General features: G+C 43.1%; 8 protein-coding genes across 15 annotated transcripts in view; 5 read left to right on the forward strand and 3 right to left on the reverse strand.

Moving 5' to 3' along the window:
- Positions 1-11,584: 11,584 nt before the first annotated feature.
- Positions 11,585-15,035, reverse strand: fam221a (family with sequence similarity 221 member A). The gene is made up of 9 exons (XM_030062968.1): positions 14,930-15,035; positions 14,580-14,753; positions 14,313-14,503; positions 14,039-14,112; positions 13,799-13,931; positions 13,527-13,628; positions 11,850-11,903; positions 11,758-11,768; positions 11,585-11,599 (listed from the first exon to the last, which is right to left on the reverse strand). The coding sequence occupies exons 1-9, from the start codon at positions 14,992-14,994 to the stop codon at positions 11,585-11,587; spliced, it is 819 nt and encodes a 272-aa protein (XP_029918828.1). The 5' UTR covers positions 14,995-15,035.
- Positions 15,036-15,671: 636 nt separating this feature from the next.
- ccdc126 (coiled-coil domain containing 126) lies at positions 15,672-22,987 on the forward strand. Of its 2 annotated transcripts, XM_030064223.1 has the most exons (4): positions 15,672-16,010; positions 18,090-18,134; positions 19,212-20,032; positions 21,119-22,987. In XM_030064223.1, the coding sequence occupies exons 3-4, from the start codon at positions 19,795-19,797 to the stop codon at positions 21,367-21,369; spliced, it is 489 nt and encodes a 162-aa protein (XP_029920083.1). In that variant the 5' UTR covers positions 15,672-16,010; positions 18,090-18,134; positions 19,212-19,794; the 3' UTR covers positions 21,370-22,987. The 2 variants fall into 2 exon arrangements, with proteins under 2 accessions (XP_029920083.1, XP_029920082.1); XM_030064222.1 differs by lacking the exon at positions 18,090-18,134.
- Positions 22,988-23,530: 543 nt separating this feature from the next.
- tra2a (transformer 2 alpha homolog) lies at positions 23,531-31,357 on the forward strand. 2 transcript variants are annotated; one of them, XM_030063452.1, is made up of 9 exons: positions 23,531-23,673; positions 25,191-25,324; positions 25,472-25,637; positions 26,335-26,388; positions 27,475-27,663; positions 29,653-29,768; positions 30,074-30,178; positions 30,294-30,364; positions 30,585-31,357. In XM_030063452.1, the coding sequence occupies exons 1-9, from the start codon at positions 23,638-23,640 to the stop codon at positions 30,593-30,595; spliced, it is 882 nt and encodes a 293-aa protein (XP_029919312.1). In that variant the 5' UTR covers positions 23,531-23,637; the 3' UTR covers positions 30,596-31,357. The 2 variants fall into 2 exon arrangements, with proteins under 2 accessions (XP_029919312.1, XP_029919314.1); XM_030063454.1 differs by lacking the exon at positions 26,335-26,388.
- A 7,218-nt stretch (positions 31,358-38,575) lies between these two features.
- igf2bp3 (insulin-like growth factor 2 mRNA binding protein 3) lies at positions 38,576-63,247 on the forward strand. 2 transcript variants are annotated; one of them, XM_030064187.1, is made up of 15 exons: positions 38,576-39,193; positions 40,220-40,280; positions 46,458-46,506; positions 50,333-50,384; positions 50,743-50,806; positions 51,635-51,913; positions 52,048-52,182; positions 54,501-54,623; positions 54,834-54,969; positions 55,710-55,841; positions 57,461-57,580; positions 58,724-58,798; positions 59,175-59,306; positions 59,462-59,575; positions 60,044-63,247. In XM_030064187.1, the coding sequence occupies exons 1-15, from the start codon at positions 39,019-39,021 to the stop codon at positions 60,146-60,148; spliced, it is 1,752 nt and encodes a 583-aa protein (XP_029920047.1). In that variant the 5' UTR covers positions 38,576-39,018; the 3' UTR covers positions 60,149-63,247. The 2 variants fall into 2 exon arrangements, with proteins under 2 accessions (XP_029920047.1, XP_029920046.1); XM_030064186.1 differs by having other exon boundaries at positions 38,578-39,193; positions 57,458-57,580.
- A 1,067-nt stretch (positions 63,248-64,314) lies between these two features.
- Positions 64,315-73,978, reverse strand: gpnmb (glycoprotein (transmembrane) nmb). The gene is made up of 12 exons (XM_030063871.1): positions 73,850-73,978; positions 72,575-72,736; positions 72,324-72,488; positions 71,672-71,845; positions 71,379-71,540; positions 70,740-71,063; positions 69,691-69,750; positions 69,337-69,555; positions 67,344-67,449; positions 66,440-66,660; positions 65,140-65,230; positions 64,315-65,034 (listed from the first exon to the last, which is right to left on the reverse strand). Exons 1-12 carry the CDS (start codon positions 73,917-73,919, stop codon positions 64,881-64,883), a joined length of 1,908 nt encoding a protein of 635 aa, XP_029919731.1. The 5' UTR covers positions 73,920-73,978; the 3' UTR covers positions 64,315-64,880.
- A 4,915-nt stretch (positions 73,979-78,893) lies between these two features.
- On the forward strand, positions 78,894-85,018 carry LOC115368066 (polypeptide N-acetylgalactosaminyltransferase 15-like). The gene is made up of 10 exons (XM_030064036.1): positions 78,894-79,590; positions 79,779-79,945; positions 80,052-80,256; positions 81,400-81,567; positions 81,990-82,107; positions 83,071-83,265; positions 83,455-83,586; positions 83,692-83,793; positions 83,897-84,040; positions 84,627-85,018. The coding sequence occupies exons 1-10, from the start codon at positions 79,064-79,066 to the stop codon at positions 84,825-84,827; spliced, it is 1,959 nt and encodes a 652-aa protein (XP_029919896.1). The 5' UTR covers positions 78,894-79,063; the 3' UTR covers positions 84,828-85,018.
- Positions 85,019-85,264: 246 nt separating this feature from the next.
- On the forward strand, positions 85,265-96,769 carry oxnad1 (oxidoreductase NAD-binding domain containing 1). Of its 2 annotated transcripts, none has more exons than XM_030064125.1 (8): positions 85,265-85,401; positions 86,266-86,407; positions 87,672-87,738; positions 87,881-87,984; positions 89,702-89,843; positions 92,216-92,461; positions 94,329-94,437; positions 94,667-96,769. In XM_030064125.1, the coding sequence occupies exons 2-8, from the start codon at positions 86,301-86,303 to the stop codon at positions 94,822-94,824; spliced, it is 933 nt and encodes a 310-aa protein (XP_029919985.1). In that variant the 5' UTR covers positions 85,265-85,401; positions 86,266-86,300; the 3' UTR covers positions 94,825-96,769. The 2 variants fall into 2 exon arrangements, with proteins under 2 accessions (XP_029919985.1, XP_029919984.1); XM_030064124.1 differs by lacking the exon at positions 85,265-85,401 and adding an exon at positions 85,497-85,799.
- A 185-nt stretch (positions 96,770-96,954) lies between these two features.
- The window catches only part of rftn1a (raftlin, lipid raft linker 1a), a 23,701-nt gene continuing 9,636 nt past the window's right edge, over positions 96,955-111,019 (reverse strand). For all 4 annotated transcript variants that reach the window (XM_030064123.1, XM_030064122.1, XM_030064121.1 and 1 more), the window contains exons 3-10: positions 105,477-105,660; positions 103,308-103,416; positions 100,298-101,087; positions 99,970-100,173; positions 99,138-99,247; positions 98,744-98,847; positions 98,205-98,280; positions 96,955-97,892 (exon numbers count right to left, since the gene is read on the reverse strand). In XM_030064123.1, coding sequence (XP_029919983.1) covers positions 97,446-97,892; positions 98,205-98,280; positions 98,744-98,847; positions 99,138-99,247; positions 99,970-100,173; positions 100,298-101,087; positions 103,308-103,416; positions 105,477-105,660 — 2,024 coding nt within the window. In that variant the 3' untranslated portion in view covers positions 96,955-97,445. The remainder of the gene's footprint in view (positions 97,893-98,204; positions 98,281-98,743; positions 98,848-99,137; positions 99,248-99,969; positions 100,174-100,297; positions 101,088-103,307; positions 103,417-105,476; positions 105,661-111,019) is intronic.

Below are 111,019 nucleotides of genomic sequence, written 5' to 3' on the forward strand. Positions count from 1 at the left end.
GGACTTACATACGGTATTATTGGTTTGATGTAGTGCAGAACCAACCGTGTTATCAATAATGTAACGGCACACACACACACACACACACACACACACACATACACACATTTGTCTGTGCAACTCTCAAAAACACACACTCTTTATTCACAGATACAGACGCAAAAAAGCACACAGATGCACCAACACACAGGTCAGACAAACAGACTGACACAGACAAACATGTATGCAAACACACACACACACACACACACACACACACACACACACATACACACATTTGTGATGTTTCTGGTCTTTCTGAGTCGTGTGTGTGAGGAAGGGGGTAAGAAAATAACTCACAATTAAGTAGTGATTCTTCTTTGTATGCATGCATGTGACATTAATAATCCCGTCTAAAATGATAAAAGAATAACCTGCAATAGGAAGCAGAAATGTAACGCAGTTAACCAACTTCAAATGAGGCTCCTGCAGGCGTTCTTGTTATTCAGATGAAGCTCATATGACGTCACCTTGAGCGAGCTGCAATAAAAGGAGTTCAAACAGACTCATATGTTCATGAACAGTTTTTCTCTTTTTTTTTTTTTTTTTTTTTTTTTTTTTGCAGCAGGGTTTGATTCAATCAGTCCACTAATTTTGCTTCAGTTCATTCCATCAGATGGCAAAGGGAGACTGGGACACTCAACATGAACAAAACACCCTAAATCTGAATATGTCATTAAGACAAGTCAGCCAAACATCAGCCCAGAAGAGCCCCATCTCTCAGAAACCCTCTTAATAAGAACACCTCAAATAGCGCTTCAATTGAAGTTTATCTGTATCACCAAGTGCTTCATTTAACTCCCATTCAGAATCCTTTTGTATATCAGCCTCTCCGTTCACAGGCATATAATCTATCAAAATCAGAATTCTTCACTGGTGCTGTGTTTTTTTCTTCACGTTATGCAGAGGATGTGCTAAGGGCTTTTTGTATAACAGGATGCCATGGAGGAGATGAGGAATGAGGCACAAGTGAGAGAAAGTAGAGGAAAGAGTCATGACCGAATCATGATGATCACAGAATTATAACCTCTCTTCCTCTTCATGGGATACATTCACACCCAGAGGCTTGGTTCAAAAGGTACCCCACTTCTTGTGAAGCAAAAAAAAAAAAAAAAAAAAAAAAAAGCTCACTACTCTGCAGAATGAGTCACATACAAACACAGCAGATGTATAAAGCGTGCCGGCGGAGTTGAGAGGTCACTTGCTGTCCAAATGTTCAAATGGGAAACGTGGCTTTGAGCGTTGCATGATGGTTGGAGCCAAATACAACGGCTCAAGCATCTTACACACAGGTGACCTCCTGGGGTTCTGCAGAACTTTACATTTTACCAAGAATAAAGAGATAAACACAAAGCATCCATTCTGTGGTGAGGAGGGTGAGGAGTCAGATGTTGGCGAGGTTAATTCAAGCTAACGGGTTTGACGAGTCTGCTGCATAGCTCACTTTTCAAGTCATCAAAATCTCACAGCAGGTGAGCAGAGGCTGATGCTTTTGTCAGCTAAAAGCAAGAAGATGAAGATACAGGGGGGGTGTGATCACCAAGACTGGACAAAATCAGAGAGGAGAAACATCACCGCATCACCTGATCTGACAAATCCTGGTTTCTGCTGCACTGTGATAATGTCAGGGTCGGAATTTGGCAAAAGCAGCATGAATCCACAGATCCATCCTGCCTGGTGTCAACAGCACAGGCTGCATATGGTGTCATGATGTGGGAAAGTTTGCTAAGTACACATTAGAGCCCTTTATGACCAAATGAGCAATGTTTCAATACCACACCAGGAGCAGGACTGTGCACACATCTAGCAGGATAATGCATCGTTCCCTCAAAACAGCTCCAAGACGACATGACAGTGACTTTGGCTTTGGCTTTAACGGCGTGTGGAAGTCTCTAGATACAAAGCTAACAGAGCTCTCCTGGGATGAGGTGGCACAGGATGTTTGCAGCATTAATGTGCCTTTGGAAAATCTACAGGAACCAACATGGACTAAGATTTCCTCATGTTTCCAGCACATTGGTGAATGCAGAGCTTTGGAAAATAAAGGCTGCTCTGGAGGTAAAAGGGACTCCTACCCAGTATTTTTACCTAATAAAGTGGCCATTGAGCATATACATATACATACAAGACATTATCCTCTCTGGCTAATGCTGTAGATTAGTGATAAAAATAAATAAATAAATAAAATAAATTTAAAAAATTGTTCCCACATAGCAAGAAGGTCCTTGTTTTTAACATTGGCCCTTGTCCTTGGTGTGGAGTTTGAATATTCTCCCTCCAAAAGACATACCTGTCAGGCGAACAGGACACTCTAAACTGCCCATAGGTATGAATGTGAGTGTGTTTCTCGACATGCTGCACTTAGCTATGATTTCCAACTATATAAACAGCATGTATCTGATCCTGGTTAGTGAGGCAGTCAATTGTTTACAGTGATTATATTCCATCTGATAATGATATTGTTGTTCAAAAATGCTACAGGCAGTGTCCTTAGGTGAATGTAATACAAAAACAAACACACAGAGAAACAAACAAACAAAAAATATGTTTGTGTGCCATTTCATTTTATGCAGAATGACCTCTGTACTAAATGCTGTAATTGTCCTCCCGATGATTGGAGTATCAGTGTTTCACAGAACAAGCTGTTTAAATATAACTATGTCCCTTTTCCCTCTCCCTCATCTGCCTCCTGGTTAGGACAATAACTTCCCTCTCAAGGTTTGCGCAAATGAAAAAACCTGTAATTTGCCTGTGCCTGCCTGTGTTTAGAGCGTGCAAAAGTGTAAAAGAAAATCCTGACAAGCCGGGTGTCCAAATCCCCTCTCACAGGGCAGATGCATGCAGACGGATTGAGAGGAGAAGTGACAAAGGCTAAATCTGTTCCTGCTTTGGAGCTTTCGTGGCTATTATACATCTTTTTACACACAACTCTGACAGTAAAATTGCTGCTTTTGATTGTGCTGTTGTCCTGCGGTGACAGAGTGTTGGCTCTGGTGAGCAAACACTGCTATTACTTGGATAGGGCACAGGCAGCCCCCTGACTTCGGCTGCTGGTTGTGAGTGAAGGTGATCTGAACCAAATGCTCTCGATTTCAGGCCGATACTGTCACGTTTAATCTGCATTGCAACATTACTGGGAAATACTTTGCAGGCAGCAAGCTGATAAAAAGTTACATTAACCGAAATGATGACTAAATTGTCATTGAGCAAAAAAAAAAAAAAAAGGATCGATTTCAAAGCACAGTACATGCTCTTATATTGATGCCTGTTCTTGGTGGATTCAGTGTCAGTTTGTTTGTTTTTTTGGGGGGGTGGTTTTGTTGTTTACAAAGAAATTATGCACTATATCATTAAAAAAAAAACTAATTTGGTTACTGTCTTTCAGTCTGAGCTGTTATCAACTCAATACTTTCCTAATTGACAGCCTTTGCGAGCAATTATTGAACCAAAATAACATCAGAGAGCGCAAGATTCTCTCCATTCTTATTTCATTCAGAATAAGTACAACACTAACAGTTCATCGACTAGGAAACTGCAAGACATTAATGTCCTTAGTTACTCCCTCATGCATACAATTTCTGTCACACTAATTAAGTCCCCATGCTGGAAACGGCCACTCTTTTAAGTCTCTGTCTGTTAATTTACCTGAGTCTATCTCTCCTCCTCAGTGCTCCTCTCTGTCTCTCTGGGTGTATGTGCAAGTGACTGTGAGTGTGTGTGTGTGTGTGTGTGTCCATGTGTAGGCGGATGTGCGGCTGTGGTTGTGGCACATCTGTCCCTGGTTTAAAAGCACCTCACACATCACATGTCATGCGAAAGTTCGTAGAAGGTGTTTTGATTGACAGATGGGGAATTGCACAGAGGGTCAGGGCCGAGCCGAGACGCGGTGCCTCGGCTCAGGTGTGACCTGGAGGTCAGGGAGCGCGAGCCACCAGGGACTGCGATATTACGGAACCCGCTCAAAGTTGTCGACCCATCAGGCTGCACCGCACTTGCTTTTAATAAATGTTGTTACAGGTTAGATGTGAGGCCACGGTAGTTTCTCTGAGGCAGGGAGCGTGTTTGTCACATTTAATGATGAGTTTGTGAGAATGGTAGGTGTGTTTCAATCCATATTTAAATACATAAATTAAAGCAATATTGTATTTTTTTTTTTTTTCATTTCAAGTGCAATTCATCATCCAAAGTTTTATGTATTGATTTGGAGAAAAGTATCTGCACAATATAAAGGTGTCTATAGGTGTCTCGGTATCTCCACAATATTAAGGTGTCTATGTGCGAAAGTTATCCAAGGACTTACTGCTGTAAAAATTCCTGTTTTAATTTTGTACTCACCTCTCACACATGTAAATGTTAATCCCTGCATGTTTTCAGAAACCATAATGTTCATTGAGGAATAAGTGTATTTGAACACAGCAATAACAGCAACAGTAATCAAGGAAAAAGAATATTAAGATGTCGTAATCAGCTGCTCAGGTTCAATGTTTAAAATTTAACCTGTTGCCATTCCTGCTCTTTCGTCAGACCCTTTCAGGAGGAAATACATTTTTAATAGTAGATGCCAAATAGATCATACATCATCTGAAAGAAGAGAAGCTGAAGATTGATTTGAGATGCAGCTCAGCACTCTATTATGGTCATAAATTTATACTAAGCTTTGTGTTTTGGTTAGGTGCCCATTCTTTTTTTTTTTTTTTTTTTTTTTTTTTTTTAGAGTATATGATAAACATACAAGTTGCTGCAGCCATTTGGGGTTGATATCATTTGTTACACAGATTTGGTGCAAACGTTAACCATATTTGACCATTTGAGAATTGATTAAAAAAAAAAAAAGTCTAAAATCCCTCAAAAATATTGTATAAGGACACCAAAATCTTGAGGACCACAAGAGAAAAATTCATGTTGTGATTTGAAAACATTTGACATTTGGAGATTACTATAAGACTTGCATATTTTGGCAATTGGATGTTAAATATTCTGTTCTGCAAGTTGCCCAGTTTATGCAAGTCCAAGACTGTTTAGGCCCCACTCTGCACAAACACACCATTTTACAACAGGCCAAAAGAACATGTGCACTGCAGGCAGAAATCTCCATTGGATTGGCATAATGTGGGTATGTCTGCAAAGGGGAGACCGGTGGGTACTCAGACAGCCTGTTTGTCATTCACATATCTAGAGGTCAGAGGTCAAGGGATCTCTTTGAAAATGGCCATGCCAGTTTCTCCTCTCTAAAGTTCAGCCAAACTTTGGAGTGATATTTTGTCCCCCTGGCTTACAACCTAGCCTAACATGCTTAGTAGCAATAGATTCGTCAGATCTTTTCATGCAGTATAATGGTATTGTCACTCCAGCTCTAACTCACTACAGCCTCCATGACGTTAAGGGCGTGTTGCTTCTGAAGAGTACATGTGGCAGGGACTGGGTTCAACATTTTACCACCACACTAGACACATGCATGACTGAACTGGAGCCTGATAAAATGGAAAGGTGATGCAAGATTTCACAGGGTCCGTTAATTGCATTAAAAGGCATTTAAATGCATCCGTTCCCAAGAGTGTGCTGAATTCATGAAGGATACATTTTTCCCCACATGGCTGTCAATCTGCCATGGAGTGTGTTCAAACATTTATTCTACAAATGAAAGGCATTGTCTCCTTATCCCTTTTTCTTATCTTGGCCAAGTGTTTTTGGTGGTCCTGCAGTGAGATAGGAGGCTTACTGGATGACAGCGAGGGATGGGCACACAGGCCAAATGACAGGCTGCCAATCCACAAGCTCAGTTCACTGATGCCAGCCGATGCCACCGGCCTCCGTAAACCCTTATCGCTTTGTTTTGACAGAACTCTGCTGGTTCTCATTTTAATTCCCTGGCCGCTCCACTTTGCCTCTCCAGCTGTTTTCGTTTTTTCCCCTGCACACCTCTCTTGGTCGATCCCGTGCCTTTGATTCTGGGCCTCTCTACTGGTTCTATGTTTTCCCTCCTTTATTTCACTCATGTCCTCAGGCATCCCATATAATGCTCTCATTTATGATTTGAAGTGCCCTTATTCAATCAGTGTTTGTGCAGCAAGGAGAGTTCATCACCAAGGAGACGGGATCAAAAATATGCAGATGTTTCCAGCATCTTTTTCTTTTTTGGGGGGCCTTTTATGGCTTGTGATTTATTTATTTATTTATTTATTTATTTTATAAGCGTGTGAATGTTTTGTTCAAACACAACACACATTTTTGTTGGCAGTTATTGATTGAACACAGTTATACAACATTGCTCTCCCAAAGTTATGCCGGGGCTTTGTGTAAAAGCCAAATCCATTTCTCATGATTCCCTCTCCATTCTGACCCCCTTCAAACATTCATCAGACATAGGAGGGGATCGAAGAACACGCAGCCTCTGAAATTTCAGCATCATCGGTTTCCTGGTGTTTCCATCACAAAAGCAAAAGCAAACACAACATGTCCAAAGCATCAAAGTTATAGGATTGTGCTGAAGTTTTAGGGGTTGTGAGGACTTTCATGTGTTTGTAAAAAAGACTGCATATTTTGTTTGCGCAAGCTCTGCCTCAAACTGAGAAAATGAGCAAACTCTCCACCTGGCAACCAGAAGAGGACATGTGTGCTAAAGTGGAAGACAGAAACCATAAAAATCAGATCTGAGGACTTTTGTAAATATCTCAAAAAGGCAAAAAGGCAAAATATGGGACTGAAGACATTCTCAAGTCAATCAAATAAGCTCTTAATGTGAAGACACCATGACAAGTTGAAAATGAGCTTAATTTTCTAGACATATATGAACCAGAAATGTGCTTATTACCACATAAAACCACCCTGGTTACTGACACCATGTCCTCAATCTCTCACACATAGTCAGTGGAGAGGTTAAGTTTTCAACCTCTGGCAAAGATTTGTTCACATGCGCTCTATCCTAAGAATAGCATAAAAAATATGTTTTGAGGAGGATTAGAGTTAGCTGTGTAATATCTCACTCATGCTATTTTTTTCAAATGCATTCATTTCTTTTTGTTTGTTCTTTTTTTTTTCGTTTTCCAAGTTCAAGTGAGCTGTCACTTTCATGTCTCCCTGCACCTCTCCATCTTTACAACCTCCCTCAATGCCACCTCTCTCTTTATCTTTGGGGAAATTAGGAAGCTGTGTGTTCCTCACCAGTTAAGTCTGTGTGTGTGTGTGTGTGTGTGTGTGTGTGTGTGTGTGTGTGTGTGTGTGTGTGTGTGTGTGTGTGTGCTTACCGTACCTGCCACTGGGGTAATTAAGTGTTTCCTGGCGCAATAATTGCCAATCTAATCTTCTGTGTTTGCGTCCTGATTTGTGGTGATGGGTCTGTCAGTCAAGTTGGGTGTAGTTCCCTTGGCAATAAGGGAACTGAAATAGTATTTTCCTTCAACCAATGACCAAAGTAAATTACCTCCTAAATTGTGTTGCTATGGTGAGGCAATTACCCTAAACACAGCATGTGCCACACTAATGTGTCAGGCTGTTACCACTCAAATTAGTTGGGTTTTCTCTCTCTTTCTTTCTTTGTTTACCCCCTGTTACAAAAATTCTCAAGGGGAAAGTGGTGAGTACAGGTCAAGTGTTGTTTAAGGATGTTTGACTTTACAAATGGGCACAACGCTTGTGTCTCTGTAAACACAGCACTAGAGAGACACAATTGGGTTCATGCATGTTTAGTGCGTAAGTGTGACTCCAAAGGTGCACATGCACACGTCTACCTGTGCTGTATGTATGTTGTGGTCGACATGACGCCACCATCACCGTGCACACACACTCAATCTGAAGTGTCAGCTTTCAAATAGCATCCTTTCCACTGGCTTCCTCTTCGGTACGTGGCAGCAGAGACCCAGGTGCAGCCACGCCATCCCTCAGGCGTTCTCTCCTTTCCCTCCAGAACACCTGTTCAGCACACACAAACACAAGCACACACACATACACACACACACCTCCTCCATTATGACACAGGCGACATGAGACGCACTGGCCGGTGCATTTAGCAATGTGGATGGTGATCCAGTGCGACTCGGCCCCAAGGTGGGGGGAACATTTGAGTGGGAGTGAATCCCCATTTATATCCCTTTTAATTGTATTTCTCAGTTAAAGATGTTTGAAAGTGGGCCGCCTGTGGAGAAAACATGACCTGTTTCATTCTCCATTCTGTGTGCGGATTAAATCAGTTCTCATCACCGCTGATCTGCCATGAGGAATGGGATTAATCAATCGGAAACAATGCATCTTTCTGCAAATTAAAACCTGCTCTCATCACTGAACACGTAGCTCCATGGTTCTGCTCTCATTTTGGTATCATGCTGAGTGGGTGGCATTCTCTCCACAACAGTACAACATACAAACCTCAGAGTTGCAAACTGACCATTTAATGAGACAAGCATCAAGATGGAAATATGAGGCAGTCATAAAAATGAAGCAGTAGTGAGTATGCACTGGAAGCTGTTTGTTGACAGATGGAATACAAATCTGATTCCATAAGGCACGGCACAATATATATGACTACATGGTTTATGTTATGAGTAAGGTTTGACCTAGTGCTTCAAAATAACCCAGATTTTGCATTTTGTATATATGTCTGGATGCATATGTGGTTTTATTTTAGCACACAGCATTGACCTACAATGTAGAACACAACCGAGACGTCTCTTGACCTATATGTCCTTATATAGCTTCTCATTGATACACTCAATCCAATTATTATTTCCCTTTGAGTGAGTTTGAAATTAAGGGCGAGCTCTATGGTTTGTTCTGGTTATGTACTGTAGAGGAGGGAAAAACAGCATTAAAGCTCAAATTGAAATCTCTGACTGAATCAATATATTGTCAGGTTTTTATCACTGTTTACTTGTTGGTGACCACTGCTGATAGGACTGAGTTGCTACTTTGCTGGCAAGCTCAACAGGGAGCGATTACGGGAGATTTCACCTGAAGAAAAAAGAGGCATTTGTGGCTGAGCAATAATCAGAACAGCTGTCCAAACGTGAGACAGGTTTATAGTATTACAGAACAAAAGCATATTATGATTGTTGCGAATTCCTTGAAATGGCAAATCTCATCCGTCCATAAATTTGACGAATGTTGGTTGGATGTGATAAGTTTGCTGGATGATCCGTAGGCACTTTGGTGGAAGATGCACTTCAGTGTTTGTGGGACGTCTTACTCAGGACAGAGCTGGATGCTTTAGCGGAGCTTCGGCTGACCCTTGATGCTGAGCCTTCCGGCCTAGCAGCCATTTTCCGAGCCTGAAAAAGCTGAAAAAGACGGAGCAGAGACTGTTCTTATTTCCCTCTCTGTGTTTTAATGCTACAGAACAGTTAGGGAATATGCCATAACTCCTTAAAAAGGAGGGTAGGAAACAGGCATTGAACTTTTATAAAAAATACAACTGTGTATGTGTGGTGGACCACTCACTGCACCAGGAACTGTAGCTGTAGCTGGTGTCATAAAAACTAATGGATACTCTACAGCATGTGTTCATGAGTGGTCACTGCTGAATTTGAAACCCATTCATCATAAATGAATTCAGAGCTTCCCCTTGCCCACTGATAAATCAAACCATACATGGTCTGACAAACTTCTAATAGAAAGAATAATGCCCATCTACAGTAGGAACAGGATGTATTCATGTGCTATGAAGCGATTCCTTAGATCTGATCTAATCTTCTGGAAACTATTCAAGAGAGCCTACTATTCAGGATACTTGTACCACAGCAACAGCTACATTTAGAGGAGATCAGTGGGAAGTACTTCAAATCATACATAATTAATTAGATTTAAATGTTGGAAAATGTTCCACAATGATGCAAGTATTGCTAAGACCTCTCTTAAAGTTGAGTAAATGATTTGTGACTTGATATACTTTCTCAGTTTAGCATTTTACAAACATTTTTTAAATTAGATAAATGTGTTCCATACCATACTGCTGGGACTCTCAGCCCACCCATAATGCAATGCGTAAGCTACGCATTGTCTACTGATCACTCATTTCATGCCGGCTTATACCTGCACAATATAGACACTGTACCTGTGTATCCTGCCTCTGGTGACGACCTAACCTGAGTCTGAGCGGGTGGGGGCGGGGCTACGAGGGCGTGATGTCACGCGGCACATGGCGTCACGGGTCAGAACGTTATCATGGGTCAGAATGGTATGAAATGCCCCTTTGTACATCGCAACGACCCCTAACCCTAACTATAAAAATGACTTCCAGAAACAATACCTGCTCTCAAAACATGGAGGCACTGGAAAAGCAACTCCATGAGTTGACCTTAAAATACAAGGCCGCTGAGCAGGAGAAGGAGGCTCATGAGGCACAGATCCCCTGGCCCAGCAAAACCTGGAGGTGCTGCAAAACCTCCAAAGAGAGCTCACCTTGAGAAACCAGGAACTTGACAGCAAACTCAAGCCAGAGATGGAGGAGAAAAATACCCTGGAAAAACAGAGGCAAGAGCTTCACCAAGAAATGGACAAGCTGTACAAGGGCAACAAGGAGCTCCGTGTCAAACTCAAAGCAGTGACAGACAAGAATAAGGCCCTCCAGTGGAGAATCTTTGTGCTGAAAGAGAAGGTAACAGGCCTGAAAGAGAAGGCGCAGAAAGAAGAAAGTCACAATGAAGAACAGAAAGAGGCTGAGGAGTCCACTGATATGCCCCCAAAAAAGAGTGAGGAGGCGGATAAGCTCCAGGAACTTGAAAACAAGCTCAAGGCACAGGTGGAGGAGAATCAAGCGCTCCACCAAGACCTGGAGGAGGTAAAAAAGATTCTGGCAGGGACAACCCAGAGCAACAAGAAGCTCAGTGTCAACCTCGGATTGGAGAAGGAAGAAAAAGCAGCCCTGCAGGTAGAGGTGAAAGAGCTCAATGACAATCTCCAAAGAGAAAGGGACATGACCAAGAAAGACCAGACTGCGATGCACGTGGTATTTGAGAAGGTGGTGGTATATCGTAAAGAGATAGAGGACCAGAAAAAACTCCTCAAAGAAAAGGATTTGAGAATTGAGGAGCTGAAAGCAAAACTCAGTGGGCCGACAGATGAGAAGGAGGAGATAAATCAGGCTCTAACAGAGACAACTGGATGCATCAAAGACGTTTGTAACAAGGAGCTCAGCGACACACCCAAATTAGCGAGAGAAGAGACGGCAGCACTGCAGAGAGAGATGAACAACCCTACTAAGGTGCTCCAAAAACAGATGCCCATGAACAAGAAGGAGCCGGCTGTGATGTGCATAGCATTGGAGATTGAGGTGTTACCTGATCCAGCCAACAGTCTGAAGACCCGTGAAACTGAGGAACAACAGCTCCAGAAAAAGTCAAAGAAACCCTCCTTCTCCAAAAGATGCATCAAGGCCTTGACTCCACGATGGAAGAAAAAATCAGGAGAAAGGCAGGACGCTGTTTAATCAGCTCAAACGTATGAACAGCGAGGCAGAGGTGGCAAGCTTTGAAGAAGAGGATGACAAAGATGGAGAAAAAACAGATCACAAACAGATACCGAAAAAGGCAAAGAGACCCTCAGTTTTCATATCTTGCTACAAGGCCTGACTCTACAAATGAAGAAAAAGAAATGTTTCATGTCCATCGGAGACACACTGACGCCTTCATGCTCCCTCCCTCCCCCAGTTACCCCAATCAATAACACTATTTCTCTCTCTGTGAGGTCCAGGTAATTAATTACATTTACATTCAAGAAATAAAAACTCACCAAAAGCCCCGCTTTAAGAGGGAAAAAATGGGAGCGGTCTGGAAGATGACACAGAGAGGCTATACTAAACAAGATAACTCTTGATTCGTCACCTCGCCACCTCGCCACCTCAGCTTGCTGGTGTTCCACCATGTTTTTTTCCCCACCTAAGCCAGAAAGAAAGCAAGCAAGAAAGAAATACTAAGAGAGGAAGTTTTGAACCAGATTATGTGCACCGTTTTGTCACTTCATACACTGCTGTTAGATTGCAGCTTGGAGCAGCAAAGTGTAAAAAAAAAAAAAAAAAAAAAAAAAAACAATGCACACGGTGCAGGGTGAGCAGATCTGCCTCACCACATCTAGAGGTAGTCTGGCTCACAATGACTGACTGACTCACACTCAGCCAGGTGTGTATGAATTTTGAACAGCTAGCTCATATTTGTAAAAGTTATCTTCCTAAAGGTTGGAAAATGTCGGTAGATCACCAGTCACTTTTGACATCTGGTGTCATTGGTCCTACTTAGACAAGATCTGATCACAATGCAGACACACTGCAGATCAAACAAATGAACAGATGTAAATGCAAAGGACATGATCGATGTCAGTATAAGGATAATGCTACTACACAGAGATCACATTTCTACAAACCCCCTGATGAACTCTTTCTGGACTATATCTGTCCAGGATATATTAAAAACACTATGCAACTGCATATTGTTGTTCAATTTCACTTTCGCCTTTTATACCTGTTTTTATTCTATATAGCTTGTAAGTTGTTGAGTGTACGGCTGTAAATTGATGGCATATCACAGTGAAAGATAATGCTAACAAAGCGATAAATACCAAACAGCTAACCTGACAGTGAAGAACAGCTACTTCTGCTCTACACAATTTTTTCACAAGTGTGTGATGACATCTACACTCTACACTAAATTTAGTGCATGTTCAGATATATTTACTTGAGTCCACTCTAGCCTCAGAATAACATTTCACTTTAAACATGGAAAATTATACTTTTATAGACTTATGGTCAGTGATTTCTGTAAAATGTGCTGTACAAAAAAAAAAAAAAAAAAAAAAAAACGATTGTGCTCGGTGTCATTTCTTCCACAGGAAATGTAATTTTCCCTTCTCATCTCCAGCTGCAGGAACTTCTTTGCACATACATGCAGCCATGCTTCAAAACCAAGAAAGTCCTGCAAAATCTAAAGAATGACATGACATATAGGAGTAGTGCTAGATATGGTATGATTAGTGACACATCTTAAGTTTGTGTCTAAAAGTAAGATAATCACTACAGACTGTATGTGCAAACTCACTGTCACTCAGAAATATCACTGTCACTGTCAAATCCTGGCAGTGTTTAAGCAGCTAATATGTGTCTCTGTTGACTCCAGATGCTGAGGATGCAGGGAACATTACAAAAGACAAAAAGGTAGCCTACTTAAGTGAAAAATGTTTGGATACCTTTAAAACTATCGAACAGATATGGAAGCTGCCAGTTCATGGGCTTTCGGCTATCTGTTACAGTTGTACTGCCTTTGATCTGAACACAACTCTCTGCTCTTCACACTAGTTTGTTCAACACTGATGCTTTCTTGCTCTCTGCTGCCCTCAAGTGCTCCTTCAGGGCATTTTCTTCTCCTGGCAGCACCACTTAAAATACTCCCCATCAACTTCCTCTCTCATCCTACTGCCTGACAAAGGCTGGATCAGCAGAAACATTGACTCTCTGAATCAGAGAATATTTGAGATGAAAATCAGCATGACTGTTTCGTCAGTCGGCAGACCTGTCTGGCAAGGAGGGGAGGTTCGTCCATGTGGCTTCTCAACCACATGTGGCTGAAATGATGCAGACTGCCCAGGACACAGGGAGGAGAACGGAGGAGCCCCTACATGCCACACATACACACACACAAACACATACACACACACACACAAATAAGTACACGGTGTGAGAAACACACATTTTGCTCTCTGAAGTGTCTAATTTCCAGCTATATACTGCTGCGATTCACTGCAGATGCAATCATCATGTTTATGGCAAATGGTTTCGTGTCACCTGCATCACTGTACTCCAATGCGACATAACCATCAATCAGAGAGCTGAACCCCGTCAGGCCCCCCATGGCCACATAGGGCACATCCCTGCCAACCGGCCGACCCCGCGCCTCCCGCTCTTGTTTCGTCTCAATCTGCAGGGAAAAGAAGAGTCATTCAGTGTTAGGTTTTGTGAAGTGTTCTACTTTATATCTAAGTATTCATGGTGGCAAAGCTGATGCTTGGTTTATGTGGTACTCACCAGTGTCTGGTGGGCAGAGCTGGGCTGGCCACAGCCACAGGTGTGAGGGCTATGAAACCCAGAACAAGAAGAGCCTGACAAACAGAAAATGAGCAGTGTGAAATTCATCTAGAATGGCTATGCTACAGTAAGGTACAAAAGCTGATGCAAAGTTTTACTAAAATAAGCAGTTTTCTTCCAATTTGTTACTCCATGCCAGGCTCGTGGAGGCTGTAACATGCATTTTGGGTATATTATATTTACTGCAACTGTCTTGTGGGAATGTTAGACTCACACTTGTTGCACAAGTGCCCAGCAGCCTCACTGTGATCTTGAGCCAGATGTTTGCACCTGCAGCGGACAGGCGTTGACCCGCTGCGGGGAACATACTCGTAGGCAGGACAATGACAACCCCTGACCTGGCATGGCAGGGCCAGAGGTCGCTCAGTGGGAATAACATCAAATTCTGTCCTGTGTTGCTTGTACCTGGAAGAGATGTATGTGTATCTGTACTGGAGGTAAAAGGAAGGGGTTGATTTCATGTTTTGTTGTCGTGTCTCACCTGTGTGTGCAGAAGCACGGTGTCTCAGGGCCAACAGGTTTGCAGTCAATACCTCCTGGCACCCCAAAACTCACATACAGTCTGTTCTTCATTCTCTGAGGGAGCACCTTCCTTTTGTACTCCTCATATTGCTCTGGACTGAATAGTTTCCCCCCATCAGCATCGCCCACAATCCTAGAAGAGAAACACACTACCAGGGCGTAGCCTAATATGCAAACTGAACGAGCAACAGCACGTTTTTAACGTTGTTTGCTTGCCCCAAGGTGTCTGAAAACCCCTCAGAGTCACTATCAGGTCAGAGGGCTGAGTTTAATCCCAGCAGTGAGGAAAGTGTAAAGGTTAAGACAAACCTTCTGTACTCCACATAGTCATCCACCGCCTTTAGAGCTGATTTATCAAGACACACCCTTTCCATTGTCTAATATCTAAAGCCGATATATATAGCGGCTAGCAAATGTAGAAAATCCATCGACGAGAAAACCCAGTTATCTAGTTTAGCATTGCGTTGCCATAGAGATGGATGGAGACCTCCACCTACTGGACGACAGGCGAATTGCATGTAAATAGCCTACCTCTCATCTGGCAATCTAATAAAAAATAAAATAAAATAATTTGTAGGTTCCCCTTAAGAAAAAAAAAAAAAAACATGTGTTCATGATTGTAATGTTATGTGAATGTACTCATTTTTTGTTTTCTTGTCCTAATTTCCTTTTTGTTATGTGCTGTTACAATTGGAGCTGCTGCTGATGCGCGAATTTTTAACCCCCGGCTGAAAATAAAATATAAATCAATCAAACAAACCATCAATCATGTTCTGCACTGAGTTTATACAATTTACTTTGGTTTTAAATAATACCCGAAATATATCAGACTAAAAACTTTGGTATACTCTATTACGCATTAAAAAACTGGAAACATACGCAGGCTAAATTAGTGAACCGGAGAAAGAAAGAAAGAAAGAAAGAAAGAAAGAAAGAAAGAAAGAAAGAAAGAAAGAAAGAAAGAAAGAAAGAAAGAAAGAAAGAACTACAATACCCATAATGTCGCAGCATTGACGCACGCAGCGCACGTTCAAGGGAACCATGACAGTTACGCACAGTTGCATGCGCGGAGTCCTGGCTGCTACTTGTGACTGCGGGGACCTCATCATTTCCTCGAGTGTTGTCGGAGCCAAAGTGAAAGTCAGCGGTGCTAGCCAGCGGACGTACATGACAGCATGTAGCCGAGCAGCGACGCTGTCGGCGGACACGGCGGACACTTCGGACCCATTTCCCCGGCGACCGTTACAACAACCCGGGGCTGCCAAACAACAAGCACCATTCAGTGTCAGCCAGAGGCAGCAGCTGGAGCTCCCCGCTGCCCCGCTCCTGCTCTCTCTGGAGCCCGTTTATCCCAGCCACACCTGGATAGCCTTTCAACCAACACACCCAGGTAACTATTTTCATTTAGTTTGGGCTTTAACTCCATTTGCAGATGATGAGTTCGCCTTTTCCTGTTGTGGGGCGGCTCACAAGTTTGCGTGTTGCCGAGCTAACATGTCGAGCTAACGTCAAATGTGACTGGAGTTAGAAGAAGCTCCAGCTTTAGCTTTATTGACCTTTGTGTGTGGAGTTTGCCCCGTTTGTCTACTCAATGTCAAATGATTTTCTTAGTTTTGGAACTTAAAAGTGACGATAATAAGGTTAATGGTACATTGCATTCATGAAGTTAGTGGATGCGTTTTTTTTTGTCGCTTGTGTTCGTCTGTCACCATTTTCACGTTTAGCAGAACATTTTGTAACCTACTTGCAGTGCAAGTTTAACAAGTCACTGTCAGCTAAGCCTACACACGCTCTTGTCTGTCTCTCTCTCTCTCTCTCTGTGTGTGTGTGTGTGTGTGTGTGTGTGTGTGTGTGTGTGTGGCCAGAACTGTGAACACGGCACATGCATATGATAATAAAAAGTACACAACCCTCAACTCACAGAGGAGCCAGGTGACCGGCTCATTTAGGCTTTTACTATTCACATGTCTTAGCCTAACAGTCTGTCTTCTGTGTGGACTTTTGTAGATTCGGATCCACAATGAAATCCTGCTTCCAAGCCCTCCAGCTGTTGTTTATGGGCAGTAACATCATAGGTGGAAGTCAATGTTTAACCTGTGGATTAGGCTCTGTCTCTGATAACGGGTGAAAGCTGCACTGCTTGTCTTATCGACAGCCAATCATTCCACTGGATACGCTATTTTTGGTTGAGTAGCCTCCCAAACAAGTGGAACATTTGATTGTCTGAGCCTGTGGCCTAATTGGTGTGCCTTTCCCAAGCACAATAATGGCCTAGGCCTACTGAACAGCCTGGAAGATTAGTAGATGTTCGTACAGATACAAGGACTGTCAACAAGTGTCAACGTTATGACTATTAAAAATGTATATGATCTGTAGTCTGACACACAGAAGGTACAGGAAATTATCCTATCATCATACTGCCATATAAAACACACACACAGTTGAACTATGGTAGAACAGGTTTGGTGCTTTCCATGTTAAGCTGGTGAAACCTTTTTACAGCTAGTCAAATCAAAGGTTGTTGCAGTCACAATAGGGCTAGGTGATAAATCAATTAATTTGAATTTATATTTGAAATTGCAAAAAAAAAAAAAAAAAAAAAAAAAAAAAACAGTCTATCAAACAAGCCCCAATTCCTCATCTGCACAGAACCTGCATGCCGGGAAACACATGCACGATTCACCTGTCACATGATCATGCCCACAGATCTCCATCACTTAGTGCAGTAAGTGAAAATCTCACTTAAAATTGTAACTCGTGAAAAGTTTGAAAAAAAAAAAAAATGAGATTTTGTTTTTTGGTCAGATCACCCAGCCATAATGCAGAACGGTTAGTAACACTGTTGCTACTGTATATCTGGCAGATGTTATGTGTTTCTCAGTAAGAAGACACTGTGACTTCCTGAGTGCTGTCAACGGTTACTTTAGGTTGTTTCATTTTATGTTCCCTTTTTCTGCCAACCACGGCCCATATATACCACACACAGGTCACAGGAAGGGCGTGTATGCCGGTGTATGTGTCAGTGTGTGTATGGATAGGGACCAAGAGACATTGCTGAACGGATTCTGTTACTTTTCTTTTCATAATTAATTCCCCTCAGTCAATGTCCCTCATCTGACCTCAATGGGATGTGGCACTCCCACGCCCAAGAGAGAGCACAGAGAATGAACCCAGTGACAGAGTTGTGAAAACTGAGATATGATCATCTAATTTCCGCCATGGGTGCACTGTGCATTCATAGGCTATTTGTCTGGCCAAAGACCATTATGAAGGTGGGATTACGGAGTGAATACGCTCTATACCTCGGCTTGTTCGTGTGTCAGCTGCCACCTATCTGGAGCTGCAAAGTGGGTCCTCTGAAATCTAAACTGGTAATCAGGTTTCTGGGCTAAGGAGGCAGAAAAAAGATTTCTTGATGAGCAGGCCTTTTTGCACCCTGACCTGAAGCAGATTCTTTCCTTCATAATAGGTAAAGAGTCTGGGAAGCCTCTTTGATGCAACCTGTAATGAGGAGGTGGGTGTTGTGCTCATTACACCCAGCATATGCTGTGTGTGTGTGTGTGTGTGTGTGTGTGTGTGTGTGTGTGTGTGTGTGTGTGTGTGTGTGTGTGTGTGTGTGTTGGAAATTTTTTTATGCATTCCTCCACAGAGAAATTCTCACAGTCACTCAAGACATTCCTGTGTGATTTGAGGTTTTGCGATTTCCATTTTATCTTATTTTATTATATTTGCATGTTCCATCCCTTAAATGTTAATTATGACAGTTTTAGATGTGTGTGCCACAGCATGGTTAAAGATATTGCTAGATCAATTTTGACTTATCTTGGGCTTGGGCTCTTTTGCTCCCATTCATTTTCAAACTGCATTGAAACCAACTCTGCAGACTCCTAATTTGGTCATTAAAGGTCATTCATCAATGATCTAGAGGCCACCAGTTTTGCTTTGAAAAGTTGCACAACACACAGTCATCAAGCCATAAATGTCTGCATTTTGAAAGAGGTCTGGTCACCATTTTATATCAATGCACTCATTATAGAATCTGCTTTGGCTTGTAAAGGAAAACAGAGACAGACACAGAGAGAGAGAGAGAGAGAGAGACGAAATACCATTCCCATGTTCCCATGTCACTATTTGTCCAATTTATGTGTCTTCTTGGCCAAAAAAATGTTTCGACCAAGAACTGAACTGTGTAGTCGTGTCGCCTGCCTATAATCCCAGGGCATTCAAGACAACAGGAAAAGAGGTGCATGCAAGGTGTCACAGTGCTCTGACTGCCTTGTTGTGGTTTCTCTGAAAACTTTGAGCAGCACTGTTTCAGTTTGCTCATGACATTTCCCTGGAGAGCCGGCACCAACCGCTTCTGGTTGTATCTTCCATCAACCCATCACTTTACAGCTCAGCATACTGCTCAGACTTTGACCACAATGTAAATGCTGTTATGAGATCAAAATCCTCCTTGTTAAACTGACGAGAGGAAATGCCTAGATTGTGCATTTCTAACAGTTGTATGCGTTTCTCTCTTTCCTGCTTTCTTTCTTGTGTTGTTTCTAAGTTTCATTTCTTATTTGCCTTTTTTCCTTCCTCATACTAGGTCTGAGTTACACAACAATGTCAGCAGACTCCCAGGTTGAGCACCCACTTTGCTTCAGTGGCTTAGTGCCAGATGCCTTGCAACTGAGTGATCTGTTCAGAAACCCCTGACTGCCAGTTCCAGTGCACCTCAGCTACTGTCTCGTTCCACTTCCTGGCCTCTGCCGTAGCTCTGCGTCATCTTGCTGCTTCTACAGGGCGACAGGATGGCCTAGTGGTTACAGAAACTATCCTTCAGCTGGATGAACACCTGTGTTGGCAAGCACTTCTGAAGCATCCTTGAGCAAGACACTCAGTCCCCACTTAGGACTTCTGTTATGTAGCTGACCCTGAGTTATGGCCTCCTTGTGGAGAGGGACAACTGACAAGAGAATTTTCCTTCAGGGATCAATAAAGTATCATACAAATTATTGTTCATCTTCAACTTCTAGAGCAAGAGTTTCAACCACAGATCCCAACTAACATTTCAAACCTCCTATTCACAATTTGCACTAGTTTTCACCTATTGCAGTCCTAAGTCCAGCTGTCAGCTATATCAGTCCCTCTCCAGCTCCCCTCCCCTCCCGATCTGCAGCCCCAGTACCATGCTGGGTGCGCTCCTGCGGAGGAACATGTCCCAAAAGCTAAGCGTGCTGCTGCTGGTGTTTGGCCTGGTCTGGGGACTCATGCTGCTGCGCTACACTGTGCAGCAGCCTCGCCACCAGAGCAGCGCCGAGCTACGCCAGCAGATCCTAGAGCTCAGTCGGCGCTACGTCAAGGTCCTGACTGAGGAGAACCAGAATGCACCAGGCGGGCCGCAGGGAACCTCCATGGCTGGTTATGGTGAGCCTTGTAGAGGAAAGCAGGAATGCTTTACAACACATATGGACACTTTACTCTCTCTCACTTGCTTACCAACTTAGTAATGGCCCTCGATTATCAGTAATTTTATAAATATGTGTAAGTTTCCTTTTATACAACATACTGTTGTATTAATGAAGTCTTCATGAATCTATCATGAATTAACATAAGGAAACTACCTCAGAAATGTCAAAAGGTAAAGGAAAACACACAGTCATAATTTTGATTTTTTTTATTAATTGAGATATAATTTTGTTGTGTTGAGAGAAAAAAGGAGTAGTGGGAGCTTTACTCCACTACATATAGAAGGAGATGACAGAGCAGGTGTAACACAGTTTATCCTCTCAGAGAACCATGCAAGAAATTAAAGTGGTTTGATTTTAAAACTGTTCACTACAAAGTGCATTGCTGTCAACCAAAGGGAGGCCTTGGGAGAAGGCCAGGGAGCAACTGCTGGTGCGTTCTCTCCCAAACAGATGAGTGAATCGGTGCCATCGTTTGGGATGTGTTGTTCTCTGGATTTGTTCCAGATGGGAACAGTGACATCATGCCCAGGGCTCAGTCACCAGCCTACAGGCTTAAGGGAACAAATCTCATTGGACTGTGGGTTAGCATGTAGCAGAATATCTCCCCCTGCTTCTCACTTCCCTCTGAGTGCAAATTATTTGGAACCTTGCAGGATTAAATAGTCTCTAATTACAAAATAGATGAACCTCGATCAGTCATCAAGTCATATACAACAAATTGACCTTTCTTTTCACCATTGCTGTCTTTATGCCTATATACTATCATACACAGTAATTTGTGAAAACAAGTAATACGCATATTTGCAGAGTTTAGTTTTGTTACCTGAGGTATTTTTTTTTTTTAGATGTACAAACAGTTCAGACTTTGGCAAATTGGGACTTTTCAGTCAGAGTCATGGATATGAAGAATTTATGAACAAATCCATTTCAAATTCACTAGATAAACAAGGTCCATTGTGTGCCAAAAAGATTAGCACAAAACTATCTGTTGTGATAAAATCTGGTCAGTCATTGTTTTCTTTTCTTTCTCTGTTGCACACAGCTGATCTGAAGAGGACCATAGCCGTGTTGCTGGATGACATTCTGACACGGCTGGTGAAACTAGAGGGGAAAATTGACCTGGTAGTCAACGCCTCCTCCACAAACACCTCCCATGCTGCAGGGGGCGTTGTTGCCTCTGTTCCTGCTGCCTTACCAAAAGCCTCAAAACAGGAGACACCAGGCAGCCACCCAGGGACGCCACGGCCCAACCCACACACACCTAACAGGCCTGGACAACATCAAGGACCATAGTGTTAATATATGTTTTAGCGTGTTGTTTTATGCATCACACTTTCCAGAAGTTAATCACTGATTGCTGATATCAGTTAAAGAAAAATGAAAAGCAATAGGGAGAGGCGTGGACATCCACTAACTTAAAACATGGGATGAATGTCAGAGATGCTCAGACAAACTCAGAGGAAAGGAGGACTGCTTGATGCTCTTTACTTTTCATATGCTGATATTTATTTTTTTACCAGGACTACTCCACACCTTTTTTTGATATTTACATCAGTGAATTCTTTGGTTCAAATTTTTGCCTCTCGTTATGATGGAAGTTCTGACTGTTACAGCAGAGGCAGAGGTAAACACTCTCGGATTTGAAACTCCACCTTATTTGGTTGGCCGCAGAAATGACTGAGAACGCTTTGGTGTGTGCAGCGCTTATGAATTTGCAATATTGCTTCAACATATCAAAATGCTGAAATAGATAGTGCACTCATGGTAGTTAGGAATAGATGCATTTCGACTTGCAACTGGCCAAGTTGGATATTATGTAGAAGGTTCCTCTCTCAGCTAATGTGTACAATAATTCCATGGATAATAAAACTAATAGACGTGAAGGAGATAATCCAAAGAATGTTATTTGCACTCCCATTGACAGCCCTATAAATGTGTATTTAAATTTTTCTGTTTGACAGTCTGACCTTTATGTAGTATATGAGAGGACAATGTTTATTTGCCATATTGTACCTGGAGAAGTGTGTGTGTGTGTGTGTGTGTGTGTGTGTGTGTGTGTGTGTGTGTGTGTGTGTGTGTGTGTGTGTGTGTACTGTGTCTCAATTGCAGTCCAATATTTGGCTCTTATGCCTAGTGTCTGGAGCTCTTTTATTTTAGATGTGGAATGGATTGAATGTACTGTATGGTCAATATTTAGCCCTGTAGTGCTGTTAAGATGACTGACTCACTGCTTACACGTGTTCAGGGTTCATGTTGCACTGTGACTCTATAGGAATTCCCTAAAAATAGTGGACTTGTCCAACTTTGACATTAGAGATATTTTAGGGGGTGGACATTAAGCTGTGGCATAACCATTCTTCTAGCCTCGCTGCAGGTCCTGAACCTGTATTTTTTTTTTTCGTCTTTAAATTATAATGCCAAGAGACCTGTGCAAAATGTGTCACATTGTCCCAGCCCAGACACATAGGAGAGACTTTATTCCTGATGCTCATAAAATGTATCATGATGATACATGAGCACCTTTGTGAGGCAAAGAAGCTGGACAATATTGCCATCGATATAACAAACAAAACTTGATTAAAACATATTGTCAGTCATAATTTCCTTTTACTGCGTTTCAGAATGTGGCCCAGATGTCAAGCCAGCAACAGTGAATTACTGAACTGTGGTGGAACTATGTCTGTACTAAGGGCTGATGCCATAAATGTACTTTGCTTCACAGAGATAGCAGTAGAAAACATAAGGAAGCCTGTGAGCTATTCTTTAACATCCAGAGGTGTCATATTAACCTGCAAAAATACTGTGGATTCAAGTGAGACAAAGCTTTATTGACACACAGAATTTTACCTCATGTAAAAATAATTTGTTCCCCATTCACATGATTTTTTTTTTTTTTTTTAAATCATATTCTGAGGTGAATACCTGTGAATTAAATCAGATGAGTAAAAAACAAAGTGTAAAAACTGTTTTTGTGTTCCAAGCAACAGGATGTGAGTCACCAGACAAGGAATAAAACTGTGTTTAGTTCTTCCAAGTATTAGGCCTGGACCCTGGTGGTTCCCAAAGTGGGGACCAGGGACCTCCAAGGGTCATTGAGAGTGCTCTTGGAGGCCCCCAAACGAGGAATGAGCCAGTTTATACTATTTAAGTCACCAGAGATTCTGCATAATGAAACAGTGTCTAAATGTGACTGTTTTGACTGCAGGTTGTACTTACAGCCACGCTGCACCCTCCCACCGCTGCACAGTACAAACAGTTACGGATTTCTGCATGAAGGTGCAGGTTTACCAAAGTCCTTTCAGGTGATATTCCCCACTCGGATACAGTTTTGTTGGATGGGGTGTCTTGATGGTGGAGAAGGAGGCAATCCACACTTCCCAGCTCGCTCAAGTTTGGCACCCAGGCCGCGTGGGAGGGCAGAGCCAGCAGGTGACGTCACACTGCAGCAACTAAACAACACCCCCCCCCCCCAATCGCCATCTTCTAGCTAGCAGGTCTGAGTGTTAAGCACCGTAGCACGGATCATTTCTGTCATATTTGTTGCTTGTACTATATTATACAATGAGTGACATTGAGGATGGAAACTATGAGGGACGGGTAAGTATTTCCATTGAAAGATATCATATCTTCTTTCCCTCTTTCCTCCTTCTCCTGCGTGGCTGCCGATAAGAAACACAGCCGAGGAATGCCATTAATCGTGGGCTAAATACATAGCCGCTAGCTAATTATTTCAATACCCACTGTGTTACAGAGGCGGACAGTTTGAGTTAGTGTTTTTTTTTTTTTTTTTTACGACCAATTTTTTTTTTTTTTTTTCATTGACTATTATCGTGAAAACCCAACCAATTTGCGCTAATGTCACCTAGCTTACCTGACAGGCTTGCAAAAGAGCTGGAGAATTTGCACACGGAAGGCAAATGCACATGTCTGTCTTCATAATTTGGTTTGAATTGGATTTTCCCCCCCAAATTCACTGCACCTAGGTAATTTGACCCGTGTCGCTAATGGACGTTGATATCAGTTCGTGTGTACAACGTCGCTGCTTGTGCTGCATCCAAATATGCACATGAGCAACCAGAGTTTTGTTTTTGTTGCAGACTGTTTTATATTAGCTAGGGATTCAAGGTGAAAGTTTCTTCAAGCCACTCTTCCTTCCCTGCTTTCACACTGTGATTTAGCCATTTAACTCTGATATTAAACATCTAAACTATGTAAATAGCTCGCTTGCACTTATTAAATTAGGCTCACCATTCAGCTACACTGTTGTACTCACTTTTCTATTCTGAAATTTTTTATCTCATGTAGCCACAATGTAACTGTACTGCATTCAGTGTTTTTATAAGTAATTATTGCCTAAAGATATTTTCCTTTTTATAAACCCATGACCTTAATTTTATTGAATGTTCTTTTTTCATTAAGGTTATTGATCGTGAAGGATTTGAAGAGTTTTATCCAAGAATGTGGAAGAAAATATTCAAGATAAAAGAAGGCTAATGAAAACATTTACAGAGCAGAACATAGAAGTGGAAAGGGAGGAAATGTGACGGAAGAATGGTTTGAGATGTAGAAGCACTTGCAATGTAATGGCTAATATGAATTCAGTTTGGGTGAAGAGATGAAAAACAGACCTGGAATCAGAAAATGAGAAAACTGAAAAAAGAAGAATGAAGAAGGATAGAATTCCTGAGAGAAGGCAGTAGCGTATAAAGAATCTGGAAGAATGAATGTGTCCCTAGGTTAAGTAAATGGATCATTTGTGTTACAACTATTTTTTTGTTTTCTTTTGTTTTTCTGTAATACTTGTCTGTAAAATGAAAATGCATGTTAACTTAGTTTTTCCCCTGATGGCCCAGGTGGACTCGGAAATAGATGTATGTGGTATTTTGTTACATAGGATTAATAATGTCACTTTGTAAACCACATAATTGTTAAATGAAATTATAAGAGAACTAACCCCTTCCTCCACAGTACATAAGCTGTACATTTTATAAAGATTGATGTGAGTGTGCAACATACTCTTCTACATATCACTGCTCTGTGTGAGATAGTATGTACCTGTGTGAGGCAGTGTAATTGTCCATTAGAGTGCTGTTAACACACTCCTGTGGCAATAGGAGTCTCGCTCCCCATCTAAATCGGACCATGGAAGTCCAGCTCGGGTCAAGTCGGAGAGCAGGTCCGGCTCCCCGAGTCCTTCCCGGGCCTCCAAACGCTCTGAGTCCAGATCCCGTTCTCGTTCAGAATCTAGGTATGCTTTGCCATTTTAGTGACCTTTGTGACATTAAAGTCTTTGCGAATGGATTAATGCTGATTCTTTGATCATTAATTCGCTGAAATTGTAACATCCTGGGTGTCTGATTGCTCACCGTTTCTTCTTTTTTTTCCTCATTGTTAGGTCTCACTCTCGGCGGCACTCAAACCGCCGCTACAGCCGTTCACGCTCTCGTTCCCATTCCCACCGGAAGAGGTCCCGTTCCCGTTCCTACAGCCCTGAATATCGCCGCAGGAGGAGCCAGAGCACCTCTCCCATGTCCAACCGGCGCCGCCACACTGGCAGCAGGGTGAGTGTGAGGAGGACAGGGTGAAGTTAGCCAGAGATTGTGAACCAAAGGACAGCTTGCATATTGTCATACTAAGGAAGTGTTAGTACTGACAGTTCATTATGAAATACACCTAGTTTTGGAGGGATTAGCCCTTGGGTCGTGGTGCCTGTTAAAGTAATGAGATCATTAGCTTTGGCGCTCCATGTGACCACTTGAAGCACACTCCATGTTGAGTGATAGTAGGCGCCTGACATTATCTCACATAACAAGGTGAGTACATGTAGCAGCTCAAGAGTCACATTATATGCAGACATCTATATGTTAAGTGATCATATGATCCTACTTCACAAATGGGCTAATCTCCCAAAAACCTGGTATATTTCTTAAAATACTCCGCTGTTTTAGCACATTTCCTTATAATGAAAGAGAGATGCATCACATTAGTTACAGCAAATAAAGAGCAATTGAACAGCACTGCGGTATGTGTGTGTGTATATATATATATATATACTGCAGTATGTGTAGGACATAAATTCACACACATGTACTACTTACAAATGTTGAATTCAAAACGGCAGGTTATTTTCCACACTGATTAATTTGTAAGATGTTTGAGATCATGGGAGAACAGTTTGACATGACATTTAATAACCCCTTAATAACCCCTTTAATAAACCCTTTGATTAACTTTCCCCTCCTTTCATTATATCAACAGAGCCATGACTTCACAAAAGAAACATACAGTCATGGCGGTGATGCCGATGCCAGGGTATGTGGACCTTCTGACACGCTTGGGACAAGTGTAATGTAATGTAATTGATGTGGGCCAAAGGTTTTAGTCCCAATGTAGTCCTGAATCAGAGGGAGAAGAGGTCCATGTGATAAAGCGAGACGGGAATTATGTGAGAATGAAAAGCGAGCAGAGGGCAAATGGAAAGGTCTTGTTTTGTCTCTGATTTCTTCCAGTGGCATGTTTTCAAAAGCTGTTTCAGAAGGGGTTATTAAAACTGTCATATAGTTTTTACCCACTGAGCATTTAAGTGATGATGACCCCCTCATTCACACATACATAAATACTTGACTTAAATAATAACCAATATTGGTAACCCTGATGAAGACTTATGCTAAAATACATGGGTTTTATTTAGACTAATAAATATACTTTCTTATTTTGAAGCCAAGTGTGCAAGAAGTTCTCCCCCTTTTGCTCTTTGAATATCTTTTTAACACCTTGGTGTTTATAGTGAAGCAGCAGGGGAGTTACCTCACTACCTCACTTAAAGGCTAAAAGTCATTATGTAGGAATAGGTTTGTTTGTTTGTTTTTTTTCTCTCCATACAGTCCATATCTGATTTTTGAATTGAAACCCTATCACTAATAAATCCACTGTGTTTATTATACATATTAGATCATGTTCAAAAGAACGTCACTCGCATTTCCACCATCCCATGTTAACAGTTTGAACAAATCCTCCCAGACATGGTTGTGGATAATTAATGGGTTTTTCTTGTTGATTGAAATTCTTTTCCTGCTTTGTCACTCGCCTGTTTATCCAAACTGTATGGAGCTAAGCAAGGCACTGAAATATTAGTGGGACCAAACAACATGCATTTCTGAAATACTAAGACTAATTTGCAGTCATCAATGTATCAGGAAAGGTGTTCCCACAGTTACATATAAAGTAATAGAAGAGATTTGGAGAGACATGTTTCTACTGTCTTTATGCCCCATGTTTTAAGCATGTGTAACGCTGCTCTGTGCATGGTTCAATTAGCATGTGATATCTCGTGTGCTAAATCTGGTGGTGTGAGCGAAGTAAGCCACACCACCAACTCTGACTGTTGACCCTTTCCAGGCGAACCCTGACCCCAACACATGTTTGGGAGTGTTTGGCTTGAGCCTGTACACCACAGAGCGTGACCTGAGGGAGGTTTTCTCCCGCTACGGTCCTCTAGCCGGGGTGAACGTGGTCTACGACCAGCGCACCGGTCGCTCCCGTGGCTTTGCCTTTGTTTACTTCGAAAGAATTGAGGACTCCAAAGAGGTATGGGAAATGGCTGTGTGTTGTCCAATGTTTGTTCATTGGTTGGATCTTAAAGGCCAATGGTTTTCAAACCTGGTCCTCTGTTTATGTGTAAAGTCCATGTTAACCTCTTGGTAACAACTAGTTAGTTTTAAACTAACTGAAAATTCACTTGTGTTGCACCACTCAGACTTAAGGAATGTCTTAATTGGCAAAGCCTTAATGATGTGTAAATCCTTTACTGAGTGACATCTGTGCCTGCATCCAGGAGAAAAGCATAAAAACCACAAACACGGAAGATACTGCAGCATCACAGACTTGAAAACAAGTCAATCAAGAATAACAGCTGGTGGCAGATTACAGGCTAATATTACAGTATATTCAGCTACAATTACCTGCTTCTTTTTGGTCAAAGGTTAATGTTATGTATTATTAATTTGTGTTTCAGGTTAATGATGTTCATGTAACATAAAGTTAGTCTAATAAAATGTGATAATCAGTCCTGAGGAAATCAAAACAAAACAACTGTTAAATATGTAAATATTTAGGAACTATTAAGTTCAGTGTCATGACTTGTTTGTGTGGTACAACCTGTTTTGATTTACTAGTGTGTAAACTTTGATTTTGTAAACACTTGGTAAACAGCTAGATTATCTCAGTACTTGTGTATAGCTGACGCAACCGCTCACTGGACCCATATTCCCTAATGGTTTTCTATTGTACCAGGTAATTAATTGCATTCACCCGTCGTCCCAGCGGAGCTAAAATAGTCCCAGATCCGATGGCCAGAATAGCCGCATTGCCACTATCACACCATTGCAAGCTAGGGCTATCTTTGAGCTGGATGGTGTTAATGGCCCATGGCCTCAAAGACCATTTGTGTTTCTACTATCGTGTCAGTGGCCCCGCAGAATTACCCTAAAACCCGCCCGTAACATGCTGCCTCAGTGTAAACATCATCCAAGCACGTTAGATGCACTGTTGAGTAATAACAATGCACGGCAGATAATGTAACCGGACTTGTCACACTCCGGTAACTTAAAATAGCCATACTGGTATTACAGTTCACACAATTGAACAATCATAACACAAGTATGCTAAGATGTGTTCAGTTGAATCACTTTGGCTGTTTAGTTAGAAAAATGAATTAATGCCAAAGAACTCACCGACTGAATCTGCCACTGGCTACACTACCATGGTGTCCCGGGTGCCTCAGCTGACACCGTCCATTTGTTGTTTGGAAATTATCCTCTACCCAGATAGAGAGCAGAGTCCTAATGTCCTTGTTTGACCAGTACTGTCTACTGTTGTCCACTTTTTGTTTATCGGTTATTCTTCTGACATGTCTGCTTATAAGCTGCACCCTTGTCCCTGCCCAAAGCCAGGTAAGCCCTGCCTATGACCCTTGGCTCTGCCTCAAGCTGCTTGTAGCTCTTTCTGGCCCATGAGTATGCAGTGGGCCATTAGCACCTGGAAAATGGCTCCAATAGCCCAACCAAGGCATGATCAAAGACTGGAAGTGACAATGGAAACGCAACTGGCTTTGGCATACACAAGCTCGCTCACGTTTGGCGCGATAGTGGAAAGGCGGCTATCGAAAACCAGCAGGACTCTGACTCTTGAGGACCAGAATTGCAGAATTGAAGCTCATCTGTAAACGCTTTTCAGGTCCAGCCCTGCCACTGATAATCGTTGTTTGACACCTTTTGTTTTAGTTCACTGAATAATAGCTTTTTAACTGTTAATATTTTGCTCCACCAGCATTTCTTAAAATGTCATAAATTTAAGTTGCCCAAAACTGCAGATACCGTTTGGTGAAGTGCGACTACCAGAGCACACCACTAGGTGTCAGCATTGTCACACATAATTCTTGCCCTCACACCCCATACATCCCTCGCAAGAGGCTGCTGCTTGTAATGTAGGTCGGCCTTTGTGAATTAAATCACTTAACCAAAGTGCATAAGAGATTTTGATAGTGGCTTTGTCTTTCCCCCCTCCTGTGTTCCCCAGGCAATGGAGCGAGCCAACGGCATGGAGCTGGATGGGAGGCGCATCAGAGTGGATTATTCCATTACCAAGCGTCCCCACACCCCCACGCCAGGAATCTACATGGGCCGACCAACACAGTAAGAACAGCAGATGGTCAAGTTCCTACATCTTGGTTTCTTGACCCTATAGTGTTGAATCAACCATTGATCACATGTTAATAGTCCATGAAAAGTACAAGAGTGCAGTTCAGAGGTTAGGGCGGGGTATTCCAATGTAGGGTGTGTTATTCATAGGTTGGGGCTTGTTCCTGCCACTTTTGTAAAACTATTACAAAATATTTTAGTGAAACACATTTGTGAAATTACACATTTGATACAGTGTTGTTTCTCCATAAACAAGACACCCTGAAGTCATGACTTGCTGATTTGTCTTCTATCACCAGTAATGGTGGCGGCAGCAGCAGTGGGGGCAGAAGGGGGAGAGACTCTTACTATGATCGTGGCTATGACCGCTATGACAGATACGACGAGTATGACTACAGGTATAGGTGAGTAATTACCCTGAGACGTTAGTGCTGTGCGTATGTGATGAACGCGAGTACAAAATGGATATTATGCTGTTAAGCTGGAGGAAAAGTGTAATTTTTCTTTGCTTCTCTGCAGTCGCAGGCGCTCTCCGTCACCCTACTACAGTCGATACAGGTCTCGCTCACGGTCTCGCTCATACAGCCCACGTAAGTGTGTAAAGAGAAACACGCACAGTGCACAAACCTTGCTTGATTGCATCCATGTCACTGTCTTAAAACACTGAATTAGGCAGCCTGTAAGTATGCATGTCCAAACAAGTTGAGGTAGTTGGCTCACTGCTGAAAGCATATTTCTTAATTGATTAACACTGTACTGACATAATCTGTACTAATGTGAATCCTATGTTTTGGTTTTTGTTCTCCTCAGGACGATACTGAGCTGCTTCCTCCAACATTCAGATTCTCTTCCTTCATTACTGGTGTCGGATTCATCAAGCTGTTTCAGAGGGGAACATTTTGAGATAGCGAGTCTTTATCAACAGCGAGAACTCTTAAGTTTGTGATAAGAAGTGTTGTTTACATGCAGTAGATGTCTTAATTTTTAGACTTTTTAATGCATCTATGTTGAGTGTGAGCAAGTGACCGGTCAACTGATGGTTAACTTGTTGCTTGGTTGCTAGACTTGCATCCTTCCTTCCCTCTCCATTTTCTTACGCAGTGATTTTGTAGTGATGGTTAATGAACAGTGTTCTCTTAATCTATTCCCTTGGCCTGTAATATAGCCTTTGTCATTACCGGGAAGGAAAGATGCAGGACAACCAGGCTTAGGGATGCAGTAGCTTACACTATTAATGTAAATAATGGTGACACTTCATTTTACAACCTGCATTAGGCAGGTGTAACAAAGAAAATATGAAAACTCTGTGTGTGAATTGTATGATTATAATCAGGTTAAATTGTGTTTCCTAGTGCCTAGTGTAACTCAGTTTCCTGGTAAGTACTAAGTAAAAATTGGGCTGTAAATTGAAGTGTCACCAAAAATCAGTTGTCGGGTCTCTGCTCACCTGAGTCACTTTTTTGGTGGAGGAAGTCAACATTTGAGTACCTCTACACAAGAGTTTTATTTTCATGTGTTATGTTTCGTATTGTTATTTCTTTGTATGGAAATATATAAAAAAAAAAAAAAAAATGAAAACTCCACAGTGTGCAAGGTGGTGTCTGACTTAATGTGCATGAAATTGAGGTATGGCTTAGTTGTATAGGCAGGAGTTGTGAAATTAAGTGGGTGAGGTGAGAAAACAAGCTACAGACAGTTGAACAGAATAAGACCTGTGCCAAGGCTTTGTGTAGGATAAGTTCATGTTCATGAATGTGTACAAATGGCTGATACAGAGCCACACATTGAAAATACAGTAAACCTTCCATAAGTCGGGTTTCCTCTCATTCAAGCCATATTTATCAGTCAAGATGCAGATAGACTTATCCATGAGACCAGTCTTTTATTTTAAGCTTAATTACACAAGGTGCATTGTTCACGAAATACAAAACAGGCAGTATTTGAGGCAGATCCCAGCAAACAATAAAACACTGAAGCTACAACACAGGGGCTTGTGCTTCCATTTAAAAACATTACAATGACATACAGTAAAATACATGTCTCAATAGAATGCAACGGTATGATGTCCTTAAATTTAACCATGACAATACTGGCCTAATCCTCCTTTCAAAGTTCCTTAATCTGTGTTTTACATTAGGAAAAGTGCTGACAGAGCTATTTTGGTTTGCACAAGACCGTGTGAGCAGTATCACATTTTCCTGCATTGATCAAAGCCTGGCAGATTGCATCAGACAACAGGTTCAGATATTGGATTGGATAATCTGCGAGAGCAAACAAGCTCTTGAAACCGAGTGGCTAATCAAAGGCGCAAACCTGAAGAAATGGAAAGCTCTTTATCTATAGACTTTAGCCGTAATAGTAAGGTACTTGATTCAAATGGGGTTAATCATCAGTGCTGACCTGTCATGGGGCCCCTCAGAGCTATGCATTCATCCACACTGACTCAAAGATAATTCCACACGTCCCAAGGTAACCAGTAGTCGGCAGGATTCAAGGGTCAAAGTTTGAGTTCATTCTCAGTAAAGATTCAGCAGTCACATGGCAAAACGTCGAGCCATACATGCGTACACCGTGTACACCCATTTGCCCCTTTGGTTACATTTAATGAACCTAAACCACTGACCCTCTTTCATGTTATTTTCCTACAGAACACTGGGTCACATCATGAGGAAAAATTATGTTATCTGACTTCCTTCCCTGTGATCCATCATCTACTGCTGTTACTTTTCAGTGGTGTCTTACAGTTTTTCTGTGGAAAACAGGTGCATAGATTGGTGAGAAATACACACAACTCAGAGATTAGTACACCTAGATATGAGCTGGTGCTGTGACATGTAGATTTATTTCACTTTGGAGCAGCTGGGTGAGCACAATGACTGAAAAGCCTCTGAAGTAAGTGTCATGGCAGATAGGACGGCCAGTAGCAGCCATAATGGGTGGATGGTTTCTCATTGTTGGGGATGCATGAGCAGACAGATCACCTACACAATTTGGACTCAAATGTCTATAAAGCAGAAAGACACATGACTTTCTTGGAAACAAAAAGAAAGAGACCACACCTTCCTCCTAACACAAACACACACACACAAATAAATAAAAAAAATGATGAGCTGACTCATTGTTTAACTGGTATATATATATATATATATATATATATATATATATATATATATATATATATATATATATATATATACACGCTTTCTCTGAATTTTACTGTGAAATTCTCCATACTTTTTAACTTTTTTCCTTTTTTACTACAGAGGTCAAAGTTACATGGAGCAGAATAGTTTTACACAAGTCAAACACGCCCATGCTGGGCTCCACCAGGTCCAGCTGCAACCTGTGGCTCCCACATCATCTATCTGCAGTCCCCAAAACACAGGCTGCACTGCTACACCAGAGGACAACTGCTGCAGGTTAACAAGCCACCACATGCTCACAGACACATCCTCTTATATACACTTTGTAGATCCCAAGGAGTGGAAGAATCAAAGAGTGAGAGAATGATTTGACTGGTTTGTTTGTGTGTGAGAAGTAAATGTGAGGTTGACCAGAATAACAAATGTTAACGGAATCGTTTCCTTTTCAGTCAGCTCAAGTTAATTATCTTGCTTATTTGTTAGGTTTGATGATATTAGTATAAATACATACGTATTTGTGCAATTGAAATCAGACGTAACCTCCTCATCAAATCCCCTCATGTAAAGTTGTAGATCTTATTTAGCATAAGTTATTTTGTGAAAAAAGACATTTGAATATTATGATTATTTGTATCTATTTGTACCTGAAAGAAAACTGAGTGTTTTATCCAAATTCAACAGCAATATATATTTAATTTTTTGTTCTAAAACAGAAATGTGTTGTTACTGATTATGTTGAATTGTTGTTTTTTTATGAACTAGCATTTGTTTTGATATAGGAAATTGTTTCCTTATCAATATACAAGCTTTTAAAACTACAATATGTGCATATACGTTACATCTCAGATCTTCTTGCAACGGGCAAAAAAACAACAAAGAGGAGGAAGTTATTTGCCACGTCAGTGTTGTTGATTCAAGAAACCTGTTGAATCATATCAAATATAAAAAGGTACAAATTTGAATAATTTTGATAAAACTGATCACCAAAATAATTTAGCTGTGCTGATGATTTACTCCAAGACTATTATTTCAGTCAGTCTTAACAAAATACCACAAAAGGAAAATAGCAATATTTTCAACAGGAGTTTGCTGAAACTTTCCACCTGTGATAGGAGACATTCCAGATTCAGTAAATCATGCACTTTTTTTTTTTTTTTAAATAAGCATAATGTAATGTGAAATTACAAGTATTAAAACCTGAAGCACAGCAAATCAGCCTCTCTTTTTGTAGAAAACAATGTCCCTGACAAAGACACTGGGGGGAAATGCAGTGCCTGTGAGCTGTGGATTTCTGCAGCACATGTCACAGTGTAACCAATCAATCAAGGTGTTGCAACAAGCAAACAACAGCAAGCCTGCAGGAGAGCACAGATGCTGGCCAGTGACTACAGGAGAGGCTAAGCTACATGCTCCAAGATGGCCAATCCAGACCACAACTGCAATGTGTGACAAAGTCAGCAAATATTCATGTGACTCCACTGTGAAATACCCACTTTCATCAGGCCTCTGGACTCAAATCTCCACTTTGTTAATCTCACCCAACTGCTCAGAAAAATACAAAAATGCTCATCTTAATCTAATAAAAATAACAAGCAGCAAATAAATTAATTAATCCTTAAACTACTGTAATACTTGAGGGGGAAAATACACTTTAATTTCAGGTGTTTTAATTTGAAAAACTAGGTCAAAAGCAAAATCTACAGAGCCAAATAGAGAATTCAACAAGTCATATCATCAGATGTGATGGTTGCTGCCACTTGTGACACAAAACGTTGTATGGCGGTACAGTCAAGCATGAGAACAACTGCCTAACTTTTATTAGGCCTAACACAAGGAGGGACAATTTCTGCCCTCAAAAATACCCTGAAATTTAAACAATCTATACTGCTGCCTGTTGGCTTGATTAAATAAACTTTTTCTTACTAATCACAGTATTTGAGTTTGGGCTTGAAAAGCGGTGTGAGCGACGAGAAACCTAGAAAAAAAAAAAAAACAAGTCTAATTTCTTTATTCCTTTTTAGGAGAAATTTAAAAGGCAGCAGCTGCAATATTCTTGTTATCGTTTTAGTAATTTGCCTGGGAGAAGTGTGTGATATTTACCACTAAAAAGATTCCTTGGCATGTGTTTTGAGCAGGCATAAAACCGCCATTTTCTAATGACATGAGGGGTGCCATCCCATAGGGGAATGTGAAGAGGCAAAAAAAGACATCCAGTTGTTTCTTCTTCTTTCTCTTCACTTTTCTTCTTTCACTTTTTTGGAAGACTTGTATGGGAGGCTGTCTCAAACCGCTTGATGTAAATAGAAACATATGTGTGGATAGAAGTTGTTATTACATCGACAAGGACATTGTTTCCATCAAAGTTTTTTTTTTTTTTTTTTATGTTGCAGCAAGGCTCAACATTCCCCCTCAACATGGCGTTCACAACGATGTTACATACATTCTGTCCGAAGCGGTCACCCAAAGTGGATTTAATGGTTAAAACTCAAGTGGAAAAAACAAAAGAGATCGGCTATATTCGCCTAGTAAGAAATAAATAAATTAGGAAATCTCACCGGAGCACAGAATCCCTTCATTCAGTGTAGCCTAAGGGGGGGAAAGACTCTTGCATTTGGCGACGTAGACTAGGCTGTATATATCTTGGAGTGGAGCCAATAGCACAAAGTTGGGCTATATAGGCAGCGTTTTACTTAAACACTGTTTTCTCGCTCTCTCTCCCTCTCTCTCTCTAGAAATATCCTCTCCCAGACTATGCAAAGCCAAGTCGATTTGCCAGGTTTTTCCCTTTTCATATAAACCGCAGAAATCATCCCACATAGGATGCAGCCCAGTCTGAAACTTTATGTCAGTTTGCCCCTATGGAATTTGTCCATAGTGAGGAGAGCTGAGGCTGGGGGCGGGGAGACTTTCTGTACATTCCTCAGCGATACATTCACTCCTCCTGCAGAGCCTGCAGCCACACACACAAGGCTGCACCCAAGCACTAGTTCATTCGCTGCCAGCCAAACACTCTTACGACTTGTCTGTCTATACATCCAGTGCAGAAAACTATCACAGGGAGGGGGCACGGTCACAGAGTTGTTATGTTTGCATTTCGTTATTTCCCTCGCAGTGGAGATCATTCGGGTCAACTAAACTGCGTTCAAAAAAATTGTAAGCGCCTAACTAGGCCAATGGAAAATGCTAAGTTTGAATAAATTCCTCGTTGTAGTGGTGCATTAAAAAAGAAAAAGAAAACTATGCATCTGCCACTGAGCAAAATCGACTCAAGAGACTCAAGAGTTAAAACTTAAAACGAATTATAAGACGCCTAAGATGTGGGCCGTGTGTTGAATCTCTGTTTTAAACACTCTCTTTTATTCTAATTTCTTTTTTTTCCATCTTAGTTTGCAGACTGCTAACAAAAGCTAAACTTCCTGTATTGATGGTGTGAGCGGTTATGTAAAGTATCGCAGATGTAGTCACCGGCTCAGATTTCGTTTCATTCTTATGGTTTGTGATAAAGCCTAGCAGAGGAAACATGAAGAAAAATGCATAATTGGCGCGCTGATTCATATAGAATAGCAGAGCCGGGGAGCCAATGAATGGGCGCGCTGAGGCCGAGCCAGCAGCGGTAGTACGGAGCGGGTCTGGAGCGCTCTGATTGGACGGCTTTCCCGACCAATCAGACAGCTCGGTGTGTTTGTTCAGCAGCAGCGGAGTAAACCTACTGAGACAGCCATGGCCCCAGACTGAGCCACTGGCTAAAGGACCCACAAAACCAACGCTCCTTTTGTAGCCTGCTTTACATGAGCATGCACACCTAGGCTTATTCATGAGGAAACACAGCTCTGACACAGTAGCCTACAATTTTTGCCTCAAGCATATCTCCATGCACTTACAAATTGCAGGGGTGTAGTGGAGGCTACACCCACCTAAACTCACTTTGTGACCTCTTTTCTTTGTGAAATTCAAACTTACACCCGTGCTCATAGTCTAAATTCACAGCATATTACATAACAATGGTATCAGACACACATGCACACACTTACTTGAAAATATATCTTTTCAACAAAATAAAATTAAAATATTGTGAAATAGCCTATGTCTTTAATTGATCACGTTAAATTATGCCTTATATGTGCCCACCCATGCTGCAGAAGTCACTGACTAAAATACAGATTTCACATTTTAAATTATGCCAATGAACTTAATAGGTTACTGTATTCTGTGTCTGTCTGTGCATGTCGGTGTTGTGCACTAAACACACCCTACAGCCTAGATTTTCAATCTTGGGGGTCTGGGAGCTGAATTTGGGCTGAACGTCAATAGTTCATGTGACCCAACGTCTACATGAAATATCCAAAGCAATAGATTGACATGGTGGTCCTAAATTAAGCTCTGGGGCCGCCATAGGGGCCTGTGAGGAGGGGCTCGGCTATAATAAAAAAAATACTTTAATCCCACCATAAGGCCTGTTTAATTTACCAGAAGTCAGCAGTGTAAGAAAATGTATAACAAAGGCTATTAAAATCAAAGGTTTCATTCTTTTCGTCTATGAAGTCGCTCTCAGATTGGATCCATCGGTCAGCGTGACCCCATATGTCATTTATTCATTGAGTGTAAAAAAATAAAATAAATAAAAAAAACTTTAATAAGTCCTGCATGACAATGCATCTGCCACCATCCCGTCAACAGGTATGGATTTGATTATCCGTGATGATAAGCCCTTTTTATGCGGAGTGACCTACGAGTAACCTATCGGCCTTTGACTGTGATTTACGAATTATCTTATTGACAGTTGTGTAATATTCTAGACATGTATTCCACATGTGACTCAATTGGGCTATGCGTTGCACATGACGCTAGGGGCACTTTTCTGTAGGAGACCCCTCCCTCTTTCAGTGCATGCACAGACCCATGCCGGAGGTATAGGAGAAAAGATTCGCCATATGCATTCGGCACGGCCAAGGCTTTTTCAGATTTCCACACGGCCTGAAAGTTAGCGGGGGGATATGTGGCGTGGCAGCAGCCATCTCGGCCCAAGACGCCCACTCAATGTCATTTAGTGTGACCACGGGCAAGTCGGGCGTGCTGTTGGACTTTGAATTGTGGATCATAGGCAGGGAATGGCTCCAATCCTGTTGGAGAAGATGGATGCCGTCATTTGGATAGTAGTACGTGTCATTCCCATATTGACCGAGGGCCCATGAAGCGACGCAGGGCCCTCCCTTTTCTAGATTCTTCAGATTGAATGTGTCCATGTATGCAATTTAACAATATAGTGCAATATCATTTATGAATGGCCCCACCCCCTTTCCTCCTACTGTGTCATCCGTACAGCGCACTTAGCACCACAGCCTTGCGCACAAGCCCCCGCAATATCAGCGTCCTCCTGCTATGGGCGTGCGTGAGCGCACTGCCGTTTTACTATTTCTCAGCCGACCAATGAGAATCGAGGCTTTGAGAGAAAGGCACACGAATGTGATTCTAGTAAAAGATACTGGGTTCTCACGGAATCCCTTTACGCACAGTGCTCGCCAGGTTTTTTCCCAACACCAATCCACTCTTCCCCTCCTTTTTTCTCCACTCCCCTCTGCTGTCCCCACCCCAGATTCCCGTGCAATTTTCCCCAATCCCAAAAACACTTAATTGAGCAATTGGGATCCCTCACGTGTGGGGTTGATTTGTAGTTTGAACACGTGGCTCATTCAAAAAAGCCGGAATAGCCGAGGATTTTTTTCTCCCCCGTCTTCTTCTAGGCTCTACTCAGAGGCGGGCGCCAGCCTTACCGTGTGTGACATTCTCTGTCTCTTTGCCAAGGGGTTTGGAGGAAGACACAAAGTAGTTTCTCCTCCTTTTCGCCCAGCCCGCCATCGTTTGGAGACACGAGATTAATAATTGAGAATTTATTTTTTGCGCGATAGAGATAGAGGGTCAAGGGAGCGCAAACGCACTGTGAGGTTGCCAGTTAAATCTATCTGTGGCTTGAACGACCGGGAAGCACGCCACGGCCACTCCGTAGTAGTAAAGGCGATTTAGGCTACTCCAAACACTGCACATCCGACAGAGCGAATAACTATCTCTCCCCAGCGTAAAGATTGTCCTTTTCGGCGCAGAACATGAATAAGCTATACATTGGCAACGTGAGCGAAGAGGCGAGCGCGGAGGACTTGGAAACTATCTTTGAGCAGTGGAAGATTCCGCACAGTGGTCCATTTCTTGTCAAAACTGGCTATGCGTTCGTGGATTGCCCGGACGAGAAGGTTGCAATGAAGGCCATCGATGTTCTTTCAGGTGAGAAATATTGGGGGGTGGAAAAACAAGTGCTATTTCTTTTTTTTTTTTAAACACCGCACGAACTGCTTCAATTGTGGTGGTGACTGCTTTACTTCAGGGCCCCTACGAGAAATGCATGTAGTCTTGTAGGGTGTGGGGGGTGTACCCAAGCGTTTCTTTCTCTCCCACAACCTTTACTTGGCCTTTTGACACTGTGGACGCAGATAAATGGCAGCCCGGGTTTTGAGTGAAATTCCAGGCTCGTAATTTCAGTGAGCATAGCTTGATAAAACGCTCGGATAAACATAACCATGGGGATGGGAACACCAAGGCTTCCTATTGTAGGTTACGCCGTTCAGACTGAGCAGCGGGGCGCATAGGCTGCGGGCTGTGGACGCCGTGAAGTGAACCTCATTGTGGACTCTATCACACAGTCCACTTTGACACGATTAGCGATGGAGCCTGTAGTGTGTTGCTGCTTTCATCAGTTTCCCTCTGAACTTGCACTCTCGCCCAGGTTTCTGAGTGTAGGCCCTCTCCAAGCAGCCCTAACTTGTTACATTGGAGTGCACAGTGGAGCCAGTCAGTCCATGCTGACACACCAGGTGGTTTAATTGTCTTGGTCAAATGTAGGCCAACAAAATCAACCACAACACCGTTTGCCTTTTTGTATATTATTTATTTTGTGCCACGGCTTGTAAATAAGCGAAAGTTCCGCCTGCTAATGTAGGCCACGTTAACAATTAGGTTAAACTCGAATAAATTTACGAATGGAGCCCGTGTCTAGCCCATTTGCTGTGTCCTTGTGCTACTCTACTACCCTCGCTTATTTTCAGTAATTTTCCCTGATAATATCATATTAACCTGAAAATATCCCAGGACTCTACCATCCCCACGTATGCCTGTGTTTTAGGTTTTACTGCACCCCATATAAACAAAGATAAACATTAAACACTATGGGCTTATTCTCCAAAGCAAGAAAACGAGGCCTGCTGGGAGGCTAAACTACTAGTGAAATTAAAATTGTTGTATTTGCTTTTCTAGGTAAAGTTGAACTTCATGGAAAAGTTCTCGAAGTGGAGCACTCGGTTCCTAAACGTCAAAGGTAGGTTCACTTTTATTTTAATAGTGCTTGGATCAACTCGTGGGGGCTCCAGTCTTTTTTTTCCCTTCCTCCTCCAGCCATTTTCTTTAAGTGTCGTTTTCTGTGTTTTTTTTTTCAAGTCACATTTGCTTTACCTGTGTTTTATGTCGTGGCTGAACGCTGTGAAATTAATGGGTTGAAGTAGTCTATTTTTGATTTTCGTCAAATGAGGTGCCTTTTTTTTTTTTTTTTTTTATGGTGAAAGCTTTGGGGTCAAATGAAAGGGGCGTATGGTGGCGCGCTCCCTCCCCTCGCCATGATTGTGTGGTGCTCCTAAAACCATTGTGCATTTGTTTTTAATCAGTATAGACCTCTATTTCTTAACTGGCCCATCCACTGGGATATATTTTTTTTTTGTTCAAGCCCATTGCGTGATATGCGATTTCAGCTCCAACCTTAGGGCGATTTCTGAAAGCTCAGATCTGCTGAATGAAATGTGTGTATAGTGAGTGCTAGCTGGATTTGAGGCGTACAGGCCTTGTGGAGTCGTCCATTTGAGAAGGATCTGCCCGTCATTCTCCCTGCCTGCCCTCCGCTTCCGCCCTCCTCTCCACATATTGTGCTGTTGCATGAGATGGACTCCCAAACGCGACTGGAATGGGAGGTTTGGGGCCCTAGTCACGGAAAACCTCAGTTTTCAGCCTAGACCCCTGTAGCCACTGGGCTGACGTGTTTCAGTGATGAATGATTTCCATGAGACTAGCACGATTATAATATTTTGTAAGGCTCATCAAGCCTGTGCTGAAGATGTGTAAGAGTGGGGGTTATTTGCATTGTGTGCGTAAAAATTTGGTAGTGGCGCATTTCGGGCACAATTAACACTTTGTTGGGTTGAATAAAAATGGCTCTTCCTTGGTAATTGCTCTGGTGATTTTTCTGAGAGATACTACTCGTAATAGGCATCGTTGTCTCTTAGTGTGAATTTTAATTGAGTGATCTGGTGTGTCACGCAAAGGAATAGGCCACGTTTGAAATCAGGAAAAAATGACGTGGACGCAGGCTGTGACACTCTACCATGAAATGCACAATTTTGTGGGTTAAATGATTTTCGAATGTGTTAAAAGACGATAATTGGCGAATTGGAGAATTTATTTTATTGGCCAGCCTCATGGTGAAATATATTTTTCAGCTCTGAGCACTATACAGGCTTTCCTGGCAACTGGTAGGCAGATGGGCTATAGCGTGGCAGTTGTAGTGACGAGGTTTTGCTTGGATAAATACTAGGTAAGCTAAATGTGAATTTTTTTGGATCAAGTTTTCTGACCTTTCTCCAAAATTGACCATGAAAATGGATGACGTTACTCTTTGTCTTTATGTAGTCCGTTTTGCTGGCCATGGTAGCTTTGGAGTCAAGTTTCAGTCATAGTTTTAAAAAAAAAAAAAAAAAAAAAAACAGCATAAAATGTGCCTTCCCTTTACTACAGGAAATATATCTGTAGTCAATGGGGCCAGTATTCTGAGTATAGGCTACATGCATACACACACACACACACACACCCAGGCAGGCGGTTGTACACTGGGGCCCCTTTTTGCATTCCAGCCTGCTGAGTATCAGCTGGGGGCTTGGCCAATCACCATGGCTTAACCTTTGAACCCATCAGGAAGGGGAAGTGCTATAGCAGGCAGGCAGAACCTCCCAGAGCCATTTATAGGGACCAGGGTGGGATGGCCGCAGCTTGGGGTACATGCAAAGACAAGGGTGCACAGGGTCGTTTTCTGAAGAGCGTGCTGTTTGATGTCGAAGGGAGGGAAAAAAAATGCATATATAATCAACGCTTTTTGATGTTTGTACATTTCTCTGAACTTAGTCATGGCTGTGGCCAAAAGCCCCCACTGTCTTCTGATTAGCTCCACTGCGTTGCTAACTCCTCTGCAGCGCTGACTGGTGACTCTGGAAAATGTATGCAGAAACATTTGAAAACTAAGCTTATATCAAAACATCTAGTCTGCATCTATTTTACTTATTTATTTTTTTAATTCCTTCATGGCTGTTAAACTTTCGAGCTAGCTATTAAATCATGGCCATTTCATTGTATTGGACTCCCAAAGAAGTGTTTTAAAAATATAATGAAAATAAATATATTTTAGCATAGCATTTAAAGATGGTGTCCGCTCTTTCCTTCACAGTGCTGTGTGCCTCTAAAGTTTTTTTTCCTGAAGAAATGTGACAATTGTACAATTGGAGCTTCTAATATAGAATCTCATGAGTGTATTTATTTCCTTGAAAAGGGCCAGTGTGTTTCCACTATTGACCTACATTTTTTTTTTAAGTGTAATTGATTGCATCTCAGCCTGTGATCACAGATGCCTCACAGAAAAGTAGCTATAGGTGTATTTTGGCCAGCAATTATCATTTCACTAAAATTGCTTGTTCATTTTCTCAGCTATTTAATTTTCACCTTAATTATTTGCCAAATCCAGTAGCAGTGTTGTCCTTTTTAATTGTACACACTCTTTGACCTGCTTCCTCAGGTCAAATTGTGTGTTTTTCTTGCCATTGGATTTTTCTAAAAATCTAAAACTAGCTAGCCCATTTCTGAAAAGTGCACACCCTCTTAGTTAGAAGCACAGGAAGAAAGAAAATGTTTTTTTTTTTTTTTTTTTGAAGCGTTGTCTGTGTGTGTGTGTGTGTGTGTGTGTGTGTGTGTGTGTGTGTGAGAGAGAGAGAATGAGACGGACATAACGCATGGGACATGCTCATAAGTGTGCATTTGATAAAGAATTTTTTTTCCTTATTTCAAAAATAACGCTCAAGCAGTGAGCTCTCTAAGTGGTGTAAAGTTTCAGCCCCTTTGCTAACATACTGCTACCTCCCACCCCCCCTCAACCCTTGCACGGCTTTTATTTATTTATTTTAAACCAAGCAGTAAAACCAAGATCTATAAATTGCGAGACAATAGTGTAGATCGCACCAGGGCCATTGTGCTTGGAAAAATAGCTCCTGGCTTTTATTAGAAGAATTCTGGGTCAGGGGGTCACCGTGGGGCCCCACCTGCAAAACGAGGATTTGTGACTGAGACTTGGGGTGCCAGAGAATTGTGAATGTGGCCCCTTGTTTGAGCCTGTGTGCAGGCAAGGTTCCCCAGCTCTCCCTCTTCCTAAGCTCATATCAGAGTGCCCCCCAAAAAATAATTATTTAAGAGACAAGGCAAGGCTACAGTGTCAAAACCACAAAAGTAATGATCTTTGCCAGGGTTGAGCCATTTCTAACTGTTGATACTTAATTATATATGGTGAGTGACAATTTATCAGCTTTCCACAATCACTTCAGATAAATAAGTATTGAATGTAGCTTATTGGGTGCAGACTACGCATTTAAGGCCTGTGAGAGGGCAGCGGAAACCAGGCGGTGTGGAGGTCAGTCATTCAGAACCTCTGCATACTGAACAGTCAGTGGCTTGGGATAGACATAGAACACAGATTTCTGTATTGCACACCATGCCAGTATTGATGTATAGTACTACAGTATGGCTGAATGGCATTGAAATGGAGATGAATACAGGTGTGGTGCAGTCTTCAATGTGCTGGAGATGGGATCCCTCTTGTGATTTTTATTTTTGTTTTATTTTATTTTCAATAGATGCATGGGCATGCTTGCATACGTAGGCTACATGTGGCTAGGTGAAGACGTTTGTGTGCACAAACTCCCCGGTGCTGGCCCATAGATCTCAGCTGGGCCACGGGGAAGGGGGGATGAGGAGGGGGGGTGAATGTGTAGAATGTTGGTTGAATTCAAAAGTAAATAAGGAGCCCGGCCTCCTCCTGGCCATCACATGACGAACCAACCCCAGTCACTCCTGGCCCTCCCCTCCTTCCCTCCCTCCCACTTTTAACCCCGCTCTACATGTTCCTGTCAGTGGACTTGTTCGTGTCCATAGCAACGGGGCCCCACCCCCACAGGGCAGAGAGGGCCCTTGTTACCCTTGCCTGAAACAGGGCTAGTCCCCCCCCCCCCCCAACCCCACCCACCCCCAAATCAAAGGGCTGGGACTAGGGAATGTACACCCCCCATACCCTGGCTGACTTCCTCCGTGTGTGGAGCTATAGGTTAATCCAACTGGAAGTGGTTGGTGCATTTGCACATTTCGCATGGCGTTCCCACCGCAATGCAGAGCATACAGAATGGTTGTGTGTTGGGGGTGGGGGGGGTGGAGGGGGCCAGATCAGCCAGGAATGGCACAGTGGGGCCGGAAAGGACTGGAATTCCTCTTGGAAGCTATTTGGGAATTTTCTTTACGATTTGCCCATTTTAGAATGAAGTAGTTTCCCACTATCTCAAATTGAAAATGTTGTATACTCTTGAAGCTACAGCTAGCTGGATTATGGTGGTGGTGGCTGTGCTGAGGAGCCTCCACTGCGGACTGTCTTGTACACGTGTACTCAATTCTGCTGTGTGGATGTGCTTGCATGTGTGGTGGGTGTGTGTTGAATTGGCCCTTTTTTAACCTGTGCTACATACACTACTCTGTCTTGCATAAACTATGTTGGCTAAATGTGAGCTTACGAGTGGATGGACTCAGCATGTTGTAAAGCATTATCCTCCAGAACACAGATTACAAAACAACCATTAGCTATGGAACAGTTTGTAGAATTAGATGAGCTGCATTTCGATGTCACATTTAACAGCTCAGTGAAGCTTGAGAAAAGAATACCAAATTAATGAGTAAAACGGCTCCTTACCATATAAAGTGTCCACACACTTTACATGGTAACCACATAACTAGCACTGGTGGAGTGGTGTGTGTGCAGGTTATGTACCAGGTGTGTGGGGTGTGGGTGTTTACAAGGCCACTGTGGAAATGGGTGAGGGTCAGAGTTTGTGCGTCCACATTTTGTGTGTTCTTGTCTCACCATTCATGCTTCAGCTCCCAGCTGTATGTACATTGTGTTCCTTTAGGTTTGTGTGTGTCAACAGGCAGTGGACTTTGGAGTGGCCTTCACTTTTCTCGCATTTTTACATAACATGCACGTCCAAGCGAACACTTGTGAAACTGTTCCATTGTCTACATGACCTCCAAACATACCCAGTACATTCATACTCTTGTACACTTTTTGTCTTCAGTTCCAGTACCACACAAACCTATCTAAATTGGGGATCTCTATGCCAAAAGGAATTAGATGAATTGGGATTTTTGTCGTGCCGGACTCAGCCCGGTTGTTTCTAGTGACAGAGCGCAGCAGCACCATTGTAATTGGTAGTCTCTGCTTGCCTCTGCTGTATGTGCACACTCCTGGGACTGATGTGAATGAGCACTCCACTCTGAAATCTTCCCATCATCTAGTGTGACGCGGCTAGCGGAGATTCCCTTAGGTTTCCATCTGACACCCCCCACACACACTGTACTTTTCTTTCCTGGTGCTGCCCCTTCCCAAAATTGTGCTCCTGTGTCTGTGCTGGTTGGAAAGACTGAGAAAAATGTGGGGGTTGATGCTTGCCATGGTGTTGAACCCTCTTGGTGCAATACTGCAAGCACATGCTTGACTAAAGGTGAATGGACAGGACATTCAGGGTGTTTATCTTCCCCTTCTCTGTCCTTTTGATTTTTCCCTCTGTTCTCTCCTTGAAGCCTCCGATGCTCCTCGCCTCCCTTCCTTCAGTGTCCCACTCTTCCTCCTCATCTTGCTCTATGACACAATAGGTGATAGTGGGTGGCTACATTTTGGCTTGATTTTAATTTTGAACCCCCCTCCAGACCCGCCAAGCTCAATTTAGGCCACCAAGCAGTGACTCCAAGCACCTAAATTGCCCCTTCACCCGCTCCGCCTCAATCCCTTCCTGCCATGTCTTACCCAGGTTTCACGCTGCACCTGCTGGGTCGGGCAGGCTTTAAAGCACAAGTCATATCCACAGCTTCTCCACCTCGGCCTGTGTCTCCCTAGTTGGAGGAAAGAACAGAGACCTGCTGAGGTTTTGATAGAATGCCTGTCTGTCATTTATCTCATTGTACCCCCGGTGCTGCTGACTACCCTATGACTAACTGCTCTTTTTTTTTTCTTTCTTCCCTCCTTCCTTCTCTCCCTCTGTCATTCTCCCCCATCTCTTGTCTCTTCCCATCCACCTTGCTCTCAAAATCTTCCCTTCTTTCACTTCCTCCCCTGTCCATCCCCCACCCTTTTCCTCCCTTGTTTTCTCTCCAGGAGCTGTAAGCTGCAGATCAGGAACATCCCGCCTCACATGCAGTGGGAGGTGAGTGCTAACAGGCTGCTAACTGCTTCCAGGGCGGGGCAGCCCAACTGGGCTCTCATTTAGCTGCCTCCTGGAGCCACCGGGCCTCCCTTTGGGCTGGGATTGAGCACCTCTCTATACGTTAGAACTGGGTTGCGGCTTAGGCCAGTGCAACTCCCTGACCACTGGGTTAGATCTGTAGAGCAGAAATGACTGCAGAGCCAATGGAAATCCTTAGCGTTGATGTATCATTTTTAGAGGTTGAGCAGAATCTTCCCTTTTTGGTTTTGTGCATTTTTATCTACACAGCGACTAGGGAGGGACAGGATAGGCGGGACAAGCGGCCAGACTGAGTTGGACAAAGGCACTGATTGGAAGCATTCAAAAAGATTCCTTCATGTGAGGAATATCTGCACATGCGTTGGCTGTTGAACGTGCACCTTGTAGGTTTTAACTAATTACACGATCCTCGTAGCTCATTCCCAGCCTTGTTGGCTACCTACCCACCAAGCATGTTTCTAATGCATTTCAAAAATGCTCCACATTTTTGTGTCTGCATGTGTCCTCTGGTTATAGGATATCTGATGCGCTCAAATGAGAAATGTAATGACTGTTGAATTGTTCTGTCATGGCTTGTTTCAATAGTGATCACATGGGTTTGTTTGTGAGGAAAGGCTTTGCACCATGTCTGTTCTTGCAAAAAAAAAAAAAAAAAGTCAAAATGGAAATGAAATTAAAACTAACCGGGCAGAATTGTCCGAGTGGTTGTGAAACATGCAAGCGGTGGGGGTGGGGGTTTGATTTGGCCCGCCACAACTTTGAGCAAAAGTCCACAAGTTTGAATGGTGCTGGATGGGACACGTTTTGATTGTCTCAGTCAAACTTTCAACCTTTGATTTTTATTTTCCTTTTTTTTTTTTTTTTAACCCCACCCCTGGATATTTCAGTGTGTGCTACACTGATTTAGCTGTTGTCCCCCCCCCAACCAAATACACACACACACACACACACACACACACACACACACACAGAAAATGGGAAGCTTGTACCCAGAGTTAAAAAAAAAAAAAAAAAAAAGTAAAATGAAAATCTATCTGGCTTGTTAAGACTACAACAAAACTGCCGCATACAATTGCAAATACAGCACAATTATGTATGATTAGCTATCTAAACAAGTTGATCTTAAACTACAGCACTTAAACTGATCTGGGAATAAGCCTTGCAGTGAAGTTGGGTATCAAGTCAAAATTTCCCCCATCCCCCACAAATCATTTTGACAGTGCTACAGGAAACACTGTCTGAATTTAGATCCTTAGAACTGTTAAGATGTTTAAAACTATTTTGCAAATGGAATTCCGATGAGTTAATCATTAGATCCCAGAAATAACAGGTGACTACAGCAAATTATTCAAAATTGAGATAGAAGCACTAAAACTGAGATTCAAGGTCAGTGTTCCTCGTCAACGTCTTTGCATTCCATAAAGGATTAACCGACCCACAGCTATCAGTCTCATCGTGTAAAAATCAATTACAATGGTATCGATAGTAATGGTGAAGTATAATGTGGTCAGATTGCCAAAATTGAAGGCTGCTGCCCTATTAGTTGAACCACTGGTGTTTTTTTTTTTTCTTTCAGATGAGTATTGAGCAACAGTCAAGTGAGCATGTGTGTGTTCATGCATCATATGTCCTGTTTCTTCCCTGCGTATGACGAGCATTTTTTTTTAAGGCAGGCTCTTTCCTACCTAATATCTTTTACACTTTTTACTTTTATTGCATATTCCATGCATTATACTATTGTGCTGGCCACACTTGAATTTTATGTGAAATTTATCAGAAAGCTATATAAATGTTTAGGCAGTTTGCTTTTGACCTTTTTTTTTTTCCAGGAAGCATAAGTATTTCATTTTTTAAAGTCAAAATTCTCCTGTTCTTAATTTCTATTTTCAGTCTTGTCTGCCAGTAGCACAACTATACATGCCTTTTTTTCCCCTTTCTCTCAGTTCAAAGGTCCTTTAGAGGTTTTACTGTGGTGGCACGTGCTTTGTGTGTTTTGTGATTCTATTAAATTTTCTGCTCCACTAAAAGATCTTGAGCATAATAAGAATTTCACATTGATTTGCAAAAAATAGCACAATAGTGCTCTTTTCAAATATAAGGCTGTAAGATATTGGACGTATACATGGCTTTAGATTTCAGCCTCATGCACTCCCCTTGATCAAATGGCTACGGACAGGCTCAGTGTTTTGTAATGGTGGGCTCGCTTTGCCTACGCATGTCCCTCAACTACAGCTCCAGATCCACCCATGTTCCTAGTATGTAGCGAGCGAGCTGCTCGCTTTCTCAAAAGGTGACATGGAGGGTTTTTTTCCCTCTGAGAGGGGGAGGGGTTGGAAGAATGGAGAAACAGAAAAGAATGGGATCTTTTGATGTAAAGGCCTTGTATGTATCTTATCAGGTAGATAAGACAATGTGTCATGGTGTGTATAGCCAGAGAATGGTGGTGGTGAGAGTAGTGGCGTGTTCGCAAGCTGTAGTGGGTGGGTGGGCCTGGACCTTTTTTTTTTTTTTTTTTTTTTTTTTTCTCCCCTTCCCCTCCATGTGCCGCCGACTCACAGAATGTGTAGCATGAACTCGCACCCCTCCCCCAGCAACTGCTTCCTGCTGGAATGTACCCCACCCTTTCCTGAATGGCCTGGATTCCCATTGGCCAGGCCTTGCAGATGGACAGGCAGCACAGCCAGCCAGCAGCTTGCAGCTCCTGGCTTCAGGGAACTCGCATATCAGTGCTGAAGCAGCCAATGATGGGGATTAGAGATGGCAGAGAGGCGGGAGGTAGCATGGTTGGTGGGTAGGTGGAGTGGGGGGGCAGGGATGCAGTCTGGTTGGCTAGAAAAGGGGGTTGAGCTGTTGGGGGTGTGGCCTTTGGGTTTGACTGAGCATGGTTGGAGGTCTTGGGTATGTAGGCTTAGCTTAGAACCCTCGCTCCCCCTCTCGCCCACATTTGATCACATCTATGAATTCAAATCCCGTGGTTGCCACATTTGGGCTGGTGGCCAGGTTGGTTTGGATTTGTTTTCTAATAAAAGGCAAATTTCTCCCCTCGCTGCTTTCATATGTGTGAGCCATGCAGGCGAGGGATTGAGCAGCGTAGTGACTTTAATTCTTATGTAACGAGCATACTTGACAATCCTTATGATCAGTCATTTAAAAACGTACAGCAAAATGCCATGTGCCTTAATGGTTTTGTCAGATGCTATGTAGGCTGACCAACCGAAACTAAGGTCTACAGAAAAAAAAGGTTATTTCCAGTTAACACCTGTGCACTTTTGGAACAAACGTATTTGGTGATAGGTTTCATAAGGGAGCTCAGCTACTGCATGAGCAACATGTAGAGCAGGGAGAAGCAACCATGTGCCATGGAGAACCGAGAGTCTGCAGGTTTTCATCCCAGCCAAAAACTACACCAGGTCATTTCACTGATTACCTTATTTTCAACTAGAGTGGAGGAACAAATCGGTGAAATCACCTGGTGGAGTTTTTGGTTGGAATGAAAATCTGCAGACGCTCCCGCTTTCCATGGCACATGGTTACCTACCCCTGATGCAGATTGAGAGGGGGAAAAAGGAGGGTGGGGGTATTCCAAAATTTTAGGCACATCAATTTCACAAGACTGAAGCAAATTTATCCAGATACTTAACATTGAACTCTGGGGTTCAGACTTAATGGGCTGTGTCCTTGCACTGAGCTGGGCTGGTTCTCCTGTAGATGAGCCCCTGTTCACTGACTGGTTCTGGGCAAGACCTGCTGGGCTCTGAGTAATCTGGCTTTTGCTCTCCCCTCGCAGGTTCTGGACGGTATGCTCGCTCAGTACGGTGCAGTGGAAAACTGTGAACAAGGTAAACAATGATGGCTGCTTTTTTTTGCTTTGTTTAATTAGTTTTGGTTTTGATGTAACCCACCCACAACCCCAAACACACAAATGCACGCATTACAGTGCACATCAAATTGGATTTTGGAATTTATGTGTCAGTTTGTTCATCATGGGATTCTGTGGTTTTTATTTTATTTTTTATTTTTTTTATAAGACTTCTTATTTGTAACACACAAGAACTTCATTGCAGAACCTTGAGAATAGCTGTTATCTCCTGATCGTCATCGTCACACTGTATAAAACTTGCCCAGTGAGGTAAATTGGTCTGTCACTGTCATTGCATGCACATGTATATTGACTTGACTCCCTGTTTTCTCACACAGTGAACACCGACACAGAGACTGCAGTAGTCAATGTTCGATACGCAGCCAAGGACCAGGCCAGGCTGTGAGTCCACACACACACTGCACAGTAATTAACATCCGACTTATCTGTCTTGATGCGTTTGACATGAATCTGCTGATTTTTTTTTTTTTTCCTCCACTTTTGCCATCATTCTGTAGTGTAAATTACATCCACTTCCTCTGTGTAGTTCCCCTTGTAGTGCACCTGATTTCCTCCTAACAACCAGTCTTGTTTAATTTGAAATACAATGATGGGTGGGGGAAAAAATTAACCATCTGGTGCCCCCTGGTGTACAGGAAACACACTGCAATATTACCATCTGCACGAGTGGGTGTGGGAGGCTTGAGGCGTAATTAGTTGCTTCAATTGCAACTTTTATCCTGAAGAGGCAGAGGACAGGCTTGTATGAAGTGGTAGTGCCATCTTGAGATTAAGGTTTCCGTTCCCTCTAACTCATGAGGAGTCAAGTTTGGCCACTGCCCCTCAGTTAGCTGGGCTTTTAGTTGGGGAGTCTTGCCCCATCGCGGTCTCTTGTGGCCATCACTTGAGGCGAGGAAATTATATAATTCAGGCCTAAAATCTGTTCATTTGTTTTCCTTCATCTCCCCTCTCTTTGGATTCTCCTGTTGACTAGAGACAAGGAGATGGGAGGTAAGTAATCAAACTTTATTGTTGATAGCCTGAATTGAATTTTGCTCTCTGGGCATTCCCTGATGGCCTTGATTGCACTGTATTTACAAAAGTGAAGGCAGTAACATTTTTTCATTCCTCCACAACTCATGGCTAAAAGCCTTCCAATATTGTTAAATCAAACCCGCCCAGTAGTGACTGAAGCATTTTTTCTGTCTGATGTATCTTGATGCTCCCCAGGGCGATGGAAAAGCTGAATGGATTTATGATGGAGAACTATGCCCTGAAGGTGTCCTACATCCCAGATGAGACGGCTGCAGCAGATGCCCCTGCAGGGGGGGGCAGGAGAGGCTTCTCTCCTCGTGGCCCCCCTCGTTCCGGCTCTCCAAGTCTTGGTGCCCGACCCAAACTGCAGTCCGACGTCCCGCTGCGCATGCTGGTCCCCACACAGTTTGTAGGGGCGATTATCGGCAAGGAGGGTGCCACTATCCGCAACATCACCAAACAGACGCACTCAAAGTATGTATATTCAGAGATGTCAGAAGCGATATTAAATTTGGTCACCGGAACCCTTTTAGAAATGTTAATCTTGAACGTCTTTTGCTTTTTGTGCTGCTAGTGTTTTACTACTCTATGCTTTGTTCTTCCCCCAGGATTGACATCCATAGAAAAGAGAATGCAGGTGCAGCAGAGAAACCCATTACAGTCCACTCCACTCCCGAAGGCTGTTCCAGCGCTTGCAGAACCATCATGGAGATCATGCAGAAAGAGGCCCTCGACACAAAGTTGTGAGTTTACATGCAAGCAATCACATCAACTACTTCAAGACCCAGTTTTGTTCTGAGGATCATAATTATGGCAAGGATGGTCAATCACCCCTTGTCCTAAGCATGTTAAAGATTGCGTCCACTAAAGCAATTGTCATAGTAAAATTTCTAATCTTTTCTGAAAACACTCCATCTAAGCATGATCTGTCTCCATCAGTTTTAATCCCATCAAGTTGAGTTTGACGTATGCAGGTTGTGGGTGCACAGCTGTGTCTGTCATAACTGCTCCAGCCTGGGAGGGTTATCTAGGTCATGGTATATCTATGCATAGGAAGTCAAATGCACATGGATTTTCTATGTAACCTTGAATATGTTTCACTACTCATCTGAGAGGCCTCCGCAGTTCTAATGTAGCAGGGAGTTCCCACTGTGAAACTCGCATGATGTCAAGGTGTGAACTCCCTATGGAGGTTTAAATGCCAGCAAATTTTCCTAAGAACTGGGGAAGCTTCTCAAGATGAGTAGCGAAACATCTTCAAGATTACAAAGCCCAATTGCTTTTGATTTGCTACATGTAGTTAGGGGTGGTGGAAAAAAATCGATGATCGATTAATCACGATTATGTTGTGGATGATTATGAATCGATTATTAAATTTTTAAGAATCGATTATTTGGTGACACTGTTCTTCGCGCTTCACCAAGCCGATCAGTGATTCGCGCTCAATCCCCTCGCGAGAGGTTAGACAAACACCGCGAGACAGCAGAGGAAAGACACAGACGAGAAGGAGCGCGGTAATCGAGAATCGCTAATAATCGAAAATCGGTTGTTAATCGAATCGGGACCTCAATAATCGTAATCGAATCGTGAAATCACACAGATTAACCACCCCTACATGTAGTACATGTAGACCAGAAATCAGTTGTTGGAGATGAATATCTAGAATTTGTTGGCCATGGCTTTATCAATGGACATATAACTTGTTGTCCAAGAGGATTGTGTTCTTACTGCCTGTAATAAAAAAGTCAAATACAGAATCCATATGTCAGCTATTGACAGTCCATAGCACATAGCTACCATCCGTATGCGACTAATTAATGTAAAAACCTGAATAAATGAGTGTTGAAATGTATCCAGTGCAGATGCTTCCATACAGGTGTACTGCATGATACAATTAAGCAATTAACATCCTATCATGCTCTGTGGCATGTCTAAAAATGCTGAGTAGGCCCAGTTGACCTCAAGTTTGGATTAAGAAGAAAAGATCCTAGTTGACCTTGAGAGGATTCATAATTGGGGCATGGGTGGCAGGTGCTTCAGTCACAGACTGAGATGACTCAAACTGGCAAATGTTTCAGGGAAGAGTGACTTAAATGACATCTAACAACTGTGGGAAAGAAATCAGTAAATAGGGTCAAATTTGGTTGAAAGCATGCATTTGGTGACTGATACATGAGGAAAGACAGTAGAGCAGCTCTTCCTCAGGTGACTGAGAATGTCAGCTCAGGATGTGATCAGACTGTTTGTCGACAGCTAGAGAGGGATATTACAGTATGGCTGCAGTGCTTAAAGCCCTCATTACAAAGACAAATGAACATTTAAGAGTTCAGTGGTGGAAAAACCATAGGTACTCGTCTACAGAGACATGAGAAAAAACATTGATGTGGTCAGATGAGTCATTCTGGACTGGTGGGTGTACATTTGTGGTGTCCACCAAAGAGACTGCTACAGGCCCAAATGCTGGACCCCTACAGTGAGGAGGTCTGCAGACTCTGTTACACTGTGGGGGGCATTTTCCACTTGTCAAGCACATTGTAAATCAATACAAAGTTATCCTGAGTTGTCACCCTTATCTCGTGAAACATTTCTACTCTGATGGGACTGGTCTCTTCCAGGATGACAATGTCCCAATCCCCATCCATTCAGTGAGCACTCATGCCCACTGAATGGTTTGAGGATGAAAATGATGTAAATCATGAAAATGTCGTAGTCAAATGATTCTATGGCCTTCACCGTTGAACACATATGGGAGATTTTGGACTGACAGATTGGAAAGTGTCTCCAGCACCATCATCAAAGCACTAAATGAGAGAATTGTGCTCAGGTAGAGAGTGTGTGTCCAGTAGAGTGCAGAGCCTGTAGAATATATGCCAAGACGCAGTGAAGCTGTTGTGGCAGCTCAAGGTGGCCTTTTAAGACACTTTATGTTGGATTTTCCATTTTAATTTGTCATCCTACTGTGTAAGGACACATTAGCATAAGAAATCTACAAATATGCATCTTAATTTTGTCAGTGCACTGGGGACGGGCTTTTAACAAACTATCCTATCAAATTTTGCAGTACGGAGGAGATCCCACTCAAGATTCTTGCACACAACAACTTTGTTGGCCGATTGATTGGGAAGGAGGGACGCAACCTAAAGAAGATCGAGCAGGACACAGAGACAAAGATCACCATCTCACCGTAAGATGATCTTGACACATCCCTCTCTGACATTCACAAATTGCTCTTTGCATACATTCTTATAACACACACATCATCTAACTGTGCTATTGCTTATTGTCATGTACCTTTTCTGGGCGTCATCAACCTGCCATCTCATCTCAATCTTTTCCCCTTGTAACTTTTCTTTCCCTTTTTTTTTTTTTTTTTCTTGTCATGTGTCCCGTCCAGTCTCCAGGACCTCACTCTATACAATCCAGAGCGGACCATCACAGTGAAAGGCACCATTGAAGCTTGCGCAAGAGCAGAGGAAGAGGTGATGAAGAAGATCAGGGAATCGTACGAAAACGACGTGGCTGCCATGAATGTAAGTGTTTATTCCACCCACTCAGCAGGGGTTGAGGTTAATTCTCTGGGAAAAAGGAAGTGTGAATTCTTTCACTTGTAATGGTTAATTTGAGTGCTGCTGGGTTATTCACACTACATGTTTCTTAGGGCTAATGAATAATGAAAATTTAAAAGTACCCCCCCACCCACAAAAAAGAAAAATCTAGGCCAATATATGTAAATTTACCTAGAATTTAAAATTTACAGTCTGGGTGACTTCTTAGTAATGTGAAGCACATTGCACTTTGAATTATCATATTTAGCTCTTGTTTACATTTGTTACATAATCACACAGCAAGATTGGGCACATCTCAGATTTGACATTTCTCACAGAGCATGACCTCATATTGTAAATGCAGATGTATATGCGTTTGTCACCAGATGCAACACATTACGAAAACCAGATAATAGTTTGCCTGTCTTTGAGCCGTTTGGATAGACATGTAGAACAGCAGGTTTTGTGAGTTACACTTGCTGTAGTCCCTCTCTGATGAGCCAAAGTGTAATTTTTTTCATTCCTCCAGAGTGCCTTGTCAGGTCCTCACTACAGTCTGTTTAAAATAAGTGAGATGAATTAGGACTAAAACCCTGCAATAAGCATACCCTGAGGTCCTTTTTCTAGATACAAATGTTTTGTTTCTAAATTGTTTGGCTATATGCAACCATAAAAATTGTGATGGTCTGGGCTGAGTGTTGAAATATGTTCTCCTTCCTCTCCAGCTTCAGTCTAACTTGATTCCAGGCGTGAACCTGAATGCTCTCGGTCTGTTCCCCAGTGGAGGTCCAGGCATGGGACCCTCCATAGTCAATGCCCCAGCTCCTGGAGCCCACGCTGGATACTCCTCATTTGGAGTAAGTATCTTAGTAGCTCCTCTGACAGCCTCCTTGTGATCTTGTCACGTACAATGGCTCGTCCATACGCAACCATTATGAACCCAGAAGTGGCTGTTTTTTGTCATTTTTAAAATCCTCAGTGTACTTCAGCTTTTGGCCCTGACCAGTGAAAACTGTCCAGCGTTCATTTGGCCATGACGGCAGCCATTTCCGGGTTCATGGTGACTCAGTTTCATCTGATTTTCTTCTCCTATAGAGTGGCCCCTTTGGGGGTGAAGGGCCATTTTGGGCTTCTATGCTGTCTGCAAGCAGCCAGCCCCTTGCTGTAAGTCACCCGTCCCACAGTGCTTTGCACGGCTTGTGGCTGCTCGCTGCAGGATTAGGGGGCAGGGCTTGGCACTTCTAAGCTCTTCTCCCACTGCCCAATAATCTTTGATCTGCAGGCAGGCCCTAACTTTTTTTTTTTTTTTTTTTTTTTTTTTTGGTGTGTGTAATCTTCAACGTGGTGGATGGGGAGTCATAAGTTTTAGAGAGCAACCGTTGCTTGGCTAATGGTTTCTGCATTTTATCAGTTTCATCTTTTTAAAAATGTACCAACAATAACTATTTTTGTCAAATGCACCTAAGGCATTTGCAGGGTTGTTTTAAGAAGGCGCATGCTTTTCAAGTAAGCAAGTAAAACTTCCTCAGCACTCAAAGTCCTTCTCCTGATTTGGAGCTTGCCAACGCAAGTTGGTAGTGTGCCCTCAGCTGACATATCGACTGGAGCATTGGGCTTCGTCCAAAACCAACAGTGCTACTTGTTGTTCCTCTTAGACTGGAAGGGGAGGTGGTTGCATCGTCTATCACACACCCCGCTAATACAAGTGATGTGCTGTAGCAACAAGTCCTCTTTAAATGCAATCATCTCTAATAGGATCTGACTCTACTGTGGAGTGATTTGGCAAAAACATGACTTGGATACCCATATACCTCTGTCCCACTCTCTTGCAGGTAGCAACACCAAACAGATGCAAGTGGGGAAACTCAGGTTGTGGCTACTGATAATGAGACTGCTGTGTGATGTAATTTTGGCAAAAGTCAAAACGATACAGTGCCAACACTCCATGTTATGAGTAACAGAAACATGTTAAACTCTCCACGTTGTTGGGAAAACAAAACAGTATGTTCTTTCCTTAGAAATGAGTCATAAGTCAGTGCTGTAAAGAAATTTCCAGAGGACATGCAGCCAATAGCATCTGCCCTCTCTTACTCTAAGAGAGAGGAGGCCAAAATTTAGGATTGGTTAGGATCTATGCTGTTTCTACTACAGCAGGGATGTCTAAAGCTAAGGGTGATGGCTTGCAGTGGAAAAAGAAACCTGTGGAACTTAAGCAAGTACTCAAAGCAGATCATCAATTTAAGGATCGATCCAATCCAGCCAATGACCAACAGAACCAAGACTGACTGACCACAGTGTGCGACAGTATGAGGCCAAATGTAGCTCCAAGAATTTCCCAGCTGTGCTTGTAGAACCGTGTTCTGCATTTGTGCATTGGTGGCTGGAGTCGAGCAAGCGGTCTGGAGTTAGTGTTCATGATCTCCTGGTGATGACAGTAGCGCTAAGCACTGACTGTACTGTGTTTTATGCTCAGCAGGTACAACCAGAGTCGGAGACGGTTCACCTGTTCATCCCAGCGCTCGCAGTAGGAGCCATCATTGGCAAACAGGGTCAACATATCAAACAGCTGTCACGCTTTGCTGGAGCCTCCATCAAGGTGAGTGACAGTAAAGAAGCAAAATTCTGAATCTCAATGATAAGAGTCTTGGTGCAGTCTGTCTTAGCGCTGTCATGTTGTTATCTTGACTGATGAGATAAGATGTACCTTCATTGATTCTCCATAGGGGAAATTCAAATTGACGCTGCAGCACAAGGGAATGTAGTTAACATCAAAGAAAGAAAATACCTATACATCAAAATTAAGAAATAAAATAAGGTAAAATAGGGATAATAGCTACAATAAAATAGATGTATGTATATATGTGCGATATCTGTGTGTACATACTGTATGTATAAATACAACAAAATGGGGCTCTAGCCACTTACAGGTTATGTTAAGAAGTATGTAAGCCCTGGTTCTGAAGCACAGAATGCACCAACTTGGGATCAGAGTTCATGAGTCCATGTGGCGTCCCTGATGGCCGGGACTGGGCAGCAGAGACATTCAGACTTGTTCCAGCCTCTTGGAAACACCCCCTCACCTTTGTCCTTTATGTGGTGCAGTAGATCGGGACTCTGATGCAGTTTCTATAATATGCATACAGTACATACACACATAGTAACTGTATCTTGACCTGCATGTGCAGTGTCTGTGGTGGTGACGACAGTTTAACTGTAAGTGGTGTATGGTTGTGAGTCTCAGTCAGTGGAGGTAGGAGGTTCTGGGTGCAGTGGCATCGTGGAGTCTGGTTGATGGCACAAAAGAGCCCCCTAGGTGCCGTGAGGTATGTGGCTGAATGTGCTGCTGAGACAACTCGGCAGGGAGACGATGAGAAGGGTTGTCAAAAGCTAGCCTTTTTCACCAGCCTGCAAAGTTTGTTGGCACCACAAGCCCCGATGCCACCTCCCAGCACAACACAGTAAAGAAGATAAGACTGGCCACTACAGACTGGTAGAACATCCTTAGCAGCCCCAGGAGGAACAGCCTGCTCTGTCCTTTCCTGTAGATGGCCTCAGTGTTGTCCCATCAGTCCAGTTTGTTATTTAGTTGTACCCTTAGGAACTTGTAGGGGTCCACAATTTCCAGTCCGTCCTCCATTATGGTGGCAGGGGTGGGTGGCCTCTAGCTATGCCAAGTCCACCACCATTTGCTTGGTGAATGTGAAGCATAAGTGAGGATTTGTTTCTAATTCTCCATCAGATTGCCCCTGCAGAAGGAATGGATGCCAAACAGAGGATGGTCATCATTGCTGGACCACCAGAGGCTCAATTTAAGGTACAGTACCGCGTCACCCCATCATATAAACACTTTTTTTTTGTTATAAAAAAATCAATTGAATTAATCCTAGGCCAACTTTAACCTTGCTTTATAGTTATGTTGGTCTAAATTTGTTATATTCAAGCCTCTTGCATTAACCTTGTTAAAATAATATAAAAGATTCTTTGGATTACATTATTTGCTAAATTGTCTTGTAAAAAGTGTTGCCCATGGCTCACATTCTGTGCATTTTTTCTGCTTTAAGGTTCTTTTTAGTCAGTGGAAAGTTCTGAACATTTCTACAGTATTTAGGCTGTTTTCCTGGTCTACCGGATATGTCCTAGTTCCTAATTATAGCATTCTGTAATCAATACGCTGACCTGTCTGTCTGCAGGCTCAGGGTCGCATCTTCAGCAAGCTGAAGGAAGAGAACTTCTTTGGTCCCAAGGAGGAGGTGAAGCTGGAGGCTCATATCAAGGTGCCCTCCTTTGCTGCTGGACGAGTCATTGGAAAGGGCGGCAAAACGGTAATCAAGCAGCAGACAAGCACAAACAATAAATGTCAATGGAATGACAATATTTGTGTGATAATTTGGGGAACAAAGTGCAGTGGTCACATTTAATTTTGCCTTCCCCCTACCTTTTTTTCCCTTTTTTTGGGGGGGTGGGTCGGCGTCAACAGGTAAATGAGCTACAGAACCTTACCAGTGCAGAGGTGGTGGTGCCCAGGGAGCAGACGCCTGATGAGAATGACCAGGTCATAGTCAAAATCAGCGGACACTTCTATGCAAGCCAGGTGGGTCTCAAAAGCAATGGAGATCAATTTAAGGAGGTACACATTCCAGGTGTGGTTCCACAAAGAAGCATTAGTTATCTTTGTCCATCACTTTGTATAATGTGGATAAAAGGATCCAACCAGTGCAGTACCTTGTTTGAGAAAACCTAGCTCTTGATGTCTGCCTTTCACTGGTATTGTGTATTCACTCATTAGCCACTTTGTTTTTTACAGCAGGACCAAGATGGCCCTGCCTGGGCTTAGTAGCCAAATACAAGATTGAAAGGTCTAACTTTTATAGCCATACCCACACTGACTAGTCCGGTCTATTGATACCACAGTTCAGGGTCTTATGCATGCAGAAAGAATGGGCTGAGGACATGAGGAATCACTGAAGGACCTCCTTGAAGACCTCATGGTTAAGTTACTCCTGCAAGTTCTGATCAAAGCTTAACCTTGGTCCTTTTCCCCCTCCCTGTGTGTATTTAGCTGGCTCAGAGGAAGATTCAGGAGATCTTGTCCCAGGTGAGGAGGCAGCAACAGCCCAAGCCCACGACCGGGGCCCAACCTTCCCAACTGCCCCGCAGGAAGTAAAAACCCAGCGGTCCTGGGGGAATGGTGACTGAATCTGCCCGAAGACAGACAGATGGACAGATGCAGCAGAGTCCAGGGGGGAGAAGACAAGTGGTCGCCATGTTCATCTCAGGGGTTAGAGGTCATCGGAACCTAGCCAAACATCCACCCCTCCTTGTCCTGTTCGATGGACTTGAAGTGCGGCTATGAGACCCTACACCCCTACTCCTCCACCCTTCTCCCCCCACCCACCTCACCTCTCTGCATCTCTGTGAGAATGTACTTCTGAGGGCGCTCAACAACGTCACCTGCCCTCACATGTACACACCCCTCGCCCGCTCTCCCTCTCCCCCCCACGGGTGTGTTCTGAATTTTTTTTGTTTGTTTTTTTGTTTTTGTTCTTTGTTTTTTTTTTTTTTTGTTTTTTTGTTTTTTTTTGACACTAGAAACACAAAGATGAAATAAGGATCCCCCTCCCATCACCTTCCTGGTGTGGTACTCTAAACCTCACACATTGACAAGATGTTTCGTTTACTTCAGTTGTAGTTGATTTTTATTTTTTATTTTATTTTTTTTTCTTTGTCCTGGAATGGAGTGTTTAATTGGTTGAAGCTTTCTCTCCTGAGTTTTCTGTGGAAAGGAAAAGGCATTGCTATCAGAGTCCTTTTAGGACCAAGAGAAAGGTTTATTTGGGGGGAGGGTTGGCTCAGACCGGGTGGGCCACTTTTAGGGGTAAGATTCTTGTTTTGGGACAGGACCCCCAAAAGGGTGGATTATATGGGGCGTCCTGCCCCAGTATCGATAGTGGCATTTTATAAATTCGGATGCATTTTATAGATAGACCTATATACATAGATAAATATATATTTAGAGAGGTGAGGGCAGCGCCACAATCGACACTTAGGGGAACGGTGCCGAACTGCTGCTGCCCAAGAAAACCAATTTAATATGCATTTTACTGAACTACCTCAGGATCTAGTACCTCAGAAGAGAAAAGAAAATGATTATATATGAAAAAAATGTTCCTTTCTTTTTTATTTTGCTTTTGTGGTATTTTGTATACTTTATAAAGCTGATAGTTCTTGAACATTTTTATTTTTTTAAGAAAATTTAAAATTTGGTCGGCTGCCAACTGACCTTGCCTTCAACTCTGGCGCTTTAGGCGGCATTGTACATGTGTATGTGTGACTAAGATGACCCTGTACATAAAGTCTATCTGTACATAGCAGCCCCGGAGCAAGAGTTGGCGACCCCTCAGCTGGCGGCTGGCAGGAGTATCAAGAGAAAATCACCTCAGTTTTTCCCCTGAGGGTCCACCATCTTCTTAAAAATGTACAAAACAACTTATAGACATGCCGAATAATGCCAACCGTACATAATTGCAGCAATGCCGTTTAGTTTTGGGATTGACATTCTTATTGTTAATGGTACTTTAATTTAAATTTTCCCCCCTTTTACCTTCCTAGAAGGGCTGTGGCCAGGGCTGTGCAGGATGGCCTTGTAACGGCCCTCTCTGTCGCCGCTGCAGAGACGGCAGAGCATCTGATTTCTTTCTGTTCTGTTTCCAGGCCATCCGCTTAAGGATGTTGAGCCACCTCCTTGACTACAGCAGCGTCTTAGCAAGGTCCCAGCCCGACTAGGTTTATTTTCATAGAGCAAGCTTTGTCGGTTTGAAGTGGCCCTCGTAGCCAGGCCACTAAGTCAATGTTAGCATCGTTCACTGCATGGTGAGGGTAGGGGGAGTCACACTGATAGATGCTTTTCATTTTTTTTTTTGTTTTTGTTTTTGTTTTTTGCTATAGGAATACGATATAAACAAAGGACATTCTGTGTAACCCACAAATGTAACTTGAAGTGACGTTTCAATTTGTTGTTCACACAGGGAAAAGCAAGCCAGAAAAGGCACAGAAAATTTACTGAATGAACCTTGATTGGGGTGAGAAAAGAAGAAAAGTATCCAACAACTTAAATATACCAAGTTTATTTCATTTTTTTGTTTTTTCATGCCGAATGTAAATATGTTGATTGTGGTAAAAGTGCTCGAGTGTATCCATGCTTCCACAGTAGAACGCCGTCTACCTCAGCTGAGGGGGTGGGGGGGGTGTTGTGGCAGTAGGCGCCCTGCCCTGCCCCCCACCAAGCGCCAGCGCGCACTGTTACCTCAGTCCCCTGGAACACTTCTTTCTGCATGGGCGTGCAATGCTAACACCGCGCTTACCTGAGGGGCACAAGTGATACTTAAAATTATCCCAACCAACCGCACCCCCCTCCCCCTCCCCCCGCCCCCCGCACCCCGACTCGACCCACCACCCGCTTCCCTCCTGCCCATCCTGCCCCCCTCCGCAGTTTGTTTTGATCTACCTCTTTAGACACGTATTTGAATTAGAGGCATTCTTCTATTTGTTAGTTTTTAGGGTCCCCCCCTCACGCCCCTTCCCTTTGCTCCTCCCCAACGCTTCCCCAGATATGAATGAAAACTTAAATAAAATCATGTACTCTTTAGAAATGAAAGAATAATCGAAAAGTGATCAAAAATAATTTTTTTTGCCAGCGTTTATATATACTCTTCTAGCTTAATTGATTGAAATCCTCAAACATGATGCTTATTTCTTTCTGCTTTCTATTTTTTGGTGGTGTGGCTTCCATGTATTTGAACTTTTGCTTGGGTTTTTTGTGAAAAGGTCAAATCACCTGTTTGATTTTGCATTCAATAGATGAAAGGAGTAAACACAGTTTAAAAAAATGGCCTGCCTTTTTTTGTTCCTGGTTTGTAAGATTAGAAAAGAGATACAAAGTCCAGTCATTTTTTTTTTCCTTTGTCTTTCACGGATGCTACACTCACTCGCTGATTTGGTAGCTATTTGTTCTGTTAGCATTTCTTGGCTGTGTAACGTGGAACATCCTGTTTGTATGGGACAGATATGAGGGACTGGGTCTGGGAGATTTTTGGAGAAATGGTCTAACTTCAGCTTGATATCCCCTCCTCCCCCTCTCTGCGACCATGCTTGTGCCCCTTCACCTCCCCCTCACACAGCTCCACTTGTCAAATGCCTCTGAATAAAAAAAAAAAGAAAAAAAAAAAAGAAATGGGCTCTTATGTGCTTAGCCTTTTTATTGTTGTCCTTACTCATTGATTTCATAATCTTGTCCACTGTGGGTTTTCAGATTTTTATGTTCTCATTGTATTTAGATGATGCTTTATGGTTGTTGGTGTTGCATGTTCCTACAGGCCATTGGGGTTAGACAATCAAACACACACATCTATGTGGACATTTTCTCCAAAGTCTGTTTTAAAAATGCAACTTTGAGCATTTTAACATCAGTAAATCATTACTTTTTCTGTCATGTGAACAAGTTAACTGTAAAATGCATCTTGGAGGCGGACACTCTTCTTTGCACTGTGTGCCACCAGGTTGGGTTTTTGCAGGAAAAACTAGGTTGGATTTTGCAGGGAAAAAAATTACTTATAGTGCAAAGGGAGATTGTTTTGTGGCACAAGCCAGAAAAGGGGGGCCGCCGTTCTTCCGGTGCAAATGGCATTAAAGCTCTTAGAATCGGCTATCTGGCAGTGGCAGATGGGAAAAATCGCATCCAACATGTTAGTCCTGTTCAACAGAGCCAAAGAGGCAAACATTTGAAGAAGCAAAAGATGAAGCTGGGACAGGGGGGGACATCCTTTGTGATGGGGAAACAACAGGGTTTTTGGAAAAGTTAATTTTAGGCCGTAGAACCAGAATCCTGCAATACAATACCGATCGAATTGTCTGGAATGTGGCATCATTTATTCAGTTACTGGAGCAATGCATACATTTAACTGAACAGTGATATACTGATGTTTAAAAATGCTAAACCTTGCACCTTTTTACATGCAATGGTAATTTCCATCACAGTGTGGAAGGTTGGAAGCTAGAACTCTTGAAAACTTGAGTTTATAGTTTCCAGTCAAGCTTTGGGGAAGCTATCCTTTGGAGGACGTTTTGCTGTGGTTTGAGTCAGCCTAACCTTGTTTTGCAGATAATCACCAAACTCTGCTTTCTGATGTGTGCCTGGATCCATAATTTAGGCCAGTTTAGAAATTACAATCATTAAGAGGATCTTCATTTAAAATACAGACAACACTGCATGCCTAAGAGATCACGACACCGGTGGTTAGTTCACAGTTTTAATTAGACGCGTCATGTCGAATTTCCAGTAATTACAATCAGTCATGGCACTGGTGTTAAGATTTTTTTAAAAGCATTTCTTGAACACATAAATTTGAAAAAGATTCATCTCAAAATTTCACACTTTTCTATGGATAATAACCGGTAGGCACAGTGTTTTGACATTTTTAGTAGGTTTAGACATACAAAAGTGATGTTTTCTATGTTAAGAGGACAAAGCAGTCATGGTGTGGAACTATTTCGTTCCCTAGCAACCTCTGCATCCGATGAAGGGAAGGAACAAGGAAATGAAATGAAGTAGGGTCTAGCTTTTACACTTAACCGCCTCTTTAATACGCTGACTTCCCAATCACATTCTGCCAAAGCATTAGCTATTCACTACACTTCTCTCAACGACTGCAAGCCATTAGTTTTGCATACTAAAATTATTTCTCCGCAGACATAAAATGTGATTCCTGCTATGTTAACTCTTAAAAATGAAGGCTTTTGCTTTATTTGCATAGCTCTCGTGCTTCTCCCCTGCACAGGCCTCAGTGTTTTTGACATGTAAAGGAAGAAAAGGGATTTCAGCCGCAGGTGCCGCAGGACGCCTACAGGGGGCGTCTGTCGGTAAGCAGGTGACGGCTCTCCTCGCTGGCTGGGAAGAAGGCGTCCTTCAGCCGGCCCATTCGACTTCCGACCCCGATGTTGTCACTGGCGTCTTCCACCAGTGACCTGCGAACAGGCCGGTATTCCTTATAGCGCCTGGGAGGGAGAAGATAAGGGGTGATGATAGGATCAGCAGTTGGTCAAAGTTACTGTGTGTATTTGCACTTCAGTGTGTGAGCCTGAACAGAGTGTGTTACTCACTTATAGACCAGGAAGGCAATGAAAGCAAAGATGGCCACTAACACAGCACTGGAGGAGAGCACCACCTCTGCGGTGTGATGACTCTGGGCGACTACAGGGGACAGACAGAGAGAGAGAGAGCAGTCAGCATCTCAGTCTGTCCATCCTCTATATACGATTACTGCAGCAGCTGCTAACAGTACACACAGGGTTAATGATGCAGCCACTTACCTCTCACCCAGTAAGGGTAAGAGTAATAAAACATCCGAGTCAAATAGATGCACTCTTAACTTGCTAAATAAAATCACAGGTGTAAAAACTTCCTATAATTCATTTTAGAGGTACTCAGTTTCTGATGTGCTTGCAATAAGGATGAGAGTGCAGACTTCAAAGTAGATTCTGTTGATTGGAAAACTTTAAAAAAAAAAAAAATTACAGGGCACAATAGAAAGCCAGATTACTCTTCTCTTCTTTGCTGACTGTTCAGTGTGAATGGCTTCCCCTCTGACTGGTTTACTACATACATGATCCAGTTTCTGGTGCTTATGGAGAGCCAACAAAATTTATACTCATAGTGACTGAGTTAAAATGTTTCAAGGTACAATACTCGAGCAAAAAGGCAATTAAGAAATACTGAAGAAAGTGGACAAAAACACTACCTAGTTGAGTTTTAATACTCTACATGATTTTTTAGCAAGGTTATTGTAGTAAACTAAAACCAAAGTATACATACAAACTAAACAGTTAACTGAAATAAGAATGAAAACTAAACTTAAGAAATAACTGAAACAATATTGTGTACTTCCAAAACTGAACTGAAATAAAAAAATATGTCTTCAGTTTTAGTCTTTGTCAGTTTGGTCAAATTTGTCACCATAACAAAGTGTTGGCTTTGGATTGCAATACATGTTCTAGACTAGACTCTAGACCCTGACACACACCCCCTGTATTATAATGAATAAAAATAAATAAATAAATAAAATAAAAATAATATTGAAACTAAGAAAAACTAAAATTAAAAATATTTGGACAATAAAAACTAAACTGAAACAAGCTAACCCCCTCGGAAACTAACTGAGACTAAACTGAATTGAAAACAAAAATTAAAAACAAAATAAAAATAGAAATTAATAAAATTACAAATTTAATTAATTACTTCCACCATTGCCCTAACCCCTAACCCCACTCCCACCTCGCCATGTGAAAGTACACATGTGAGCATATCTGTGTGTGTGTGTGTGTGTGTGTGTGTGTGTGTGTGTGTGTGTGTGTGTGTGTGTGTGTGTGTGTGTGTGTGTGTGTGTGTGTGTGTATAACCGACCAGGTGTGTCCTGTGACTTGCTGATGGTGACAGTGGTGCTGGCCAGGGCCAGGCTGCTGGTGTCCTCCAAGGTGATGTTGACGCAGTAGGTGCCCGGCTCCAAAAAGGTCCGCCTCAGACGCACCTCGCAGTCTGATGACGGCGGCACATCATCGCACACAATGTTGTGCACCTGCGTGCAGCTGGGGTCTGACACAATGGTGCAGGCCGAGGTGGGGGAGCTGAGGGCAGAACGGTGGGAATGGAGGGTTACAGTGAAAGCATGAACCGGTTAATTTAATCTGTAGCACTGCAGCTATAACAAAAAAGAAAAAAACTGTTAAATCTGAATTTCTGTTTCCCCCTTTTTCTTCAAAAATGTATTATGTACAATTTTTTACTGTCTCAATAATGAACATATTACTGTGAGGGTTGATCAATAACAGTGACTGTTCCAGGTGCTGTGAACTCTGGCTTTCTAAACTCACATGTACTTTGTTTTAGAAAAAAAAAAAAGAGAAGATCTCATGCCAAAAGCAGTGTAATTATATTTTCCACTGTGATTTATCACCTCTCCACCTGATATTTCTGATAGAATCTGCTCTAATTGACTAAGTGTACTCTTTTCTAGTGTGAAAATGTGAGTTTCACTGTGAGCTGCATTGGAAAGCTGCCACTGTTACAGTTCCTTGTTTGCTCATAGAGGTTAATAAGTCATAAATTACTCAATATGTCTTTAATTGGAAAAAGAAGCATTGGTGTGCTGGATATGTCTAATGAAATCATTCAGAACCTTTTTCATAGGTATAAAAAATGTTTTACTACCAGAAAAAAAAGTTTTCTTTATGTATAATCAATAACAGACATGAAACATAGAGTTGACTGAACCCCAGTGTTGATCTGACCGAGGCTGCGTTCAGCTCACCTGCCCAGGCATTTGACAAGGAAGCTGATTTCAGTGTTGGTCACTCTGGCAGCGGACACATCCACGATGCGACTGGGCGGCTGGCTGTCCAGTGTATGCTTGGGCTCTGCAGAGGGCACAGAACGCCTGTGGTTTTTAACTGGGCACACCAGTAAGAGTTTTAATAATGCTGTCATACCACAGATGGGGTGAGCTTGGGGTGAGGTCGGTCACACAGGTTGTCAGAGGGGGATTTTACTATCATGTGGTCTGAATGTGAAAACGAAGCACATTCTACCTCAGCAAGACACATTTCTGGGGCAATCTCTGCAGCAAAATACCATTATTAAGCATTAATTAGAGTGGATTAGGCTCCAAAAATGCATTATAGCGTTTCCTGTCCTTCGGAGCAGAACCAGAGCTTTGTGGCACTTGTTGTCATTGTTCTCTCCTGAATAGATCTTTGCTTGTGGTGGATAAAAATCTCATTTGTATGTCGCTTTGGATTAAAACGTCTGTAAAATGTGTATTGTAATTGTAATTGTAATTGTAATTATAGCAGCATTATATTACATGTCATCATGTGTAAAAACATGAATAAAGGCTAGACTCTTTTTTTTCTACCTGTATTAGACCACCATTTCTGGAAAGAGAACATACCAGATTTTCCTTTTTTAACATTCAGGTGAGAAACCTACTTTAAAATTCACATTCATGCTGAGGTGTTAAATGACATGGACACTTCAATTTTCTGTGTAAAAAAATACATTTTCTATGTTCTGGCAGAAACATGTCGTTTGTAGGGTGGGCTGAGAAACTGCAGTTGAGGCTGCATCAAAAAGATATAAACACTTTGATATGTTAATTATTTATTATATTATCCGTTAGTATATTACATTTATTGTTTGAATAAGTAAAATCATGAACAGATGACACAAACATTATGGTGAACTGTAATAAATGGAAAATGGTTTATGGCAGCTTTTAGAACTAATCACCTATCTTTTGAAGTTTTTTTTAATTCAGTAATTTTTTTTCTAAACTTTGGAATCACATCACATATTTTAAAAAAGTGAAAATGTGTTTTAGAATATGACCATTGTTTTGAATTTTTTAAAAGTTAAATAAAAAGAGGTTTTTAGTATTATTTGTTGACATATTCTACAAATGTGTCAACAAATAATTGATGAAAACATAAAACACAAGCAGTGATGAGTAAACACAAATTTTACAAAGGTTAACATCTGAATAACTAGCAAACGTCCTGTTGACATGTGCACAAAATGAATAAATAAATAAAATACAAATAAACATAACCTCTGAATAGATAAAAACTCTGGCCACAAAATAAAAATTGGTCAAAAACAATCAATCACTCAGTGAATCAGTTGATAAACTACTGAGTAAAGAACAAAAATTATGGTGACAAATGATAAGAGAGAAAAAAAATCTGGTCACCCAGAAAAAAGCAAAAAGATCCCTTTCAGTGCAGGCCATGAGTGATTAATTATCATCAGTAAATCAGAAAAACAAAAATTCCTGCTGTGTTGATAGTCGGCATAACTATCATAACTTTTTCAAGGGAAGAAGCGACCAAACACTCACCATCCTTTTCATGAACTCCATGTTTGCTTAATGTTTTTCTTCTGAGTTTGATTTTCCACCACGCGTGTCAATTCAACGCTGACTTTGAAGTCACAGATGTCGGAGTTTGACATAAGCATTTGAACGCACCAGCCGTGGGCATTAAACTAGATTACCACATCACAAAGAAGTCACTTTGACAAAAATAAATCCACACAGGATGTTCAGTGTGATGAATTACATATTTAAGTCTATTTATTCTGGTATTGTACTGAAATGAATTGAAACAAATTGCAGGAATGTTGGAAAACACGTAAACCAGCATGATATGCTTTGGAAGATTGTTGAAAATGATGAAAATCATTGGTGACTTATAGTAAATGGGATAAAACATGCATTTCTGTGTGTGCAGCCCCACCCCTTCACCTACCGATGATGGTGATGTCACCCATGAAGGTCCCATACAGGTAGCGGTAACATTCGTTGCTGTCGCCCACACGCCTGCTGCGGAGCCAGGACAGGGCGGTGGTGTTGGGGCCGGGGGTCACATCAGCCACGGTCGGGGGCAGGGGCTCTGTGGTGGGGAAGCCTGTTGTCATGGCAGCAGCTGTGGTGGTGGGGAGGGGCTGGGGGGCGGTGGTGGCCGGGGCTGAAACGGGAAAGAGTGGCAGGGTGGGAGCACATTCCACGAGTGTGTGCACATGTTGCGTCTTGGTATGCACACTCGCATGCATAAACACACACACACACACACACACACACACTATCAATTATGAAGCCTCACCATGTGTGGTCTGCACTTTGGTGGTGATGGCGTGGGTGCCGGGGGGAGGTGTGGGAGCCGCTGGATAAAGACAAGAAAATATAGTTGAGGCCATCATATTCATATGTCTGTGTTGTAATGTAACTCTTGATTGATCCCTGTGGCAAGATTTGTCTTTTGCGAGGTCAGAGAGCAGGGGGAGTTATGTAACAGTGACCCGGGAGCTGGCTGGGAGTCAGTGTCTCGCTCAAGGACGGTTCAGCAGGGTGGGCGCCCGCTAGCAGGGAGGCTTGAACTCGCATCCTCCAGTTGAAGGGCAGGATCTCTAACTAGCTGGCTGTGTGTCACATCGAAGTCTGAGCCCCACGAGAAGTCATGGCTTTCACAGAATGCGGCGGATTTGCGTGCATGTCAGTGTATGTTATATGAATGAATTAATGAATTCTTTATTTTTGTCATGTCACCCTGGTGGCCAATCCCACATAGGATTACATGACACCATTACTAATTAACACAAAACCCTGCAGTTACGCTCCACAAAAACAATTTGTTCCTCACATACAGTCCACAAGAGAGGAAAAGGACTCACATACACATACACATACACATATATAGGCGATACATACAATAATACACATATCTGCATGTAAACGTGTGTGTAAAAGTAGGCATATATTCATGTAAAAGAAAAAAGTCCTTTCCTCACTTCCCAAACTTTCTCCAGTGTCATGATCCAAATCCCTTTACCAAACACCCAAAAATAAAAAATGTACCTCTTTATTCGCCCTACCAATAAAATGGACTTTTAGTATAATAACATTCATGCTTAATTTCACAAAATATGTACCAATTTGATTACTGTGTCAATTGCAAAAACAGACAAATGCAATTACTTTGCCACCAAAGCCAACACCTATGCATTACCTTACAAGCAGGATTTCTTTATTCTTTTTTTTTTCTTTTTTTTTTTTTTGATTGATTTTACCTGGGAAAAGTCGTTTATAGAAATGAATATACTTGCAGATATATAACAAACTCTTCCTTTGCTTGGTGATATCTCTGTGTGGTACCTGTGGGAGGCGGCACTGTGGAGCTCCTGGGAGTTGTGGTGGCACCAGCGGGTGGGCACTCAATGGGGAACGCCGCCTCGACCATCAGCTTCACACTGATGTTCCCCAGTGTGCTGTAGGCGTGTGTGGCTACATTGCTGTGGGTCACAAGCTGGTTGCCATCTCGGAAATCCCAGATGTAATCGACGGCGGCGGCGGTTTTGAGGTAGCCACTGGGGTCGTGGACCTGCACTTTGAAGACGACGTTCTCACCACGGAAGAAGACGTTAGTCGACTGGTTAACCGCAGCCTTCTGGGAGATGTTGACTGACAAGGGGATCTTATCTGAGGCAGAGGAGGGATAGAAATGGTCTGGTCACTTGGTTTTTACGTGTGCTTGTGCCTGTCTGTTGGACTGCAGGCACAGGTGGACCTGGATGATATATTTTATTGATATCATTATGAAACTAGACATCATCTGTGATTTTGAATAGTCTAAGTAGTCATAGTCATAGTCATGCCTACAATGATGTCCCAATATTGTCACAGCACTGACACTGAGGTATCATGGTATTTGATGTTGTCCGTCTTCCCCAGCCCTAAACACAGGCCTTCTACATAAAGTGGAGACTTAGGTGTGTTTGTGAAGTCTGTGCCCACCTGTGACGTAGAACACAGAGTTGTCGGTGGCGAGGGGGCTGTACTTCCTGCGCTCTCGTTTCCTGTACACCATGACCTCCATGACCTCGGCCCCCAGGGTGATGTTGGTGGTGTTGAGGGTCAGACTGGAGGAGGAGCCGTCACAGGTCTCATAGTACTGGCCTGAGACAGGAAGAAGGAGAGAGGAATAAGAGAGAGAAATGAGAAAGGGTGGAGGAGGGAGCTCAGAGTGGGACTTTTGTGTTTTTGCATGCTTGTTGGTATGTTTGTGTGTCTGTGCCTGTTTTCCTGACCCATTGTGTGCCACACATAGACGTAGCCTCTGCGCCTCCAGTCATTGGTCTGAGGGAAGGGCTTCCCATCGGGGAACACGTTGCATCTCTTTAGGTCGGTGCACTTGCCAAAGCCGTAGTCGTCCATCCAGGAAGTCCAGTTGTACACATAGCCAGAGCGCACTTGTCCATTAGCTGGAGAGAGGAGGTAAAGGAAGGGTGACATGCAAGTGAAGGTATAGATCATTACATGACATAAAAATGAAGAAAATATGAGTTTAATATAACTTTAACTTTAACTCTGATGATAGTCCTGACTATTCATTGCATTTAGTCCAAACAAGTAGAAGCTCGCACTCAAAAAAGAGAATTCACTTAAGTTTTCAATTTTTATTGTCCTTTTCTCCAATGAGGGATTCATGTAACTGAAGAAAGGCTGTGGTCAACTCTAGCAGCACGAGCAATGTGTGACAAAAATCACAGAGCCATAACAAAGGCTTTTTAAGGCACTTGCTTCAATTCTCATTTTTAGTACCATGCTTTTTGTATTACTCTGCAATAGCAATGTGTTTGTAATGGCGTAATGCAGGACAGTGTGATTTGTGACATGGCATGGTGTATTTTGGGATGGTGTATGTATATGATCTGATATGGCATTGCCTTTGGGAAGCACCTGAGGCCTCCAGCTCCATACCGTCGTCACAGTGCTCATCCCATATGAGATCCCCGTTGGCATCCTCCTTCTGGCATGGTGGGTACTCCAGCTTAGCAGTGAAGGAGATGCAGGAACCATTGATGGCCGGACTATCACTCGTCAGACGGACTTTGACAGACTTAGCTGGGAAGAGGTGGAGGTTTCAGAACGAAAGGCCTAACTAGAAACATAGGGGCAAAGATTCAAGAGGAAGAAATGTCTTGGCTTACCTCTTCGATGCATGAGCTCCTTTGGCTTTGGGATAAATGGTGGGTAAAGGTAATCGTCCCACGGGTTGGTGTCAGGGCTCCATCCAGGGATTGATGGGATTGGGATTGGGAATGGAAACTTGCCTGGAAATGTGTGCTTGTGAGGAAACATGTCCCTGAAAGCTGGAAAAGAAAGAGAGAGAGAGAGAGAGAGAGAGAGAGAGAGAGAGAGAGAGAGAGAGAGAGAGAGAGAGAGAGAGAGAGAGAGAGAAGAGCAGCTGCAGTGTATAGAAAAAGGCACAAAAAAGGCAGGCTGGGATCCTCAAAGTGGGCTCTGAGGACCCTTGAGGATACTTGATGAGTGTCCAGGGTGCCTCAGCAAGATGAAAAGCTATGTCAATTTGTTATTAATTTTCTCAGACTTTGCACATTGAAAGAATGTGTATTGGAATAATTCCCTTCCATACGCTGTAAATCTATTTTTAGGGCAAAAAAAGTTACCTAAAATTGATCCGTCTACTCTAAAACAGTACATAATCCTAATAAATGAAACCAGTCCGGGGAAATTTTCCGAGTCTAACGGCCTTTACATGTCAGAATCGTTGGAAAGCTCCGGGTGAGTCCATGAAGGAAAAGGCTTGCACGGGTGATAAAGTCAGTGTTTCCACTAGAGGGCAGATTAAAGAGGCTGTCTTATTAAAATTTCAACCAAAATGCAGATTTAAAACGTTTTCTGAAACATTTTCATTTTTTGTTAAAACGTTTCCACTCGTGTAGCCTATGATATTTACACCAAGACATTAAAAACCGACAAGAAATGAAAACAAATTCCATCACTGGTGTGGAAATTTGGGAATTTCAATACCAGACAGAAAACAAACTTTTGAGATAGAATTCTACGTGTCTGAGTCAAGCATTAATTCCTCTGTGAAGGTCCTCTGCTGTTTGAGAGTGAGGGTCTGGTTATGCAGCCCGCAGTGACACAGCAGGGACAGGAGCGCGTCAGCCAGTGCGCAGGGCACACGCCTTAATTGGGCTCATGAGACTCTGACTTGGACATCAGACTTGGTTGCACAAACAGCTGAGAGGAGATGTTACAGAAATTGTGTGATTCTGACATTTAAATGAGCATTTTCTTAACATAATCTGTCGTATAAATACATCGATTCTCGGTCAATATAACTTCATTACCGCATACGCTATAGCCTGCAATTACTGTGTCCAAAACACAACATGCAGACAGCTTAATTCCAACTTGTCCGACTGACGTGCCAAACTGAAAGCACCACCACTTACTTTTGCGTCCATCAGCTTGATAAACGAAATATGTGCATGCCAGCAGAAAAATGTATTGTAAATCTCCCATTTCGACTATTCAGGTGCGAAAAAAAGTTGACAAAAATAACTCCTCCCAAAGAAGTGTATGTCTCCTCAGAGCCCAGCCGCAGAGATTGTCCCCTCGCCGTGCTCCCAGCTCTCGAGTGCTTCCCTCTGTGTCCTGATGCTCTTTAATTTAATCTTGGGTCCGCTGAGCGCACAAACATGTGATGTTTCTAACGAGACGCATCTCATCCTTCATTAGTTTCCTTAATGGCACTGGTGGTAACGCGCGAACACGCATCATGTGGATCCCGGTCCCTTTCTGCCCCCAACCCCCCCGGCCCCACTGGTTCCTCTGTGAAGACAAATGGGTGAGAGGTCTTCATCTCGAGGTGACATTAAGGGTGTCCAATATTATGAAACCAAATAAAAATCGAATCTGAATGCAGTCATTCCCATGGCACCATATTTTCACCCTTTATTCGTTTGTAGTTTTTTATTTGTTTTGTTTTGTTTTGTTTTTAATTGCGTGTATATATGGGCTATGTTTTTTATGTATTTATATCTTTAATAATGGCTACTATTTATATGAATTTGCTGAGTTGCTGCGATGTCGCAGGCAAATTTCCCTGCAGTGACAATAAAGAAATCCTAATCTATCTATCTATCTATCTATCTATCTATCTATCTATCTATCTATCTATCTATCTATCTATCTACAGTCTTTTCAGTAGCTCTTGACAGCCAGTGAAAGGGCTATTATTTCATAATATAATAAAGAGAATTTCAGAAGAAAGACCTAAATAACAGTGTGCCTGTTCTTCGATAAAACAGTGTTGAAATAATAAGAGACTGGTTTCGTGCCTAAATCAAATAGTCGATTCAAATTAAAACATTTTTTTACTCTCTTTGAAGCTGGTTCATGTGTAATAAAATGATAATGATGAGGCTGTCTTTCCACTGCAAAGTCGCCAGTTTTAAATATAAGTTTCATAGCATGGTAGTGCATGGTAGTCCAGTTTTCACGCCTGACAACAGACTATTCTGAGTTTATAATAAATAATTTCGATCTATAAACACATTGTCTCTGCGCACTGACTTGCGACGTTGGTTTGTAGTGCCGTCTGAAATGAAGATGACATGCACAATGTGACCAGGCTGTGAGTTTATTTCACCACTGCAAACGGAAAGCAGAAGGAAAGCTTATGATGGGCTACAGGTTTTCAACACCATGTAACGTGACCGTCGGCAGCACCCTGGCTGCCCCCCTGCTGTCACAAGGAGAGTCTGGACACACCAGCAAGTCCAACTCAGACACAACACACACAACATCATGAAATCTGTTTGGAAGTTCACTTTGAATTGTTCACTCTCACCACTGGAATCGGTGGGAGGAAAAATGGAAAAGGAAATTCCTAATTTGTGATATAAAAAACAAACTAACAGCCTGAGCCTAAGTTATTTTCCCAGACAATTATATAACATGTGATGCAGCAGATTGACGATAAAAACGCGAGTTTACATTTCTTTATTGACTCGTGGTTTCGGTTGAATCGTCTACGAATGCACAACAAATTTAGAGATACTTTATCAATGAATGACAGTGATGAGGTGAATCAAAGTAAACGCAATTATATCTGATCGATTTTTCCTATTAAATTTTAATATCAATATATCATTCATAGGAGATGTAAAACAAGCAGAGAGGATTGTTAAGATCTGAGACATCTGATGGTTGGATTGTGCAAAACGGACACAAACTCAACATTAAGAGGATGCTCCTAATATTTTGCGCATTATCAATACATTCAAATAATTGCAGATTTTATTGGACTATTAAATGTTAAGATTTCGAAAGCCAGATGCTTTACAAATATCCGAAATTCACTGTAAATTCCAATTCACCAGAGTAAAATGTTATGAGAAGACATAGTGATGATTCTGGTGATTTCTGTGCATGAGATAGTGATCACTGATAATCAGATGTTCCACTTAAGACTTTTATGAAAGCCTCGCCCCTGTATGATTGGAGCAGTATGGCTGGCAAATTCATAGTTACCTCTCAAAAACAGCACGAGGCTGACTTTCATCATGATTAAATAGCGATGCATAGATCTAATAGGCTATATTGTTACTGTCGGTTTTCATATGGTGTCTGTTAGTTTAAGGTCTGAAAAAGGCAATTAAACAATAACATGAGACAGAAACTACCAAATAGCCAACTGGCTGCCCCATCATATCGCGTGATGTCTGATGCGTTCTCTCGTGGGCAAATCTGCTGGAAAACAGGAAGGGGTGAATGAAAAATTATCCGATGGGTAAAGTTGGGTGGTGTAACATGTTGGTGAGTAACAGTGTTGCCCTTGTTCCAGTAGAGGGCAGCACCACACCACCTCTCTCTCTCTCTCTCTCTCTCTCTCTCTCTCTCTCTCTCTCTCTCTCTCTCTCTCTCTCTCTCTCTCTCTCTCTCTCTCTCTCTCTGTCCAGACAACAGTCCAGACTGGAGGCTCCAGACGTCTCCGGCGGTAAAACAGAAATATAAGTGAACAACAACCCAGAAATATACTGTAAAACCCGTTCATCATCCACTTTTATTGTCTCCCTGTGTCTTCAGTGTGTGTGTGTGTGTGTGTGTGCGCGCGCGCGCGTGTGTGTGTGCGCGCGCGTGTGTGTGAGTGTGTGCGTGTAAGAGAGAAGAGGAGGCAGGATGCATGCAAGTACTTGTCCTGCCTTCTCATTTACAGCATTGGCTTCTAGGAGATGGTGGAATGCAGGCACATTCCCGGGGATGTGTGGAACTGGACCTTGTCTCTCTCTCTCTCTCTCTCTCTCTCTCTCTCTCTCTCTCTCTCTCTCTCTCTTTCTCACTGCGTGTGTGTCTGCGTGCTACTCTGGAAATGTGCTGGCAGTGGAAACTCCAATTCAGTGTGTTTTGGCTGGTGGATGGAGCATATGGGAGTGTTCACTGTGCAGCACTGGAAATACATGTAGGCCCACTTTTCTTGAAAAAAACTTTATGTTTTTATGAAGATTATGAACATACTCCCTCAAGATCAATAACTGGGAGCGAACTGGGACCGGGGTCAAACCTCTCCCTCTTGCTTTGTGTGTATCTCTGTCTGAGCACTTCACTGTGAAAAAGCCCTGAAATAATATAGTTAATGTTTTTCCACTTTTCCTTGCCTTGTAACTTGCCTCGTTCTTTCCCCCTGTTTCTCCACCTCTCCCTCTCTCCCCTGCCTTTTGGATGCTTGTCTCATTTCCGCCCTCTTTACAACACCTCCATCTTCCTGCTCATATTGCTTTCCTTCTTGCCTTCACTCTTTCAACCTCTCTCTCCATCCAGGTGTCCCCTCCTCCTCTGTACTGTATAATCATTATCATCAGAAGACATTATGCCCTGTCATCCTGAAAACAGGGTGTGTCCCTCAGTAAGGGCAGGCACACACATATTGGGTTAGCAGCTAATCTCACCCACTGACTCAAAGCAGCCTAATCACAGACAATGGCCAGGCAGCAGTCACAAACACAGAGAACTGGCCTCTGAATGCAGCCAAACTAGCTTCAAAGCTCTGCACTCAGAGCTGCCAAGTTGCACGCAGTGGCCTTTCATGGCCCGAGTCAACCTCAGAGCAGAGCAGAATGATGGCTCCTACCGTGAAATGTCCTCCCAAGTGTTGTGAACACTGACCTATTTCCAGTGATGGAGGAAATAAAAAGTGACTAAAGTCTGGCCTCCAGTTATTATAAGGAAAACAACCACTCTGAGGTCACTTGGGATAGTTATATGTTCTAAAAAGTATGCATGTATGTGTAGAAATACCCTGTCCTTACACAACCCCAGTTTGATACTTCTTACCATGGATGTATAGCCTACATAATAATATAATATTTAATATCATAATGTTTTATGTCATCCTAGAAAGGGTGGATCAACTCTATAAAGCAAATAAAAAGCATTACCCCCCCCCCCCCCCCCCCCCCCCCCCCCAAAAAAAAAAAAAAAAAAAAAAAAGAAATTTAATTTTTGCATCTCCCTTAAAAATACCCTTATTTTGACAATTTCAGGTGACTGGACTTTTAAGTGGGTTGAGCCTCCACTACGTCCCATGCTCTTGTCTCCACCTCATTTCGAAAACAAGCTTGAGATTTACAAAACCACTTTTCCACTTGTTCTAAAGTCAACTTGGGACACACAGAGCGCGCTGGCTTTGAATGTGGAGCCAAGCGCGCCAGCGTCTCCATTCAGATGAAAACAGCTGTGGCGGCTGCCAAGACTCCATATGAGAACCGGGGAGAGCGTGGCTGCGGCCGCCCCTCTTCCCGGCACCGACAGACGGTCATGGGACCGCGGGGCCCGCCGCCAGCTGGCTGGAGACAGCATCTATGATGTGTGACGCATGAAGAGACGCCTCCATCAATCCAGTTCACACATATAGCGGAATGAAAATTAAATACACTTGAAATGAGAGAGATAAACATGCTGACGCACCCCGCTGCAATGTGGCTTTATTTATAACCTATTGTTACTGCTAATCAATACCATATCTTTTTGACGTACATTGTTATTGTCTCACTAAAAAGGAGATCAAAATAGGAAATTAAAAAACACCTTAAAGTATAAGGTCAGTATACACCCATTGTAAGTCCCTCTAAGGAATATTAGTCCCTAAAGGGACTAATAGTAGCCTATAGTAATTTTAAGCTTTAAAGTTGGTCTAAAGAGGTCTTTTCTTTGTATTTCCAACGGGATTAATTATTATTATTTTAATAATTTGTCTGAATGGGCTCCATAAACCGGTGCATATCCACGTGCAGGTGCACCTTCAGTCCGTTATTTGTGGGTTAAAAACTTGTGCAGGCTTTAGGACCCCGGGTGAGCTGGATGAGAAGGCAAAGTCTGCTCACCTCCACCATTTAGAAGTTGAGGGTTCGCTTTGAACCTGCTTGGGCTGTCACTTGTGTCCCAGGTCGGACGTCCTGCAGATGCGGTCCTGTACTTAGACTGCTTAATATGTGCAAAACGGCTTCTGAATTGATGTTTCTCGGATAAGTTATACCTATTCTCTCCACTTTTGGTAAAATGCAATGGACATCAAAGTTGAGGCAAAGACATCCTCTCAAAATGGGGAGGATAAGACAGCGCTGGGCTAACTTTTGAACGCCATATATCGCCCTCTCCGTTCCAGTATGAGGCTGTGGAGCAGAACGAGAGCTGGCCGGCGGAGGATGCTCTGTCTCTGGCTGCTGCTCCTCGCCCTCGCCCTGGCTACGCTCGCATTCTCGGATCTGCTTTACCGGGACCAGAACCACCAGAAAGCCCCCGCGCCTCCACGCCGCCCCCTTCAGCGGGTCCCAAGCCCACTGGACCTGGAGGTCATCGTGGATTCCCGAGACCCGGCGCTGGAGCTCAGTAATGGTCTCTCTCCACTCACCTCCCTCCAAGAAGACCAGCTTTTATTCGTGCCATCAACGCTGGGCGGTAAGAACCCTCCACAGAGGAAGGGGACTTACAAGTTGCTTCTGCCGGGAGCAAACAAGGATAGCACCGTCCCGGCGCCCATGACGCACGGTGAAAGTGGGAAAGCGGCGAAGCTGAAGTTGGAGGGCTTGGAGAGGGACGTGGAGCAGCCTGCGGTGCAGAAATACGGTTTCAACGAGGTGGCCAGCGAGAGGATTCCCCTCCAGCGCAGACTGCCGGAGGCGCGCCATCCTGCGTAAGTGTCCGGCACAGTGAACAACCCACGACTGAAAAATTTCAAGTCCACTGAGCCATGATGTCATTCAAAGTGTTTACTTTTTGCAGTGAATATAGGCCTTTTTCCACTGTTAATTCCACCCCATTTCAGTGCTCATAGTTAGATGTTATTATCTAACAGTGTATATTGATTGTCAACTCTGACAGGTGTTTGAAAGAGCGATACAGTGACTCGCTGCCGTCCACCAGCATCATTATCTGTTTCCATGATGAGGCTTGGTCCACGCTCCTGCGCACCGTGCACAGCGTGCTCGACACTGTACCCAAACAGTACCTGCGTGAGATCCTGCTGGTGGACGACCTCAGCCAGCATGGTGCGTCTCTCCCCACCTCACATCCCCTCTTTCCATCAATCAATTCGCTTTTGAGTAAACTTGCTGAACTCGTATCGACATGTCTGCCTGTCTCTGTGCTCCCCAGGTCACCTCAAAAGTGTGCTGAGCGAGTACGTGGCTCACCTAGAAGGGGTGCGCTTGATTCGCAGCACCAAGCGCCTGGGAGTTGGGGGGTGTCGCTCTCTGGGTGCTGCCAGGGCTGCAGGAGAGGTGCTGGTGTTCATGGACTCGCACTGTGAGTGCCACAAGGGCTGGCTGGAGCCTCTGTTGGAGCGAGTGGCCCAGGACAGGTTGACCAAACACACACACACACACACACACACACACACACACACACACACACACACACACACACACACACACACCACCCAACCCTTTGCCCACTGAATTGTTACACCTTTCAGTTCTCCACATTTCTGAATGAGAAACACAAAATCTCCATCTCCCTTCTTAGCTCTTAATCATTTTCTGTCACTTTGCTCTTGCATGATTGTTGTGCAATGTTGGGTGCTGACCTTTGCTTATTTTTGTTTGGTTGTAATTTCAATGATTAAGCCTGATTCTGTTGTTGCTCTGGTTATGAATGTTCGCTAAATGCCATCAATGTAAAATGTAATGTAAAATGCACCAGAGGAGCAGCTATGCCTACAGGCCTAACTGTATATGGCTCCGCATGGCTTCACACACGTGCCTCACACCCAAACGCACACTCAGAACCACTCAGAAGTGAGATGATGGAGGGTTCAGAGTTACCAGTCTCTTCACTCATTAGCAAGGCAGGGGATGTGTGTGTGTGCTGTGTGTATCCAACCTCTGCTCTCATGATTTGGCTCTGGTCTTGTGTCTCAGGCTGCCTGCAGAGTGGCTCTAATTAGACTAGGTAATTAGACTGAACTCTTAGCATGGAATCTGCAACCACTCAGCGCTCTCAGCCACATGTTTGACCCTTCTCCCATTTCGCTTCTTCTTTCCTCCTCCTTTAATCTCTTCATTCCATCCCCTCTGCACATCACATCACACATGGCTTCTGAAAAAAAAAAGAAAATAAAGAAAATATATCAAGTTACATATTGTCTGTAAACCAGAGCACACCACAACAAAAGACCATGTTTGGGATGCTGAACATTGCTGTCGTGACAGGAGTTAGCCTGGCCTGGAACTCACTCACACACACACACACACACACACACACGCATGCATGCACCTGGCCCCCACAGATGATGAATCACTCTCCTCTTTTCAGTGCCCATTTCACGTAGAAACACAGACTTTGAGTAACAATAGAGAATTTAAAATATACTATCCTTTTAAATGTTTGAGTGGCAGGTTTCTGCTTCCTATGCACAGTATCATGACCTCATTTTAAACATGAAAGTGACCGCTGGTAATATGAAAATTACATAATGTTAGCCTGCGGTGTGTGCTCTGTGCAGGACCAGAGTGGTGTCCCCCATCATGGATGTGATAGACTGGAAGAGCTTCCAGTACAATGCCACCCAGTGGCCAGTCAGGGGAGTGTTTGACTGGAGGCTTGACTTCAGCTGGCAGTCCAGCCCTCAGCTTCAGAAGAACGATCCAAGCTCAGCTGTACAGCCTGTCAGGTGAGTATACAGCTACTTCAGGGCTTTGATCAAAGAATTACTGAGTGAACCACAAAAGGAAGCATCAATCCATTATGTATTAGGTTCTTGTGTGTTTCTGTGTGCACAATTTACAGTATCTCTAGGTTTGAAATCTGATGGAAATGAGACAGGTCTGTGAATTGGAACCACCGGATTAAAACAACACAGATAGCTATGTGAATAATGAATCAGAGGAGCTTGGTTTAGTGCAATTCCAATGATCTTTCCTTGGTTGTCTCACTGATTTCTTTCCAACTGATTATAATGATGGTGTGTTTGCCACAATATGTTTTATATTGTCTTAACAGTGATACTCTGTAGGTTCACTATAGGTTGAGGCAGATTTCAGTGTATTAGTTGTTCTTGGCCGGTAAAGTTATTGTGATTCCTAATTGCAACAGGAGCCCAGCCTTAGGCGGTGGAGTCCTGGTCATCGACAGACATTTCTTCCAGAGCGTGGGAGCCTATGACCCAGGGATGCTGCTGTGGGGGGCAGAGCAGATCGAATTGTCAATCAGGGTAAAGAATAAATAACCTGACCACCGTTTTCCAGCCAAATCATCTCATGTATTCTTGTGCTGCAATGATTTTTTCATTGCATCACAGCACTGTTTTTAAATTCTGCCATTCAACCGCATAGATCTGCTAAAAGAAATAAATAGAATGAAATGCTCTGATTTTGGCCTTGAATTGAATTATTCATGATTCTTGATTCTAACATATTGATCTAACATAGTGGATATAAAATTGTGGCTAAAAGTGTTGATTCGAAACAAACTTGAATTTTGTGTGAATCACTCCACCAAAACATTTTTCTCAGATCAAATTTGCGACCACTGAGTTCTCAGTTGAACTGAATCTCCGTTACACCAAAGATTCACACACCTAGACAGTGAGATGACAGACTGTCCTCCCTTTGCCATCATAGTCATGAACATTATTTTAGGAATGCTTTGGTCGAGTGATTCAGTGGGCTTGTACGAGGCCCTCAGGAATGCTGCACTGGGACATGATGTCTTTTGCAAACGGAAAGTGCAGGTTGAATAGCGGTCTGGGAATGTCTCAGTCACTTGACAAATGCACAAGTGCACGAACAAAATGTTACAACACCTCTGAACAATGAAGTTCATGTTGCAAGGCCGTCTCACTTAAAAAATGGTGCTGGGTGTAGAAAGGAAATCCATGTGCAATTCACATAACAAAAAAACAATTGTGCACCAACAGACAGCATGCAGTACTTCTTATCCTAATACTACCATTATTACTTCTGCTAATACTTTTACTACTACTGTCATTGTTACAGCCACCACCACTATTACTACTGCTAGTATTACTATCATTACAACTACTATTAATAATACTACTACAGGTATTACCAGTATTACACATACTACAAAATGCACTATTTGTAAAGTGCTTTTTAAACCAGCAATACAAAGTGCTTGCAAAAACTATGGGGTTATAATCTTTTTTTTTTTACAGGTGTGGTCATGTGGAGGCTCCATGGAGGTGGTTCCCTGCTCTCGTGCAGCCCATCTTGACCGCCACCACCTGCCCTACCAGTTCCCCGACCAGGAGCTGCTCCAGAAGAACAAGATTCGCATTGCAGACACCTGGATGGATGCCTACAGGAAGATCTACTACAGGAGAGACACGCTGGCTCACTTCATCAGGCAGGTGTGTGCATGGGTGTACGTGCTGAAAGATACACACAAACACCCTCTTATTATCTGCTTGGCTCATATTTTATTTATTTTCCTAGCAGTTGTTGTATATGATCATTTGGAGTATTGCCAGGGCACTGAGGTCCTGTGACTTGACGACTTTGCATCAGATAAAATATCGAATGTTTTTTCATACATTTAGTCGGAGAGCCCCAACATCACAGAGCGTCTGAAGCTGAAAAAGACCCTCGGCTGTAGGAACTTCCACTGGTTTCTGACTACAGTCTACCCAGAGCTCTACATCCCTCAGGACAGACCTGGCCTATCAGGAGAGGTACTGTCCACACTCTCACACATATACAGTACACACTTTTAAGAATGCATACTTCCCATTCCACAACAGAGGCTGTAATGTGTCACATTTTGTGTCTGTCTGAAGCTGTACAATGTCGGCACCAGCAGCTGTGCAGACTACCCCCGAGGGCAGGGAATACAAGGCGGGGCCATGAACATAACACCGTGCAGTGGTACTGGCAACCAGGTAACCGTGGCAACAGTTTAAGATGATGATTGTGGAAGTGAATGAAAACAAATGGAGAATGACAAGCAATACAGAGTGAACATTTTCTCTGTCCCCATTCCAGCACTGTGATCTGAACTCTGTGGGCGAGGTGCGGTGGGGACCCATGGGGGCTCAGTGTTTTGATGCCAAGGGAGACAGGGTGGTCCTCTCCCCCTGTCCTGCCCAGCACCAAACCAATAGCAAGCTCCAGTGGAAGTACATAAAGGTGAGCCTGCACAACTTATCTTTTAAATGGTCCACGTGTCCCATAAAAGTACTGGTGGGGCTGCCTTCTGTTTTTATGCCCCTTAACTGTGGGACACCCTGCCCCTGGATATCAGAGGGGCAAGCTCACTTGGTGTTTTTAAAAGGAAGCTAAAGACCTATCTTTTCAACTTGGATTTTATTTTGGAGTAATGTTATAGCCTTAGTTTTTCAGTTTAATCACTGGTTTTCATCTTTATTTTTATCCTTGTGTTTATTTGATTTAATTTAATTTTATTGACTTTGTTTTTAACATTTTAGAGTTTTTATTGCTATAATTGTTAGTCTAGAATACTTTGATTTGTTGTCTGTTGTTTTTATTTTATTTTATTTTTATGTTGTGTTATTTTAGCCTTACAATATGAAGCACTTTGGGCGGCATGTTTGTGTGAGAAGTGCTTTATGAATCATGTTGGTTGAGTTGAGCCAGAGATCAAGGCTCAGAAATTATGAAAGGACTTATTTTATATTACAGAAAATTCTAGCCAGTTAGTTTTCCAGATTCCGACACAGCCCATCAAGTACTAAATGTATTTCCCACCCCTCAGCTAAGCGGCCAGCTGGTTCACCTCCAGTCCCAGTTGTGTGTGGAGGCAGTGAAGGACGGAGGGCTCCCACACAGCGACACTGCTCAGGCCAAAGAAGTCAGCATCCCTCCTAGTGAGAGAGGTCTCTTCCTACGGCCTTGCACCCATCACCCCAGACAACAGTGGCACTTTGAGCAGCTAGTGGCTCCTAAAGGTGCCTGACACACAAAATTAAAAAAAAAAAAAAAAAAAAAAAGCAGAGGGATCGGTAGATCTGTAAGATGTGAAACCCAGGCACATATTATCACATATGGGCTAAACATATAGAGACATTTTCCCATGGTGAAATGTATATAATTAGAAATTTATATAAAATATATATACTATATATATATATGTACTTTTTTGCTCTAATTAGCCACTCAGCTCTTTTTGTTCCTGTTTTAAGGATTGCAAACACAGTTTTTAGTGTGAATTATTAATAAAAAATATATATAATAAATTAATAAAACAAATGACACGTTGAGATTGTCTTTATTTGAAATGTCTATTTAATTATGTAAACTTCATTGTGTAGTTGCACATGCGAGACATGCATTTTATTGTGAAATACGTGGCTGGCACGATCGCCACTGATATCCACTTCCGGGTGTCCGAGCAAGAAGAGTTTCCGTAGGTCAAAAATTTGGAGTCATGTACTGTCATGTAATGTTACCGATGACAGGAAGAAGGTTACACAAGTGAGCGAATTATGAAGATTATTTGACACACGAATAACGCCAGCTGTCTCCATTCGGTAAGAAAATGCTCGTCTTGTTTGGGTTGGACGTAGCGAGTGTCAGTCGAGACGTTTGCTAGCGGCTTTGGCTAGTTAGCTAGCTAATGTTACTTTAGCCTAGACACTCTGCTCCCTCGCATGACCCGCTAGTCTCCATTCACAAATCTGCTCTTTATTCATCGCCAAAAGTTCATGCCGGTACACCCTGTAATGATAGTATGCACTCTCTCAGCTGGCATTCACCCAGTACACCAAGTACGCGTTTTCGACAACATGTTCTCATATGTTACTGCCGGCTTCGTCTGATACGGTACAGAACAGTGAAATCAAATTTTGAGTTGAGATTTCATGAGTATAAACTATTGTTTGGCAAATTGTACGTATGCCGCATCGAAGAGTAGCTCCCGAGGATTCAGGTAAGGTCTTGAGCCATGTTTTATGTTAATTTTTTATGCATGCCTGGAAGTAATTCCTCATTAATTAGGTTATGTAAGTTTTTTTTTCACTGAGTTTGGCGTACGGGGCTTCTCCTCGGTTAGCCGGTTCACAGTGTTGCAGCGCTCAGCTACTTTTTCTGGGTAACAATGTTACCTCTATCCATATGGAGACTTAGCCAGGGAGGTAAAAGTGACTGCATTTTTAAAGGTGGGCACTGTGAATGCAAGCACTTGTTTTTTAATCATTAAAACATCCGTGTGGCCATCTAATATTTTTTTTTACCTTGGTGTGTTAAGTGTGTTATTTCCATGTGATGTTTCGGCTGAGATCATACCAGGAAGCAGGATTGGACACACAAACAGCTGCAAAAAAAGTAACCATCGCTAAAGCTAAATAAAACTGAGAGGAGCCAGACTTTGACAGCTGTGTTTGTCGTTTTTCCAGCGCCACACTCCCCTCTGGTATCGCTCCAGGTCGCGATGAGCGTCCCCTGCATCCTCACCTCAGCCGCTCGAAGCCTCACCCTGCCGGCTCCGGCCGCCGCTCTGCTCCGCTGCAGGGCGCTGGTCCCCGCCTGCATCAGAAGGTGGGTTTTATCTGGAATTTGCAGTGCTTTGTTGTGGTCTGCTGTCCTGCTCGCACCCCTGGCATTGTAGACACCACAGGGCATGCGCGCGGGAACTACTTTTTGCCAGGGGGTGCTGCGTATGGGGTGGGTGGGTGGGGAGGGGGGTGCACCTGCGCGCGCACACACACACAGGCTCCCTTTCTGAAACGTTAACGTTAGCTCCAGCTGTAGTGTCCCCCGAAAAATGGTCAAAAAGAGGCGCTTCGTAACACAGAGAAGGCGACTTTATGAAGGAGAAAGTGAACGTTATGTCAAAAAAACATACTCATACGTATCTTTGCGCATTTTTAAGTGGTTATACGGAAATGCGGGACCTTTTCTAGTGGGTATACGCCGTATACCTGCGTATCACGTAGACTACACCACTGATTTGGAGGCTAAACTTTCAGTGACAGACAACCAGCTGTGCGAGCGCAGCGCAAACAAGTGAGAGAGAGTTGCAGCAGTATCCCGCTGTGCTGGCAGACTCAGCAGCAGGGACGGTTTCTGCTATGGGCAGTGCAACTGCCCAAGGCGCAATCTACTTGGGGGCGCACGAGAAAAAAAAATCACTAGTTTTCTAGACTACCGTATTGACCCGCACATGCCGCGGCACCATCAGTCGGCATCAGGCGAGCCCGCCGCGGCATCATCCGGCACCGCGCCCACCCGGTCAGGTCTGCCGGATCTGACAGGTGAGCTGCCTCATGCTGGCCGGTGCCGCGGCCGGCTCGCCTGATACCGACTGATGGTGCCGCCTGATGTGTCTCGGTGTGATTGCCCCTCTGCACGCGTTTTACATGTTTTTCGTTTTCCTTGCATTAGGTGCAGTAGATTAATACACGTTTTACTTTCTCCCCCTGTCCACACCTTAAGTGACTGCCACAATCAAGTCATTTTCAAAAGAAAATGACTTTGAAATGTGGTAAAATTAATTTGACATTTATTCCACCCCTCCTCAGCAGGGGGTGCTGCAGCACCCTCAGCACCACCCTTCCCGCGCCCTTGCCACAGGGGAACAAACATACTCTGTCATTATCCAAAGACAAGGCCTGTCAGTGGTGCACCCGGAACTACTTGCCAGGGTTCAGTGTATGATTTACCTGGAGCTTGTTAAAGCCCACAGTGAGGTCAAAGTCCACTTGCTTGCTTTGTGTGTTGTCATATAAGGCTGCTGAGTGTATCTGCCCTAACCTCATTTGACATACCAGGCAAGTGATCAGAAACTACTTGTTTATTTCAGGAGAAATATGTCATCCAAAAGACAAATGGACCATCTAGAGAGGACAGCGAACAACTACAGACAAAATGTAAGTTTGTGCTTTATCATTCTGCAGTGTTGTTTGTCAGTGGTTTTACCTAATCATAATTAATTCCTTCACTTATACATACAGTCCAGCCCTTTGTGTGTGTTTATACTCTGCTTTATGCTTGTCTGAATGTGTGCCTCAGGATCTGTATCCAGCTCAAGTGTGCGGCATCATAAACGAGTCAGAGACGGTGAAACGCCTGAGGCTTGCCGTCCATCCAGACTTCAACTTCAAAGCAGGACAGTGGTGGGTAGACCAAGGACTGGGTCTTTATTCTGATTGCATGTCATGGAGAAAAGATTGTTGTCATCCTAGAGGAGGGCAGTGTCTCTCTCCTTGTCCTCAGTGGAGTCAGAAAACATGTTTGGCTATTTCTAGAACATCACATCAAAAGGGTCATCAGGTGAAGCAACAATGTCACTTTGCCTTGTAAAAACCTGTGTAGTCCTTTTATTATACCTGCGATGCCTGTACTTACCACAAGGGGGTGGCATTGTCCTGGTTTTGTCCTACTTGTCCTGCTAACTTTGGCAATGTGGTCCTCATCTCTTATTAAATAGCAACTGTTTTAGTCAATCTGTACAGCTGCGGGCAAAACCATCCCAAGGTTATTGTTGAAGAGATATAAAGTTTTCATTCAGTGCACCTGGTAAAATAAAGATAGTTATCAGTCAAAGCTTGTTAATGATTCACAGTTGCTGTCAAATCAGAATAATCCTAGGATTTTAAACTGTAGCTTGACCCAGAATCTTTGCAGGTGGCAACTGTATGATCTAGGATGGTTTGTATACTGAAAAGCACCTGTAATACTGGAGATGCCATGACTTGAATTTGACTGACATGTCCAATGAAAATCTCTTGGCATTTCAGATTGTTTCAATCAACTTATGTAAATATAACGGGAAGACAGGCATTGTTCAGGGACAAGGCTCCTTTTTCACACATGTCTGTTTGTCTGTCATTTAGCCAGTTTTGCCCATGTTAATTAGTGTATCATCGCTGCGCATTCATCCCAGTAAATGTACATCAGCCCATACTGTGGGTGGGCGGTGGTGAGATATGTAACAGCCCGCCAGTTGCCCCGTGGTGACTGATAATGAATGTAAATAGATGGAAATCCTGGAGTTTCTCCCTCTCTGAGAAAGAGGATTGGTTGGTCTTTGGTGTCCAGGTGGGAGAAGAGGAGGAGGAGGTGGGAGGAACATATGTGCGCGTTTTCACCACAGATCCATATTTATGATGCCTTTGAGGCTTGTGGATTCTGTGTCTCTCTGCAGCACGACAGTGGGTCATTGTTTTGGTGGAGCATCAGTCCAACTATTTACTATTGTTGTTTCCCTCTGGGTGTGCTCACTTCTGCTAGTCGACGGAGGCTTGCAGCCACGTTGGATGTAAGACCTGGATGCTGCACTTGAGATGAGCTAAACGGCATCCAAGTCCACATCTGGTTTTGTTTTGTTCCTCGTGCTCTCTAGAATAGACCGCTCTATTACTGAGGTCAAAGGTCACCACCCTACTCGCATTCAGACTTTGACCTTCAATTCAGCTTGCTTTTATTTATGAAATAACCATAATAAACGTATTGCTTGAATTCACAGTAACTATAGTTATGGCTCACTTAGATTAATCATAGTTGTAGTTCACAACATTAGAGCTATAGTTAAATTATGTTTCCAGTCATGCTTCAAAACAGCATGGCCATATCATGTTTCTGATCAGACAAAATATTCTTGGGTTGTGGTGTAAAACAGGAAATATTTTATAACTACAGAATAGATAGTTATTCTAACTTTTCAGCACTGCCTTTTCAGTTCCTCCACAATGATGTGAACGAAAGTTTTAATCCAAATATTGATAATCAAGCTCAGATGACAACTTGTGTATGTTATTAGTCAGATGACTGTTTAATTTATAAGTTAGCATCTGGCAACCATATTGTGTGACTTTGTGGATGTGTGTGCAGGGTGGACTTCTTCATCCCCGGCCTGGAGAAGGTGGGCGGTTTCTCCATGTGTTCCAGCCCTGGCCTGCTTCAGAGGGAGGGTGTCATTGAGCTCGCAGTCAAATACAGCAAACACCCGCCGGCACACTGGGTCCACACCATGGTGAGTGTGACACTCTGATCCTCTCTCAGACAACTCAAGGAGAGGTAGATTTGGTTACTGTCAGGGTTTGTATGATGGTACATGAGTGTGAGTGAGAAAGAGGTTCAGAATGATGGAAGGGGTGAGAATAAAAAAGGAAGAGATTCACCAAAAGAGCAAGATGATCAAAAAGAAAGTGGTGTTGAGAGTGGTGCTAAGGCACAGTAGGTGTGTCTAATAGGAATGAGTGTAGGTTAACAATTTATTTGTGTAGCTATTTGGTTTATCAAGTGTGCAGCTCAGAAACTGAATTGTATATACAGGGAGCAGAAGGAAAGATTAAAAACCAAAAAAACACAAGTCGAAAAATTAGAATTTGCACATCAATATTTTGACTGCTGAATCAGGTTTCCCCCGTCATGAAACAGCTGATAACATTTCTAAAGAACTCCCCAGCTTTCTCACAGCGCCATATCTCTGAATCAGTGTAGCTCTAACTTGCACAACTGGCCTGATGCCCCCAATTCCAGTTGGATAATTGTTAAATCCCTAGTTGTTGCAGCAGTCGCCGCAGAATGAATGACAGAAGTGCCAGGGAGAATAACGGCTCGGTGAGACAGAGGGAGAGATAAAGGGGAGAAAGGGAGCAAGGGGGGGAGATGGGAAAATGGCAGATAGAGAGGAAGAACCAAACTCTCTGTGCCCGTCTGCAGTCTGTCAGCTGACATCCACATTCTGATAAGATCATCTGACGTGCTGTCTACTCTCTGATACATCAGGCCTTTTGTTTGTTTGTTTGTTTGCTTGTTTGGATTACTCGTAGTCTGGTAACATTGCAGTGTTCATGTTGTCATTCTGGCTCAGAATGACACCCCGAAATAATTACATCACCAAAAGCTGACATTTTACATCCCAGGCTTTCTGAGCTGTACTTTGTGAATGTGGCTGTAGTTTTTGGTGCAGTCATGTGACAGAGGAACAGCTTGATGGTTCAAAGCAACAACAAAGAAGCGTTTAAGAAAATTATGCACTCAATAATACCCTTCTTTGCTCTTTCTCTTTGTTTCTTAACGGTTCATCCTTTGAACCATTGTTAACCTTGGAGTGATCATTAACCTGAGATTAACTTGTGATTAAGTCTTACGAAATAATTTATTAGAAACAGAGTTTTAAATATTCATTTGTCATAAAATCTCTCTCCTTGAGTATGAGTTTTTGCTGTGTTTTTTGACTCCTGATGTGCTTCCATTCCTGCGTACAAATGATAAACAACTAATTAGAGAAATAAACCTGAATGTTTGACATTGCTTTTGGAAATGGGAGAGAGAGACAGGGGAGAAGTTAAATGCTAAAGAGAAAAAGCAAAGGCGAAAAAGAGACAGAGGATTTCTGAAAAAACAGCCACTTCCTTTAGTGCTTTGAGCAATACTTTGAAAATGTCGAGGAACCGGTATGTAAATGTCTTTCCATTTTGTTTACCAAATGTTTGTGCTTTAAATCATCCAAGAATAGGGCTCTTTTTTCCAAAAGGTAGATACCTCATATAGTAAAGAAGCTCTTCAAAATATAATCTTCTTCAGCCTCAGCAGCTTCAGAGAACCAGAGTACAATGTTCCTTCCAGCTTTCCTTAGCCTTTCTGTTCTCTGAAGCGCGCACGTGTCTGCGTGTTAGCAGCTTTTGTGTTCAGTGATAGGCTCTAATAAGTAGCTCAGAGCGCTATGCTGCGTGTCAGTAAGTAACAGAAAGCAGTGTGATGTGTTGAAGTGTTTAGAGACTTACAGCTCTCAGCTCTGGGATCGTTTGATGAGCCTTTTGTTTGATATTGTGCTCCAGCTCCTCTTTGAGGAGGAGGATGAGTGTGTTGGGACCATGATAGCAGATGAAGTGTGTGTGTGTGTGTGTGTGTGTGTGTGTGTGAGAGAGAGAGAGAGAGACAGAGAAAGAAAGAAAGAGAGAGAGAGTGAGTGAGTGATGGAGCAGGCATGCGTATGTTCACTCACAGTTGTACAAAAGAAGCTCAAGACATATTTACGGCTCCTTATGACTTGAAAAGACCCAAATCGTTCCCACCCATCCAACAGCAGAGGTTTTGTGTGTCTGTGTGTGTATGCTGCATCACCTGAGGCTAGTCTTAGAAGTAGCTAAACTGATACTGTTGGAAGTTTTTTTTCAGCTCCAATACAACGCCTTTTTCTGACACTGAGGACAGAAAAAAAGTTCAGAGTTCAAGAACCTCAGTGGTCGAGTGACCCTGTCATTCAACGCTACATAGTTTACTCACCGATGTTGACATTTGTGGCTTTCTTAATTTCTGTCTCTGTTTTAAATTCTCTTTATTTTTTTCCCCTTTCTTCCTTCTCTTTGCTTTCCATTTTTCCTCCCTTATCCCCAGTGTACTGTGGGTTCCCGCGTAGCCATGCGAGTGGGCGGGAACTTCTTCTTCGACCCGTTGCCCTCCGACCCCTCTGTTGATCTGCTGCTGGTGGCCGGAGGCGTGGGCATCAACCCGCTCTACTCCATCCTGCTGCACACTGCCGACCTGCTGCATCTCAACCATGCATCCGATGGGCAGGATTACCACATAGGCTCCACTCACCTCTGCTACAGCGCAAAGAACACCCAGGAATTGCTCTTCAAGGTGGGTGTACTTACTAGAGAAGGACTGGTTTGAGTGTTGGAAGATTGGAGTGAAGACCTCAAGGAACATGCTGACTTTTTGGTTGGTCTTCACTTTGAAAATGGCCATTTTATGAGTGGATGGACTTAATACTTACTTGATCTACATATGGAGTTTCTCTTTTTGCTTGCTGCTATCCACAAACAAGACAAGAGGTTGGTGTCAGCAACAGAAAGCCTGGAGCTGGTAGGGATTCAGTAAGCAGAGTTGATGTTTACTGTCAAGTGGGTTTGAACCCAAGTCCTCCAGTTAAAGGACAGCCCCTCTAGTCTCTAGTGACCATTTTCCATCACATTAGCTATACCCAGAACATAGGAACCCTGTGAGAACCCAGGAACCTTTACCCCTGTTTCTACCAGAGAAACTTTGCCTCACTTTTTGCCCCAGGGATTGAGTTCTTGGGCCCCAAAAGTGTCCCCTCCAACAGAGGTTGCACTCTCCCAAGTTTCCTGGTACCATCAGGGCGGAACTAACCCTAACCTCCCTGACTCCAGAGTTTTTAAAAACAAGGCTGAGTGACCACAAACACATTTTTAGATAGTTGTTCTATCAAGAGATGTTTTGGCCATGTAACAGTTGATCTCTGTTACTCTACATACAAACATCAAACATAAGAATACACTAAGTGTGTAAAAGTTTCTTTTACAGCTTTTTGGTGTTCCATTGTCCTCATTCTCATTTTCAGCCTTCAAGCTTCTTTATTCCCAAACAAATACAGCATCACAGCCGCACAGTAGTAAATAATCATCAGATTAATAACTGCTATGACATCTTCCACGCAGAATGACTTGACACCACTTCCTTATTTGCATTAAATTTGTTCTTGGGGTGTGGAGGAAATGGAAATATACACGTGATTTGGGAACTTGCTTTGCCCCCAGAGCCTTCTCTAAGAAGAACAAGACCCAGGAACGTAGGCCCCAGAACCTTTTTGGTGGAAAAGGGGCATAGATTAGTCAGGTTAAGGCTGGGCATGTGTTTGTAAATTGAAGATAAGAGATTACAAAATGAATATTGCCAGTGGAACATCCTGTCAGCTGTTGTAATAAAAGATTATATGATTGGGGCTTAGTAAAAGAGCATGAGGTTTTTTTTTTTTTTTTTTTTTTTTTAATCCAGGGAAAATTGACTTAGCGAGGCATCCTCCTTTTCAGCACCATCTTACTTCACAGTTAGACACTAACACACAGTTGCACAGCTGGGAGCTGCCCAGTGTAACCACAGTCTCCTACTGTTGCCCACTGAGCAGCTCCACTGGAGCAGTTTAACACAGAGAGCCTCAGCGTTAATATTTCCTCCTTATTTTCCTTGCCTGGATTTACAGAGTTGGTCAGTGAAGTGTAAGGATATCTCAGCATAGGTGTACCAGAGTGCATCTGCATGTGTGCCATTATGGTAAATGAGAGGATGTGCAGCACTATGAAAAGGACAAACTATATTATATCTTAAAAAGACAATTGCATGAATAGATTGCACCCTTCATGCAGTCTGTCCACCCTTAAACGAATACAAACTCTCTCGGATAGAACTGGAAGGAAATAGTTTCCTCTGTAACTCTTGATCCCACAGGGCTGTATATGATGCTGGCCATCCGTGTCATTGTTTTTTTTGAGTTTTTCAAATGCAAATATTTGACACAAAACAATACCCATTCAGGTATTTGCATTGGAGTGAGGGGAAACGGAAAGTTGTGTCAGACTGGAAACCTCACCAAATCTCAAAAACTATGTGGATGGATAGTGTGCACTAGCACAAGCAGGACAGTATCTTTCTTTGAAATTTTGGGTGAACTGTCCCTTTAATGACTTCCTGCCACCTGTGTCCTCAGGACACCATCGTCGATGTATGTCGGGAGTTCCCAGACAAGGTCTCCTGTAACTTCCACGTCACCAAAGAGAGCACAGATGTCGACCCGCACCTCCAGCCATTTGTCAGCTGTAAGTTCTACTCACACACACACACACACACACACACACGTCTCTTCATTTAGTTTGAGTGATTTATTGACTGTCAGATTCTATGACAGTCCATCTCTGTTCTTGTTGATTTATCTGTGCTACCATGCGGAACAAGCACTATGATAGCTTCGTGCAGGAGACTTAGAAGCAGGAGGTGTTGCAACAGCGAGCCTTGATTAACTGATTGGCTTCCTTTGTGTCTCTCCAGGTGGGAGGATCACAAAGGTAGAGTTGCAGGCTCATGTGGACCCCCAGAGGACTGTGTGTTACCTGTGTGGGCCCCCGCCCATGATCGAGGCCATCTCACAGACCCTTGTAGACCTTGGCCTCCCCCAAGACAGAATCCTCTTCGAGAAGTGGTGGTAGAGCTTCGTCCCACAGCTTCCTGTGACTCCCAGAAATCCACAGGAAACTAAACAGTGGTCCAAAACAGCTTGTCCTCACCTTTACCCTTTTTGTAGTCTATAGCAGGGGGACTTAGGGGTGTGATGTGAATGAAGATAGACTAAAATATTGCTCTGCTATGGACATTAATGTGAGCCTATATGCTGTAATTCCCACCTATAGGTGTGGGAATTGAACCCACAATCCCTGATGTTGTGAGTGCCGTGCTACAATCTATATGACTTACCCTCACCTGCCAAGTATAAACTGTGCAGTGTCGTGTGAAGACACATTTAGAGGACCTGTCCGCTATCTGTTACCATGCCTACGAGGTATCAAGGATCAGATAAACAAACCTTCAGTCAGACTCAGAAGGCTGGACCACCCTCTCTTCTGCTGGTACCTGACAGGTTGAATTCACAAAGACCAGAAAGATCGAATTTTTTTTTTCTTACGATCTGAAAGGACAGACTGAGAAGACCAGAAGCTCATGGGCTTTTAATAAGTAAATCCATCAGCTCATGCAACACGTCTGCATCTCTGATGACCCCTACATGTGTGTGACGGACACTTTCACGACACAACTGTTACACAGCTTACAGTTTCACCCTGCATTCATGTGGTGGTGGATTTATCTTGTACACAAACTTCCCACCAAGAAGTACCACCTCAATGCTCTGCTATGTCGAGTGTCTGAGTTGGAGAAATCGGCACAAAAAAGCCCGACTTGTAGCATAATTGCTCTGCCTAGCGTGGCTAAACAGAGCACAGGTCAGTTTCATAAAATCGAGGCTGGAAATGAACCACAGGGACAAATTTAAGAGACGAGATTATTCCTCGATGACTGTAGTGCTGTAACATGCACTCTCCTGTGGTGCTTACTTGAATGTCCCCCGAAACAGCTGGAGATTCTGTGCTAGCATGGCTGTCGTTGACCGCTAATGTTCATGTTGGATTTTCCGACCATAAGCACATGAACCAAAACTACTCTGCTGAGTTATGTTTGTGAAACTCGTATACCTGATAAATCCAACACCACGTGTGTGCAGGGTCTCCTCATTTTCCTGTATCAACACACTTGACTGAGGTGCTGCCTGAACAAAAGCACATGTTGAAGCTTATCAGTCCACCTTCACTGAAATGTTCATTTACTAATTCACCTACAGAATTAGGATTTTGAGCATGTTGTGGATAAATGCATACCTGTACTATTATTTTGCACTGTACATACTATCTGCATACAGCGTTTTATGAGTAACTATTTTATTCAATTTGAATACCTCTGCATACTGATTTAATGGATAAAATAGTTTTAAGGGTGTTTTCAGGTAGGAAGCAAAACATTTACATGTGTGTACATTCATGTATTCTAAGAGAAGCAACTAAGAACTATTTATTTAAGATTTAAAGGAGGTATAGAGACTTGTGTTTGGCTGTTAAGGTTGAGTTACTAGAATGATCATGTTTTTTCAGATTTTCCTCACATTGGAACATCACACCATATTTTTAGAGTGAGAAACTTAACTATCTCCCACATATTGGCTAGTGGCCCCATATCTCTGCTTTGCTCACTTACACTTAACACACATTCACACACACACTGCCTGTCTCACACACATTTGCTCACATGCACACTGCTCTCCAATCACACACATTCGCACAAACTCATAAATGGGTTCTCATACTGGGGTGAAGCGAGTATCCCATGGTGCACTGTAATGGAACCTCCAGGTGGTCTCTGATTGGCTAGGATCACCAAGCATCCCTCAGAGATGTTTGTGAGTTTCTTCTTCTCATCCCTCAGTGGGGGGAGGGTGCGTTTTCAAAACTCATTTTTTGAGTTGTTTCTGCATTTCTTCCTCATTTGAGGACAAGCGATCTACGCCAGTAACTGAGAATGTTACAGGAAATAAAGGAAATGGAGTCATTCTGTTTTTTAAGGGCTTTTATTGACCTCCGCTTCTATATAAAGAGTTTCATACCACGCCACTTACACACAGCACAGGTGGTCCAGGAAATAAGTAATAAACAGCTGCTTTCTAATTTTACACATCAACATTTCCTGAAGAGGGAACCAGTGTAGTCCTTAACCTTTAGGCCCAATAAATGCACCATGTAATATATCAATGCAGTGTGCCCTATACTTTGAGTTTTTTTTTTTTTTTTTATTTTCACTTCTGTCTTAAAGCGTATACTTCACAATATAAAAATACAGTGGACCCAGTGAGATTAGCACTCCCTTGGTAGCAGGGCTGTGGCTAGAAAATAGTAATTACAACAATAGGTGTGAAAATGACACTTAAGGCTTTGACTGGAAACCTGCTTTACGTTGTAATGTACAGCCTTGTTTTATATAAGGACACATCAAATAGCAACACTGACCCAAAGCAGAGAACTGCACAACACTGATTTCCATTTCATGGGTGCTACAACCTCAGAGACCCATTCATGCCCTAACCAGGGCTGACTGAAGCATTAGCAACGGTACTCAATATTGATACAGCATATGACTGGCAACATCTGGATTGTCCACAGAAGAAATGTCCTGTAAAAGACATTTTTGGAAACTTCAGTCATGTTTCGCCTGTTTTGTGCCCAATGTGTCAACAGACACCAGAGAACAGCGCTCTCTCGCTCAGCTGCTGTTTGATCCGCTCTTCCGTCTTCACCTCCTCCTTCATCCCTCCGCCATCTCTCTGAAACACATCTGTCCATCTCACTGTCTTCTCCTGCTTAGCCGATGGAATCTGGTCAATTTCAGTCTCCTCTTCCTGGTTTTCGTCAGAAGCCCCGCCCTCTGTTCGTAGCGAGAAGCCCTTTTGATGCGCTTCCCCTCGTCTCTCCTCTCCGCCTCTCTGAGGGCTCTCTCCCTCGCCCTTGTCCCCGTTCCTCCTCTCCTCTCTCTCTTCTTCGTCCTCCTGTTCTTTGGTGTTTCTCCCCAGCCTTTCCATCTCTCTCTCCATCACGGGGGATGTGTTCTCTCTCTCCTTCTCCGGTGTTTCTCCGGCAGAGTTTTTCTTTGCCTTGTTGCGACCCCTGAGGTTCAACATCTGAAATCAAATAGACGTGTTTGAGACAGTTTCTTGCTTTTGTGCTCTGTCTTTCTCTTTCTTTCTATCTCTCCAGACACCTGCCAAAACACTACAAAGTCTCTCTCCTTGATGCCGCTTTCCTGTACAGTTTAAGGCAGATTATTTGCCTATTATTAGAATTTTCCCGAGTGGGTTTATATTTGCTGTACATCCCATATTTAGTAACATGACTTTTTAATGGCACCCTCTGTGACATAAAGTCATGTAGCCTAAAGGTGCAACAGACACATGACAGACTTGTAGTGGAGATGCAAAAAAGGGAGAACAAACCTTGAAGTCTTTTCTCTTGCGCTGCAAAACGGGTCTCTGAAGGAAAAGGATTTGCTTGGTCGACAAACTCCCGTCACTGCAGAAGAAAAGAGCAGCACTTTTACTGCCGTTACCTGTCAGCGTTACAATCTGAGCAGCTTGCACATCACCGCGCCGACTGAAATTCTATCTTTATCCACCATGCTGTTGTAATGTGAAAGTTTACAAGACAACAGTGTTTCAACAACGGTGTTTGTTCCCAGCTATGACAGAATTCAAAAGAGGTTTCATGTTGAGATGAGCATGTGATCGGGATTTGTCAGATCTTGCACCATCTGTTCTGTGTAACCGAGCTACACTGTCAGTCTTGATCCCAAAAAGAACAAGGTAGGTAGCATCTACAATTAAATAATGACTGGAACAAAATAATAACCAAGCATCAACAGGGAAACAGTCACTCATCTTTACTGGTTTGAGATGTGTTATTGGCAGCGAATGCAAAATATGGATGACTTGTGAGTCTGATTTAGAGAAGCTGTAGGAGCGAGTTGTGGCTGTACCTGTTGGTTTTGACGATAGGTGTGGGTAACACACACATCAGCCTCCATCCATACGGAGCCAGAGACTGGAGCAATGGGATGTAGTCTGTCCTCACCACCACACCCTGGACACGAGAGAATGACAGCTGATCACTTACACACACACACACACACACACACACACAGGCAAGAACACAGAAGGTAGGCGAACGTGAGTGCAGCCAAAAACACACACACACACACACACACACACACACACACACACACACACACACACACTCACTTTCCTCCATCTCGCTCTTATGTAACGCTTGACTGAATACAGCTTAAGCCTTCAACTACAAAGGATTCTTTCAGAGAACATATCCAATTCCCCTCAGAAAGACAAAAAGGTATTAAAAACCCAAAGACCCACGTCAACCACCGTCCACTGTTCGACCACGATGGCGTCATAGGAGATGTTTGCGGTGTCCTCTGCAGAGCTCTGGAAGATGAACACACTATCTGCTGATGAAATCCCATTGTCTGCAGATAGAGAGAGAGTCAGAAAGTCAGACGAGGGTATATGTGACGCGGACAGGAGTTAAAAGCTCATCTCTGCTCTCCAATCTCCCACTATTGATCCCCTATCCGCTTGGCTTAGACCTGCTTATTGCATGGATGAGTGAACGGGGACTGTAAGCCGTGGACTTAAGGCGCACACCCCATGCATATCATCTATTACTCAACACAGAGCAGCCTGAACCTCAAGCAAAGTCTTGACAATGATCTCTCAGTTTCAATGATCTATTTATATATCACATGTAAGGGCCAGATTTTGTGACTAAACAGATTCAAACAGGAAATTTGATTGCAAAAACAACCATGACAATTACAGGAGCCTGGATAAAGTTTGGTTTGCAGCGAATTTGCTTTTGCTCTATTGTACCAAGCAAATTTTTTGCTCAAGGTAAAAAAAATCAAATCGCAAAAACATCTTCACATCATCTAGTAAAGTTGTACCCATCTTGGTCGGTTACCTTCACTGTCTTTGTGTGTGTTTCTACTAATTTTTGTCAAGAATACTGAATTTGAAAACTGTGTAGCATTTAAGATTTGAGGATTTTTTGGCCAGGTAACCTGTGACACAAGACGTAAAATGTAATTTGATACAGATTATTGTTTGGTGTGCAGGTTTGTTGGAATATACAGATATGTCGGCATGTATTCAGTTAGTTACGCCTCATTACTATGACGATACATCATACCGTTGTCATCTCCCAGGTGGAAGAAACCGTCGATGAGGTGCGCGCCATTGGTGAAATGCTGTGTCATGTGGTCGAGCCAGTGGGCGTCGACCTCGGTGGTTAGCCCCGCCTCTTTTTGCACACGTAGCGGAACCCTGAGCGCGTAGAACCTCAGAGAACTGTTCAGCTCCCCCGTGTGGTTGTACAGAGCAAAGAGCTGCATCCCTGCAAACACACACACACACACACACATACACACACACACACACAGAAAAACAGAAAATTAGACACCTAGTGAGAGGCTGCACTGTGGAACTGGCCCATCACTAACAGCAAACCAGGAACTTACTAGCCTGCGCTGGTGGTGAGGTGGCAGCCTTCCTCTCCTTCTCAGAGCTTTTGACCCGGATGTGATTGTTGTTGTGGGTCGTCGCTCTGGCTTGCCTGTCAGGATAGCTGCCGTTAGACTCTGTTCCTTGGCTGTGATCGGGTTCTGGAGAGCCGGCACAGCTACCTGAGCTCATTCCCTGTCTGTCCTTCTCATTGTGAAGATTTGCATCCAGACTGAAAGGCCTGCCTGTGGCTTCTTTGAGTTCTGGTTTAGTCTTGCTGGCCTCTGGTAGACTGCAGCGCTGCTGTCTGACAACACACGGAGGACTGGGACACAGCTGACCTGCTTCAACCTCTTGTGGATTTTGACTGTCATACCACTGGACCGTGTCTGCGCCTCGTTTGCTGTGATCTTGAGGTTTGTTTGTTGACTCTGTTGGTTCCTTGAGGCTGATATCTGAGGTTTGGATTGGAGTGTGGTTCTCTAAATTCTGGACGGGTTTTAGAGGGCTGAAGTCTGGCTCTCTGGACGCTGCAGGCTCGTGGTCCTGCACCGTCAGTTCTTCACGGTCATGATCTAGATCTTGGGGTTCAAAAATGTGATAGTCGGGTTCTGTGTCGTTGCGGTGCGGTTCTGCGGGATCGGTCGGGCTGGCGCTCGTGCTGAAGGGGTGTCGGTGTATTGGGGAAGGGCTGGAGTGCAGGGAGGACAGCTCCTCAAGCTCCCAGTGCCCCAGGAAACAGGGCCCTCCGCCTGGCTGCTGGAGAAATCCAACAAACATGACCCCTTGCTCCGCCACATCCTGGATCTGCACGGGGAAGACACACACACACACAATCACAACACTATCTTCTATGGATGCGCACAAATTCTGAAAGAATTACAATTTGAATGACACACATAAATATAAAAGACAGCACTGACGGCGTTGCATAAAAATTTGCACCGTCTCCTAGATAGACCAAAAAAAAAGCCTCATTTACACACAAACAAAGGCTGATGTACACAGAGTGGATATTCTGCAAAATAACAGCCCACCTAATCATCCGCAAAGATCAAATATTCAAATGACAAAAGGACCTCATTATCTCAACGCGCTCGTGTGTGTACAAGTGTGTGCGTGTGTTTTTGTGTCTGTGTGTGTGTGTGTGCGCGTCCCACCCTCCCGTGGCGCGGTGGTGGTTAATTGTCAGTTGATATTTGGGCTGACAGTTCTAGACAGGCTCGACAGAGAGAAATCAGATTGCAAACTACCACTGAACAATAATGAGACACATCTTCCCCTATTACCCACTACTTTTGACACTCCTCTAGTCCATACACACACACACAAACACAAACACACACACACACACGCATCACGTATACAAACAGTTTTTCTGTCTTTCTATTACCATCCAACGCACATTCACACACATAAATATACACAGTTGCACAGGTTTATCTGATGAGTGTCTGAAAATAGATTGAGAGTGGGTGGGCTAGAAAATATTGGAAAAATAGAAATAGAATGATGAAAATGACCCCCACCTTCCACACAAACCCACACACACACTGGTCTGTCACTCTGTCTGCCCCGGTACAGGCTCCTGGGTTCTTATCTCAGACTCCCTGGCAGCTAGTGATCTGATTGGTTATTCATGTCACGCCGCTGGAGCCTATCACATTATACTCAGCGCTGTGCATTTCCATCCAATCAGGTTTTCCTTTGTGCTCTCTGGGTGTTCAGATGCAAATCTATTCAATAGAGCACATTTTCATTTCCCATTGTAGGAGCGTTGGTGAATTCATGAGGAGAAAGACTAAAAGTGAGTTTTACAGCTGATACGCCAGTGATGACGCTATGCTTGGTGGGTGATCTGAGCGCTAAATCTCACCAGTCTACTATGGCTTCCCTTCTGTTCTTTATCTAACACCTCCCTCTGTGTCCCAGTCACAGGACAGGTAGCAAAGTAGCAGGGGAGCTAGCTAGTGTGAAGACCTGCTGGTTTCTTTTAAAGGGGCACTATTATCAGACTTTAAAAATTTCCTTGACGTGTACACGCGCATGATCAAAGGCATTCAATACAGACATTGCTATGTGAGTAAATGTGATTTTGTTTGAGTGGTTTATTGTTTTTTCTTTTCCTTTTTTTTTAAACCATGCCTTTTTTTTGCAGAAAGTTTAGGACATTCTACTCCAATCAGCACATCGCAACTGTGCTTGGTCTTGATTGCTGTGAATTCCTTTCAATCAGATCCGTTTTCAGTGGACCTAATTGAATGGAAAAGGCTCCAATCAACAAATTTGCCTCATTTGAATCAGGGGAGCTGGTAATGACTGTGTTTACATGCACACAGTGTCCCGGAAACTCACACATACCCCATTTAAGCTGTCATTCAGGATACGCCGTTTGCACATTTAGCGTTCCGGTTTCTAATACCTCTGTATCTGTGAATTTTCTCATTCTACTGTCTTTTAGCTTCTTGAAAAAATGCACGTTCCAATCGTAGCAATAGCTATGTTCTTGTCACTTTGGCCAAATGACTCACGTTTACAAAAGGGTCCAGCTTTTGACATTTATAAATAGGTATTAACATCATCATCACAGTTTGCCCCACATTTTGACTTCTGGATTGAGACTTCATGTCATGTGAAAGTGTCGTTGCGCAAACTGCAAGAAACAACAGTGGCTGGGATATGCCCCAGTATCGCAGCTAATGTCATCATATGCCAGTAATCATGTCTGGCTTCTTAAGGCTCAGATACTGTAAGTAGGATACGATGTTCACATGACATGGATTACTCCAATAACCTGAATATTGACAGGATACTGTGCATGTAAATGCATCCATATCAGCCAATCAAGGTGCATTACTGTGACTGTGAGGACTTAGTCAAATTTATTCAATAAATACCCTTTAAACTACAACTATTAAACTCTATCTATTTGCAAAACATCATGAGCAACATTTTTCTTAATAGTATATTTGAAAACCAAATCATGACATTGAATAACATGAGGCATTTAAACCACCTTTAACTCACCCTCTTCACATAGTTTTGGATCACTTCCAGGTCGGGGGCCTGGTGACCTGCCACACACACATCAGTCTCGAGGCGACGTCCCATCCACCGCAGCTGGCTCTTCTCTGAACTATGGACCAAAATGTTAAATAACGGTGACATTGAATGAGAAGGAAAATAGATGGAAATACTGACCTCACGCATAATAACTGTATTCCCATGGCTTATAAAAACTGTAAACAACTCTCTCAATGCTTACAGACCAGACAAGATTTTATTGGCCTAATCAGTGTCTTTTAGGTTTTTCCAGTCAGTATCAATGGACTGATATCAGATGTTTCACCCAGTAACATCACACTTTACAGCCTTAGCTCTCTAGATTCCAGCCGTGGGAGACAGTCGCTCTCACCTGTCCACAAACACAGACTGGCCTGGAACGATCACAGTCATACAACATAATGTGAGTTCTGGCTTAGGGTGAATTTTCCCTTTAAGGGGAGCGAGCCTTCACCACAATTACAATAGACTTATTAGATAGAGAAAAGGACAGAATTTCCTCTGTTCCCATTGTAAGACGGATTCATAAAAGGAGTATTCAGATGTGCCTCTTCATATTTGGATTGAGGTCAGTGGGAAGGCCACAGCAATGTGCTCTGAGGCGGCAGTGACATTCTCAGCTAGATTTGAAACAGGGGATCTGTCAGGGTTTTTTTTTTTCTTTCATTTTTAGGGTTTCTGATGAAAGGGGATGGCGCTGATAGGGAGATAAAAGGAGAAGCAGAGGGGATGGAAGGGGATGAGGAAGACAAAGGAAAAGGGGGACGGCCATCACTGACGAAGGCAGATGAAAGGATGGAGAGATGGTTTCTCTCTTTCAGCATGTCGTTCCTCTCTGGCGAGCACTGATGATGCAATCAGCTGTCTCCGTGGTGCCAGGTGCCAGAAAGCAGCAGGACCACTTGGCAGGGGGGGCATCAAAGGAGCGGCCCGGCACCTGGCTGTGCACTAATGTATCTGTGTGTGTCTCTGTGTGTGTTTTGTGTGTGTGTGTGTGTGGCTGTATAGTATGCCATTTATTGAATTCAATTAAAGAAATGATTTTTTTGCACACAGACAGACACCAAAACTTGTATGCTATGCAAAAAATATTATTTTAATTGAAAAGAATAACAAAGTTAACAGTTCTGCATCTAAGCCATCATCACAATCTAGTGTTTTAGAGGCAGTGCAACTTTTAAATGTCTATTCACCTGCACATTGTGTGTGTACGTGCATGTTTGTGTGTGTGTTGCTACATAGTGAGGATCAAAATGTGTTTTTAACCAACAGAGCGGGGACATTTTTGGGAAGTTAGGTCTTTATGGTCGGTCATAACAACTACAAAGGCATATTCTGGTTAGAGTTAGGGTTAGAATTAAGGTTAAGGTTAATTAAGGTTAAGATTTGGGAAAGAGGCTGTAGAAAGTTGTAAAAAAGCAAAGGTAGACAATATAATGTCCTCACAATGATATCAAGACATGATTGCATGTGCATGTGTGTTTGTCCATGCATGAGACTTTGACAGGGTACATGTTGCAGCTTATGAGCAGGTGTCCACATGTATGCGTATGGCCTCCACATGGAGCAGATCCTTCAGTAATTTCATGGTGAGATGCTGAGAATGCAGCTCAGCTTGCACACTGGGCCAGAGGTGAGAATGGAAAGGTAGCAAAAATGTATTCTGGTGAAAATTAGTTTTTGCTGCGACTTCTTATGTGGGGTCAAAGCTTGCCCAAGAATAACTGGCTGACAGGAAACATAACACAGGTACACAACATACAGAGTAGTCAGTATAGTGTATAGTCAACAGTGAAAGAACTGGGACAGGGAGCTAAAGTTAGCCTGTTTTGCCTTTAACTCCATCTACAATTAAATTTACATCAAAAGATAAAGAAGCGGCGAAAGCTGAGAATATTAGCTTGTGATAATTGGTCTAAATTGACTTCCATGTCAAAACAACGTCAACTAAAAAAGCCAACTTCCGATTGCCGTCCTTGTATTCTCTCCTAAGTCTAATGCTGTTTTTTAACCTTGTTTTATCTTACCTGATCAATGCATTAAATAAATCAACTGCAGTCATTTTACTCGGTAGAGGTGGGTGTCCCGTGCACATAATTGTCAGGTGTTAAAGCGTTGGCTCTGTGTGTGTACCTCGGAGTCTCTCGGACCAGGACGGCCCGGTGCAGCTGGTGCTGGATGCGGGCATGGCGTGGGCCGCAGGGGTGGACAAAGGGGTGGACGGCCACCAGAACAAAACCCTGGGCATAGAGCTCCCTGACCTGAACCGGCAGCTCCCTGACAGAGGACAGGCACAGCACTGACGACACCGGCACCTCTGGAGGGGAGGAAGAAAAGAGAGGGGGAAAGAGGAGGAAGAAACAGGGAGAGGGGTTCAGGTCAGGAGAAAGAAAGGGAGGGGGTCACATAGGAAAGTAATTGGGGAAAGGGAAGGACAAAGAAATTGATGGATTGCATAACAGACAAAGATAGCTGCATAGATGATATTTAGGCATGAATGCATAGTAATAACTTGTCACAAAGAGCAGGAGGGAAGGCAGAAAAGAGAATGAGAGAGAAAAATAAAAGGGGTGTGAGGGAACAGAGAGGGAGAGCATGTTTCATTATGATAATGCCCACTGAGCAACAACACATGGCATCTTCACGCTAAATCTGAAACTAATTACAGCAGAACTATTAGCCTCTGTCCTCACTGTCACCAGCACAGTCTGGCTTTTTAAGACACACACACGCACACAAATACACACAGACGTATAACCTCATGAATACATGCAAGGATATGAAGAGATATGGATATTTGCAAAAACAAATAAATGTCACTCTTGGGGTGAGGGGGGGGGGTTACTAAGTGTATGTACAATTTGCACAGGCTGGAAAATGTTCATTCAATTACTTTCATATGCGCACACCCATACACACGCAGGTACGTGCACAGTTGAAAATATTGACTCTATCGCAGACAAACACACGCGCACACACACATCCAAAGACAATGCTGTCACACTGCCTGTATATGGGCATGCGGTATTAGCAGCAATCACTAACGCAGAGCTGGCTCCCTTATTACCAAATACAATGGGAAGACAACCCAGTCACTTCCAGTGGAAATGGTTGGCAGAGCTTATCGTATGGAGGCAAACTGTCGTGGCAAATCCATGGGGGAACATGCAGTGTCTGTGAGAACCGCCCTCTTGGGGTGCGCTGCATTGTGGCTGGGCTCTGTGTTCAGGGGGCTTTTAGGGAACGCTTAGGTATGATTGTGTGGTTTTTGCATTGTTGTGTGAAGTCAGGTGTGTTAGAGAGGAGGATGGAAAGAGCTGAGATAGTGAGGAAGAGGGTGAAACAGAGCAGGAGAGGGCGGGGAGGGGGAAAGAGTTAGCAGAGAGAGAGAGAGAGAGAGAGAGAGATGAGGCTGTCTGTTTGTGCCTGAATGCTTGTCATCCTTTCCCATTCAATCTCATTTGCATGGGTCTGGAGAAGAGAAAATAACCTGAATAAATTAACTAGACACACACAATCGCACACACAGGCGCATACACACACACACACACACACACACACAGAGAAAGAGATGTGCTAGCCATCTCATTTTCAATTTGTTCCCCATCATCTGGCATGTTCACACACACACATACACACGCATCCACGCACACACACACACACACACACATACACATACAAGCAACTGGCCAGCTTACGAGCACATAAACACACACTATGCGCACACTCTCCAGACTCCCACTTCAGTTAAACAATGGAAGAAAAACTCCCTGAGAAAATCCGGCCATCACACCATCTTTGCACAACTGCTCCGAACCACGAGAGCCTTTCATCAACCAAACACTTAAACTGCTGTCTGTGGGGACTTATCAAAAGCAGCCTGGTTATAATAATAACAGCAGGAGATGGAGGGCGGGGGTGGCGGTGGTGAGGGGGGGTGATAACAATGATCCTGTCACAGTAAACAGTCATTAGCTGTCATTAGCTCAGCGTGGCTAGCGCTCCTCCACCGACAAGACACAGTCAAGGCATTACAGCTAATTCAGGAGAGGCATACAGAAGTTATTAGGGTCTTATGCAGCGCTGTGGGCTGGGAAGCGGCTACATTTATACTGTCTGCTGCTGCGGGATTTAACAGCGGCAGCCTGCAATTCTGCTCCAGCATGGGAACATGGGAATGGCTCAGGGCGGAAAAGCTGGGTGGAATTTTACAATGCCAGCTACTGAGGGCAGGGATGTGCGGTTTTGTCTGCGTGTGCATATATGTGTGTTCGTGCACGTAAGAGTGTGCGAGATGCGTGAAAGAGGGCGTGTGCATGTGTGTCCGTGTGTGTGTGCGCATCTCGGTGTTGGTGTAAGAAACTGTCAGATGTGTGAGGAGAGATTGTGTATTTATGTGTGTGCATGTTTGTGTGTAAAGAGATGTGCAAGATTTATGATTGAGTGGTTGAATGGGTGTGTGCGTGTAAGTGTGTGACACGTGTGAGAGCAGGGATGTGTGTGTGTGTGTGTTTGTGTATGTACTTTTAATGGGACACAGGGTGTGACATGCACATGTATGACAGAAAGTACATGCACATATGTGTGAAAAAGCAGCAACATATGCTTCTGTATGAGAGGCTGTGTGGGTTATTATTCATTCTAGGCCTCAGATACATATGTTCAACTCACACACACGTTTTATACCACTGCATGCTACTTTCATATATATGAATATGTATGTGTGAGTGGGCAGAAATTATTTATTTATGTATCTACTGATAGTCTTGTGGGTAAAGCTTACACATCTATAGATCTCAGATTTCAGACACTGACCTTGATGACACACCTTTGCCCAAATATGGAATTCCAGGTGCATTCTCTCCATGGGGAAAATACATGGGGTTTTCACATAATCATCCCTGCCATGGTCTGTGATTTAATCTGCTGTTCAAAACTTCTGTCTTAAATGAGACTTTAGACAAAGAGAGGTGCCACTCTTACTCACCGTAACAAAACAGAATTAGTTTATGTTTTTTTTATAGGCTACATATTAAAACACATGAGGTTTCAGCCAATCTGTTCGCTGGGGCCTTCATCAGATGGACTCTTAAATGGGACTGAAACCAGTGAATTCTCCTGCCGCTTTCCAACCAAAATCTTTTTTTTTTTTTTTTTTTTAAATTGGGCAAAGATAGTCAAATCTTTGCCCAATTAATTTGCAGCTACAAACATTCCAGCTTGCTGCTGAGCCATAAAAATACCTGGTTCGTTAGAAAGTATGTCTAATTCTTTGGTTGACCTGTCTTGTTTTTAGAGGATGAAGAAAAATGTAAGAGGAGGAAAATCAGGGTAACTCTGGTTGTGTCCAACAGGTCATCACGGCTGGCTAACCACTTAGCTGTTAGCAAGTTGTTAGTTAAAATTACACTGGTTATGTTCAGGTTATTAAAAAATCCAAATTGTTATTTATTTTTTATATGCAAATGAACATCCAGTTGGCATAAACTTTTTTTTTGAAGGAATTCATTTCTACCATAGATGGTTGACTGTTTGTTCTAAAAGTCTTGAAAATGCTAACAGAAAGACGTATGGCCCCTATGCATCTATAAGACATTGAGAGGCACATGTTAGACCTGACCTCATGCAGGCTATATGTACAATCCTGTGCACACATAGTTACATACATATTCAGGCCTGCAATTAAACATAAATATTGTGTACATACATATACTTAAACAAAACATGCTACCTAGTGGAGAGCTCCTACTCATTAAAGAAAGAGAGGAGGGAAGGAGTTTTTGTGACTAAAGAGATGTGCTGTTGCTCTGTTGCTATTATTTGGTTACAAATGTCAGCGAGTTTCTGAATTTCCTTCCAGTGATTGACTGTTTGCACCACTAGTGTCTCTGTCATCTTCTCTAAGATTAAAGTTTCATAAAGGCTCAGAAGTCATTGAGTGTCAGCGTGTGAGTGTGGTAAAGAGAGGGATGAAGAGAGATGGCACAGACGCAGACAGCGAATACATCTAGGTGTGTGTTGTTTAATGAACAGGGGAAGCGGCTGTTCGTCTCTTGATCCTCGCTCTGCTATTTCCATCTCCACCAAAAGCTTTGGCCACATGACAGCCGCTGTGTGTTGTCAGCGCTGCCTCGCGCTCTGACCCCTGGATTTCACAAACTGCATTCAGAGTGTGAGAGTCAACCCCTTCCTGTAGCCGCTTGAAAGGGCTTATTAATTCCTTGTACAAATCCCTGAACTTCTGCGTGTGACTGGCATGCATATGCAACGGGCCATGTGCATGTGTATCGGGGTATCTCAGCGAGTGTGTATGGACTGTCTCGCCTGCCTGTGTTGAATGTGTGTGTGTGTGTGCACGAGAGAGAAAGCGTTTTGCACTAAGCCTGCTAGGTGATGCATGGGGATTACTACTCACAGCCACCCTGGAGGCTTATCCCTCTGCTTGCTGGAGGTTCACGTTTATTTAAATAGCCTTCTAATGACTTGCAGAGGTTTTAGGCGAGGATATGTGCCAAAACAGTGACTATAAAATAATCAACTTCCTGGAGCCGGGAGCTCCCTGCTGTTTGGGGAATGCAGCCGCTGGCTATGACAGTCAATGGTCAACGTCTGAGCTTTGTGAAATGAGGTCTGAGCTCCCCAGAGCGCACGCTTTACAGGAAAATGTCTGAGAAGGAGCGCCGGGTCCATAAAAATGGCTGAAATGTACAAGGAGGAAGAGATTTTCTGTGGCGAGGAGGAAGCAAGAAAGCAACATGCCATGTACTTGTGATGTTGTGAATTCCGGTCTGACTCACTTTTGTCACATATCCTCTCTCTTCCATCTCTCCTGACAGGCTCAACTGTACTCTGAAACATCGTGAAAAATTACCCAGAAAAACTGCCACGGCACAGAAAAAAAGATTGGCCGAACTATGTCAGTTCATCATTTTCAGCAGTCTCCTAGTGAAACTGTTCATGCGTTTACTCGGGGGGAAAAGTGTGTCAAGCAGCACACATCTCACCAAAACTGATGGATTTGTGTTTTGCCCGCTCTCTAAGCCAAATACATCACACGCAGATTCTGATAGCAAAGATACATCATATTAGATGGGTGGAATACATCACGTTTTGTCAGCAGAGGGTACACACTGTATGGATGGTGGCATGCCTGCGCAGATTTCACACAAATAAACAGAGCCGCGCACACACTCAGAAACACACACACACAGGTACACAGCACTACAGAGGTGTGCACACTCGAGAGGAAAAGACACACACACACACACACACACACACACACACACACACACACACACACACATATATACCCACTGCTGAGCATTAGACACATGTTGTAACTTTTAATGAGCCAAGTGGGTCTCTGTCTCGGCAGGACAGCAGAAAGTCATCAGCAGAGTTCAGCCCCTCGCTGTCTGCTCCAGAGACCGGCTTTAGTCACACTGCATCACACCTAGCTCACTTCCTCACACTCCCTCCACATCTTCACTTTCCTGACTCCTGCTCCTTCGTTCTCACACCTCTCTCTCTCTCTCTCTCTCCCTCTCGGTTGCCACTTCTCTCAAGACGCTCTCCTCTTTAGACCTAACTAACGCTCCCAGTATGTCGCGTCTTCATGCTCCGTTCATTCTCTCACCCTCTGTTCCCGTTACACTTCGCCTCGCCTCCTCCACCTT

This window comes from Myripristis murdjan, chromosome 11, assembly GCF_902150065.1.
Source record: "Myripristis murdjan chromosome 11, fMyrMur1.1, whole genome shotgun sequence".
Lineage (NCBI taxonomy): Eukaryota > Metazoa > Chordata > Actinopteri > Holocentriformes > Holocentridae > Myripristis > Myripristis murdjan.

Coding starts and splice junctions, on each gene's coding strand:
- gpnmb (XM_030063871.1), bottom strand. CDS start 73,919: ATGGGAGATTTACAATACATTTTTCTGCTGGCATGCACATATTTCGTT. Junction 71,541..71,671: donor CTATGTGTGGCACACAATGG/GTCAGGAAAACA, acceptor TTCCTGTCTCAG/GCCAGTACTATGAGACCTGT. Junction 67,450..69,336: donor GGGTGACATCACCATCATCG/GTAGGTGAAGGG, acceptor TGCCCTCTGCAG/AGCCCAAGCATACACTGGAC.
- tra2a (XM_030063452.1), top strand. CDS start 23,638: ATGAGTGACATTGAGGATGGAAACTATGAGGGACGG. Junction 23,674..25,190: donor ATGGAAACTATGAGGGACGG/GTAAGTATTTCC, acceptor CTGTGGCAATAG/GAGTCTCGCTCCCCATCTAA. Junction 25,325..25,471: donor CGTTCTCGTTCAGAATCTAG/GTATGCTTTGCC, acceptor CCTCATTGTTAG/GTCTCACTCTCGGCGGCACT.
- LOC115368066 (XM_030064036.1), top strand. CDS start 79,064: ATGAGGCTGTGGAGCAGAACGAGAGCTGGCCGGCGGAGGATGCTCTGT. Junction 83,266..83,454: donor TGGCTCACTTCATCAGGCAG/GTGTGTGCATGG, acceptor TCATACATTTAG/TCGGAGAGCCCCAACATCAC. Junction 83,587..83,691: donor GACCTGGCCTATCAGGAGAG/GTACTGTCCACA, acceptor GTCTGTCTGAAG/CTGTACAATGTCGGCACCAG.
- igf2bp3 (XM_030064186.1), top strand. CDS start 39,019: ATGAATAAGCTATACATTGGCAACGTGAGCGAAGAGGCGAGCGCGGAG. Junction 50,807..51,634: donor GCCAAGGACCAGGCCAGGCT/GTGAGTCCACAC, acceptor GATGCTCCCCAG/GGCGATGGAAAAGCTGAATG. Junction 55,842..57,457: donor CTGGATACTCCTCATTTGGA/GTAAGTATCTTA, acceptor TTTTATGCTCAG/CAGGTACAACCAGAGTCGGA.
- oxnad1 (XM_030064124.1), top strand. CDS start 85,766: ATGCCGCATCGAAGAGTAGCTCCCGAGGATTCAG. Junction 89,844..92,215: donor CACACTGGGTCCACACCATG/GTGAGTGTGACA, acceptor CCTTATCCCCAG/TGTACTGTGGGTTCCCGCGT. Junction 94,438..94,666: donor CCTCCAGCCATTTGTCAGCT/GTAAGTTCTACT, acceptor GTGTCTCTCCAG/GTGGGAGGATCACAAAGGTA.
- ccdc126 (XM_030064223.1), top strand. CDS start 19,795: ATGCTGGGTGCGCTCCTGCGGAGGAACATGTCCCAAAAGCTAAGCGTG. Junction 20,033..21,118: donor AACCTCCATGGCTGGTTATG/GTGAGCCTTGTA, acceptor TGTTGCACACAG/CTGATCTGAAGAGGACCATA.
- fam221a (XM_030062968.1), bottom strand. CDS start 14,994: ATGGAAAGGGTGTGTCTTGATAAATCAGCTCTAAAGGCGGTGGATGAC. Junction 14,113..14,312: donor TGGGCACTTGTGCAACAAGT/GTGAGTCTAACA, acceptor TCTGTTTGTCAG/GCTCTTCTTGTTCTGGGTTT. Junction 13,629..13,798: donor ATTGGAGTACAGTGATGCAG/GTGACACGAAAC, acceptor TGTGGCATGTAG/GGGCTCCTCCGTTCTCCTCC.